Genomic DNA, 124,654 nt, shown 5'->3' on the forward strand with positions numbered 1-124,654 from the left:
TTTATACATTTTAACTTTTTTTTTTCTAGTGGCCCTAATCCTCTTCCGTATTTCCACACAATAAATGTATACATATATATAGACTAGAATACATGCATAATGCTTAATACTGTATCTTTTCCACTGTGGACACTATTGCTGAACCAAATGAGTGAGTTAGAGAAATGACTGCATATGTGCTCTTTATTTATTTACTTATTTATTTAGGTTTAGGTATCTCATGGTATCTTCACCAGTGAACTAAACACAGCTTAATGTACAAAGCAACGTTGATCAAGATGGTCAAATCATAAGTGATGTCTTTGATCCTCTGGTGGCCTCCAAGTCAAATGCTGCTTCTGGCCGCATAAAGCCCTCAGCAACCTCTGAGCATGCATACTCATGCGCACATATGCATATGCATTCCTGCGTGTGCTAATGCTGCTCTCTGGTTTTTTTTTTGTTGTTTTTTTCTGCAGTTCCCGGCCCACCAGCCGGCATCAAGGCAGTTCCTTCCTCTCCAAGCAGCGTGGTCGTGTCCTGGTTACCGCCGCTCAAACCAAATGGTGTGATCCGCAAGTACACCATTTACTGCTCCAGTCCAGGGTCTGGGCAGCCGGTGAGTCCTTCCTCTATGGGGGTCAATAAAAAAATGCTTCCGTTGCTTGTAAAAGCGAGTTGATAAAATCAGCCAAAGGAAATGATTCATTTGTCACCACTATAATTAATTGAACCTTTGGGTGTGTGTGTGTGTGTGTGTATCTTTGCGCATGTCTGTCTTTCACTGTGTTTGCACCATTGCTTTATTTCCTGCCCTCCCAGATGAACAGATGAGGTTGTCTTGGCAACGTGATGAGACGTAGATATGCAAATGAGGCTGAGAACAAGCTCACACATGCAGACTGCCGCATCAGAAACACACACACACACACACACACGCATACACACACATCACATTTTAGCATTTTCTATTTATACACGTATTGTGGAGCGTTTTCAATTTTGGCTAGATTATGTGCACATAAACAGCAAAGCACGCAGCGAAGTCTGATATAAGGAATGGATCTCACTTTCTTATTATTCGCAAATATTCCTCCCTCCTTGTGCATGAGTGCCATGTAAATGAGCATGGGCAGGAAAGGGAGGGAAGGAAAGGCAGGAGGAGGGGGAAGAGGAGGCTGAGAGGGAAAAAGAGGCACACTGATAGAGGTAGGGAGACACCACAGGGAAATAGGGGAAAAAAGAGAGGGATGGAGGGAGGACAGGCAGGGTGGAAGGGAGGAGTAGCGGAGGGTATCAGTCACATCGAGATGAGAGTGCTTTTGTCCGTCTTTTCATTATCTCCCTGTATCACTCCCTGGATCACCACAACACCACCTCAACGCTGGAGGAATGTTCGAACCCCCCTGCACGCACACACACATATATATCTCCCCCCTTTCTGTCCATCCATCCTCTCCTCTTCACCAAGTAACACAGTGAGGGACAGAGGAGAGAAAAGGAAAGGCAAGAGGTGAAGGAAATGAAGATTAACGCTGAGAGATAAACCAGTCAAAGAAATAAAAACGGAAAGAGCTACGAGTTGTTTTTTGGACAAGCTATTACAGGGGTTGTGTGTGTGTGTGTGTGTGTGTGTGTGTGTGTGTGTGTGTGTGCGTGTGTGTGTGTGTGTGAATATAAGTAAATGTTCACCTTTTAAAATGTTTCTTAGTGAGTCTAATGGTAGATTAAACAGTAATATTTTAGTGCTGAAGACTTGGACTGTTCTTACAGTTTCATCTTTCAGATACTCTTGTGTGTCTATTTATCATCTATTTCTACCTTTTTAATGAAAACATGAGTGAATTTTGTTCAAAAAAGAAAATTTATATTCCTAAATGTGTCAGAAAAATGATTTTGACCATATAACAAATAATGAAGAGGCGGTCTGATAATGTCTCTTATTGTTGTTAAAAAAAAAAAGTTAAAACAAAGCTCTTACATTAACATCATGGAGCAATTATATTCAAAAATACTATGTACTTGGAAAAAGTATTGAATTTGAGATTTTTTTTTCTATCAGGGTTATATTTCTGCCAACATATTCTGTTACTAACAGAACTGTGCTATGCCGAGTGTGTTTCCTGACCCAACAATTAACAAAGACAAGTGATTCACTCATTGCAGAATTATGACATAATGAAGCGATCAATCGAATTGCAATCCATCATCAAACAGCCCTGAACGGTTTTCTGTCTGCAGCATTCAGAGAATCCAACCATGCACAGAAATGGCTGCATCTCCTGTGGCATTCAGTCGGTAAACTCAGTACAGCGACAAGTGTTCTTCTGTTATGCCTTTTGTAGAACACAGTCTTCTAGATCGCGTATCCTATCTAATATCTGTGCTCTAGTTCTAAATAAAGTTGACTGACTTTTGAATTCTCACCTTGTGATAAAGCAAACACCGACATGCCGATACCGATTTGTGGTTTTCTCTGAGGCCTAAACGATCGACTCTGACTTCTGATTTTGACCAATTCTTTTTTCTTTTTTAGATAAAACATGCAAATTTGCTCTGTTTTAGTTTAATAGTTTAAGTAACAAACACTTACCATGAAGGAATACAAGCGCTGCATGACAAAGGATGTTTATTTATTAAAGCATAAACTTTTAATGTGGATTTAATTGAAATATAAACAAGTTGAATCAAACTGCATGCTGTTTGCTGAGCCAGTTGTAGACTGACATGGCAGAGATTTCTTAGTTTTTATACCTTTAAAAAACTAGAAGAAAATAATGTTTGAATTTTCCCATATGGTGTCGTGACACGTGTCAAACCAAACCTAAATTCTGACTTGCAGCTTGTCGGGTGTTTGTTTCACTGAGCCTGTCCTTTTGCGGCACTGCGAGGGCCTGCTAACATGACATGGCGTGCTCTCGTTCCCAGGCGCCCAGCGAGTACGAGGCCAACCCCGAGATGCTCTTTTACCGTATCACGCACCTCAGCCGCGGCAAACAGTACCACATCTGGGCCGCAGCCGTGACGACCGCCGGCCGCGGCAACATCAGCTCAAAGGTCACGGTGGAGCCTGCTGGGAAAGGTGGGTCCTTCAGGCGAGCCCCGTGGCGGAGGAGACGTGTAAAGAGAGGCTGTGTAAAGGTTACGAGGGAGATCTCCTGCACACCAGTCACTTTCATCCCTCCGCCGTCTCCTCTCCCGTCTTCTTTTCCTGGCTATTGATTGACAGCTGCGGTATCGATTGAGTCGTGGGCACGTTGCAAGGAATGCTGTTGTTAATTATGTGGTGATGAACAGGGGCTATCTAGTAAAATGACCCCCGGGGAGAGAGAAAGTAGGCAGGGATCAATCGAAGGGAGGATCTATGGAGAAAAAATAGACCGAACCAAGTGGCTTGAGGAGGGGGGGGCTGCACTGAAAAACTCCCTTTTTTTTATTCCTTCTGCTGCAAGTGAAGGCCTTTCCCTCCAGGCGGTTCAGACCAGGAAACGGCACACACAGACGGACTTTGCAGTCCGTGTCAAAGGCTGAAGTGTTTCTCGTCTGTCTCTACAGTCCCGGCAAAAATCCTCTCCTTCGGGGGCACGGTGACCACGCCCTGGATGAAGGAAGTCCGTCTGCCCTGCAGCTCGGTCGGCGAGCCCGCCCCCACCATTAAATGGACCAAAGACAGGTCAGAGCCCTCAAACACAACTCGCGTCTGAGTCATGACTCACTCGGATTGACGCTGCTGCCGCTTCAGGAGGGAAACTGGAAATAATAACTCCTCCTCTCCTCTCATCAGCGAGGATTCTGCCGTCCCAGTGACGGCCGACGGTCAGCGGCAGATCTTGTCCAATGGCACGCTGGTGCTGCGTTCGGTCAAAGCCGAGGATTCTGGGTACTACACCTGCACGGCGACTAACACCCTGGGCTTTGACACCATCATTGTGAATCTGGTGGTGCAAGGTGAGAAGAAGCGGTTTTCCTTGACTTGCTAGCTGAAGGTGGCTATATGGAGTCTGAACGCTGACCCGGTGTGTTTCTGTTTGCAGTTCCTCCTGACCAGCCTCGTCTGACCGTCTCCACCACCTCCACCTCCTCCATCACCCTGGCTTGGATTCCAGGGGACAATGGAGGAAGCTCCATCAGAGGTACCTTCCCTACTGGTCCACTTGTTCATTCTTTACAGTTACTCTTAAAACAAAGGTTGCTCCTGAGATGATTTTTTCTGCCAGTTTCACACTCTTGAAGTGAGTTACATTTGAAAACCAGTGCTTTTAGTGAATCCTGTACTGAATGCATCGATTCCAAGCTCGCTGTCGCCTCCTGGTGTCCAAACATTGCAACTTCAGCTGGATCATTAGCTTCATTGAGAAAATCTGTGCTGTGCGCCTGCAGGATTTGTGCTGCAGTATTCTGTGGACAACACAGAGGAGTGGAGGGATGTGTTCATCAGCTCCAGCGAGCGCTCCTTCAGGCTGGACAATCTGCGCTGCGGAACGTGGTACAAAGTCAAGCTGGCAGCCAAGAACAGCGTCGGCTCGGGCCGCATCAGTGAGATCATCGAGGCCAAGACGCACGGGAGAGGTGAGAGGAGCAGTTTGACTATAAAGTCTCAAGCAGCAAATTGATAATGAATAATTACAACTATAAAAAAATATATATTTTTAAGAAACACAAATGTGGGTTTACTGAAGAGTATCTTGTTTTCAAAGGTACTTTTAATCTGACAAACGACGAGACGGGTGTGTTGATTTGGTGAATATGACGGTAAAGTTCTAATTTGGGAAGCTAAAGAGCCAACAATAACACTGCTATTATTGACTAATACTAATATTTTTAAACAACTGCTGATTCCAAGATCACAATTTTTCCAAGATCTGAAAGTAGACACCTACCATCTCCCTGAAATGAAAGAAAAATCATCAGAAACGTTTTACAGTCTAATTAAGTAAAGAGAGCATCTTTAGAGGAGTCAGTTTGAGTCTACAAACACTTACACCCTCTCTCAAGCGTGGTGGCGGTGGAGTGTCATCCTTCTGGGTGTTTTGTTTTGCTGCCATTTCTGGTGTTTTGCTAAAAAGTGGACAAATCCTGAAGACGGAGGAATAACTCCAACTCTTTCAGCTTCTTCTTAAATCCACAGCAAAGCTGACAGAGCTGCGAAAGGTTAAGGTTCAGTAACGGCCTCAACCTTAATTTTGTTGAAAACATGATGATCGTTCGTAAAAGCCACACAAAAACCAGCCTCTGTAAATTAGCACTGCTTAGAGATGTCAGATATGCAGAATTAAGCCAGAAGTGTTGATGGCTACAAAACTTGCAACTTGCTGAAAGATATTTATCCAGATATTCCTGGGGCTGTATGCATATATATGAGCCTGTTTTTAGAGATTTGTGAAAATCTACACTAAATTCTGATATCAAATTCATGCTAATGCTGAGTGGATGTGACCTTGCCACCAGCCTTGTTCACAGCAGATGCTTACCAAACCTCAGCCCGTTTCTCATCTGCTGCTTTCTGGTGTCGCCTTCTCCCTCCAGAGCCGGTGTTCAACAAGGACCAGCCGCTGCTCACCCACATCAACTCCACCCACGCGGGACTCAACCTGCAGGGCTGGACCAGTGGCGGCTGCCCCATCACTGACCTGATGCTGGACTTCAGGCCCAAAGGCACCTGGGCCTGGCAGAGCCTGAAGGCCAACTCCACCAACCAGCTGTTCCTCAGCGAGCTTCGCGAGGCCACATGGTACGAGCTCAAAATGAAGGCCTGCAACAGCGCCGGCTGCGGAAACCAGACCTCCCAGTTTGCTACCACCGACTATGACGGCAGTGAGTGGTTTTTCTTTCTTTTTTTTTCCTCCTTTGTTTTCCTTTTCTCCTTCCTGTCTCTGAATTTCAACTACTCTGGTGCTATTTCTCCCAACTCTGCTCAGGTACGATCCCCCCCATTAAATCTGCCCGCGGAGAGGGGGACGACGTGAAAAAGCTGTTCTCCATCGGCTCTCCCGTCATCCTGGTTACTCTGGGCGTGGCTCTGCTCTTCATCATCCGTAAGAAACGCAAAGAGAAGAGGCTTAAACGGCTCAGGGGTAAGAGATGGAAGAGATAAATCTGTTGAATAGATTATTGTAGCACTGCGCTAAGATGCGCAGATTATAGTCGAGGCTAACAGCAAGCTAATTAAGTCACTCTCATTACAGATGCTAAGAGCCTGGCTGAGATGCTGATCAGGTGAGACTTATTTTTTATAACAACGGCACAATGTATTCTTAAAATATTCTATAGTTATGAACAAAATGTGACGACCACAAAATCAACGAAAGACGTGCATGACTGTGGAGAACTGTGATGCACCTGCATCACTTCCAGCGCAATCAATATGCTTCAGATTAGTGAATTAAATTGTTAGTATATGTCCTGTGGAGGCCTGAGAAAAGTTTTTGTTCTAAAACTTTGTGAACAAACGTAGTGAATATCAATATTAACTCTGCAGAAGAATGAAAGAAATATAATGAAGCAAAGCGTTGAAAGAAAGCCATATAAAATATATATAACTTTTAAAAAACAGTTTAAAAAGGAGCTTATTGGGAAATATGTTGCATAGGATGGGAGTCTCAAAGACCAAAAATGCGCTCGATGACATTAAAAACATATAAATAATTGTACATTTAGGGTGGAGAATGTGAGATTTAAGTGAGTAGGAGAGGGACAGGAAGTCACAAAATCTTGTATATCCTTCCTGCCACTTTTCCAACAAATAATGTAAAATTTTATGTCAATGTGCCTGATAATTTGTTTTAATTTCATTTTTTTCTTGTTTTTACTTTTTGTCTGTTTGAAATAAATAAATTAAAAATAAAACGACGTTCTTTTCAGACGAGCCTGAAACTGCCATTTTTTTGGCTACCAGTAAAATGCTAATTGTGGACTAAAACTTCATCTGTAATGGTGAAACATGGTTGATCAGATAGAAGGTAGAAGGAAGGAAACGCAGGTCAATCCAGAACACTGATTCCTGCAACACAGAACTAAAACGAAACGGTTAGGATCAAAGCATATTCAGACCTCAATCTAATTGAGAATATGTTGCAAGATTAAAAAATGTATGCTTTATATCGACTCTGCATGCAACACTTGACACCATCGCGTGTTTGTGCGTCCAGCAAGAACAATCGCAGCATAGACACGCCGGTGAAGGGCCCTCCGCAAGGGCCGAGGCTCCACATCGACATTCCCCGAGTCCAGCTGCTCATCGAGGACAAGGAGGGAATCAAGCAGATAGGCAAGTCACTGGATAACAGGACGTTAAAATCATCTGTCCTGATGGTCAGTTTTACAGCAGGAGTGTCTTAAAAACTGCATTTCCGTGGGTCTGCGGCAGGAGAGGACAAGGCAGCGGTGCCGGTGACGGACACCGAGTTCAGCCAGTCGGTGAATCCGCAGAACTTCTGCACGGGCGTGTCTCTGCACCACCAGGCCCTGATCCAGAATTCAGGACCTCTGATTGACATGTCAGACATCCGGCCTGGCACAAGTGAGCTCGCCTCGTGTTTTTATGCTCGGACGTCTGGAAGTAGGCGTCTTGACTGCTGAATCGTTGATGCAGATCTGAACTCTGATCTCTGTGTTGTCGCTCAGACCCCGTGTCCAGGAAGAGCATAAAGTCCGCTCACAGCTCCAGGAACAGATACTCCAGCCAGTGGACGCTGAGTCGACCGAGTCAGTCCACAGCTTCGGCGCGGACTCTGACGTCCGACTGGCGGACGATGGGCTCCCACGGCATCACCGCCACCGAGAGCGACAGCTACAGCGCGAGCCTCTCTCAAGACACGGGTTTGTCAATCCGACCGCTGCCATTTGTTGGAAAAGGGTAAACACTGACATTTGGTATTTAAGTTTCTGAGCATCCCTCCTTTGTTCTTCCAGACAAGGGTCGTAACAGCATGGTGTCGACGGAGAGCGCCTCCTCCACCTACGAGGAGCTGGCCCGAGCGTACGAGCACGCCAAGCTGGAGGAGCACCTGCAGCACGCCAAGTTCACCATCACAGAGTGCTTCATCTCCGACAGCTCGTCGGACCAGATGACCACCGGTACCAACGACCCCGCGGACAGCATGACCTCCCTCAGCACGCCGTCTGAGCCGGGCATCTGCCGCTTCACCGCCTCTCCGCCCAAACCGCAGGACTACGACCGCGGGAAGAACGTGGCGGTGCCCATTCCCCACCGGGCAAACAAAAGTGAGTGGGACAATTTGTGTAGATATTTTTACGGTACTTTGCAGAAGTTTTCATGCCCCTAGAACTTCTCCACATTTTGTGTCGCCACAGCTACATGAAATCTTTATTGGGATTTTATGAGCCAAGGACCAAGACAGTGTAGTGTCTAGCAGTTTAGTAGAAGAAAAAAACCAAATATTTTCCAAATGTTTTTAGAAACAAAGCTGAATAATTTGGTATGCGTTCGTATTGAGCCTATCTGGATTAACACTGTAGAAACACTTTAGCTGAAATTCCAGTTTCAGCTAAAGTTTGAAACTTTAACTCTACATTTGCAAATCTAGAGTTTGACATTTCTTCCCGTTCTTCTGTCACCTGATTCTAGGTCAGATTGGCTGAAGTGCTTTTGTGCAACTTTTCAGCTCTTGCCATTGCTTCTCTATTGGATCTAGGTCTGAAAAAAAAAGGTCACAGGTTGATCCCTGAGATCAACAAGCACTCAGATTCCTTTTCAGTTAAAAAGAAAACTGCATTCCTGTCCTGATTATTATTATTATTATTATTATTTTCCCCTCCAACAGGCGAGTTCTGCAATCTTCCCCTTTACATGAAGGCAGACCCATTCTTCCGCAAGCAAGGGGACTCTCTGCACGACCCATGTCCAGCCGTGCCGCCGCGGGAAGCCTCGATCCGCAGCCTGACGCAGCGGGCGTACCACACCCAGGGCCGTCACAAGACTCTAGACCCGGCCAAGCAGCAGGCCCTGACGCTGGGTCACTCCGGCCTGGGCAGCCTGGGCGCCAGCTCCAGCACCTCCACCTTGCCCCAGAGGACTCTCACCATGCCCAGCTCCAACAACGCAGCGACAGCCTCCACGTCCAGCACGAGCAGCAACCCCACCAACAGCAACAAGGTGGGCGGCTCCAGAGACTCGCTGCTCGAGAGCAGCTCCTCGGCCCTGGGGAGGCTGCAGAAGCAGAGCGTGGGGGCCTACTCCAAGTCCTACACGCTGGTGTAGTCCGGTCCGCTGCACAGACTCGCACCGCTGCCCCCCGCTCTGCAGCCAGCATCACTCTGGCACTCACAAGTCTGGGCCACAACAGGCTCGCGGGCATCTTTCTGAAAGCCGAGCTCGTGGCGAGCCGCCCGGCTTCCTGTCTACTTTTTCCTTCAAGGGGGGCGGAGGCGTTGGAGGCGTCCCGCCCCGTCCAGACAGAGACCCAGCTAACCCTACTGTTCATGTTCAAATGGAACTAAATATACGAGAACTACTAACTCCAACTAACAGTTCCAGCCGGCTGGTGCTCAGCTCCACTCAGTTCCTGCAGGAGACACACAGCCACATGCAGAATGTGATTTCTGTGGTCATTTTTGCAAATATTGACTGTAACCAAAGAGCTGAAGGCTCTGAGTTCATGAAAACTATAATAGCCAGTATGAAGCTGTGCGACCATCCTGTTTTTTCTCACACACACACACACACACGCACACACACTCAAACACAATGTCCTTCATAGTTTTTGATTTGACTTATTTTGTTTGTTTTTTTTGGTCAGTTTGCAGGACTTCAGCTAAATCCCCTGTTTTCCCACGCTCTCTCTCACTCTCTTGGTGTCTCTCCCTAACAAGAATTGGCAGATTTCCCTTTTGTAATCGCGACTCCAAAAGGCAACGATTCAGATTCACCTCCACAAATCAGTATTCTCCACTCATCTCTCTGCAGCTGAACGGTGTCTCAACTCTTCAGTCCAGTCACTACAAACCCCGGTGAAGCAGCTGTAATTTCTCACCTTACAAATAGAGAATATTTGGTATTATAAAGAATTTTACATATATATTTCTATGTAGGTATATTATTGACGTCTAAGGGAAATGATGACAAAGTATAAACTGTATGCGCTACACTGATGTGATAGTTATACACAGCGGTTTAACGCTACCGGCAAATTTTAAGAAAGGAGACAATCGCTCAATCACTGAATTTAGAAGTAGAGAACATTTAAGAAAAGTTGGACTTAAGAAAGAAAATGTTTAGTATATATGTGAGATATTCTGTATGTTAGTGCGTGCTGGCCAGCTAAGGAAGAGTGACCCTCTCTCTGTTGTGGAGACGGGCTAGCAGAAAGCAGGGTGGGAAGATTACACCGTCCCTGGGCTGTGACGCCTTGGTTGTTTGTGTGGCTTTTTCTGGGGGGAGGAGGGAACAATCACAATACCAGGCCTTCAATGATGGCTTCTTATATAGCTTGTTTCTAGCCCGAGTGCTTGGTTTAAGTTGATATGGTAAGATTCAAAAGTTACAGTGTCTTGTAAAAGCTGTTATGCCTCTTTTCCACATCACAGCTGCTAACTTCAGTGTATTTTATTGGGATATTAATGTGACAAAGGAACATAAAGTAGAGTAAAATCAGTGGTGGGTGTGAAATAACGTGCGATTATCAATAGGTTTACATGAAACAAAAAAAAAATAAAATAAATGTATTTCAAGAGGGGTGCATTCTTTAGCAAGGCACTGTATGGTTGTTATCTCAGTGGATCCCCACAACACCTTTATGCAGCAGTTTGCTGCAAAGTGGTTGGAGACGACTTGGGTTGCTCTCTGGTTTTAAGGCCTGCGTTTGTGGCTACAAATCCTCCCAAGATGTAGTTATTTGCTTCTCAGCCAAATAAATAAGCTGAACTGAATGCCAGTCATAATGTGAATGAAGTATTAATAATATTAATGTCAAGAGATGTTATATGTCAGGGAATTCAGTTATGAGAATTATATGATGTTCACGGAATTGATATCTTTGTCGTCTTGTCTGAAGAGCTGTAAATGTCCCACTCTTCTTCATCTCCACCTCGTCCCTCCCCATAATCCTTTTCGCACTGTTGTACATGAACACAAGAACCTATGGGAAGGCCTTTTTGTCCCACGATAGTGTTTTGTGTTGACTATTTATTTACCCATTTGCTCTGTTTGTCTGTCTGCTTGCTTGTTTAGAGGAAAGGAGGGGGTTTTCGTTGGTCTGTTGATTTTGATTTTTCTTCTTCAGTTTTGTCAGAGGTTTAGGTTCCAGGGGTCCAACAGTACACGGCCTGTGTTACACACCAGTTCAGCCAAGTAAAATCAGGGACTTGTGGCTCTTTTGGTCATACAGACTACCATTGTATTGTGTATATACTGGACCGGAGCCGCGTTGTGAAACGGCATCGTTTCGGCTCTCGCCTTCGTTCCCCGCTGAGAAAATTTGACGCCCCCCTCCCCCTCCCCGCGACCCACACCGGACCCGTCATCGCTACCTTCGTCAGTGTTGTTTTTAAATTGAGTCTTGTACATAAAACACAGTTTTGTATGAAGAGCTATTTTCTTCAAAATAAATCAGGGGACGCATCAAGGTGGAAAGTCCCGCTTTCAAAATTGAAATAACAACAAATTGTTTTTTTTTGTTTGTTTGTTTTTTCTTAAGATGGACAAATACATTTTTCACCTCTTATGTTTTTGATACTACTAATTTGAAGAATTTTTAGTCTTTTTTTTTTTTAAAACAACGTATTTTGATGTTGTCATTTGTCCCATTTACTTTTTTTAATATCATTATTTTATATTTTGTTCGACCCTCGGAAAAGTCATTGCATGCTTGCTAAAAGGGAAAAATTGATGGAAAAATGTATGAAAAATTAAAAAAAAAAAAAAAACGTTGAAGATATCCCAAACATTTCTTTAAGTTGCTTGTTACAGCAATTGCTTGTGTTCAAAGGTACATTTTCTATGAAAAAGCAAAAACTAAAAAGATCATTCTAACACCTTGTGCAATAAAGCTATCTTTCATATGCCATGGCTTCTGTCATTTCCGACCGTTTTCTTTTTTTTAAATTATTTTTTGACTAAAACTGACCTAACGTTAGAAAGAGCCTGATGTTTCATGTTAGCAAAGATGGACGCCAGCCTCCAGAAAGGAAAGGACAGGTATGTGTATATAATACATATAAAATACAAATAAATATTTGGACAATTGTACCTGAAACCACCGCCAGCACTCTTCTGGCAAATTTCAGACCATTCTGTTTTTGTTCAGTAAAGTCACTGTTACATTATTCATACCACAGGAAAAAAATATATGAAAACGCTTTGCAGACAACATAAAGCACCTAATTTCATGTGGCTGTCGGGAGGCATTGATCAGAATGCACAAAGTTCCTTCAGTTCTCTTTAAGTTGCCCTTTATTAAAGGTATCCAGAAATAAGTTTACATCTGCTTATGTGGTTCTGAAACGGAGCAATACAGTCAGGTTTAAACTTTAACAATATGACTATTAAGCAAGCAAATTAATTATTTAAGCACTCAAACTACAGTCAAATCCATTTGGAAAAACTGTTGTCATCGCTCCAATTATACAAAGGAACTGACGGATGTATAACAGCTGAATCCACACCACCTCATAAATCAGAAAGTTCTGACCTTGTAAGCCAACATATTTCTAACAGACTGAAAGAGCAAAAAGCCAACCATGCAATTCAACAGTACTTGGTGGTAACTTCCTAGACATACTCTATTTGTAGCTGAGATTAATAAAACTATCGACAAAGTCCATTTTCTGCACCTTATGGCCTTAAAGCTGCTCTGCGTCCTGCCAGCGTCTTCTGAAGGCAGCTCTCTGATTGGCTGGGCAATTAGCTGCCAATTCAGTAAGTCGGAAGAGCTCAGTCGCCTTTCAAAGCAATAATTATTACCACGAAGGAAGAAAGGTCAGGTTTAGATGTTGGGAATCCAGAAATGTGTTGCATGCAGTTGCAAGCGCATCAGACAGTCTATCAGCCTGATTCAATTTCATAGGCTGCATAAATGTTGTCACATCACGCAATTGCCGGTTTGCTTTCTAATAACAGGGCGTCATCTGCGTCTGGTAACTGGCTGGTTTGACTGATGTCTGGTAACTGCTCTGTGTTGCGCCGCCGCTGGTGCCCTCTAGTGGCTGTACTAAACAAGACAGCTCCTTGAAGAGCGGATCATTTGCATCCTCATCATTGGGCGGTCACCAAATTGTCTGACAGCATTTAAGTATAACAGGCTCCATTATGTGGGGGGGAAAGCCCGATTTTTGATAAGATGCTTCTGGTACAAGACGTTCTCGCCTACCTGAATATTTGCACTGTAATTAGTTTCGCTATTTCCCACAAAGCTAGACGATTCAAGAGCATAAATTCGTAACGGCATGGTAATCTGCTAGATGGGACACGCCCAAATCTTCTTTTTTTTTCCTGCTCTTCATCTGAACGGCCACAAGGTGGCGCAGTGATTCTTTCAAAGCTATGACCGTCCAGAGAGGTTTCGGGATACTGTGACGAAAGGTGCTCTCCTAAAAGAGTGCAGTGGTTCATGACGGATATGCTGTGAATAATAGATGTTTCTTAGAGTTTCATACACCGGGGCGTTTATACTAAAGCTTCTGCTTAATAAGCTTTAGTATAAGCGCCTGTTGAGCCATTGTTCCTGCGTAAAATATGTCATGTGTTCATGTTGCTGAAGGTGTCTGCTTATAACTTTGAAGATAAAATGCACAGTGCGGTGGAAAAGTATTCGTACTACTTGAAAGTAATTTTGCTACCGCAAGCTAATGTCAGGCACATTTTTCTAAAGATGAAGTGAAGCTTATCTTTCTCTTTATCTGTGATTCAAATTTAATAAAACGTGATTCATTCTCCGAGGTTTGGTTCTGCTGCTTGGTCAGAAAGCAAATCAAATATAAATACACACTGCTGTTCCAACAAGTAGGATGCTTGGTACTCAAAGTTTCTTAGTGCTTTGAATAGCAAAATCAAAAGTCAGACTCTTGACTGGAAAATTGGATCAACAAAAAACATACACACATCCATACACATGCTGGGAGTTTTACAAGATTTAATTTATTAACTATTATACAGTTCACATAAGGCCTTCATATTCAAACGTTCTCGGTCAGACAAATTCCACCGTTTGCTCCTGGTGCACACAATACATGAACTTTTTCAGCTAAATCAATTCTTGTTCGCACACTTACTTCATGTTTTAAAAACAGAAAGAGGGCATTCATCCTCCTCCCTTCATGTGTGGTCTTATGTTTTTTTTTTTTTTAATTTCTTTTGTTTTGTTTTGTTTTTTTTTAATCATGCACTAATTTTAAGTGGCCTTTTAAACCATTCACAAAAATCGTAAAAAGGAACCTCCGATAATTGAAATACACACTAGAAATGTTTTCTACCATCAACTAAAGGGCGGCGTCCCTCCCTCCCCTTCCCCACAACGTACAAATAAACAACCATAACGGAGACGTGGTGTGCACCCACTCGTTGATCCTTCCAACGGCACATTTGGTCGGGTATTTTTTCCTCTCTCTCTCTCTTTATTTTTTTTTCTTTCCTTTTTTGCAGAAAGCCAAATAATGCAGCAATATTATTTATACACTCCCAGGTATCATATTGGTCTGAATGGTCGAAGCTTCAAGCTCAGAGCAGTCTGAGAAAAACACTTTTTTTTTCTTCTTCTTCTTCCTTGTTCCAGTCTGTTGAACACAAAAAATTACAATCCCCCCAACAGTACCAGTAAAACAGATGAGCCCAATGCAAACGCAACCAAAAGACAGTGCTACAATCCTCGCATTTCAAAGACAGCAGGCTACTTTCTTGTTAAAAGTTCATAAGGTTAAAGTTAGAGGGCCTTCATTTTGCAGAGCTGCCTCTGAAAACGGTGAGCAGACGCTCCCCGAAACGGGTCCCAACCGCAGCAGGGGTTTCGCTTCTCTCTGACCAGGTTCCGTCTCAGCAGAACCAGCAGTAACAGTAAAGATCCCAGACCCGGTTAAAGGTTCTTAATATGACGTGAATACAAGGAGCTGAGGGTCGACGGACAGCACGACAACGCGCCGAGCTACCTATCGCGTTTCAAGCATTTTGGTTTCCATGGACACCGGCTGACGACGATGAGGATGATGATGATGCGACTAGGTTACACATTCAACTTGGCAACAGTTCTCCTTCGACTGATGTCTGATAAAAAAAAGAAACAAAAGAAGCCCCTAAACATCCGCTCGGATCAACAAACAGCTAGAAGATGAGAAGAATTTCTTTTTCCTTATTTTCCCCACATGTCTGGATGAATGAGGAACATTAAACAGATTCAGACTTTCCATCACAACCCAAAACAGGGGGGACAACTGGATCTAATTAGAAGACTAACTTTTTTTTTTTTTTTTTTTTTTTTTGCTTGCTTGCTTTTTTTCTCTACAAAAAGATCCTGCACTCGTGCCACATTCAGCCACTAAAAACAAACAATGTGGATAATTAACCTATGTGGCATTTCTTCATATTTAACACTACACTATCAAAAAGTGCTTCAGATAGGTCTGAGGGTTAAAAAAAAAAAAAAAAACATGATGTAAACAAAGTTTGATCTGCCAGAGCTCAGTTGAGGCAATGGTACATATGGCTGTTTGAGCTGAGAAATTAAAACAGAAACAAGCAAAGAAAAACAGTGATCATTAAAGTGCATCCCTGGATATGATACCCCACCCTCTTTCCTTTCCCACCATGCTGAGCCCCTCAAATAGAACAACATGAGAAATGCTTAAAAAAAATAATTAAAAAAAGGGCAGGCGATAATCTTCTGCTTCTATGGAGCAAACTGCTGCCCTGCGGACCTACAGGGGGGCTGGTCCATAAATCCAGTGGTGGTACTTTAAGAAAAATTAATATCACACATAAAAAAAAAGAAAATCATTCAGTCCAGCTTGGGTTGGAGGTTTCTCGGTAGTGTAGCCTTGCAGCGTCCTCCGCCTCACTGATAATGGAAGCATGCCACATTTCACACAACTATGACCACGATCACTTCCTGCCCCCCCCCACCCCTCACCTCCCCACCCACTCCTACATAACCTAGGATTGTCCACGTTTGAGATTTAGCTTTGTTCTCATGTCTGAATGCGTTTTGTGTGTATCGGTGACAAGGTCCAGCATCATCATGGGGCACACGCGGTGTCATCGTCTCTCACAGTGTCTCTTGTTCAGCAGGAGGGTGGTGGGCGTGGGGGTGCTGGTGGAGCGGCGGCAGCAGGGACTGAAGGGGCGACTGTGGCGTGGTGGGCGGAGACTGCTGCAGGGGGCTGAAGTGCGCGGCGGTGTGGGGAGGCGAGGAGCGGTAGCAGGAGTAGGCGGAGCTCCCGCCCAGGGTGGTGGTGGGCGAGGCGGGGAGGCCCCCGAGCCCCGTCGGGGAGTCGATCAGCGGCTGGTTGTAGTAGAAGAAAGCACACTGGTGGATGAAGGTCTCGATGATTGTCTGGTAGGTGCGCGTGGCAGTTAGGGCGTCCATCGTGGTGAAGTCGGGCCTCATGAGGGTGGGCCAGAAGCAGATGGACAGGTTCTCGCTGGTCATCAGGTTGACTCTGCTCAGCTGGCTCACCCTGGGAACAAACACACATCATCTACAGCAACACACAAAAAAGCAACCAATACTTATACTAATACTAATACCAATAGTTTTCACATTTTGTAGCGTTACGACTGCAAAGGTCTTTTAAGGCATTTTATGCGACAGACAAACATGAAGAAGGGCGTGAGCATAATGTGGAAACAAAAGGATGCAAACCCACCTTCTGCTGCAATGACAGCGGCATATCGTTTGAGATTCTGACTTACAATGAATGAAAGTTTTCCACGTGACAAAATGTGGAAAACGTTCAAGGACTTACACGGTCAAAACAAACGCAAACCAGTCCATCGGCTAAACCGGGACTGAAATCAGAAAGCTTACCTGTTCAAGTGGCTCACTACATATCTGAAGACGTCATAGTTCTCCTTGGGGAACTTCCTCAGGACGTCCTTCATGGCATACAGCCTCTGCTCTCGGTCCATGATTTCTGCACAAACACAGAGTTCTCTCAGCTGAACTCTGTCACTAGCTCGTCGGGACAACGTTCCTCCCCAAATACCGCAAACACACAAAACAATAGCAAGACCAGATGAGCTCCCATCCCTCCTAAGGAAATAATCGTTTTATGTTTTGTGCGAGGACCCTCCCAGCCCAGCAGTGTTTGCTTACTGAAAGCGTCCAATAGCTCCACCTGCAGAGCACAAGGCACCAGGGGCTCAGGCAGCTCTGAGAAGAAGCTTTTGAGAGCTCCAGCCACAGTGTTTATGGCGAAGTCTTTCTCCACCAGGTCTAATCCGTGGTCTGAAGGGGAAATGACAACAAAGGTAGAAGGGATCAGATGAGAAAGCCAGAGCGCCGGTTTCAGTCATCACCAGCAGCAGCCTGTCACTTTCCTTTTGACAGCCCTACGTTTATGTTTTCAGAGTCAGATAAATTACACATGAGCAACTCACCTTGTTCAAACTGCTTCTGCATGCTCTCCATCTCGGACTTGTTGCCACTCACACGGTACAACCCCTCTGTGTTCAGGCCTGGGAAGACGAAGCAAGCAGAGAAAGAAAGGTGTGTGTGTGTATGTTGAGGGAGGCATAGTAGCAAAAAAGGAAAAGCACAAAAGGTTCATCGGCATTTCTGCAAACCGGCATGACTATACAGACGCTTTCCAAAAGCACCAAACAAATCACGTGATCAGGTTACAAAGCCCTGAAAAAGAAAAAAGCATGTTTTGATTGTTTGGAGCTCTCCAGTTGTCTTCATGGACTAAACAAGGCTCCAAAGAAAGAGCAAAACTGAGCTTTCATATCACTTTGTTTCAGCTTTTGCCTCTGCGACTTTCTCCAGGTTCTCAGTAGCAAACCTTTGGAAGCGCTCGCCGGCATCGACGCGTAATGTAACCTGAGCAGCATAATCTCTGATTCTTTATCGCAAATTGCTACGTCTCAGGCCTTTAGTTTGACTTTGTGCGAGTTCCACATATAGAGAAAATCTGTCGTCAGCAGATGTCAACTCAGCTCGAAGGCTGAGGGGAAAAACAACAACAAAAAATACAAATCTTACGAGGAAAGCATTCAGAGACATGAGCCTTTCTGTTGACTGGGACCTCCGATGGATTTTACGAGGCCGGTCCATTTGTTTTGTTGTGAATTGGCGCAATATGAATAAACTGAATGTAACCTTTAACCTAATTATCAAAACTGCAAACTATGGTAAAAGGACCACTAGTGGTAATTTTACTGATTGTAATGATAAAAAAAAAACATCTTTGTATCAGAGAATTGGCTGTAAACTGGAGCAAATTAGCCCAAATAAAGAGAAATGAGTGGTTGAAGCGAATTGTTCCCCAGAGAAATTACTCAGAGAGGAAGTGAAGTAGAGAAAATGTATTGTTTAATATTGTATAAAAATCCAATAAGTCTAAACATTAAATTAAACCTAACCAAGTTTTAGATGCGTGTGAGAAGCTGTGCTGCTGGAAGTGCAAAGACACTGGATCTTGAGCTTATGTTGGTGATAAATCTATCTGACCAATTTTTATTTTATTTCTTCAAGTATGCAGTGCAGCTGGGTCAAAATGTGATTTTTGGATATTCAGTCTTTTATCTCAGTTTTAATAAACTGAGATATTTATTCTTTTATCTCCGTTTCAATGAACTGAGATAAAAGAACAGATTTTATGAATTCTACATTTTTTTTTTTACATATCTTCACCAGATGCAGCCCATATTATGTGCACTAAGGCAGTATGTTTTCAAAAGAAGAATACAAACACACTGACTCATACACAAATGACTGGGTGTTATTGTGTTTGTCTGGTCAGTGCCTTTAGTGGAAGCAACACTTCAAGCTTATCTGGCAGTCTTCAGCTAGCGGAGATATGGACAGCGCAATCTGGAGCATTTCTGCTGATTCCAGCCGATTTACGAATGAGTCAGCACTGACCTTAACTGAGCATAATATTTGCTTTAAAGCAATTGTTAGATGAGCATCGGCTGCCTCGGCATCCGGTTAGAAACAAAGGATCAATGTAAAGTAAACATATATTGTGTTCTACTGGCCAGTAAATGATAAGAAGAAATACATATTAAAGATAATGATCATGAAAAGATAACTGAAGCATTCTTGTTTACCAAATCACTCCTACAAATTAATACATTTTCAGTTTTCCCTTTTCAAATATTAAACTGTTCATTATGACTAATTATTTTCTCTAGTCTTTCAAAAAGCACTTAAGTCTTTATTAACGCACAGAAACACTTTCATTTTTATAAGTGGCGTAGGCTGAATGATAGGATTATTAAAGTAGAAATTCTCATTTTGCTCTTTAATTATTTAAAGCCCCAAACTCGGGAAGCTGAGCCCTGAGTGTCGATCGGTCCAAATCTGTAAGAAATAAACTTTATGTACTTTTGAAGTCCAGCTTGCTCGAACCTAAATGAACATTTAGGTCTGTAATCTTCTCAGTGCACCAAAGGAACTCACCTGTTTTCTCAATGAAGTGGACGCACTTCTCTATGAAAAGTGGAATTGGTCTGTCTGGGGAGACCACACTGGCTAGTGGCACTCCAAAGTAACAGCTCTCCATGGGCTTGGGAATCGATGGACGCGGCTTTGGTCTTGTTTTCTGCCAGAAATGAAAACAGGATTTTTGATTAGTTTAAAATATTCATCAAAGCCAGGTTTCCCCTCACAGTGGCTGCTAATTCTCAAGGCTTGTGGATCCATCTCACTGGGTTATACCTCTGTGCTGGAATTACTTCTGTACTCCATAGGCTGAAACAAAATAGTCCTTAATGATAATATTTAACATTTGGACAAAAACTACTGTAATTTCTCTAAGATTGAGAATAGAAAAGGTTGTAATAATACAAACCTTGGCTGTTCTCCTGAGGCTCTTCAGAATGTTCCTCTTCTTTGGGTCCTCAATCTCCTCATTAACAAGACTGTCGCCTTTCAAAGTCCCAAAGTCGTCATCTTTGGACTTTGACAGAGCTCCCATTTCATCGTCGCTGCCTATAAAGCTTGTACGGAAACTGCTAAACTTGCCCAGACGCTTCGAGCGGTCGCGGTACAGTCGGGGCTTCACTCCGATCGCTGAGAACTTCCTCCTTCGCTCCAAAGAGCTGCTGTCTGCCTCGCTGTCTGAGCCATTTCCATTTGAATGCATCCTGTTGGAGTTGCGGATGGTAATGATTTTGCCCTGGGTGCTGTCATGTGGGACTGAGTAGATGATTTCTTCGTTGCTAGGGCGGGGCTTTGAGACGGCATCAATGGGTTCGGCGTAGTCTGAGGGGTCGTAACCCACATCTCCACCAGGTACCCAGGTAACAGCAGAGGGCAAGGACCGACGATGACCTAGGGTGTCTATGTAGGGACTACGGCTAACCTTCCGGAAGTCAAAAGTGACACCTGGTTTTACCCTCACTTGGGGGGGTATTTTGTTGTTGAGCTTATTTTCAAAGTCTCTGATATCAGATATGACAGAGATGTCACTGGAGTCCAAGTCAGGCATGTTGAAGCCGCCGCCGTGAGAGGAGAGAGTGCCGTCGTAATACGGTGGAGAAGGCTCTACGTCATCCTCCGAATCCACAAACATGGTCACGGGACTGGGAGAGATGCAGCGTGGGGAGTATACATTTTCAACGGTGCACGCTTCTGCAACGTTGTCATACATATGCGTGGCCTCCACAATGTTGCGCTTCTCTACCACCTCCATCAGAAATGAATGGAACATTTCTATTCTGTGCAGGCCTCCCACCACTCCCCCAGATCCACAAACCACACTATTGAAACGACCCTCGATCTCATGGGCCAGCTCCTCCCCCTGAATCAGCTGTTCACAGGCAAAGTCGCTGTCGGTGAGCTCAGCCTGACTATCTCCTACTGCCAACAGCTGAACGGGGATAATGTCCTGAACCTCACATAAGAATGCACACAGGGTCTCCAGGGAAGCTTTCCGGGTGACTGAGTACACAGCAATATAGCCGTGCACTAACCTGCTCTTCCTTAAAGTGAACGAGGCATGATATGAGAGGAGAGAAAGCTCTATGGCCAGCTTGTGCCCCCCAATGGTCTGCTCTAACAACACAGAAGTGCCACTATTCGACATAGGTCTGCAATGCTGATGCATCAGGAAAGGAGACAGGAGCTGTTCAATGTCATAGGGGTCTCCACACATTAAGCACATGACAATGCGTAGGTCTGCCTCTTGGGCTGGCTGATGTGGAGAGTCTCGGAGGCCGGGAGGCTCAGGGAGGAGAGGCGGGGAGCTGCTACTAAAAGATGTGCTCCTTCGAACATCAAGAAGGCCTCTCAGCACCTGATTGATCTGAGTCTCACTTACATTGTGCCCATAGCCCACACCGGGGGAGGCTGGGTCTAAAAAGCTACACTGTAGTCTCCTTGCAACTTGTTGTCCCTGTGTTATTAGGTTTAAGGCAGTGTCTCCACCTATATCAACATATGAGCCCACTCCTCTTTTAGTGACTAAAAGAAGGGATGTTGGCAGTTGAGCCAGCTGGCTATCCCTTCGACCTAGAGTTGATTCCCTAAGTCGCTCAAGACTTTCTACCACATAAGACAGAGAATCTTTTGAGTTATACAGACAAAGACATCCATGAGGGGTAAATGTGGGGGTGTGGAAGGAGTTTACTGGAAGACGAACGTTCCCCTCAATGGGCCGCAGTGTCAACTCATACATCTTCCCATCTAAAACATACCAGTCATCATTTGTGCACAGAGCTCTAATCTCATTGGCAAATTCTCTGGCCAACCCATCCTTACCTAGGATGACCAAATTAATTCTATCAGCTTTGGTGTCCCCAAAATGAGCTTTCACATCAAAGAAGGGGTAACAGGTGGGAAAACGAGATGCTAGGAGTTGCTCAATCTTAGAGTCTCCACAGTGAGGGCTACTGGGGCATGTTTCCTTGGTGGGGTGATAGACAAAGTGAATATGCTTCAGCACAAGGGCATCTCTTTCAGCAGGAAGCTTTTGCAGCGCCTTAAACCTCTGCTCCTCTCCCAGAACCTCCTGAATTGCTCCCATCTTTTCTTTGCTAGGCTTGGCATCCACTTCAAGCTCATAAAAAAGCTCAGAGTATTCAAGCAGAAGCTCCTGGAAGTCTTCTTTAGCACGGTCAATAATCTCCTTTTGATGGCGGTTGTACAGGTCCAAGTACTCCGGCTCCTCGAGCCACTGATAAAACTCCTCATTCATGATGAAGCTGCGGGCCTCCTCCCATGGTTTACCAGGGGTAACAAAGGGAGAGGATGCTAACTTTTGCTTAAACTCCTGTCTTATTTCTGCACGTCTACATTCATTTCTTAGATGTTCCAGATGGGCATTGAATATATCTTCTGCTTCAGCAGTCTCCAGAAGATCAGAGGGGATTCGCTCATCCTCCATGTTGTCTATGTGAGATGTATCTTCCCATGGAGAATCCTCCAGAACCACAAACCAGTGAGTAAAGTGCTGCTTGGACTCAAGCACTTTCTGCACTCCAGACCAGCTCAGCTGATCTATTTCATCGAGATCCGGCACCAGTGAACTAAGTGCTAAAGGGAGAGTGCTAAGATATATCCTGCGACGCCTCTCGATGTGCTCCTGCTTCAGGCGGTAGACGTGCTGTTGAAAAAGCTTTTTGCATTTAGCTGTTCCTTCCAAGAAAACATATTCTTTGTACTCTGGTGAGTTGTTCATTCGTCGACTGGCATTTAACCAAGTTTCATTATGATTCTTGACGATACGGTTAATGAGCCACTCGTAGCGATCCTTGGCTGAGGCTATCTGCTGACTCTGGAGTTTCAGGGCTTCAAAATAAGGTATGATCTTGGGCTTGCCCCTGCCCTTATCAATAAGCTGAACCAACGTGAGGAAGGCTAGATCCACATTAATATTTGAGCGAGCAGAAGTCTCGACTACTGGGAGGCTTTTCTTTGTGATCGCAAAGGTATGCGCATCTTTGATGTAGCGCTCAACACCTTCGTCACATTTGGTCAGCACCAGCACGATGGGCTTCTTGGTCTTGCTGAGCTGGCCATAAAGGTTTGTGACGAATTTCAGCTGGTCATCAAAGTTACGGTTCATGCCGCGGCTCACATCAACACAAAGCAGGAAGCCATCAACCTGCAGTTTCCCTTCTGGCATTTGCTTTTGCTCAAAGTCTTGCTCCAAACCCAGCTGATCTGTGCAGAAGTACATGAGTTTCTCTGCCGAGGCCAACTTGGTCGCAGCCGCTCGTTTGATATAGGGCTGCATAGCAGTGCTACGGTGTGGCTGAAATGTCTGGTCATCTATGAATTCGGTTTGCTCCACAACATGCATCCTGCACTCAGGGCCCTCCTCCAGGACCCGAGACACCTCCCCCCAAAATAGAAAGTGGTCATTGTTAACCACACGACCCCCAAAGTCACTGGTGCTTAAAACTGATGTGTGGTCCAGGTAGAAATCGTCAGCACTGGGTCGCACAAACCGATTGCACAGGCAGGATTTGCCCACCCCACATTGCCCCTTCTCCTTCTCTGTTCCAGACAAACCCACCACAATGAGGTTGTAAATGGGCGATCGTGCATCTTGCTTTTTCGCCATCATAGCCTTTCGAAACTCATCCTGCCACAAACAGGCACTGAATAAAAGAGATCACTAATATGCTCGTCCGTCTACTGCTGATCCACCGAACAGATCAGATTGCTCCTTCTTCTGCTGGGCGTCAGTTATAATAAATAACAGTGCAGTGATAAGAGCAGCAGGTCCTTTCATTCATTCCTTATAAGAGTCACATCCTGTCAAAACAAACAAAAAGAAAGGAAGTCAGACAAAAAGAGCATTTGTTAATCAAGAAAATGTACAAAAAAAAAGAAACTGAACACATTTGGAAATAATGAAATTACCAGTAACTTTAAATTTTAAAAAACTTATATATCCAATAGCAACATGCTTCTAAATGCTGTGCTATGTGTACCTCTAAAACAAGAATTATAATTTAACACCAAGCTGACCTTTTTTTGCACACCATCCTTATTGTTTCAGCGACAAAATAGTCTCTTTTGCTCATCAATATTAAAATATCAATTATTTACCAAAGTGTGACATTGTGCAAGCAAAAATTACATCAATTAGTTGCGCACTGTGTGAAATTATTCTGTTGGCTTTCTTACTGTACAGCTCCAAGATTTTTTTTTTCTTTAGTAAAGCCCTATTGTATTTCTTTGGCATCATCATTCATTACAAGCCAAACCTACTGAGGGGAGTGTTACAGAAACATTAATGCCAGCCATTATAATATCTGCTGGCAGAAGCCATTGATTTTTCTCACACTGTGGTAGCAGCCAAACCTGAAAAACACAGGTTTACGCAAATTTCCATGAAAAAGGGAAGCTTATTTATTATCAATTGCAGCGATGCAGCGACAACAATGCAGGATGACGGACTAGTTTGACATGTTTTCTTTGTTGTGAGGACATATTCTATTTTGCAATGACTTTTTGCTGGAACTCTGCATATGACTGGCCCTAATGTCAGTTTTTGAATAAACCTGCTGAAAATTTGACTAAAAAACCGAGCTTTAGCCAGAGTAACACTTTCACTGGTGACAAATTAAAAGATATCGGACCAGGTCTTTGCATTTTACCAGGGATAATTTTATACTGTAACCAGCAAAATTACACAGATTACTCTCAGCATTGCTCAGCTGATCTAAAAAGAAAACAAAAAAAGACAGGGACTGAGATCCAAAATCTAAGAACAAGCATGTTGGGAGTGGCTCTTCAAGTGATGTATCAGCTGATCAGTGAGTTTAGTGACATGCATATAAATGACTGTGCTGTCGACACGCTGTTCTCTACTTGTTTTTAAGCCAGACAAATAGTGCCACTACAAAAGGGGGAAAATGACCAGATTTACATTCGTGATATTGTTTATCAATAGGAATTTTCAAACTTTGATTCATTGGAACATAAATGTTAACTTAAATGCCTTCAAGCCCAACCGTCTATCCTCCCATCCCCCAACTATCTTCTTATGTCAACAGCATAATCAAACCACATAAGGTAGCAAAATGTTTAATATATATATGTGTGAGTGTGTGTGTGTATTTATATAAATTTGAAATAAACTAAACTCTCAAATTATAGAAGTTTCCCATGTTTAGGTTAAAAGTCAGAAAGTTGAGGTATTTCAGAAATTATTCATGCTAAATATTCCTGAGGGGAAATGGGTGAAAATCTTCCAAAATAAATCTGCTGGGTTTTGATTTATATGCATCTAAAAAACATGTTTAAGCTTTTGTTTTTGGATATTAACTTCAATCCCCACCATAGTTTCACCTTCTAAACTCAAAAATATGTTATGGTTTTCAATGTTGGTTGTCCAACCATTGCAAAACATATATTTGCAACATATGCAACTATTTAGCTGCACAAATAAAGAAAGGTGCTCTTCAAGGATCAGTATTTGAGGCATTTCTTTTTAAAAAATAATTTATATAAACAATCGAGGGATAACTGTAAATATATATATATATATATATATATATATATATATATATATATCCAGTTATAGTTCACTTTTAAACAGATGAAACAATCATCAGTCATCATCAGCAGTAAACTCCATTTTACCTGTTCTACCAAGTCAAAGCTTTTTTTTGAATGAGTTAAATATTTAACACTAAAAAGACTATAAATATAATCTTCACATGCTCCTCCTCAAACCTACTAACTAATAAAAGCCACTAGAAAAATAATTTCCCCCAAAAACATTCAAACACAAGTACAACAAAGCAAAAGATGCCATAAACTTTCTCACCCCATCTATTTTTAAAGCACAGATAACTGCTTCTATATTAGTACTGATGCAATGCCATTATGATGGCCACTTCATAAGGTAAAACTAATAATACGAAGTGACCTTGGCTACTTCGACATTACCCAAGCAGTTATATTTAAAATACCAACAAAAAAAAAGAGGTGACACAATTTGCCCTTTCTTTAAAGGCAAAGTCCAGCAGGGTCAAAAACAAATGTGGGCAGCTGAGCTAGGCCTGATGCCCGAATAAACAGATATTTAAAAAAAAAAAAAAAAAAACTGACCCCTTCTGAGCAGTGATCTGGAGCGCAAATTCAGCTCGCAGGGTTGTATAACCCGCTTACAGAGACAAGTTCTGTGTTCCGCTAAGGATTACCAGTGAACATTGGCTTCAGGGTGCTCAGAGGGGCTGACCACGCCAGGCCTGCTGCCTAATGCAACTGCAGCGCCGGGGCTGTGGACTGACCTGCCCTGCTGCACGCCGACACACAGCGATTAAAGGGAACCCACTTCCACCCAGTTCGTCTTGGGTGTGAGCACTCGTCAGCTTCTCCGGGTCAGCCAATAAAGAAGCCGATCGGGCATACATACCATCGCGTTTCTCCCCTTTTCTCCTCTCGCATCTGTCAGGCCAGTGCTTGCCGCAGCCCTCGCCGCCGCCTGATGTGCATAAGCAAAAGCCGCAGAATAAACGCCAGGAACTGCTCCCAAATAACACTGATATCACAACGCTGCGTATGGCGTGGTCAGTGGAAATGAATCCCTATCACACATTGTCTGGATTCTCGCCCCCTTCTTTCTTTTTTTTTTTTTTTTTTTTTTTTGCAACAATGTTTTTTTTATATATACATTTTTTTTATTGTTGCATTTAAACGCCGGGAAGAAATAAATATGTCCAGGATTATTCTTGCAAAAGGGAGGTTTCCGCCTGCGAAATTCGGGCGTGTAAAACAAAAAAGGAAAGAAAAAAAAAAAAAGAAAGTCTGCTCCAGACGTCTTCCTCTCGGTTCACCACGTTGCTTTTTCAATCATTATTCTGTCCATTGTTGTGGCCACATAATAACGCTGGGCCGGTGTCGCACACCAGACAACAGTGAGTTTGTTGTAATCGCCCTGGTGTCTCCTTTGAAATGTGCTCCTGCTGCAACACGAATCCTTCATGTCCTGGGCGATTTTAGGAGCCGATCGCGAGTGTGAAAGTGGAATTTCTCTCAGCTTTCCGATAATGGCGGCGGCGGCGGCCCTCCTCCTCCCCGGACCTAGATCTCCTCTTCTTTTCTTTGGGAAAAGGGAGCAGTGGAGACCGAAGCAGCCGAGAGAGGGACTCAGTCTCACCCAGCGGCGCCCTCACACAACTGCAGCAGGTCGGCTTTCTGTTGCTCTAACTCTCCACCACGCCGATGCCTTTGCACCGTTTCTGACCCAAACGCAATCGATTAGTCAATATTGTTCAATGCAAAGCTTGTATTGGACGTTATTTTTGTCCAATTCGAGTGCATATTATTAAAACAATTTGAATATGTTCCTTTCTGTTGGAGTAAAGCTGAACATTTTTTTGCACCACTATGCCCCGTTGTTTTTTTGTTTTTTTGTTGTTGTTTTTTTGTAGAAAATTGACACAAAAGAAAGATAACTGTTTAAAATAAATGCGTGTACTTGCCCGATGCTGGCTTCCAACAGTTAAATGTACATTTAAAAAGTACTCATAATCCTTTAACTTCATTACATTTTGTCACATTACCACTGATCTTCATTTATTTTATTATTTGATGCAACAGTAGCACCTATTACTTATGTAAAAATCTGAAAAGTGCATTTTCATTTCTTTTAAGAAATACACAAGTTTTCCTTTGACACCAAAGGTAATTATCGAGTCATTCAAACCTTCCACAAAGCACAGGAGTTTGAATACTGATACATTTACAAGGCTCAATATTCACCTGGAACTTAGCAGCAACAGCAAATTTAGCAAATACATTATATAGTAATACAAGTAGTCTGTGCATAACACATTGATGTGTGGCATTAAACATAATTATGTACTCTAAAATGTATAAATAAAGTTAAAATAAATACTATCAGGTACTAAATTTTGAAAATGTAAACCAGAGGACTGAGCATTACAGAACCTTAATTCATCCTGAGCTTTTAAGAAGTGTCAAATTTGAATTAGCCAATCGTGATGTACTTCACACCATACACCTGGTACGTTTCTTGACATTTTTTAATGATCAATCGGTTTTAAGGCGGCACTTAAGGAGATTAGAATTAATAAAGTGCAAGAGCAGCATCAGACAGGCAATTATTATTGTTAGGGGGCTGGATGCTGTCATCAGTTTGGAGAAGCAAGGCCCTGATTAGTTTGACAGGTCATTAAAGGGCCAACACAGACAAATTCTGTCCAGTAGCATCAAATAATATGTAAAATGGAAAAGCCTGCACAGACCTTTCTTTACTTTTTGTTTGAGTTAGAGAAATGTATTAATTAAGCTGCTCTTATTTGTAAGAAATCTTGTTCATAGCCCCATAGCAACACTTTGAAATGGTCTCAGTCTTGCTTTGGGAGGCACCATAACTTATTTGAGTTAGAATTAAAACTATTAAACTAACAAACCATAGAGCAGTAACAACTTCAGGCATTAAATACTTTAAATGTAGGTCGATACTCTACACACTACTTTGCAATTTCTTTCATTTTTACAAAATTTACTTTTGCAATTAGAAATTTGAGCTTGCAAACATGCGTCAAACTCAAGGCTCGGGGGCCAAATCTGGCCTGCTGTAGCTTTATATGTGGCCCCCCCAGACATCAATAAGTCCCACTAGTTTTCCACAGATCTGTGAAATTCACACAAAATCAACAAATCTCCACATTTGTTCTGATTTTACTGTAATTTTTTTCTCAAAATTGGCCAAAAACATTGAGTCTAAGTGACTGCTGCCTCAGCTTGACTTGATGTCAAGTTATAGTGCGTGGTCGATTCGGCGAGTAATAAAAAGTCACAGTTAGCATCATATTATTAGCACAAATATTGTACAAATTCCTTACAAATATTTCTAAGTTGCTTTTGATATGACACTTAAAAGTTTTCATTTTAGTATATTTTCTGTTTAAAATGTTTATCTTTACTATTTTCCTGTAGAGCATTTTGAATTACCTCGCGTAAGAACGGTGCAATGGTTGTTGCCTATGTATCAACATTTCTAAATGATGGAAAAGTGGGTCTCTAATATTTTGTAAATAACTGTAAATTAATCTTTATTGTTTGCTGAGGGGGATACGTGTTGCACAACCAAAGCAGTTTGGGTTAACTTATTTCTAAGGTAACAGAAAGACAACGGAGTCTCGTCGATTTTCAAACAATCCGGGGTAATAAAGGAAAGAGAAACCAAAAGAGAAAGAAAAAAAGAAACTAATGAAAGCCACCTCTATAAAGAAGAGCACTGTTGAAAGGGCAATTCCCTGCAGTTCCCTTTAGTCTAATAAATATTCATCAGCTGTCGACCATACTCCACTGCTCTTCCACCTTTGATGGGGCTGCTGCCGAACTGGATCAGCCAGACGGACAAATGCTTGGATCTGATTGGAGGAGAGGCTCTGTGCAGACCGCTGAGCTGATCCAATCTAACATCAGCCATTAAATAGATCAGTCATCAACATCATATCTGATTACTGTTACCTTCACTGTTGCTGCCTCCTGGTGGATTTACAATCCAGCTCACATCGCCTTTTAACTAAGGATTTTATAAGATCAATTTTTTTTTTTTTTTAGATTTGATACACTGCATGTTTCTTTTCGTGCACCTTTTTTTATGCTGTGTTTTGTTATTCTGTTTGTGTTCAGAGATTTCTGACAGGTAGTGCAGGTGGGGTGAATTGTACATTCTCCAGGCTTCAGGCTTTGCGGTAGAAGTTACCAAAGCCGAGGCAAGCTCCGGACGGCTGCGGACAACCCGGAGCATTTAGGGGAAAAAACCAGGTAGGTACTGTTGCATGAGTTGCATAATTATGTGTCAGATATGTTTTAGCCTTAAAGTGTAATTTGATGCACTTGCTCAAAAAACAAACAAAAAAAAAACAGTTTTACTGCATATAAATGAAAACCTTGGTTTTCAATGTTTAGGATAGCTTTTTTTGTTTGTTTGTTTTTTTGGGGGAAGCCAAAAATAACGTGAAGTCTTTCCTTCAATAAAAATAAAAAAAACCCAGATAGGAATCATTCCATGTAGTTGATATTACATCCACTAGGCAGAGCCATGAGGCTGAATACAACACAGACAGCAACAGCAGCACATACTGTTTTTCCTGGCATGTTTATATCATTTGATTTATCTCAGTATTTTTCTTTTCTTGCTTATCATAAAGGAAAAATTGACTCATGTCGTCTATATTTTTATGATTGTCTTATATTTACCTCATAAAACAAGTTTCTGTGGCTTCATGGCTCTACGGGGGTTTGTTTTACACTTCAGTCGATGTATAAAGGAGCCTCTATGTAACAGGGATCTGGGGGATGAGAGGCAGTAAAGGTTAGAAAGGGGTGAAAGGGACAACAGATGGGCGCTGAAGGAGTTCTGCACAGGGAGACAATGGGTGGGAAAAGTCTTTTATACCATGCGAATAATAAACATTTACTGCTGGTAAGGTACAATGTCTGAGCATCTTTCATATATTCTTGTTTTTTTCCTCCACAGTACAGCTTCACGATTGGCTCATAAATGGCAAACAATGTTCAGGAGAAGGGGCGGGGGGGAACACAAACTGAAATATTTGGCTTGGTAAAGTGTATCTGGATTGCAGCTGGAAACTAATGAGGCAGAGTTTAAACTGAGACACAAGGATGGGGAAACACTTCACTACCAGAAGCCATCTTAGACAGATGATTAGTCTGAATATGAAAATATGAAAAAGTGAGATTAAAACAAATGAGATTATGCAAAAAATATATTGAAAAGAAGGAAGTTTATGCCAAGAAAGCTTTGCTGGGATCTTTGGATTACTTCCTGAGTCAGATGTTCAGAATTAGTTGTGAAGTTTATAATGAGATTATCTTAAATTGAAATCAGACAGAGAGGCATACCAAGGATCTGTTGACAGTTTTAATAACATGATGCGTGTATCTGAAACCGATCTGGATAAAAAGTAGGTAAATAAGACCTCCACGAACCTTTCTGCCTTTTAATGACTGTTTTTTTTTGTTTTGTTTTGTTTTTTTTTACAAAATGTTGAGAGGCACAAAGTGCAGATGTGTATATGAATGAGGTATTTCTCTTTAAGGAAGATCGTGAACATCAGGAAGCATGAAGGAAGGAAATTCTTCTCACAGGAACAGCTAAACAAAGATCGGAACAGTGATCGAAAACAACCCGGCAAGACAATAACACGTCTAAGGTGAGAAGGACTGACCTTCCAGTGAGACGTTTTATTTTAATGAGCAAAGATATTTTTACAGGTAAAATGTCTGGAAAACCAGTAAGAAATGCTGCTGTGTTGACAGGCTGGGACGAAGAGACACATGTTCGACTTCCACGTAGAGTGATGGTTCTGCCCAAAAAACTACTAAACAAACAAAACACTGGCCTGAGAAAGGAGGAAAACCTTATTATCATAAACATTAAGAATTAAAAGAGTTTTGATGGTTTGATGCTGTATTGATGCTTTGCATAGAAGGTTCTAGAGCAGTACAGGACGACAGAAAGAAAACCAGATATATGGTTACGTGAAAAATAAGACAACCCCACAAACGCCCGAGTGTTTTTCCAAAGTTTTTGGACAAAAAAATAATTATTATTCATTTCAACAATATGAAAAAATCAAGCAACATAACCTGACAGAGATTAAGAAAACGACTAATAAAACTTATGAGTACGATTTTTTTTTTTGGTGAGAGATAACTTATGACACCCCGTATTTATTCCTGCCTTAAAAGTGCTTTGATCACACACGAACATATAATGTTTGCTGCACGGCATTCTTACTCAACATTTTGAAAAGAGTTTATGTTCTTTAAACCTCAGACATTTAGTCTGGTGAGTGAAGATTACAGCAGGCTGTAAAATTTAAAGAGGCCTCAAAACAGTTCGAAACTATCCATTTCGCTGGCTTCCATATAAATAACACAAAAGTAGCTTGAGGAGCAGCCAACGTTTTTGTTCCAGTGTTTCCAGTGGTCATGCCGCCCCAAAACCCATCCCACCCTGCGCAGTGAGCCATGTCGCCCAAATCAAACTCTGCTTTTCTGTTGTGTTTGGAGCTCATCTGCTGGTTACTTTGGTTAAATACCACCTGCTTGTTCAGCCTGTGTCACTAAGGCTGCAAATGTAGGACATAAAGCACTAAGGCTCTTCTAGAAACTTTTTTAAGGCTGGTTTCTTGGGTTTCAATCCCAAAATATTCCCAGTGAATACCTCAGCATAGTAAAGAATTAGTCTGCATTCAACCACCTCTGCCCAGGTTCGTCATCTGTCCAGCTTTATGTGTTTGTGGCAGTGAGAAAGCCACGGTTGAAGGAAGCTCATATCAAAGCTCATAAAAGACAATGAGACATCACGGCCAGGCGGAACGAATGTGAAGACATTTTGGCAACAACATCACATCATGCTGTGGAAACATTTCTTGGCAGCAAGTCCTGGAAGGCTTCGAAAGGTAAAATTTAAAATAAATACAGCAAAATATCAGGAAATCCTGGAGGACAATTAGTTTCCATCTGCAGGCGTCAGAGAACACTTATTTTCCAACGAGGCAGTGACCCAAACCATCGAACTTAAGCTGCAAAGAGACGGTTCAAAGACAACAAGGTGGATGTTCTGAAGTGGCCCAGTCAAAGCCCACACCTTAGTCACATAGAGAATTTGCTGTAGGCTTCAAAAGGGCTGTTCACAGCCAATCCCTGACAATGCTTGGACAGTTTTGCAAGGAGGAATGGAGTGAATATTTACTCATTTATTTCTTGTTATTTTACTGATCATTATTTTGTGTAAATCAGTTTTCAAATCAGTTTTTGTTGCTGTTGTTTTGTAAAAAAAAAAAAAAAGCGAATTTCTGCTGCTTTTACGACATCCAGTTCCTTTTTAAAAGCAGCGTATATAATTGCGCACGTCTTTGCCTATTTCTTATTCAAATAACTACTTTCAGTTTGTTTTTTTCTGCTTGTTTAAAGATCCACACACATCCAAGCGTGGCAGAACTGATGGACAAAGTGTCTCTGTCTCTCCAGGTAGCATTACTCAGGTTCCTCAGCTCTGGATATTTCATGATGCCAACAGGGGAAAGTGAGAGATGTGAGGAGAGAGTAAAAGCGAGAAGAAAGCTGAGAAACCAGAAGAGGGAGCTGTTCTCCCACACGGGGCAACTGGCCTTGATTGCACTCCCTAAAAAAAAGTCCAAAGTGGAAAGGAGCATAATCACATAGGAATTTTATAACCCAAACACACGGCACAGACGCTAAATTCACATGTGCCAAAGATTTATGACCGTTGCCATGACTAATATCACATCTGCTGATTTTTTTTTTTTTTTTTTTTTTAACTGGTGCAAGCTGTTTTGTCAATAGGGGAAAGCCACAAGGAGATGGGCTGTCTTGCTCACGAAACATTTCCATAACTCCCAGTGGATGTGAATCTGTCTCAGCTTGCGGGAGAAAATAGGGAGGGGATCGAACCGAACAGGGAGGGAAGAAGAAGGAATGTAATGAGATCTCGTCATATGATTTCTGTTTGTGTTTTTTTTTTAAAAAAAAAAAAAAAAAAGCTAAACTCTGATTACATCGTCGCAATTTGGGGGACGTTAGTAACTTTTTCCAGAACCTCTCAGCTCTCTCTGTTTCTCAAGCTCTTTTTTGTTTTTTTCAGCAACCAACAGCATATTTTCCCTTGCCTCTTTTTTTTTCCTCCCTTCTTCTCCTTTCAGCGTGACGTGTGAGTGGAGTTCCTGCCCTTGTCTCTGGCAGTAAAGCTTTGAGTGCAGGAAAAGTGAAGGAACTCGTGCAGCGGTGGTCACCGACTCTGACCTGCCACGGGCGAGATGGATCGGAGGTGTCAACAAGAAGGAGCCCAGAGCATTCTGGCCTGAGTGTGTGTTCTCTGTCCTCTCAGGAGGGGAGGGGAGAGAAATCCGGACTACGAGGAGGGAGGAAGCCAAGAAGACCAGGAGAAAGTGGACAAGTTGTTGGGCTGTGTCGCTTGTGGGCAAAGGTGAATGAGAAGGAGCAGCTGAGGAGTCTGTTTGAGAGAGGAGGAGGAGGAGGAGCGCTCTGCTGAGGGGAAACCACCACTGTATTCCTCCCCCAGCGCTAACAGGACAGGATGAGGTACCAAAGCAGGGTAAGATCTACCTTCTGATGCTCTCTGTTGTGTTTGCAACACTCACTGCTGCATACAGGCTTGGATTCAGCTGTTTTTAGACTGCTTGGCACTCACACACTAAAGATCTGAACCACCACGGAGACGACACAAAGGGAAAAAGCAAAGTGGACCAGTGACTCACTCCGGGACTCCTCTTTCCACCCTTATGATTTGTGTACATGCTGAGGTTTTTGTTCGGGCTTTAACTCAAACCAGAGCTGGATAAACACGGGATTTCTCCACCAGTTTCAGCCTCCAGCACACTGGTGTTAGAGAGAACCAGCTGTGGTAGAAGACCAGCTCACTCCAGGACGCGGCGGAGGGGCGAGCCTTATAAGGAATGCAATCTGTATGTAGTCGGCCCCGCAGAGCTCAGTCGTGGAGCCTGGAGCCAAGTTCTCCTCCGAGCGCTCCTCGCTGGCTGTCACTCCGGCTGCACCTACAAACTTGCGAATTCCACCAAAACCATCTCTGCCAGTCGGCGTCAGACCCTGCACAGAGCATTACCTACCAAAGCACACCGTCTCTGCATGCCTCGGCGGGTTCTCTGACAATAAAATCAGTAGGGATTAAAGTGTTTTCTGTTTGCATCTCCGCCTCCGGTGTGCAGAACTCCAGGGTACCTTAGCCAGAGACATAAAGACAATCCTCACTTCTTTTCATAGGTCATTTCAGTGTCCTTTCTTTTGTCAGATTTTTCTGAGGAGCAATCCTGAAAGTTTCATGAGTAACAAAAGTTCATGCAGTGTCGGTATTAGTTTACTCTGGTAAAAAAAAATAAAATACAGTATATGTATCTATACTGTATATATATTTGGCTGCTGAGCCAAATCCTGACTGATGGTGACAGGATTTTAGTGTTTTAGTTTGTCTGTTCACTTTTTGAGGACTGATAGCACATTCTGGGCCTGGGCACATTACCTGGCCTCTGCAGGACTTGATGACATGCTTAGGAGGCAGTGCACCCATTTTATTCAATTATTTCAAATCAGGGATGCGTCTTGAAGTCGCACGATCGTGGCTCTTTATTGCAAAAACACACAATCTTGCTGAGTATTTTTGGTCTAGTTTCTAGTGCAAATATCTTAGGACACCTGAAATAAGACTAAACTACAACATGGGGGAAGATGTCTTTATATAAGTGAAATAACCTGCCAATGTAACAAGTACTTTTTCATCAATACTAAGGAATTATTGACTTAAAACAAGCTCCTATGTCTTGCCCATTTTCAACGGTACTAAGATATTTGACTAGAAACTAGACCAAAAATACTGGGTAAGATTTTGTGCTCTTGCAGTGCTGAAGACTAGAGCTGAAGGTCTCTGATCTAAGGGAATGTCAGTGTTTTGATCCCTGAGCCACTCAGTTGCATCTTTTTCTATGTTGCACAACGCTCCGTCATGCTGGGAAAGGCGTTACTCATCGTGAAACCTTTCCTGCACCATTTGGTGAAGTTGCTCTTAGAGGATGTTTCGTTACCATTCTATATTCAAGGCAAAGTGAGTCCACCGACTTCCTTAGACAAGAGGCGACTGTTGAATGGTCTCAGGATGCTTCTCTGTTGGGATGGAACGGGACTCGTGGGAAGACTCGACCCTTTTTCCAGATGTCCTAAATGTTTCCTCACCGGAGAAAGTGCCTCTGCTTCAGTCTTCTGCAGTCCAGTTTCATAATGTTGATGTTTTGCTTGGCCAGAACTGGGTCCTGTGCAGCACTTCTTAAAACCAGTCAACCGTCTAAAAGTGAATGCCTCACTTATACTTTGCCTGATGACATTTTTAACAAGTTCTGTACTGTAAGTAATGAGAATAACGGAGTGAAGTCAACTTCCTTCTTACGTCGACTTGAGAACGATTGTTGAAAAGATGCTAGCTGGTCATTTTTGCAGCAGGGCTAAAATTAGAATTTGTGATTAAGTTAATTCCCAATAAATGTAATTAACTTTCCAGGTAACTCCATTTCATCTGATCGCATTGCACAGCGACCTAAATTGCTACCATAAAAACACTTTTAGTCTTGTTAAAAGCAAGATTTGCGTCAGTCTCTCAATGTTTGGCCATGACTGTAGCTCTGGATAAAGGCCTCTTATTGCTGGAAGTTGTTTGGGTCCAGTGATGCAATTCCTGGAACTGAGACAAAAAGTAAACTCATGACTTGAAATTAATAGGGCCTTCGAGGGAGTGTCTTGCTGTGTTTTGGAGTTGAATTAAAGCAAAGGGGATTTCGCTCCTCCAGCCTGTAGCGTTACGCAGAACTGTCAGACGTTTTGTACACTGTATACATGCTGACTGCCAACTACGTACTTCAGAGGACTGCAAATGTCCTGAGTCATCCCTCATTTCTTTATGCTGCATTTTGTAAAGAGTATAAAGGATAAATATTTGGAGCAGCATGACTTTAGACTTTCTGAGGTTCTTTTGATTTTTCTTCTTTCAACTTTGGCTGTTTTTATTTTATTTTATTTTTTTCCATTTATTCTATGTTCACTTCAGTACGTATATTGTTTGCTTCTTAAGCCTCCTAACTCTGACCCACAGTGCTGGTGTGAACTTCACATACAGCCATAATTGATTTGAATTTATTTGTTGTAGACTTTAATTTTTTCTTATTTTTGAGCCAACAGCATTCATGTAAGTTCAGATTTATACACACACAAACATTTTGATATATTTGAAGAAACTAAATTGATTGACTTTCTTTGAGTTGCCATTTCTGAAGCTCAATGTAAGCCTGCGTTTTCTGTTTCTCAGTTTTTTCATGTGTTTGCAGTCATGGCTCTGATCTAACATCAAACTATGTCCAAGTTTTTGAGCCATGGAGTGAGATTGAAGAATTTAGATGTATTCTTCATTCAGTTTTTAATCCCCTCTTTGCAATGCACCAGTTCCAGCTGCAGTGAAATGGAGCCTCAGAATGATGCTGCCACCTCCATGCTTCAGTCTATAAAGTATTTTTTAGTTTTGAATTTAATTGGAGCTTTGTTAACTATGAATATGTTCACAGATGTTCCTGCATCTTTCCTTGAGTCTTTGTGTCCCCTGCTTGTTCCTCAACATTCTGACCTTTTGCTTGAAATCTAAGGGTGACCATTTGGATCAAAGGATTATGATTTTTGTCTCTAAAAGATCAAATATTCTAAACTCAAGGGGTAAACCTGTGTTTTTTTCTACAAATTGGATCCTGTTGCTTTTAATGTGTGGCACTCCCCTGCAGCCTATCAGCACAGGAATTTGGGATTATCTGCATCGCCACACGAATGTCACATTCTCACATGGGTATCACTGGAAACCCGACTGTGGTATTTGTGGAAAAGAAAATATGGTGTGTCTGTGATCTCAGAATTCCTTAAATTCATCCTTTGGAAAAAAAAATCTGACAGTGAACTGAATTTACTGTCTGTAGGAAGGCCACCTGCAAGTGGTGGAACAATACTCCTGAGGTGAAACCTAGAGGATAGGCTGGGGTGGAAGTGTTTGCTGACTTTCCTCTGCTCTTGGCTCTCTTCCACTGTTGTCCTCTTGTGTTTTTTTTTGTTTTGTTTTTGTATGGACTTTCCTGCACCAAGGGTCCAGAGATAATGACCTCTTAGCAGCATTAACAGGCCAAATGAGACCCCTGAGACTCTTGCACACATGAAAAACAGAAGTCCTGTGGATGTCTAGCCCCTTTGTTCCACTTTTTGCTTGTTTTTTTTTTTTTTTCCTTTGTGAATGTGAAACAGAAGAACTTCTCTCATGACCAAGCCTTTTGGTACTAAACACAGTGTGCTCTTAGCTTGCTTGGGGTGTGGTGGAACAATTTCACCCTAAATTACGTCTCTGGATTACTATCACCAGTAAGTATCGACTGATATGAATGCCTCTTTGTATTTGTGCTTGCATTTAAGGGCTTGTGTGGTCACGGTCTTACTAAAAGGCCAAACTGGGAATATCGAGAATATCTCTGTGACGTTCGCCACCGTGGTGCAGTTGATATATACACATATTGTCATAGATGTGCTGATTAAATCCTGTCTGGGGACGCAGCAGTGTGTCTGCTGTACATACATCGTAATCTCAACTTCACAACAGAAGATTTTATCCTCTGCGTTTGTCATTAGGATTTTTCAAACGGCCCCACTGTTTAACATTGGGAAGGACAGGTGGAACTTTTACTAATCTGTAAGCAAAAAGTTGTAAAAGTTTCACTAATCTAAGATTATATAGCTATCGTGCCCCTGTATGATTTGATTCCTAAGTTTAAAAAGGTAATTCAGCACATATTCTTACTCTGAGCACCAGATGTTGGTGTGGTCACGGTTGAGAAAATGTAGAATGACTCAGATAAAAACCGGTGCTTCTGTGCCCTCTGCTGGTAAAATACAAAACTGCACCCTTGCTTTATTCACACCATGAATAATTACCGTGTTTGTGCAGGAGGTGGATGAAGGGCGAGTGCGCCTGGTGATGGAGAGCGCCCTCACAGCCCGGGACAGGGTCGGCGTGCAGGACTTTGTCCTGCTGGAAAACTACAACAGCGAGGCCACCTTCATAGAGAACCTGCGGAGACGCTTCAGGGAAAACCTCATCTATGTACCTACAGCCACTTCTCTTCAAATACTTTGAAATAAAAAAGAAGCACAAAAATCACTCTCCCCTCGATATTTTCCCCTCAGACGTACATCGGCTCGGTGCTGGTGTCGGTGAACCCATACAAGGAGCTGGAGATTTACTCCAAGCAGCAGATGGAGCGCTACCGAGGTGTCAGCTTCTATGAAATATCTCCTCACATGTGAGTCGCTGCGTGTTCCTCGTTCGTTATTGAATGTTTTATCTTGAGAATATTAGAAACTGAAAACTGCTCTCATTATTTCTGTCCCTCCGACTCTTGAAAAATCAAATGTAAAGAACAATAAAACAATAATAACAATAATAAAAAATGTAATTGTAAAAGATTAGGGCTGGACGATATTCAGGAAAAACTTTTTCCACTTTTCTATCATCATGTTGTCCCCAAAATCAATACCTGTTGTTGGCATAAGAGATAGAGAAAGGCCATGTTACTGATCAAATATAATAAAAACATGCAGAGTTTGAACTTAGATTGTTTCCCCTTAATACTTATCCAAGTTTTTAACAACAGTCAACTGCGTGATGCCAAATCTCAGTGTAGCATCTCACTAAAATAGGCTAATTCTAGAAAAAAAAACATGTTGCGCTCCATTGATATTTCATGGTATCATTGTTTTCAAACGTCTTAACTTTTAGCAGACAGAGTTTCAGCTACTCTCTGCAAAATCTCCCCCAGCTTAGGTGGAGATTTTTTTAGCTCTGGTTTGATCAGAGCCCACATAACACATACAGAAGGAAAAGTGAAGCTGTCTCTCTTTAAAAAATGATTGTCATTGTTAGAAAAAAAAATCATGTTTGGTAGATCAAAAAAGTTACAGGAGAAAAATCAACACCCTTGAGGCCTTTACCATCAAATCCGCCAAAAGTCAAATCAGATAGCTTACCCTTAAAATATTTTTGACGAGTGTTAAATCTAATTTCCTATAATGTAAAAAATATATATTTTCAAGTCTTAAATTGACCATTAGAAAAAAAAAAACCCTGCTGTTTTGAGTTATTTTTTTATATGTCATTTTGTCACTAAAGCTTCTTTTGTGATATTTTGTATTTTCCTAAAGCTATGCCATATCAGACAACACATATCGGGCCATGCGAACAGAGAGGAGGGATCAGTGTATCCTCATCTCAGGTGAGAGTGGGGCAGGTAAGACGGAGGCCTCCAAGAAGATCCTCCTCTACTTCGCCGTCACCTGCCCCACTAACAACCACATGGTGACCCTCGGTGACCGTCTGCTGCAGTCCAACCCTGTCCTGGAGGTGCGCCGTGTTATTTGGTGTCATACACTTCTTTTAAATACTTTATGTCGATCAAGTTATTTGAAGTTGTGCTTAGTGCAGACACTTCAAATCCATTGTGTCGTATTTTTCTTTGTGCAGGCTTTCGGTAACGCCAAAACACTGAGAAATGACAACTCCAGCCGCTTTGGGAAATACATGGATATCCAGTTTGACTTCAAAGTAAATTATGTTTTTGTTTTTGTAGAACGGCAATTCATCCGGGATGGTTTTAAACCCTCAATTAAAATCAAATTATTTCTTTCTGGTCTCGGTGCTCTTTGTGTGTGTGTGTGTGTGTGTGTTTTTTTTCTAGGGTGCAACAATGGGTGGTCACATCCTCAATTACCTGTTGGAAAAATCCCGGGTGGTGCACCAGAACCACGGCGAAAGAAATTTCCACATCTTCTATCAGCTCCTCGACGGAGGAGACGACGACCTGCTCAACACACTGAACCTGGAGAGGAACCCTCACAGCTACCGCTACCTGGTTAAAGTACTGCAGCTCACCAAACCACCTGTTGTCCAACAGCGGATCGTGCAGCTTCGTTGTCATTTGGGTTTTCATATTGCTTTCTTTAGGGAAGCTGTGCAAGAGTGAGCTCCATAAGTGACAAGAACAACTGGAGAGTTGTGAGGAAGGCCCTGGACGTGATCGGCTTCACCGCAGAGGAAGTGCAGGTGACAAACACGGAGCCGAAACTTGCATTGCCTGGTCCAATATCAATGCAGTCATTTAAAAGTTTTAAACATCATCTCGGTCCGGTTTACGGAAAAAAAAAAACATTCAGTTCAGCTCAAATTCAAGTCACTGCAGAAGAGTCTGGTCATATAATGGGATGCAGCTTCAGGCACATGCGGTTCAGTTCAATTCAATTTATAATGCCGTACCAGTTGAGATGATTATTTATTGCCAGTTGATAAAAAGTTTTCCATCCAAGGATTCAACATATTCAATATTTATAATTCCATGAGCCTTTTAAACCAAACTGGTTGTTTCCAGCTGTTTGCTCAGCTGTTTGTCCCATCTGTTGGCCTCAGAAACTGCTGAACATCATCGCCAGCGTTCTCCATCTGGGCAACACTCTCTTCGGGGAAGGGGAGGAAGGAGAAACTTATATCATCACTGAGACCCAGCTTTCAAACGCTGCAAAGGTCAGAGCAGTCGCTGTGGTATTTCTACATGCTGAATTATGCCAGGAAAACAAAACAATAAAACAGCACAGCTGACAGCACATGTGCCGTTGTTGTCTTGCAGCTGCTGGGTGTCGATGGCTCCGCCCTGAAGGAGGCCCTCACTCACAAGAAGCTCACAGCCAAAGGAGAGGAGGTTATTGTCCTCTCAAGCACGATCCTCGTGCCGCGGCTTGTTTACTGTTTGCTGATTGTCGTGTCTTTGTGGATCACAGATGATCAGCCCACTAAATTTTGAGCAGGCCGTCTCGGCCCGCGACGCTCTGGCGAAGGCTGTGTACGGCCGGACCTTTAACTGGTTGGTGGAGAAGATCAACCAGTCGCTCGCGCTAAAGGTGCAGGAACAGTTGCAGAAACTCAGTCGCTGTGCTGCAGGGTTGCTCGTGTGTTTTAACACTGATGTGTGATTTGCAGGAGGAAATCTACCACAGCAGCAAAGACGCCTCGGTCATTGGGCTTCTTGATATCTACGGTTTTGAGGTCCTGCAGCACAACAGGTGCAACTCTAACCCTTTCATGCATGAATTATGATCCTTTATGTCAGGATTTGTTTTTTCCACAGTGTTTTTGATTTTCTTAAGGCATAAAAAAAATGTAGTAAAACAAAAAAAAAAAAGATTTCTAGGATTTTTTTTCTAGGTGATCAGTTGTAATTTTCTCCAAATACAAAGTTGTTATTTGGAAAATACGTCAGTAATATTGTTTGTTAGGTGCTACTTGATGTCACAATATATATATTTTTTTTACCTGCAAGAGTCGTCTACAATAGAAAGAGGGACCGGGACTTTTTCGTCTGTCCGCCATATTGGATTTAACAAAAAAGTTTCTTGCGCTTGCAGTGGATGGCCAGCAGTTGATAACGTATTTTATGATGCATTAGTCCCACTTCAGTGGTCTGTGTGCATTTGTAACATAAAAATCCACAAGAAGCACAAGAAAATGGCTTTTAGATAACTGTCCACTGCAGTGAAAGGGCTAATCCTCATTTCTCCACTTTGTGTTGGACGCTTTTTAAAAGTCTTTTGTGAACAAATGTCTGCTTCACATGTCTCTATAGTCATTCATATACTGTAATTCTAACTCCTCCATCAGTTTTGAGCAGTTCTGCATCAACTACTGCAATGAGAAGCTGCAGCAGCTCTTCATAGAGCTCACCCTCAGATCCGAGCAGGAGGAGTACGAGACGGAAGGAATTGCCGTGAGTCAATTTTCCTTCCCCCCACCCCACTCGATCGTCAGAACAAACAACTTTGACACATTTGTTCGTAGTTGAGTGCACATAGCAACATAACATCGGTCTCCTTAAAACACAGTGGGAGACGGTGCAGTACTTTGACAACAAGATCATTTGTGACCTGATAGAGGAGAAGCACAAAGGCATCATCTCCATTCTGGTTTGTATGAGCTGCGTGTGGTCTCTTCTTTCCATCTGCCGCTGGCTGGCTCTAAGGGAACTCTGTTTCAGGATGAGGAGTGCCTGAGACCGGGAGAGACTTGTGATATTTCCTTTTTGGAGAAGCTGGAGGACATAGTTGGCGGCCATCCCCATTTTATCACGTACGAACCATCGAAAACATAAGTACAGGTTCACATACACTCCCACAATATTTGGTTAAATGTCCCTTAGCAAATTACTGCTCGACCACACACAATGAACAAACTTATAGCATAATTTATGGCTGGACAGTAGACCATTTTTCTTGTGAGAAATTACAACGGCTGATTTCATGGCCTTTAAATGCAGGACATCTTGAAAAAGGCTGAGTAATAGACTTTGGAAGCCCGTCCTGAAGCTAATTTTGTTTTCCGTTTGAGGTCATTGTTCAAAATCCAAACTCTGTCGAGGTTTCACTCAGCGTGACCCACATTGATCCCCTCAGATAGAACATTTTTTTTACTTAATCAGACTAAGTGACTCCCGTTTCAGTTCAAGATTGCCAAAATTGTCTCCACTTCCCAAATGCCAGAGTAGTTGCAATGAGTTCAATCTGAAAGAGAGTTAAGTTATTCTGGATGTCTTTCAGGCACAAGTTGGCGAACGGAAAAACTCGCAGGGTAATGAGCAGGGAGGAGTTCAGGCTGCTGCACTACGCAGGAGAGGTCAACTATAATGTCAACGGTAAAATAGATCTAACATCTGATGTTTCATTCAAGTATTTCACGAAAAGTCTTTAAAGAAGAGTTAATTATTTAATAATAAACAGTGTTTCTTTTTTTCTTCAGGTTTCCTGGACAAGAACAACGACTTGCTGAACCGGAACCTAAAAGAGGTGATGGGAATGTAAAAACCAACACCAGAGGGCTTTGCAGCACCTTTCTGAAATGATGGGGTTTTATTCATTGTTTCTGTGAAGAGGAAGGGGAGGGCGTGTCTTCCTGCGTTGTTGACTTGTGGTTTTGTGGTTTGGGTTTTTGTCCAGGTCATGTGCCAGTCAGAAAACCAGATCCTAAGTCACTGCTTCCGCAGGGAGGAAGTGATCGACCAGAAACGTCCAGAGATGGTGCGAATGATTTCCTCGCAGCCTACCAGCTCTTATTTTACATCTCAGGCTGTTTTATATCAAACAGCACAGAAGTCTTCTGTTCTCAACAAACCTCCAACGTTTTGCCACGGTTTATTGGTTTTGTCTTTCTTCTTTTAGGCTGCTTCCCAGTTTAAAAACAGCTTGATGAAGCTAATGGAGATCCTCATGTCCAAAGAGCCGTCTTACGTTCGCTGTATCAAGCCTAATGACACCAAGCAGCCAGGTACATTCAGATTCCTCCTGAAAATCACTTGGAAATTACTAGTTTCAAATTAAATAACATCGTACCCTAAAAATAACAACAAAAGAAACGAGATATGGTGGAAACAGGTTATATATAGATAACGGTAGGGTGCCATATTTATTTGGACCCCTGGTCAAGAGGAGTAAAATGTAATCTCGAAAAAACAGAAAAATCCAACCTTTGATTTGTTAAGTAATTTTAACCATGCCACATCAGACAGCCTTTGTTTTAATTCACGCTTTACTTTTTAAAATTTAACAGAGAATTCAGGAACTTTTAATTAATAATCAATGACTTATGCAACGCAGACTGAGCAGAATAATTGTATGAAACATCAAGCGTCTCACGCTCCAGACCTAAATCTTATAGAAACCCAAACTGCATAAATCTACTTAGGCTAAATGTAGACTTTTCTGCATTTTCCAGTTTGAGATTTTACTGCAATAAACGATAAATGCATTTCGAAACTTTTCACACATCCTTTACCAGGCTTGTTGATAAATTTAGCAACACTATAAATGATCGTCTCACTTCTGTCATCAGAGCTGTAGAGACACCAAACCCTGAACCAAGTCCAGTTAAAATCTTAGTTGAGAGACATATCATGTTTGGGGGTTTTTTTTTACCAGTTGGTTGCTTCCTGATGCCTTAAAATAAATATCCGTGACATGTTTCGTGAAAAAAACCACAGAGATCCGACGCAAAAACTCCTCTTTCAGCCAATGCTTTTACTGGTATGAGGTGGAAGGAGCTGGCTGACTCCCACTGGCCCTGCCTCACTGAGCGTCAGTAATCCAGTTTAAAGTTACCATGGTAACTTGCCATGCAAAAGTTGGACACAAATCTGACACAGTGTAGTGTCAGTGGCGCAAAAAGTGGGTATGCAGGGCATGCAACGCATAGGGGCGCAGCACCAGAGGGGGCGCCAAAACCCCGTCTGGAGGGTGCCGATTATGTTTTCCCATACAGTTCAGCGCGCCTTACGCTCCTTCACCTCACGCACATAATGAGGTAAATCTAGCGCGAGTTTCACACTTAACATATCCTCGCCCCGGGTGGGGGGCAGCGAGCGTATGTTTTCTACGCTGAAAACATAAATCGGGCGCGCCATTTTATGTTTTCGCATCCACCTGAATAATGTGCAGTTGCGCCACTGTGTAGTGTAAGCGTATGTTTTCTTATATTTAAGTCATCTAAATAAGTTCTGATTGCTGAAAGGAAACTTCTCTTTTCTGAAAAGCACGAATGAAGCTGGACCCCGGATAGAGTCTGAATCTTACGAGACATGTCACATATAAGACATCCAAATGAATGTGCTTAGTCAGAAAAAGAGTGATCATTAGTTTTTACAGTACAGTGTATCTCTTCTTTAATAAAGAACAATTGCTTTCTTGAAAGTTTGTAGAAGCGGCGGGTCTGAAAACCAGGTCCATCACTGAAAAGAAAAAAGATTAGGTCGTGTTTAATTTGAAGATTTGGTGTAAATCATTATGCTCCTCGTTAACTGTAATGGTAATGTGTTTCAAATGACATAGTAGATGTAATATGAAAATGCTGTCCGCCTTGCAGGACGTTTTGATGAAGTTCTGGTGAGACACCAGGTGAAATACTTGGGTCTGATGGAGAACCTGAGAGTCCGGCGCGCTGGCTTCGCCTATCGCCGTCGCTTTGAGGCGTTCCTGCAGAGGTGGCCCACACGTCCTCTCATCTCTGAAAGTCTGTTCATCTGATAAATTTTAAATGACATTTAAATGCAACTTAGGTACAAGCCCCTGTGTCCCGAGACTTGGCCCAACTGGAACGGAAAACTGGCTGATGGGGTTTCTGCTTTGGTGAACCACCTGGGCTACAAACCAGAAGAGTACAAACTGGGCAGGTAAACAGAGGACAAAGAGCTTTTGAAAACAGATCTAAGAGGCAACGCTCATTACCACTCGTTTAATCTATAGCCAATCAGATCGTATTAAATTCTGCTGCAATGCCAGAGATCGAATGGAATGGTGTTAAACCACAATGTGGTCCAGAAACATTTATCAACTCCTAATTCATCATAAAGTCAATGAATCCTTTCGACAAGTGCAGGAAATGTAGATTTAGCAATTTCAGGTGTGACAGCTGTAAATGTGAGTCGAGGTTGTGAGTGTAGTTGATTTCCGTGGAGCAGAGTGTCACTCTTCTGTTTGGTGTCTTTTTGTCCTGTAGGTCAAAGATCTTCATCCGTTTCCCAAAAACTCTCTTCGCCACGGAGGATGCCCTAGAGGCGAAAAAGCCAGAGATCGGTAAGAGACTGCAAGCATCTTACGTTAACATGGCACACGTAGAACTTTGCAAGGTGCAGTTTGATTAGAGGACCAGAAAGGCCACAGTTGTAAAAACTTTGCCAGAGAGCTGCACCGATCTGCGTTTTGTGATTTACGTCTAGTCATATTTTTTTATATAGCTTTGACCTGCTGATGCTTATTTTAGGCAATCCTGATTTCTCTTTAAGATCTGCACTGTTTTTATTTGGTATGGGCTCAAATTCCAGCAATGTGTGCCCATAGGTCTAAGCGTAAAACATTTCACTGCTACTAAACATTGATCATTTTGAATCGTCCTACCTCAGTAAAAGCATCCACGCCAAACAGTGTCCTCTGATTACACTGGCAGGTTCACGGTTTGAAAAAAAGGGCAGATATGTGAGTTTCCAGCCAGCCAGTCACCAGTCAGGACATTGCAAACTGCTTCCTCTGTCCATATTTATTTTATTCACAACAAACCGGCCTCTTTAAGCAACGTGATGATCATTAAGGCGAACTCCATGGTGAATCAGGAACTCGGGACCACCTTCATACATTTCATATCCAAAATGTGTTGTTTTTTTTTTCTGTTCTGTTTTCCTCCAGCTCTGACGCTGCAGAAGTCTTGGAGAGGTTACAGGGAAAGAGCCAATTATCAGCGCATCAGACACGCAGGTCCCCACAAACGTCCTCCCTGGGCTTAACAACTTCTTAGTGTTGTGTCTCTCAGCTGGAAACTACATTTAACTTTACTCCTATGAGGACGTAAGCTGAGTTTTTGATTTAATGCGTTATCTTCAGCAAAGACTAATGTGTGCATGTGCGTGTTTGCATAGTTATCGTGATCCAGTCTGGGTGGCGAGGGATGAAAGCACGCAGGAGGGCTAAAAGGCGCCGCGAGGCAGCTCAGTTGATACGCAGGTGAAGGACCAATGCGTTGGATTAGTTTTGCAGCTTTCCTTTTTCTGTCCACAGCAATTTCTAAAATAATTTCCTTCATTTCAGGTTCATAAAGGGCTTCATCTGCCGTCACGAGGAGTACTGTGACGACAATGATTACTTCCTGGATCATGTGCGCTGCTCCTTCCTGAAACATCTGAGGAAAAATCTCCCCCGGAGCGTTTTGGACAAGAGCTGGCCGACACCTCCTGCTCTGCTCGTCGAGGTTAGAGCAATATGTCCGTCAGCTGGCTGAAGCCTCTACACCCACATAAAACACAACCATCTCCTCATATTGTTGTATTCCCGGCAGGCCTCTGAGCATCTCCAAATGCTTCACATGCGGAACATGGTCATCAAGTACTGCAGGAGAGTTCAGCCTGAATGGAAGAAGCAGGTGTGCATGTTGCAGCAAATCCAGTAATTATTGGTACCTCTGGTAAAGATGATTAAAGAGAATAAATAGATTCATTTTTTTATTTGGGGGTGGGAAAATATCCACCTTTTCATTTGAGTTCACTGGGAGGTAAAATCTGGTCATTCCATAGCATTTTTGTAAATGTTAACAGACTTCTTAAAATAATCAGTTTCTATGATTTTACTCTGTATGGGTAAATGTAAAATGAACATTGTTCTTTTATTCTATAAACTACTGACAGCATGCCTCTGAAATTCCAAGCAAAAATGTTGTATTTATTTGCAGACAATATCGAAAAAGACACAGTGCTTTCAGACCTCAAATAATGCAAAGAAAACAAATTCATATTCATTTAGAAACAACAGTACTAATGTTTTAACTCAGGAAAAGTTCAGAAATCAATAATTGGTGGAATAACCAGGAGGTTCTCGATGGGGTTCAGTGGAGTGGTGTCGTAACTTTTTTCAGAGCTGTGGTTAGCTGGCTCTAACAAATAGTCTGATATTTATAATGATATCATTCGTGATGTGGGTCTGCTGCTCTCCCAAAGGCCCAGAGAGCAGGAGATTTCAAATAAATCCCCATAAAACTGGAAACACTGGATATTTATTCAAAACATGGCAAATAAATAGAGGGATGGGTCAGCTGACATAATAACAACCTCCTTCTGTGACCATCCCTCTTTTACAAACCTCAGAGTATTTTACTTTGCTTGACTTCTGTGTTCCCTTCAGATGATGCAGAAGGTTGTAGCCAGTGAGATCTTCAAGGATCAGAAGGGCAGCTATCCTCACAGTGTTGGGAGGCTGTTTTTGGACACCAGGCTCGGTAAACCTTCACATATCCCACGTTTAACTCCGTATCACGAGCAGAGATGTCACCGACTCTTTCCGTTGCTTCGCAGAGCGAGAGCAAATCAGCCTAAAAGTCCTCCAGACTCTCGGGAGTGAAAAAGTGCAGGTGGGATTAAACAAGATGAAGAACGATAAACAAACGCTACCTGGCAGCAACGTGTATCCCTTGTTTTTCTCAGTATGGAGTCGCCGTCATAAAGTACGACAGGAGGGGCTTCAAGCCCCGCCCCCGTCAGTTGCTCCTCACCAACTCCTTCGCAGTGCTGGTGGACCGGACCAAGATCAAACAGAGGTTGGACTACGCCGCTCTGAGAGGTGAAAACCAGCTGCAGAGGTGGACCTCTCACATCTTGGTTTTTTCTTAACCTCCAACAAATGTTTCTGAATTTCTGGAACTATTCCTGCATGTTTGTTAAGATGGCATGGAAAGAGACCTATTATGGTACCTTGTACAGGTTAGCATAGGTCCACTGGCTGTGCAAAACATGTTCATTACATTTTCTGCACCAAATCATTCGCAGGTAGTGAGATCTTAGAAGAAGAATAAGCTTGCTTTAGGACCTCTTGTCACTCAGCATTTACTCTTGCATGTGAAAATGGCTGCAAACTAAGGAGTAATTATAAAACACCATTGGCATTTGACAAACTGTAATGTTTAGTGCTTGCTTCACAATTGGTGACTGTATGATGTAAAGCACTTTTAACTGCCTTGTTGCTGAAATGTGCTACACAATTAAACTGGAATTGATTTGAATTGAACCGTACATCTTTGAAAAGCATTAGTAAAGCGTCCTGCGCAACCGAAACCAACATTTGGGCTTTTTAAAAAAAAAAAAAAAAAAAAAAGTGCTTAGAGTGTTTTTGGAATCAGCTCAGACAAAAATGGAAGCATAAAAACGTGCAAAATGTGAGTTTTACAGGTAAAGGAATCGAAAATTTTGTTTTACGGTCGATTGAGTTTAATGCTGGTTTTCCTTCTAATCAGGGGTCTCTGTGAGCTCTCTCTGTGACGGGATGGTTGTTCTCCACATGCCGTGGGAGGATAACAAGCAGAAGGTACAGCAGGATGTGCTGCTTGTCTGTGTGAACCAAAAAGGCAGCTAGTTTAATCCCAGCTGTGCCTCCTTCAGGGCGACGCTGTGCTGCACTGCAGCCATGTGATCGAATTGGTGACCAAACTGGCCATGATGGCCAGCAAGACCAACTACGTCAACATCAACCCCGGCTGGTCAGAGACTTTTTTTTTTTTTTACTGCTCTGGGTCTTCTGGAGTGATGAATTTTGCAAACTGAACTCTCGATCTCGTTCTGTCCTGGTTGCGCTACGTGGAACGCAGCATTCGGTTTGGCGTGTCCAGAACCAAGGAGGGGATAATAGACTTCGTCAGGGGTTCAGAGTTGAAGGTGGCCAAAGGCAAACGAGGACATCTGCTAGTGGTGAGTCAGCGACTGTTCTCCGGTCATGCAGAGATACTGCGTGGGAGGGAGTCTCTGTTTTTGTATGAGAAAGAAAAAAAAAAAAAACCTTCCATCCAGCTGACTGTGTTGAAACTGTGTTTTCCTCTTCAGACCGCCCCTCAGATCAGCGCCACATGAAGATCCAGAAATCAGCAGGAAGATAGTCAGGATGGATGATGCTGAAGTCGGCAAAAGATTTGAAGCTTCGTATTTGGCACTTAAGGGCTCTTTCACTGCTTTCAGATAATCTGCACTGTTTTAAATCAGCTCTCGCTCAACATCAACGATACTTAAGCTGCTGCAGCATTGTTTACTTATCATTCCATGAACAGGCGGATCTCAGTAAATTAGAAGATTAAAAAAAAAAGTTGATTCAACCCTTCAGTTCAACAAGACTGACCACACACAACGATGCATTCTTATTCATTAGGTTAATTTGAATGATTTTTGCTTTTATGAAAACCTAAAGTTCGGTTTCTCAGAAAATTGTGTTATTAACTACAAAAAGGGATTTTTAATACAGAAATGTTACAGCCTACGCAGTCATGTGGATAACTGCTGACTTGGCAGAGGTCCAGCAAACCATATTTAAAAACCCCCAGGTTCAGCCACAAAATGTCATTCCTGAACAGTCTTGATATTTACAAAGGACCGTGTCCACTCAGTGGAAGATTAAGTGGAGGGAAACAAGTGACATGGAAAAAGGCTTAATTGAGAAGATTGTGGGACAAAACTCAGGGAAGAATTTTGGATTTTAAAAAGTGTAAACGGAGATTTGAGTTAGTGATTCAAGGACCACTAAACAGAAATATCCAGGAAATGAACAAAAATTTTCCTATTAGTGATGCTGAGTCACTCCTTTCCCAGAGACATTAGAAATGTGTTTCATGGGTGGAAAAGAATAAATATTGAACAGATTTCAACAGTTTATGATCTGTGAAATATTTTATATATATATATTTAGACAACCTTAGGTGAAAGGTGGACTAAATTTTAAAGTGTTCAGAAATACAATTTATAAAAAAAGATCTGAACACAAATTGTCTTAAAGAGTCTGAATCAGAGCAGAATAATTTAGTACAGATTAAACTTCTCTAAATGACAGTTTTCAAGAAGAACTCCATATAAGACTGTCTAAATGCCAACAGAACAAGGTTACACAAATAATTGTAGACAATTTGTAGAACAATTTGACAAGTGTTTCAGAATTGAAAGAATAAATGTTTCACAAATCACAAATTGTTTTTCTGATCGCCTGGAATTAATCTAAAATAATCAGGTCTGAACTGAGACCCTAAATCTGAGCTGCAGCTTCAAGGATCCAAATACGGGAAAAACACAGAGGCAAAAGTGAAGCAAAAAGAAAACCAGCAAAAAGCAATGAAAACCAGTGATTTCACATGCTGAGGGAGCCGTGGAGTGTATGCGTGGTAGTCAGAGAGTAAGGAACGGCTGTGGAAGAGATTGAACAGGCAGACTGAGGGAAGGAGAAGAAGAATGACACAAAATGAGATTAAACTGAGACCCAAAGAAAGTACAAACCCTGGACCAGACAGAAATCCAAGAGAAATAAATCCAAATGCACAAAGAACACAAGAATTTACAAAGAAATTAAACACAACATGTCAAATTGATAGTTACAATAACATATGGCAAGACCTTTTTCTAACAGTAACAGACCCAGAGGTAATTAGAGACGTACACAATGAAAACCAAAATTAGTCATGGGGTAGTACGAGATTTTCACGATGAGTAAAAAGTGTCACGTTGTCACGATATTAAAAGTAATATGTGTGATATCGTATAATTGTTTTTATACAGAAGCAACAATTATTTGTACTGTTGCTAAATTAACATCAAAGGTTGTTTTTTCTTATTTTAATAATGTTATGTGCACCATTTATTTAATGTCATTTTATTTTATTGCTAAAAAATATACGACAAACACTGTTGACTTGTAACAGAAATGCTTCTTATCGCACTCGCGCTAAAATATTTTCTCTCACCTTAATAAAAGTGACGCAATGCATCCTCACTGCTGTTTTTTTTTTATTAGTTTTCACAATATGTAGCATTTATCTGTGTTTTTAAAAACCAGAATTACGTTCAAGCAGCCAAATTTGCCTTTCCTTGTAATCAAGAAAGACGTGTGGGAGGGGAGGGCTAACACTTCAAAACGCTAAATAAAACTCTGATAAGTTTCTCTCATTAAACGTACCTCCAAACATATGTGCAGTTTGAAACGCTTTAAAAGTCTATCTTGGTACCGATAACTTGCCAATGCTTTGTTGCATCAATAAATAATTTAAATTATCTGGGGGGTTTTTTCTGTATACACAAATGCAAGTGTCTCAAATCGGAGCCTTATGTGTAACAATTTAACCGAGTTTTGACCATTTTAATTGTTTTTAGATCTTGAACTTGAGCTGAGCAACTTTCGTCTGGATTTTTTTAAAAGCAGTGAAATGACCCTTTACTCAAATGTCAGGTCAGAATCTATAACCAAGACTGAAGGACTTTGACTCCAAACTTTTCACAGCGGTTGGTTTGGAGCTGCCTGAAAGTATGAAACATGACTTATTTTATACCTTGACTTACAGCAACTATTAACTATTTAAGTGTTAGAAACATGAAGTCTTCACTGTTTTTCTCAGTTCATTTATTGAAACTCTTCAACACTGTTCAGTACAAAATACTCTCTGTAAAACACTATTTCTCTGCTCATGACATGTTCAAATAAACCACTTTAAAAATAAATAGCACATTAATAAATATAATAATAAATAGCAAATACTTCTTTGGAAAGTCCTGAAGATTGAGGAGGTGGTGGAAAAACAGGATGTTGGGACGTCTGCTAACATCCAATTAGAGGAAAGATAGAAACTTTGGGAAATACCCCAAAAAGCCCTGGGATATTCAGAAGTACATCATTGAAAAAAAATGTAATCCAATGTTGAGATTAATGTTATACAGCTGTTAATCCCATAGCTGGAGGGCTGATGGTTCAGCTTTTGCCCTAAGTCTTCTATCTAAGCAGTCGTTTTGTGTCACAAGTGTGTCTTGGAGGCCAGCAGAAGAAAGTCCCTTGCTAGTTTGGTGAGGTAAAGGTCTAGGTCCCTGAGAATGATGTAACCCTCCACTCTGCTTTCCCACATGGTTCTGGAGCTCCTCTGTCGGTTCTGGAGCGTTGCAGCAGGTGTCGGTCTGACCCAGGAACTCCTTACGGCTCTCATCTGGAGGAAGAAAGCAAAACAAAGTACATCAGACCAGCTGCAGTGTCACTTCCTTTAAAACTCACGTGGACTTTAACAGAGAGCGAGACCAAACAAGAAACAAAACGACACACACGGGCGTATGTGAGTAGGACATCTGGGTACCTGACTGCTGACTTGGTTCATCAGGTCCCGTAAGTCCAGCTGAATGTGTTTGACGCTCTGAAGCAAACCGGCTGCCGTCCTGTGCGTGTTCTGCTCCTTCTCCAGCTGCTTCCTCTTCCTCTCCAGCATGCTCCAGTAGGACTGGATGTCCCTGAACGCTCCGTCTAGACGGTCCCAGTCCTGATCGAGCAACAGGAGATGAACACAGGTCCGTTACATAACGAGAGTCTTGCACAAACCCGCCTGAACATGCTTGCAGCTCTGAAAGGGGAATTCCTCTCAAATTTTCTTAAATTTTATGGCCTGCAAGACGAGGCTTTCGGATGATGTCACCAGACTTTTTTTTCTTTTTAGAATTTTAGGGGAGAAAAAAAGACTCAACAGAATTAGAAATTCTCAGAAGTTTTCACAATTTACAGTGTGACAGCCGGTGGGTGATTTATTTTTGTTTTCCCTGAATTTGTTCTGTGACTCTTACCGACAGCTGAAGCCAGTTGTTGAAGTCTGTGGAAAGCAAAGGCAGATCTCTCAAGCGGTGGCTTCGGTCCTCAAAATGTACGTTTCCCATCTGCTGCTCCTTCTGTGAAAATAAAAGTTTTTTCGTCAGGTATAAAGGAAAAAAAATAAAAAACAGATGTGAACAGACATTTAAATGAGCTGAGATGGGCGGTTCTTGACTGTTGACTGGGTCAGAACTGGTTGCTACGGCTCCTGAACTGAATAAATAGTACTAAATTGATTTCTTATGATTATATGCACTGGCACAGAAATTGTAACTAATTGGTCCCTTGGATCAATTTTGACTTTCACAATATAAAAGATGAATGTAAAATTAAGTTGTTGTACTTTTAGCTGCAGCCATATTGCAATAGGATCACCGTTTTCATCTGCTAGATCTCTTAATATATTTAATAATAAAACATTGTCCTGCTTTTTTTTCTTAGTTTCATTGTTTTGTGCTGACCCCGCCCTGACCCCCTGGTCAATTAGCTCCAGCACCGCCACTGTGGGAGGAATTTAATTAACTTACATATTTCTTCAGAAGGTTCTGCACCCTGGTTCGCGTGGATCTTGTGAGACGAAATGAGTTCTTGTATTTATTTTTCTGGACAAATGGTGATGTAGGAGCAGATTCCACGCAGCTCATTATGCACCAAAGAAGGAAAACAGCACGCCAACTGGGCATCTGGAACAGACACAGGAGTTAATGTGCTGCAAGCTAAAATCACGTTTGAGAGATTATATTTTCTTAAAAATGATTATCAAAGTTGGACAACACTGAACCAAATCATGCAGCTGGATTTGAGCCACCGCTGCCAAATATAGGAAATAAAACAGATGTTACTTTGCACATGTACGGGAGTTTTCAAATATTTCTGAAAGAAATTCCACACCACAACTTTAACCTTTCCCCAGACATCTGCTTACCAAGTATAAACTTCATTTCTTTTGCAATTCAATACCACTGTTTCTGGCACACATAAAACAGAAGTGTCCCAATTCCTCTAAATACTTTCAATGTGGAAGGAAGCATTTCGGCCTTCTTTTAGCGCTGCTTCTAAGCATGCTTCTGCAAGGCACCCTGCAGGCAGCAGACCCCACTAAGGAAGGATGATGCATCAAAAAAAAAAAAAAGATTAAGTCAGATTGCAAAATGTAATGTTCCTATTTCTGTCCTGCAGTTCCGCTGAACTTTGCTGTTGAGAAGGAAAAGGAGCCAATTTTCCCATTTATGCTGGTCATTTTATGTAATTGCATCAAGTGTTGAGACGAAATGACTCAGTGTCTCTGTCACACAGTGCATGATGAAGCCTTCCGTTTCTCTGCTGCGTATCAGTAATTGATGATCAGTTTATAGTTGGTAAGAGTAGCTCATTGAAGATCAAGTAAACGAACAACAGCAATCAGCGGCTTACTAAGACAATAAATATACATGTATGATATCTGGGTCAGACACTCAGAGCCTCTAATATAAACAAGCAAAACATTTCCATTAAATTGTTAATACACAGACATTTTAAATATATATATATATATATATATATATATATATATATATATATATATATATATATATATATATATTGTTCAATTTGGCTTACCTTCAGGGTGATGTGAGAAACAATCTAATGATTTAGTAAACTCACCAAAGCTGCTGTTTATATTCTTTTACAATACTTTCAGTTTCTACCTATCTGCCCCCGCCCCCCCCCCCTCTCTCTCTCTCTCTCTCTCTCTCTCTCTCTCTCTCTCTCTCTCTCTCTCTCTCTCGTCATGCTCTGTTTCTCCCTCGCTCTGCCTTTCTCACTGTCTTTCTGTCTTCTAGAGTTTCACCTTCTTGTGGTGAGTTAAGTGTTTCTTAACGAAACACATGAACGAGAGCAAGAGCAGGAAACCACCTCATTGCCATGACACAAAATTGCCAGATTTTTTTTTTTTTTTTTTTTTAATTTGGCTTTACAGAAACATTGAGATTTACGTTATTGTGTACCCCAACAGTGAGATTAAACCAAGGAATTATTATTTTGTGTAAAACTTGAACTCTTAAATTCTGAAACGTCTGCCTTTTTAGTCTGCGTTTTTATTTGTTTGTTTGTTTTCTTTTTTTTTTCTTTCTTTCTTTTTGTCAGGAGGACGGCTACGTTCAGCCTTGACTGTGCATCTTGGGGAAATCTTTCAGGAAGGAGTCTGAGTAATCATGAATTACTTAGTTACAATGACTCTCACAAGTGTAGAAAAATACTCTAGAAAAGACCCTGTCATCATGATTATTTGGTCACTCTCATTCCTGGAAACACTAAATATTTTCCAACAGCTGGAAGAAAAAGAATTGATGAGAGAAAAAACATGGCTTTCTATTATTATTATTATTATTATTATTATTATTATTATTATTATTATTATTATTATTATTGTTGTTGTTGTTGTTGTTGTTGTTGTTGGTAGTAGAAGTAGTAGTAGTATCACCGTCTGAACCTAACTTCTCCTTTTTAGGTCAATTAGAATTACCAAACCTATTTCTATTTTCTAAATAACAATAATGAGAAAGAATATGTGATTTTTATTAATTAATGTCTTCAAAGTGAGAAGTTTACATTCAGAATGATTTCTATCTCTTTAAACAACGGGGGAAAGAGCCGATGATGATGTCATGACTTTGTAAACCTCTGTGAGATTAACATGGCGCATCCATCACCTGCGGATGTATTTCAGGAAAATACCTAGAGCACACTGCTTTCATTTTTAGAAAGTCCAAAGAAATCAGTTTGCCATTTGCCAAGGCACTGGGATAGAAATGTGGAGCTGCACAAGTCTGGTTCATCTTTGGGAACAAGGATAAACCAGTATGAAATTACTTCAGTGCAGTAAAAGAATAAAAAATAATAATAATATTTTAAAGATTTTTACCAGATTTTTAATTACATATTTCCTATAGTGGAAATGGTTTTTCATCTGGACTTGTGTATGACTAAAAACAATTGTGAATATTGTCAAAAATTAAAACACAGCCACAGCTCTCCCAAAAATAGCTACAATCATGCAATTGTGAATAAAATAATACAAAAGTTGTAAAATAATAGCAATTCTCTAAATACCCTGTTGTCATATTTGACTGACGTTTATATTTTTTTCATTTCTTCATTTTTATTGACTTATTTGTACCAGTTTTCCAGAGAAAACTGAAATGAGATCTCTCTTTCCTTTCAGTGTAAGATCAGAGGCCTAACAACCCTATTTTCTTTAAATTGACTTCGAAAAGTCTTCATAAAATCTCATCATAAAAATTTCCACTTAACGGATATTCTGATGTGTGTGGAAAAAATCTCAACTTTCCTCAAAAAATCTGTTTATTTCACCTCTTAAACATGAAAGAAAAGAAAATCTGACACACTTCTCCATCGCTATAAGTAGTATCACGAGAAGGTTTCAACATCATTTTCAGCATGACACATCAGGAATTCACCTAAGCTAAGCATGCTTGTCTGAAGACTTTCTTGATACTGTGTTTATTTTCAGGCTGTTCAAATTATGTGAAATCCCAAGTTTAGTTGTTGACAAAAGTTTGTGTTTTTTTTGTTCTTTCATAGGAATGAAAATTTCTTTGATTCTAAAATCAGTTTATTTTAAGTAGTTAAAAATATCCTGGGCTGGAATCATCAAAGATAAACCTGGAAGACCTGTTATCAGATGTTTTCTCAGCACTACATTCTAAAAACTGCTTTAGTTAAATTGGCTAATTGCAATCTTCCATAATCCAAGAGCACACATTTTCAGTCTGAAAGCAGGATTTTATGTCTTTTGTTCTCAAAACTTTGAATACTTTTGCTTAGATTTTTATTTTGAAAGCAGGACTTAATGTCTTTCTTCTCAAAACTTGCATTGCTTATACTCAAAACTTCTCCTCAAGCTCAGTCTTTGTTCGGACTCTCCTTTCTTATGGAACATTTTTCTGCTTGTTTCTAGAACAAAATGCACCGTTGCCTGGCAACCTCTCAGCCAATGGAATGAAAGTGTTGTACTGGGTGCGTTTGTTTCCTTCTAGCAGGTGTGCCTGTGTGACTACTATCGATTGTAGCAACCTGCGCTACCCACTGGTTATAGCCTCAGCTTTCTACTCCATGTTACATTAAACATCCGCTAGCAGTATGCTACTTGTCGCTAACACCTTTCTGATATTAGGCAGGAGTTTGTTCACCCGACCCACCCAACCAACCAAGAGCAGAAAAATTCCCCCAGAGTGTTTTGGATGTGACAGTTAAGGGGTTAAACACCATAATTTAATGATGTTATCGTTTCTTTTTAAAACTAGCTCACTTCTGTCCCGGCAGCTTAAACCCAGCATTTGGATGAATAATCCAGCTGTTCCTGGGATCGTTAAAACCAAGTCTTCACGAGGGGAAGTCCCTTTTTTTTCTTAAAAAAAGAAAAAAGAAAAAGATAGTATAACCTCTTATGTCTATTTAAAGTAAAGCATTGCTCAGCTTTACAGTGACAGTTTGAGAGTGTGAGTCAGTAGACTTCCAGTGACTTATTTACTGTCGAAACCACAGTAAAGCTCACTTCCGCCAGAACAGAAATGAGCAAAACATTAAGCAAGCTATTTTGAAAGGAGGATTTAATGTCTTCTCAAAACTTGTATCGCTTGTACAAGTTTTGAGAAGCCCACATGGCTAAACTCTCATTGTTGTTCTATATGAATATTAGAGACAAAGCTGCACTTAAAAGATGTTGGCTTCTTCAAGTATAAGTAGTTTTAATCAATTGTGACTCTGGTTGAGTTACATAAGGCCACCATTTTGAACAGCCTGAGCAGCCCCATAGTCTTAAATAGTTTTATTTGGATAATCTTTCTTCCCAACTGTCCAGTTTTACGCTCAAAGCCGTTTTATTCCTGCATTCCATTTAGCTTTAAGTTGGATGTTTGAGAGACATTATTTTCTTGATTCCTTACAGTCAGTAATGGCTTTTCATGCTAGGTGTTGTCACATAGAAAGCAGTAAAAGACTCTGTAAACCCATTCCAGAACCTACTCTTTAATAGCTTCCAGATCATGTAACCGAAAAAGTTCAAATTAATGCTCAATTGTGTTACTATGCTGGACTAATGAGAGTTACCACTTTCTATTAATTTTAATTAATTTCCTTCTTTATGTTGAAATTTTATGGAGTAATAACTGATCATATATTTACTATACCTTTCAATGTGACTAAAAATTTGTATGTCATGAAGGAAAGTATTAAAATAAAATCCATAATTCATGCCATCCACCACAACAAATGGCTGACAGTCCATCTTTCAGATCGCTGACATATGTGTTTCTTTGTATGAAGGTGTCAAAGATCCTGGAAGTCACATGGACACGAAAAGGCTGTGCAAAGAGAGTTCATATATATATATATATATATATATATATATATATATATACTTTTGACACTGTGTAAAAGTAACAACATGGCCTTCATTGTATCTCTGCTTTAGCTAAACAACACATAACCCTGTGCTGCATCACTATAAATGTCACATGACTGAACAAATACCACATGGCCTCCTCTCTCCTCCTGAAACACACACACACAACATGGCAACAACATTAAAATACACACAGGTTGTTCATATCCAACCAGTTTTACTTTATTGGACTGATACCAATGTTGATACTGATATATTGTGCTTTCCTTGGAATTATTAACATTTTTCCTAATCTCAAATTAGATTGCTTTTTTTTAATCCCACAGTTATTAAATTAATTTATATAAATGCTCTCAATAAAATCTCTAATAATTGACATAGTAAAACAAACAGTGCTAAATATCTCTTATCGAGAAATGACCATGTCTTATCTTGCTGGCAAATTTTATTTAAAATTCTTTGTCACACTGCTTTTCTTCAATGTACGGTTGTGTTAGCATACATTACTGTCTTATGAGCACGTAAATAAGGGGCATAATTTCCCTTTTGTGTCAACCATTACATACCACTGAAACCACAACCTGACCAACATGCAGTTTTTAATGCCAATTTCTACTTTTAAGTTATTTCAAGATTATCTGTTACTCAGCAACATGCATGTACCTTTACCTGTTATTTGCAGAAAGCATTTCCACTCAAAACACATTGGATTTTAAAGTTTTCTAAATGTAACAAAAATTTGTATCTGTTTCTATTTTGTAAGGCTGGTTGATTCATTTGCCTTGTAATTTCATGTGTTCTATTTTGTAAAAGAGATATTGGTTCTGATGAAACTTGCTGGATGTGCCAATTTTACAGTGGCAAAAATAAAGTAATGCAACTAAAAAGACATTAAGTTTCCTCCTTACGAACTATTTGTGATGATCAATACATAATTTCTAACTGAATGAAAACTGCAAGAGAATTTGCTTGCCATGGGTGATTCCTTTTGGGGGGGAAACTAATGTGGTTAGTAAAGGGGGAAGATCTGCATGAAGAAGGGCTTTCCTCATTTTCACTTCCTCTTTTGAAACTTACCGATATGCTAATACTAGTTTTCCCATGTGACACTTGCAATTTACTATCAGTCTATTACCAATCTAGTTCATTTGTGGTTTTAAAAACCACTTTAGCTTTAGTTTTGCTTTTCCTTCCAAAAAGTGCTTGCAAGTCTGAACAGACACCCACTCATCCAATTCATTTTATCGTAAATTGCATACCGGCACATGTGTTAATCATGTGCTTGGCGTTGCAAGGAGGGATAAGTCATGTGGCTTTTTTTTCTCCCTTTTAATCGGTGTTGTTAAAGGGCTATTGAAGCAAGCAAGAAAATAGCACTCTTTGTTTAATTTCACATACACATTGTGGTCGCTTCATTCAAAGTGTAACTCGCTGAACATTAATGAGTGAGGAGACGGAGAGAGAGAAAGTGGCAAAGGGGGCGAGGGAGAGTACACAGGGGAACAGGAAGGCCATCTAACCCTAAAGAACAACTAGACTAAAGAAACATAAAACTAGAGTATGAAGAATAACTATGAACAAGAAATAAACCTTAGAAACACTAAGAAGAACTGAACTAGAATGATGTAATCAAAGAAAAGACTAAGGAATGCAAAATAATCAAACTTGAATAAACTCCAAAACAATCTGGGGTTCTAATACTAACAAATATAAGAACACAAAATTAAACTAGAATAACTAAGAAAGAACTAAACAAAAACATGGCTAGCCTAAAATAAAAGAGGAACTAAGAAACATAGAAATAAACAAAACCCAAAACCAAGTCCAACAAGTTTTTTCCACCGTACAGACTTTCATACACCAGCCTGTTTTTCATTGTTGTCTGCTGTTCTGTGCAAATCAGCAATATTACCATGGGCATCATGGCTAATTCCCTGACTAATTACATTCTTTACAGATGCATTATTTACTCACCACATGGATTGGATGAATTGGATTCTATTTTCAGAATTAAATTTATAAGGAACTTTTAAACCACCTATAATATTTATTTATTCAAAAATTATGCTCCGCTTGGTGTCGGTGTATCATTCAAAATCCCCCAACCATATGTTGAAGTTTGTGACTGTATTGCAAACACATGACAAAAAAATGTTCAAACAGTATACATTTTTTGCCTGCTAAATAAAGGCACCACATACAGAATATGCAGGAAAAAAATAAACATTTTCTAGCATTAGCATTAGAAATAATCCATCCAGACTGTTAAAAACAACTTTAAATGGTGTCAGCTGATTAAATGTTAACTCTAGTATATACAGAAACATATATTTTTGGTTAGTCAGACTTCTTAAACAATCCAGAGAATGGATATTAGATTTTCTTACTATTACTAAAGGGAAAGAAACAAACACATGCAACACACTCAAAGATTTGAAGCAATGTCATTCTCTGTTTTCCTATTTCTTACATTTCAACTACATACGCATTACACTTTTGATTTAGTTCAATTAAGCTTATTTCCTTTGCCTGTCACTAAATTACAGCAAATGTCATCTGTAGGTACTGCAAAATAAAAACCGTCTAAATTTTTTAGACCAAGTAAACCAAAGTATCATTACTTTGGTTTGCTTGGTCAGCACTCGATATTAAATAAATGTCAAAATCTGCATGACTTTATGACCTTTATCTTTAAAGTAAATTCTACCAGTACAGTTTAACTTAAAATGCCAAGTTTAATGTTTTAGTTTCAAATCCTGATTGTAGTTCAGGGAAAAATTTACTTCCTATAAGATTGCCTTTTTGCAGAACTACTCTCCCCTTTAGAGGCAAGGCCCCTTCCCGCTCCCTCTCATATAATGACTCATAAAAATAATGACTCCTTGGAAACATATTTCAAAGTAGTTTCTTTTCTAAACTTTTTTTTTTGGATGACCTAGGAGTTTTATCAAGCATGCACATAAAAAATGTTATATCTATGTTGATCTCCAGTGCAAAATACTGTATATTCACAAACAGTTTCAAATATTGTACAACATAAATAGATTTTTAATTAATCTATCCTGCTTGATATGTACTGAATTTGTATGAAGTTGACATCTTTCAGAAAAAGTATGGCCTCTGTAAGGTACACTTTTCCAATTTGTAAAGTATCACTTTTATACGCAATCTTAATCACATATTAAAATTTCTGATTATTAATTGAAAGACCTACTAACATATTTTACTACAGCTTTCTGTATCTATGTGGAGATGTCATTATTGAAATAGATAATGATTTAAAAGCTCTTTGCATGTTAATAAACCAGAATATTTTAGCCTGCCATGCAAATAACCCATATTTAGCTGCAGGCTCTAATTTCCACCTGCAGTCTGTGGCAATTTGATGTACAGAAATAATTGAAGCATTAAATGACATGATTGTTGAATTACAAAGTATTAGAAACGTTATACAGGAGAAAATGAAAATATACTGCTAATACGCAACAATTACAAACCTACATGCATACAAGTTTGCCAAGAGTTTAGTCACTGTCCTACAGAAAATGACCTGCACGTATTGTTCCAAGTATATGAAAAACGTTGGAGGCAAAATAGATTTTGTGTAAAATGTTATTCATTCATGAGGGTCCTGGTCATGTAACAAACCTCTGGAAGACCTTGTTGCCCATTTCCCTAAAGCTCTATTATGTCTAAGGAACATCACTGCCTTCTGAAAAACGTCCAATAATATTTTGTGGTTGTGTGCTTTACCTCACATGAACCTTCTTTCCCCTTAGAGGTCGCGCTCACACTGAAGGGGTCTCGAAGAAGGCAGCGAGACGTTGAACAACAGGCCAGGACAGCTGGACAAACACAACAGAGAAGCTGGACTAAACATTTGATCATCTGGGTCACCACATGGGGAGTCACAAGTTGAGATGCTAAGACGATGTGATGTTTGAAGTCCAGGAGGGGGCTATGTCCTGGGTATTCTTTACACAAGCATCGCACTCTGTGCCAGGCTCTGGTTCTATAAAAGCTGCTGTTGGTTCACAGACAGACAGATGTGCTCTTGGTTCCTTCCCTTTTTGCCATCTCTAACATTACTTTGTCACCGTTGTTGGATCAGGAAAATGTTTGCAACCATCACGCTGCTGGTCTTCGTGTGTCTGACCACCACCACCCATGCAGACCATCATCACGTGCCTTGTCGTAAGACACTTCTAACACTTCTCTTGATACCCTTTTGTCTATTGAAGGCTAAGAATGTTTAATGCTTTCTGCAAAGGTTGTATAATTTTCTTTTTCAGTGTGGTTTGCCTGGTGGATAAATTTACGTTACTCTTTTGTTTCAGATACACACAACATGACTGGATTGATGAGTGTGGTGAGTCTTTATCTTTATTGTGATTAAGATCTAAACAGGAATGCAAAAAAAAAAAAAAAACATGTAAAATGTTCTTGTCTTTGGACAGATGAACCTAAAAGGTGAAACAAAAGCATTTGGGTCATTCACTTACGACTCAGTGGGCAGGAAACTGCGGTTCACGTCCAACGAGAGTCACCCGACAGACACATCACTTGATTTGGATCTGCTGATGCTTTTCGATGAGGTAGCTCATAAATATCACCCCTTCCCCCCCTCCAAAGAAATGTCACGTTGAGGTTGTGTCATGACTTGACAAGGGAAGATGTTTTTGCTTTCAACAGGGGATTTTCTATGAGATTGACATCAAAAATCATAGCTGTGAGAAGAAAAAGCTTCAAATGTCCTTGCATCCTTTTGACATTCCTGATGACGCCAAGTTTCTCAGTACAGTGACCACCGGGAGCTCCTCCATTAAAGGCGAGGGGCTGAAAGTCACTATCTGGACTGGGCCACTGACAAATATGAAAGGTGGAATAGTTTCTACGAGATGCGACTTCAGTACGGCTTCATAACCTCAGCAGTTTTCAAGTCTGACTTCTGATTTCTCTGTCAGGTTCTTACTCCATGTCTGTAACCATGGGATGTTTGCCAGTGTCCACTTTCTATTTCACTGAAACAACATCATTCGTCTTCAGGTTAGTTTTAGGTGGTTCTTTTGGCCATGTAGAAACAGGATGTAATGGGTAACATCGCCAAATTTCCCTGTAAATTTCATGCTTTTTTTTTTCTTCACAGCAACATGGATGTCGAACTGGAAGTCAAGGATCCTGACCTCCTTGTGGTGCCCTCTGTTTGTCACGGAAAGCCTGTGGAAGACACCCCCGAGGGAACAGTAAGCAGCTTCCTCAACGAATTCATGTAGATGAAACCTGCCAAGTGAAAAATGAAACTTGCATCAAATCATGACTTCCCAGAATTTTTTTTCTTTTTTTTTGCTTTTCTTTAGTTTTTATGCTTAGCTCCAATTTTTCTCTTGATTCTCCGCTTCATCCCATCTGCTTTTATCACGTCTCTCTGCCCTGAGAAAAAAAATAAACCTGTGCTTAATTGATATTGGATTTTGATGTAAGGCGAAAAGCTATGATAAGGATTGCAGAATTAGAAAAGAAAACTAACAAATGGTGGCTGTTCAAATTTGTACCACTGACAAAACATGTAAAATATGATTCATAAAAATGTCAAAGCTGCCAAAAGTGTGATGTGTTTCATTTTTGCCAGTATTTTTTTGTTTGAACAAAATGATTTCTAGCAAAGGTGTGGTTTGGATCGTGGAACATTGCAAACTTAGCCAAGTCCAGAAACCTTTGCACACATTTGTTTTACACAAATGAATATTAAATTAATGTTAAGCATGTTGCCATGAGTTTCCCAATCCAGTAAAGAAACAAATTGTTGTTTTAGGTGGTTCTTTTGGCCATGTAACATATTGGCCATAATTAAATAATGGCATTATTTAATTAAAATCACAAACAAGCACATTAAATAATAAATGGAAATATCAAAGCATTCTTTGTGCCACCAATATAATATAATGCATAATTTCATAATTAAACTGTCAATAGAGTTTTAATTTTTCGCTTGCATAATTGTTTGCAATTTATTTAAGATTTCATTGTACTTGTGCTGTGTGCGCGCTGCAGCAGAACAATGAATAAAAGTGTCACATGTGATTGGTTACCATATAAACAGCATGTTAACTTACAATAAGTCACTTTAGCTGTTGCACTTCTACAGCCACCCACTGACCAACTCTCAGGAGAAAAGATTAATAAATTCAATAAATGTAATAAATTATGAATTCTTAAATTATTGCGAAACATGCAAAGAAATTTTAACCCCCCTCTGCACCCAAAAATTATTCTATTATTGAGTTTGCAGGAACTTTTCTATTGTTTTATAGGCTTGACGCTACTTGTCCTCCGATTCAGGGACTTTCTGTACAATGCCTTATTACACTCTCATTTTTCTGCTTTTCAATTAAGCTTCATCATCCTGTTATTGTTAGTATGTGATTTCCCTTTTGTGTTTTTACTTATCTTAGCAGCTTTGAAAGTGAAAACATGCTGTGCTGAGTTTACTTAAAATTTAAGCAAAGCAAAGTGGAGAATGAAAAAAAAAAGTGTCAGGCTTAAAGAACTAAATAATAAGCACAAAAAAATCCCCCACGGGACCTGAAGGAAGCATTATATTTCCAAAGATCATCAATTTGTGTTTGAGTAATAATCTCAAAACACAAAGTTATTTGATTGATTTCTTATTTTCCTACTGCTAATAAAAATAATGACAAACTACAGAAATTGTTTACCATCTTGGTCCGAAATAGCTTAGCAAAAAGAGGTATAGAAAGTATTGTGTATAGAAAATACATAATAGCACCTCTTTAATGTTTCAGGATGTGGCCCTAGCTGCTTTGACATAACTTGTAGAAATAAAGCACATCATTGTTTTGACAGTTTTGATGTTTTTGGATTGGTGTGAAACCTACATCTTCATATTTTTCCAATGGAAAACCTCAACTTGATCTTTATTTTATGCCAGCATTGTTGAGCAAAGAGTGCTTGGGTCCCTCTTGTACAGGCTGCACAAGTCAACTAATCCTGTGAAGTTGAAATATTTGATTATTTTTAAATAATAATCTCTATTCAGAAAAACAGAGGGACAGACTCATTCAAAAACGTTTTACTTGGGACAAAAAAAAAACCCCAAGTACGTAAAAAGAAAGGGGGGTTTTGAATACATTCAGAAGTAAAGTCGTTAATTACATTGGAAAGGGTTAAATAATCATCTCGAAACAGTTGCAAAATGACTAGAAAATGAGGAAACAAAGACCACTATTACCTTCCTCTGTGGTGGTTAACCTTAAAGTATCATTCTAAGAGCGAAGTGTATGACAAGGTCACAGAAGAACCCTTGGTAATTTTTAAGCAACTGGGAACACTTCTCACGTGTTGGGAGAAAGCCAGAGGACTGATATTAACTGAAGAATTGTTTCTGAAACATCCTGTTTATTTGTGGAGTCCACTGGAGTTTTCCATGATAAGCTTCAAAGTGAGCTTTTTCATGGTAGTTTCTCCAAAAAGGCTTGCTGGACAAACATAGTTCACGTTTCTGAACTATTTGGCTCATCTTTTATTTGAGCTAAATATAATGTTGATGTGGACTGAGAATGATAAAAAAAAAGATGTCACAAATAAAAATCTGAGAAGGGTGATGCACACTGACAGTCTTCTCCCTTTACTCTACTACCCCAAAATAAAATCTACATCTTGTTCTAATATTGCTTAGCAGACTGGGACTATTTTAAGTCATTTGGTACTTATGAATAGGAGCAAAAGAAAGAGAGAAAAAATCTCTCATGAAGTTCCTCAAAATCTTTTCAACTTACCTGCTGTTTGGAGCAGAAAGGGGTTCAACAAGATGAGGGTGCTAAATGAAAATGTATGCCACAGTTTTGAAATGTTGACTTTTTTAAATTGAACACCAATTATCCTCTTTCTTTCAGAGGTCATTAAAGATATTTTATAATACATTAAAATGAAAACATATAAAACAAAAAAGAAGACAAAGAAGAGGACGAAAAAAGTACTAAGAAGTTTACTAATGCAGCAGGGCAGCCTCTATGTGCACTCAAGTCATTTCTAATTAGTTCTGCAATAAAGAAAAGCAAACAAACAAAACAACTACAAGGGACACAAGCAAACCATCAAACTTTGATGAAAGTTGATATTTTCCATCTAAGTGCCTAATTCACCATACAGTTGTGTGTTTCTGTGTCGTGTATGTGAATTCTTACCTGCAGTACACCGTGCCACCAAGAGGTGTCGTTGTGCGCTGCATGAACAACGACAAAATACACAGTGTACCTTGCTATGTTAGCCACCAAGGGGCTCCTTTACGCTAGCTTAAAAATTACCCAAAAATTTAGAGAGGTAGAAAGTGACAGCTTGTTCTGGAAATTAATGAAAACAATCAATGTACAAAGCCCGCAGCGTTTTACTTATTTGGTTTCTGTACGTCTTTGAATTAAAACGAGGTAAGTTGTAAAATGGCGGATAGCTAACGTTAACATCTTGGTAGTTTGTTATTGATGCCACTGTTCTTGGTCACTGAGGAGACACTTGAGAATAATGTCACCTGTAGGTGTTAATGCATAAATCCACTCCTGTAAGAATACTTTAAAAATAGCATGGAAAAATAACTGTATCTTATGGCTTCAGATAGTTTTTATATGCTAATAGTCTTGTTAGCCATTCGCTGCTAACGGTAAAGCTAGCCAAGCTTAAAAGTATTGGGATAATATTTATATGTGTATGTCCAAATATTAAAGTGAATATCTGTCTTTTCAGACGGGTAGCAATGCTTATGAAGAAGTGAAGACTGTTGTCTAATGGAAAACATTGTCAATGTTGAGAGTTAATGCCTCGTATTAATAACACTGGCTTGGATTAGGCAGATCCGTCATATCAAGTCGTACATCAGACAGAGCTGAGAGTGAGCAGGAATCACCCTCCAGCCTCCCAAACATCTGCGTCTGGGATCTTTTTAAGTCGACAACAGCGCTTGACAGAAATGTACTGAAATTGTCCGCTAGAGTGAAGACTCAAGGTGGCGTGAAACTAGACTTTTCCTGTAGTGCGATGTTTATTTTGCAACAGTAACTGTTGTAGAGGCGCTAAAATTCAGTTGACATGTCCATTTATGGAGGTTAAAGTCAACCACTCTCTGCCAGATAGACTAATCTGTGTACTCTCTCTGTGTGGAAGCCCAATAATGATTTTTCACCCTTTATTCAGAATACAGATTTTAGGGTTGCAGTATATCATAGATAATATAAATATCATAAATAAGATTTGGCTTTTTTTTTTTTTAGCCCCTCTGCAGCCGCAGTAATATTTGTGGTAAATATAACAGGCATTATTACAAGGAGTGGAATGGCTGTGCTAATGTGGATTTATTTACTACTGGCCCAAATAAATACTTTTTATGTTTATAGTCTTTTTTTGTTGATTAAGTGGTTATTAAAATTCAAGGCTGTTGAGGCCAGTGTGGCCCATCAGACAGCTTATTTTTTAACATTTTCGCGAAGGAAATAAAAAGTAGTTAAAATACTGAGAAATATAGCAGTAAGTAAACTGCTTTTAAAAGTGAAAGCAGTTTACTTGTAGTCTTTGGGACATAACACAAGCACAAACACCATACAAATATTTCTTGGTAATATACAGTAAGTACTTTAACATGGATATCCAAAAGACACTGATTTTACCCGAGAAATTACTGATGTGAAGGTCTAACGGTCATTATCAAATTCATAAATTTTATTGTGTTTTTTCAAAGAATTATACACACATTCTTCAGTAGGTAGGAAAGCCTAAATTAAGTAGACCAAGCAAAATAAAGAACACAAATCATGACGGGTTAGACATCCTGTCAAAACGGCTATGGTTTTTATTAATTAACATTTTTATCATGCCGTTTACTATTTCTTCTTATATTGTAACTTTCAGGACACATTGGTACGTTTTTGTTTGAGTCAGATAAAAAAAAATTATATAACAGCTAAACATATATATGTATATGTAGAGAGAAGAATTTTGTGAAAAAAAACTTCTGAGTTAGTTTAGACTGGACCCGAGTCTGGGAAGTGATCAAATTGTGAAATGGAAACGTGTAGAAATCCAAAATTTATTTTTTGTATGACAGCTAATCTTAACACCGAGTCCCACAGTCGTCACCATCACAAATAGCTTAGTTTCATTGTAATTATTGAAGCAGAACAACATGCGATTATTAACTAGTTTGTTTTTGACTATTTTTGTTGATATTTATGTACTATAAACAGCCATAGATGGTTGTCAGACGTTTGTTGAAAATCTGTTTTTTGCAACTCAAAAGCTTGGGAGGTGTACAGTACACAGTGCAATCTTTTTACATGAAAGCTTGTTTCAGCTGAATGAAATGGAGAACAGTAAAACTGATGCATCTGGACAGCAGCCTCTGTGCTTTACCACTAATTCAAATCAAATGTGTCCCATTCTCCTTTCCGAATTTGCTCAGTAAAAGGCACAAAAGGTGTAGTTTTACTTGTGTTTTCAGGGACCATCCAAAATTCTTCCATGTTGCTGCTAGTGGTCATAGAAAACGCATTGGATAGCACTTTTAAAGCTCTGGTAAATAATCTGCACAAGCAACTGGCTGTTTTACGCCAACAGAGATTATTAAATATCTCTTTTTACATGCTGCATTTTTAGAATATGTTTTCAGTACCAATATTAAAGTTAAACTAGCGACCGTTGTTAGCTGGAGATAGGCACCAGCAACCCTCCCGACCTCACTAGGGACAAAGGGTGTACAGAAAATAAATGGATGGATGGATGGATGGATGGATGGATGGCGACCGTTGTGAATAATTAACTGAGTTAAAGCAGAAAAATATAGTAAATTTGCAGGTTCTAAGTGTAGTGGGATTTGATCATTTCATGCTATGTTATTTGCTTATGTAAAAGTTTTCACACCTGTGCATGATCCAATGCTTGCTTTTTTCATGACAGGAAACAGACGGTGAAGTAACAGCGTGTGCACTCTTTGTCTAGGACATTTGTTCCTTCAGTGATCTGTGTTTTTGTATAAGATTTGGAGGTAGTGGAAATCTTTTCAGCGAAGGCTTGTCGGCACACAAGCAAACTACAGGAAGTGATGTTACATCCCTAAATGTGAGAGATAAGAATAATTTACGGCTGGAGGAGGGAAGCAGATGTGCATATGGTTAGGCTGACTGTGTGCTTTCAGAGCAGATCAGAACCGTGCAGAGTTCTTCTTACCCGTAAAAAAAAAACAACCTGACCAACTCTGAAGACCTTTTCTCATCTGTTTTTATTCAATTAGGCGCCGATGTTCACCTTTTCAAAACACAAGCAAGTAGTTTAACAAAGAGGTTAAAAAAAATCATGTTGGTTTATTTTTTTTTTTTAGGTTTCAGGCTGATGAATTCATAATAGTGAGAGACGAAATGAGTCAGTGCAGTACTTGAGGAAAGCACCCCGTTTGACCTGGTTGTGGGAGATTCATTGTTTCTGTTTTGCTTCCTGCTTGTTTTTCATAATGAGAAAAAAAAATTAGAGCTGCATCACATAACAGCCAAAGAAGAGAAAAAGAAGATCTCTCTTTCTCAGCTGGAAATGGGAAGGTGTGGAAACAATGGCTGCGTTCCACTTGGACGAAGAACTTGCTAATGTAAAACAGAAATTTCTGCTGAGAGTGGGAACGCATTCCTCTTGTGCGCTTTTGTATGGAGGTTATTTGCTGAACATTTTCAAAATACAGAACTTGATTCATAAGCTTTATAGATTTAATTGTACACTTACTGCGATATAGTTTAAAGCTTTTATGCATGCTATTTTGATTATCATAAATTAGAGCTCATGAAAACAAGAAATCAAGTTTCTCAGAAAATTAGAGAGGAAGACCAATAAAAATCTAATTTGAAGTCATGCTACAGCCCACACAAAAGTGCTGACTTGACGCCCTCTACGTGTAAGGTAAAAACCACTAAAGGTCATTGGTGAAGAAGCAGGGAGTTCCCAGAATGCTGCATCAGAAAGTATTAATGGAAAGTCGAGTGGAAGGAAAACGCCTAGTAGCAAAAGATCCACACGTTTTCAGGATCTCACTGCAGCCCTGATGATGGCTATGAGGCAAATTGCAAAAAAACTGCAGGAGCTAACGCAGAAGTCATCAAGCACCGCCACACAGAGATGTCTCCCGGCTAAGGGGCTAGAACTGTTGCACGCCTTGCTTTAGGCTCAAAACAAGGCATGCAAAATAGCTGCATAATTAATATTTTATTGCTTCTATGTGTTTTTAAATTTTCTGAGAAACTGACTTCAACGTTTTCTTCAGCTGGAAGTCTGAATTACCAAAATAACAGAAATATTTTTGAAATATGTTGCTGTGTGTCATTATTAAACTGAGAAACAAACTAAATGTTCAATTATATTCCAATTTATTAAGATGCACCGGTACTATTACAAGTCAGAATGTTTGCTGTAAAAAATTGTCAACTGGCTATTTATTTATTTATTTTGGCAAAACTAAGCTGAATTCATCTGTCATGATGACAATTAAAAGAAGCAGCACATTTCTCAGTTTAGGACATGAAACTAGCAAGCGTGGAGCATTTATGGATTTATGGGACTTCAAAAAAGTACCTGCTAATATTAAAACTGTTGATGATGGTTTTCATCCCCATTTCCCCTTTTCAAAGTCACTTTTTCTTTTCCATCGCAGGCTTTCTGACGTATCCGTAAGAAGACTGAAGCAGTGCTTATTTTGTCAGGTGTGTCCCATAAAGTCCTGGCAGTTTGACAGAACCACAATGCTTGGTACAGATAAAGTGAAACTAAAGTAGCCGCTGGAATTTAGCCGTCATTCTTCTTAATTTATGCATTCTTTCCTTTCAGGCTTTGGTGGTATTTTCTGCGCTTTACTGGAAATAATTGAGTTGTTTTTGTTCCTGCTCAGAGCAGAAATCATTCCTGTGTCACTTTCCTTTCTTACTGATCTTTTGATAGAAATCATAAGCTTGCAAAAAAAAAAAAAAAACAAACCACAATGTTTTACTTTTTATTTGTTCAGTTTTGATGTAGATAAGCTAACAAAGCAAAATGTCAGAAAACACTATGAAAGTGTGTAAATTCTCCATCATATTATTTTTTACAGTTTAAATAGAGAAATACCAGGAAAAGTGCTTGATGTGTGATTCCTGAAGTGGTGTTACCCCTCCCCCGCCTGTTGCTGTGCACTGCAGGTTTTCTGGCTGATAGAAGGCAACTTTTCCTTTTTTTTTCTTCATTTTTTTTTTCAAGAATTTGAGTCGTGGAAGCTAAAGCAGCTCCACATACTTAAATCAAATTAAATATTTCTGGTTAAAACTGTGGCGTAAAGACGTTGCATATCTCCTCCTGTGAGAACCTCATGCAGGTCAAGCTTGAAATTGAGACTAGAATAATGTAGATTTGTGTAATTTTAGTTGATTCTTTTAATAATACCACATATGGACCTATTTTGTAGAGATTTTTTAATTAAAACCTGCAAATAAACAAACATTTCTCATATTTACTTAAGACTGGCCTAAACAGGCTTCTCAGATCCACAATCAATGGAAATAGATGACATTATGAAAAACCTCCAGTTTTTTGAGACTGGAGCATTTTTTCTGATTGTTTATCTTCATAATTCATTAAAATGCTTGACTAAGAAGAGAAATAAGTAAAATGCACAGATGCAACAAATTTTTACGCAATTGAAAATATTTGAGACACAAACTGAACTTTCCCAAAATGCTATTTAAATTTAAGTTTTGTTTTTTTTCTTAACAGATTTTACTTAATTTTGTATTTTTGGCAGCAGTGTTTTTTTGTTTGTTTTGTTTACATTTCCATTAAAGTAAATGTTATACGTTTTTCCTCATTTCCGTTTAAAAGTTTGTATATTTACAAGAATTTTGGTTTAGTCCTTTTATTTCGGTGAATAACAAATATGCGTAAGTCACACTTAAAAATAATTACTATTGTTTCGAACAATTATGCTAATAATTATTCTCATAATAATAGAGTAGCCTCTCATTTGTCTCATTTATTCTTAGAATTTTTTTTATTTTTGAAGATAATCTTGCAAGCTAACAGTAGAGGTATAATTTTGATGTTTTTATTGGTAGTTTAGTGATCTTTTGCTGCACATTTAATTTGTGTTGTTCTATTATTTCATCCCACTTCGCTCCCTGTACAGCAGATCTTATGCTTCCACGTTGTGTTTTGCGTGTTCTGTGGTTACTCAGTGTGATTTGTTTCTGTTTGCAGTTGTGTTTGAACCGATCTCTTCTTGCCTGGGGGCCAGAGCAGACTGAGGTTCTACTTCCACAGCTCCAGAAAATGTTGCAGAAATGATAGCGGCACAGGATTTGCACGCAGAGTTCCAGTTTCCCCAGTAAGCAGTAAATCACAGACGTGTTGGCGGGTGTTTAGCTCATCTCTCTGATGGTAATGGATTATTTGAGCCGTGATTTAACATCTCATGTTTTTTTTTTGTTTTTTTAATACGCAGAGAGACAGAATCTCAGTTGTCTTCAGATGCAGACCTCGAGGATCCTGATGGAAGAAATGCCACAGCGGGGAGAGGCATGGTAGGTTCATCAAGCTTATTGTTAAACGTTTGGGAGAGCTCCTTATTTATTTTTTTCATTTGGTTTCCTGTAGCCAGATTGTCTTCTCAGTCTACTGTTTCACTGGTTGTACTCAGAGTTATCATAATCGCGCCTTCATCTATCTTTAAACGTTGTTCTCATTCACAGGGAGTCAAGAGGGGGAGGAAGGTTCTGGGAGACAAAGCCAAAGGTGGGGGAGCAGGGAGGGTCTCTAGTACCGGCTGGGTGAACGGCCATCATCAGGAGAACGGCACGGAGAATATGAGCCTCTTCGAATTGGTTAAAATGGGGAGGAGCGCAACACAGGTGAGTACGTTGCTCTCATTTTTGTACCTGTGTAGCAATAGCTGCATTCCCATTACAAGTACGTGCAAAACTGTTTTGACACTCTGCTAATGTCAGATTAGCAGAGATGTTTCCATTAAATACGAAGTAAGAACAATCACACACAATTAAGCAATTACTTGGGAAATATTTATATTTTAGCCATGATTCTAACGCTCATCATCATCATGAGCCATCAGAAAAGTCATTGGCGGCAAGTTCCTTATATTTGGAAGTGGCTACGTACGCAGCGTTTTGAGGAAACTGTAGCGATTTTACAGAAGAGCTTTGGATTCAGCATTTTTGAATGACAAACTCAACTTCTGAGAGCTCGAGTGGAGCCAAACTGTCCTGACGCAAAATAAATGTTTCCGTTGAAGTTTTGAGAAATATGCAACTTTCAGTCCAGCTGAAAAAACACTTTACTCTCGCGCAAAAACATTTTGTTGAAAAACGTGAGTTTTTTTTTTTTTCGAAATTTTCATTCGCCCAGTTTGTGGAGTTTCATGGCAAATGGAAACGCAGCTTCCGTCGGTGTAAAATATGGAAGGCTAATAGTCCCAACATTCAATGAATTATTCCATATTTATTAAAAGCTAAATCAGCTTTCATTCTTGCAGGTTATTTCTATTTCAGTTTGTTTGTGTGTATTATATAAACAACTTATGTTGTAAATTGCTGTTCTGATGTACATCTAGTCTGTTGTTGATGAATGGATTGAGGCCTACAAGCAGGACAGAGATGTGGCGCTTTTGGAGCTAATCAACTTCTTCATCCAGTGCTCGGGGTGTAAAGGTACCTGTCAGACACGATGTTGGCAGAAAGCATTGATTTTTGCAAAGTTTGGCTGAAATTGTTTGATTTCTTTGTGCAGGTGCTGTGAGTGAAGAAATGTTCAGACATATGCAGAATTCTGAAATCATCAGGAAAATGACGGAGGAGTTTGATGAGGTGAAGTACACCGTGTCTGTTTGTTTGGTTTGTCTGGAACGACCCTCATAGTCATCTCAAACATCAGCCAGGTGGATGTTTTTGCCCTCGGTCTTATTGACTCTCTGGTCACCAAACAGGACAGCGGCGACTATCCTTTAACACTCTCAGGGCCACAGTGGAAAAGATTCCGGATAAATTTCTGCGACTTTATTGCCGTCCTCGTGCGCCAGTGCCAGTACAGCATCATATATGACGAGTACATGATGGACACGGTCATCTCTCTGCTCACTGGCCTGTCTGACTCGCAGGTCAGGGCATTTAGACACACAAGCACACTAGCAGGTCAGTTTCTGTCTGCTTATTTATGTCGTCTACTTCTTGGTGGCGTTGTGACTTCGGACTTATGTTTGAGCTCTGCTGTGTTCCCCAGCCATGAAGCTGATGACCGCCTTGGTGAACGTCGCTCTGAACCTGAGCATCAACATGGACAACACTCAGAGACAGTACGAGGCAGAAAGGAACAAAGTCATTGCAAAAAGGGCCAATGACAGGTTGGAGCTGTTGTTACAAAAGCGAAAAGAGGTAAGAGAGAAATCTTGCATAAGTTTTTTTTTTTTTTTTTCCCCCATTTATCATTTTAAAATCACTTTCTCCTACACTCATGGCTAAAAAATGTCTGGTAGTTTTTTCTATCAGTGTTGCACTAATTCTGATTTTTATTTTGATCTGGACTTTGACTTGACCAATACAAATGTTCACTGAACTTTTCAGAATTTTACCAGTAAAACATTTTGAAAGCCATGACTCACTGCCCCTGTGCTTCTTTTGTTTGGTCTACCACAGAAAATCCCAGTAAATTAAACTGAAATTTGTAGTTGTAATGAGATAAAAACATTAAAAAAAAACTTTGATACTTTCTGCTGGGCACTTCAAACTTTTAGATTTTGAATAGCTTTTAGCTAGATAATCCATGTGTTTTAATTATAGTCAGATTAGACAGTTCATAATGAGCAATCCTCTTATAGCAAAAGTCATTTTACTAGAAAAGAGACCTAATTTTAGGGCTTGAAAATTAGATAAAGTTGGGGAGATCATGTTTTTTCCAAATATCTGTCAGTCTTACAATAATTACATTCAGTCCATAATGATAGAGTCTCACATTATTCACTTTTTTTCTGCAGCTATTAAAACCAAACAAGTACCAATCTATTTTTTTTGAGTACATCTTAGTGAAACTGTAAATGCTACTGAGTTTATTTTGCAATTAATTTATTCAATATATTTCTACTACATGCTTAAAAAGAAGCCATGGCATACAGTTTGACATTTCTACTGTTTTCAAGTTGCATTTGCTCAACAAGGATGGTATATTTATAGAAATTATTTTTGCAAGATTCCTTACTTAACAGACTGAATGAGGGCAAATAGACTATTTTATCACTTAAGACATTGCTTCATGTTTATTTTTCAGCTCCAGGAAAATCAAGATGATATTGAAAACATGATGAATGCGATTTTCAAAGGAGTCTTTGTTCACAGATATCGGTACGTAAAATGGTTTGATGATTTGATTTGCAAGGCTGTAAGACTTGATGATGGATCTCAGCTGAGTTTTAGGTTCAGACCTCGCATTTCATATTTGTGGCATTTTTGCTCCACCTAGTGGAAAACTGGTGTCACTACAAAATGTCTGAAATTTTTGTTGAGAACTTTCATTTATTGTAAGTGTCTTTTTCCTAAGGGAGTAATGATGACTCCCTTAGGAAATATCTCAGGGTAATATTAGGACTCACTCTTTATGCTTTCATCTTTTCAGTGATGCCATTGCTGAAATTCGAGCTATTTGTATCGAGGAGATTGGAGTGTGGATGAAGCTGTACAGTGATGCCTTCCTCAATGACAGCTACTTGAAGTATGTTGGCTGGACAATGCATGACAAGGTGAGTTATTTTTTTATTTATTTTTTTTTTTAAATATTATTTTTTGAGAGCTTCTATTAATTTAGTGGTAACACGGTCGGAGAGGTTTAAAAGTTACGTTTTTTTTTATGATTCAGTAGTAACTTCTGCAGAGCTTCAGTGATTTTTGGGTATCTTGACAACTTCTCCATCTTAATCTGTCCCAAAATGTTTTCTTTGGACGTGACTAGGAGAAGTTGTGAATGAAAGGTTTCACATTCAAAGAAAATTCAATTTCATAATTTAAATTAATTTAAATGTTTTAAAAATATATATATTGAATAAATCATACATGTATAATTTTTTTTTTAATTTCTCAACAATTAATTTAATGCACAATTTATTTCAAATAATTAACCAAAAATATTCCTATATTATTTTATTTTTTTTACTATCTGTATTATGAGATAATTTCTTTTTTCAAATCACAGAAATGTTCAGATGGTACATATTTTTTTTACTTATCAATGGATGACTCTTTGACCCTTCACAGCACAGGCTCTCAGTCCTTATGCAGTGCTGTTTATCACTCGTTATTCACAAAGAAAGTTGATGATATGCAAGTTGTGACTTGTCTTTCTGTCATGCAACACATATTTGAAGTGTCATGGGTGTAATTTCAGCAAGGTGAGGTGCGACTGAAGTGCCTGACCGCCCTGCAGGGCTTGTTCTACAGCAGAGAGCTCGGCTCCCGCCTCGAACTCTTCACTAGTCGCTTTAAGGTGGGCCAGCAGCAGGGCCAACCTGTTGCTTAGCATCACACATTTTTAACTCATACCATTTTTAATTAGTAATTAACCATATTTGGATGTCTAATCACGGCAAAGTACCTTGCTTTAACTTTTTGACACACAAATCTAATGTGAAACAGTAATCAGGTACTAAACACTGACGGTTTCTTTCCGACAGGACCGCATTGTGTCCATGACTCTGGACAAAGAATACGACGTTGCAGTGCAAGCTATTAAGCTTCTGACGCTTATTTTACAGTAAGTACTGCTCTATTTTATCTTTATGACTGGGTAATTCCTGAACATACCAGTGGAAGTCACTGTGCTAAATAAATGTTTCTACAGATTCAAACATTAATTTCTAGGCACAAACTAAGGAAAATAACATCTGTAGTGTATGACTTACAGATGTAGTAGCGTAAATCTATCACTTTTTTTTTTTTGCTCTATTAGCAGGAATAGGTCATAGATCATAAAATAAATCAGGCACAAATTGACAAAGCTGGTTTTATTCCCACTGCCAACAGGAGCAGCGATGAGGTTCTGACAGCAGAGGACTGTGAGAGCGTGTATCACCTGGTTTACTCAGCGCACCGACCCATCGCTGTTTCTGCAGGAGAATTTCTGTTTAAAAAGTAAGTAATGCGCTGCAGTGACAAGGCTGGAAGAAAAATTATATGATGGCTTGTATTCCATTATTGATCGACTAAAGTCTGATTGAGACTAATGAATCAAAGATTCAGCTATTCAGAAATAAAAAGGACTCAGGGATATTGCAACATGTCGTTTTATTGGCTTGATGGTCCCTTGATGTTTCTTCTTTTGTGGAAGATTTGGATAGATTTCTTTACAACATATAAGACAGTCATACTGCACTAATGGCACTATTCTGAAAATAATTCTCAATCAATATGCAGACAGCTAAAATAGTTATAAATCAATTAAGTTAGCTATTAAATAGTGCATTTAATAAATAATTGACAACAATTTTAACTTTTTCATTAATCAATAAAGAAATCTGTTTTATGAATTAAAGCCTAAATCCCAACCAGTTTTATTTGCACATTTTTATTGACGTTTTGATGATTTATCTCTAATTATGAGCTCCAAGGATTTAAGGTGGGAAGTCCTCTTTACCATCACCTCAAAGCATATTCAAGTCTCTCACTGGTCACTCCAAAACATTAATGTTATGAATAAATAATATGTTGGTCAAATAAGAACAATACTTTACCTGAGTAATTTGAGGCTAAACTCAAATGATATGTTTTTAAGTTCAACATTTAATGGTTCTCCCACCTCAGAATATAACATTACCAATCCGTCTAGATTTTTATTGCTTATTTATAGCAGCTTTTTTCTAACGCTGATTAAAGGCTCTTCAGCCATCGAGGTCCAGAGGACGAAGGTCTACCGAGGAGGGGCAGGCAGAGCCTCAACGGCAGCCTCATCAAGACGACCGTCTTCTTCTTCTTGGAGAGTGAGGTAACCAAGCCTTTGAGGCTTTGCTTCTTTGTATTTTTTTGTATTTTTTTTTTTTTGTTGATGCGTTTTTAACTCTAATCTTAAGATTTCATCGTAAATGTGTTGTCAGTTTTATTCACTTTGCTGTGTTCGGTTTTTTGCTGGGAAGACTGTGTTGTCCTTGTAGTGTTGCGTTGTGTTCAGTTTAACAGGAAATCTGATTTTTCATTAGCTCCATGAACACGGGGCTTATTTGGTGGACAGCCTGTGGGAGTGTGCGTCAGAGCTGCTGAAGGACTGGGAAACCATGATTAGCTTGTTGCTGGATGAACCCATGCCGGGAGAGGAGGGTAAGGAGATAAACACTAAAGCAGATGTAAAAGTAAATGGAAAGAATTAATCATTTCATATCAGGTGTTTTCTTTTTCTCGTTTATTTTTTTCTTGTTAGCCCTCACTGATCGACAAGAGACGGCTCTGGTTGAGATCATGCTCTCTGCCATTCGACAGGCTTGTGAATGTCATCCTCCAGTAGGCAGAGGCTCAGGAAAGAGGGTGAGAGGCGTGTTGTTTGATAAATCAATGATTAAAAAACCCAAAAGATTTCTGAATTATTTCGTGTTGGTAATTGGGTGCACCGTTTGTGCATTAGGTCTTGACTGCAAAAGAAAAGAAAACTCAGCTGGACGATCGGACACGAACCACAGAGATGTTTGCAGTTGCACTGCCTCTGTTATTAGCAAAGGTGACGGCGTGTTACAGGCTTTTCAGAGTTTATTTATTTTTAAAAGTTTAATATAAGCCAACCTCTGGTTTTCATGTCTCAGTACTGTGTGGACATCGACAAGGTGACCAGTTTACTCCAAATACCAAAATACTTCGATCTGGACATCTACACCACTGGCCGGTTAGAAAAGGTTCGTGACGTTTCACTCGCTTAGAGATTTTTTGTTTTAATACGACTCTTGCTCGAGGTGTAGATTTTGTTCAGTGCCAATTAAATAATCTTTCTCAATTCAGCATATGGATGCTTTGCTGCGCCAAATCTGGGAGGTTGTGGATAAACACACAGACACTGAGGTGCTGGAGGCCTGCTCTACAACCTACCACTATCTGTGCAACGAGGAGTTCACCATCTTCAACCGCGTGGACATCGCCCGCTCACAGCTTCTAGATGAGCTGGTAGACAAATTCAACAGACTTCTGGAGGACTTCCTGCAAGAGGTAAGTTTGAATTAGGTGTATTTTTTTTTTTTGCTTTTATTATTTTAGAAATGCTCTTGAGCAAAAATTTGAAGGGATTTATCTTTGGTTCATTCAGGGGGAAGAACCAGATGAGGATGATGCCTACCAAGTTCTATCAACACTTAAGAAGATCACTGCTTTTCACAAGTAAAAAAAAAAAAAAAAATCTCTCGTTGACATTTAAGTTATAAGTTGGGGTTCTTGGATTTACAGAATTTTATTTTTTATGACAACCTACTGTGTAAATGTTTCTATTCGCATTTTTTCTCTTTTTGCTTAACCAGTGCACACGATCTTTCCAAGTGGGATCTGTTCAACAGCAACTACAGCCTCCTCAGCACAGGTCTGCAGAACGGAGACATGCCTGAACAGGTATTGCAGCACTAACGGGTCGTCCTTAATGCCACAAATGTTCCTAAACAAACATGGATTTTTATCAGTGCTTTGGATCACTTTTGTAGGATGAAAATCTGACACAGAGAATCCGACTTGTGAACATTTGATTTTTCTGTTTACGCACCGCTTCTTGTCAACTTTCGCCTCAACAGATTGTGATTCATGCAATGCAGTGCACACATTACATAGTCTTGTGGCACCTGGCTAAGGTTTCAGAAGGCAGTTCAATAAAGGTATTTATCATCAAACTTGGTGGGTTACTTAGCGAAATGATTGATTTTAAGAATTACATGATATAACTGGTATGGTCTGACATGTATCTGCTTCTTTTAGGGTGATCTGGTGACTCTGAGAAAACAGATGAGAGCTTTCTGCTTAATATGCCAGCGTTACCTGAGCAGCATCAACACGGCCGTTAAAGAGCAGGTGGGATGACGACGGACCCATCCCCCCTTTCTTTTCCTGCAACTCGAAATGCAGTCGGTTCGCAGTTATAAATGAGTGCTGCGTCTATTCTAGGCTTTCACAATACTGTGTGACGTGTTGCTGATCTTCAGTCACCAAATCATGTCGTCAGGCCGGGAACATCTGGAGAACCTGGTCTACGTGCCAGACTCCTCCCTGCAAGCGGAGCTGCTCAACTTCATCTTGGATCAAGTTTTTATCGACCAGGACGACGACAGCAACAGCACAGGTTGGAACCCGTGCCAGGTTTTTCTTGTTTTACACCCTTTGCTTCAAACATCTTAAAAGTTTTTTTTATGTGTTTTGTTTGTTTTTATTTTATTTTTTTACCCCCCCAGATGGACAACAAGATGATGAGGCCAGTAAAATCGAGGCTCTGCACAAACGGAGAAACCTTCTTGCAGCCTATTGCAAATTAATCATATACAACGTTGTTGAAATGAATACTGGAGCCGATATATTTAAGCAGTACATGAGAGTAGGTGCAGATATGGTAAAAGATTTATTAAATGTGCAGTTTTCTACAATTATTTTAATTATCTTTATTTTTTTATTCCTCAGTATTACAACGACTACGGTGATATCATCAAAGAAACGATGAGTAAAACAAGACAAATCGACAAAATCCAGTGTGCAAAGACGCTCATATTGAGTCTGCAAAAGGTAAAGTTTCTTAAAGAGACTTAGTTCAAGATAGATTGCAGCTCAAGATGATATAGACTCTTAAACAAAGTCACCGCTAAACCTGCTTCTCCCAGATTTTATGTGCTGCTGTCATCTAACTGTCTAGTTGTTAAAAGCTCAGTAAACACAATAACATTGATTTATGTAATACTTTTCTCAAGTAAAAAGGAAGTTTCAGCAATTTAACGAATTACAGAAGTAAGAGTTTGCTGTGTGAGACAGCTCACCACGTTTCAGGAACTGGAGTTTCTATCAGAAGCTCAACTTTCCTGGAAAATAAACCAAAAAAATAAAACTCCTACATATCTTCTAAGATTGGAAAACACCTAAAACACCCGTGTTTTACTGTTTCTCAAACCAAACAGTAAAAAATTATATACATTTTTTTGTATTTGCTGCTTTAGCCTGTTGAATCTAATAACGTATTGTCTGTTGTTGTCATTCTGTTTTTTTCTTCCAGTTATTCAATGAGATGATGTCTGAGCTCGGCTTCAGCTTCGACCGCTCGTCGTCGGCTTTCTGTGGAATCAAAGAACTGGCTCGACGTTTCTCGCTGACCTTTGGTTTGGATCAGTTGAAGACAAGAGAGGCCATTGCAATGTTACATAAGTGAGCACCTGCGCTGAGAAACGGCTGCGATTCCAACGGTGTGTGTTTTTAACAAGCGGGAAAATGGTATTTGTTTTAGGGACGGCATTGAGTTTGCATTTAAAGAACCCAGTCCTCAAGGAGAAGGGGGTCCGCCACTTAATCTGCCTTTTCTGGACATCCTGAGTGAGTTCTCAAGCAAACTCCTTCGACAAGACAAGAGGACAGTGTAAGTTTCTGGCCTGGTGTATCATTTCTGATGAGCTCTGAAAAGACTCTTAACGTTGCTTTGTCATTCTGGACTCTGCAGTCACATGTACCTGGAGCGATTCATGACGTTTCAAATGGCCCTTCAGAGAGACGACTGCTGGCTGCCCCTCATCTCGTACAGGAACTCGCTGCAGGCCGGGATGGACGACGACACCTTGTCTGTCATCAGTGGGATCAGCAGTCGGGGGTCCGTTCGAAGCAAGAAGTCCAAACAGTCCGCTGTAAGCAAACGAAAACTGCCCGAAGGTGAGTTTTATTAAAATGACTTATTACTGCACTTGCATTTTGGGCCAAAGCCAGATCATCAATGCTCTTAAAGGGCCTGTTGTGCCAGAATGTATTGATAAAACCTGTTAAACTGCTAAAATATAAATGAATCCTTAAAATTAATTTCTATTATTGAACAACTTTTCAGTCCCTCCAGGATTTCGTTTTTCTTTTTGTGATTCATTTTCAATACAAATCAAAGTATTTGTGGTTCTAATTTGCTCTTATTTATGACGGTAAATGTGACTTATTATTACTCGTTGTATAGATCATGGACTATAATCTGACATCAATCAAAGCTGAAGCAGCTGTTTAGTACAAGGAAGAAAGGTGTTGACAATTTTTGAGAAAAATCTGCAACAAACTCCCAATTATGTATTAGCTCAAAAATATGCAGGGATTTGTTGATTTTACATGAATTTCCACAAAAATTCTCAAGAAACTGGAGGGACTGGTTGATATAATTTGGCAGTAAACAGATAAAATCTGCATTGATTTGATTGATAACATGATATTTAAGCATATTTAGTGTTTAGTCTAGAATCTAGTGGGCCACATAAAAGACTATGGCGGACCGGATTTGGCCCACGGGTCTTGAATTCGACACGTGTCATAGACCAGCGCTGAGTAGTGCAGTATTGTCAAGTGAAAAGTTCTGAAATGTTTGATTCACATTTGTATTTACCCCTGAACTCCAGAGTTTGCAGAACAGCCTTTCACTGTCACTTCAGCTGCTGCTTTTTGGAAGTACGTCTTCAGAAACTGAGATTTTTGTTCATCCTCCTTTGCAAAATAACTCGGGCCGATTTAAATGTGCTGAGACAGATTCTACTTTGGATTTAGGTCTGGACTTTAGCTAGGCTATTCTAACCAGCTTTGATCTAAAGTACCCAGCTTTAGCTCTGGCTGTACGTTTAGGCTTGTTGGGCTGATAGAAAAGGAACCTTTGCACCAATATCAAGTTGTTCCTCTTTCTTTGTTTGCATCCTGCAATGTGTTTTCAGTACATTATAGGGACGAACTGTATTTAGCTCCATCTTTCTTCAGATCAACACTAATCAGCTTCCTTTTCCCTACAGCATAATGCTGCCACCACCGTGTTTTGCACCAGGGATGTTAATATATCGTCTTCTTGCAGAAGAGAACAGCAGCAGCAGCTTTGACGGAGTCTGGATGAATCGTGAGCAGAGTGTGCCCACGCCAGTCATGATGCATTCGCCCCACCTCACTTCCACTGTGCTGAGGGATCCAAAGAGGATGAGGCCGGAGGACGGCTACGCCGCCACGTTCTCCATGCCAGCAGAGCAGCACCTTCAACAAGCGCTTCCTCCTCAACCGCTGCCTCCTCACCAACACCAGGCTGCCATGGATTACAAGTACAAAACTTCCCTTAAGTAACTTTTGATTAAAGCCTGCAGTTGTTTTTGACTGGAGTATCCTGTGCTTCTTGAATTGTTTGAAGCAACTTGTGAATGAAATGATATCGCCTCCCAGCACCCAGGTTACCTGGATGTTGACGCAGAGGCAACAGGCTGAAGCCCGTCAGCACCAGGAGCGGATCAGCATGCACTACGCTAAGATGAGGAACCACATGCAGCAAGCAATGTGAGCCAGCTCGAGCTTTTGGAGAGCTTTTTTCTTTCTCTGCGACAAAAATAAAACAGGCTGAATATCACTGCTGATTTCTTTTGTGTTTTCCACAGTCGCCGAGGATCCGGATTAATGGAGGAGGACGAGGAACCAATCGTGGAGGACGTGATGATGTCATCAGAGGATCGCTTGGAAGATATCAATGAGGGCATGGATTTTAATACGATGGAGATCGATTTGGTAACTTATAACATTTTGATGTAACTCATCTGATTTTTTTGGACAGCATACTGTTTAGCTAAAAAAAAGCATTTTTGTCCGCAGTTTCTTGTATGTTGTGATTTGTTTTCTAACTGAGCTGTTGCTTCTCAGCCTGCATCTAAGAATCGAAGAGAAAGAAATGAACTAAAGCCAGATTACTTTGATCCGTCTTCCATTATGGATGATTCGGTAAGAATAATTTCTGCATTACGCTTGTACAGTAATACATTTGTTATGAATGCTTCATTAAATATGCTTTTATTGACTCAATGAATCTGATTGCTTTCCTGTTGCAGCGTGAGATTAATTAATATTATCTGAGCTGCAGTTGCACGAAACGTCAAGCAAAACAGTTTTGTCAACGTCTCATATAAGTGGTTTGTCTAATTTACGATGCATGTGCTGCAGAATGGTTTATAGCTGGGAAATAAACAACAGTAACCTAACCAATTAAATTTTTGTTCAGGATGTTCATGCACCCACCCACATAGACTGAAATAGCAAAATGAAACTGTTATGTTTCTATGACTATTATTAAGTCTAACTCTACCTCTGTCTGTTTTTAGGTTCTTAATGTTTCAATGTTCTAACATGAATTGGATCAAAGACAATGCACCATGAAAATCCTCTTCTTGGAAGAAGAAATGACCGTTCTCTGTGAAATCTTTGAAAGGAAAAGGTTGAAATGAACTATTACGATGGTCTTGTGAGACTCCAGCATTTGCCTCTTTAACACTTAAAGACTTGGAGGGAGAGCCTTGTGTTAAATCATCCTGCTGTTTTCAAACTCTATCAAGATTCTGTTTCAGTACCTGAAGTCTAGAGGAAACTTTTAGAGGGGGTTACATGTGGCCAGGGTGTGCAGGGGTTTAATGTTTTTCGTTTTCCCTTTTCTTGCATTTGGTATATAAAGAGTTGTCTAATGTAAATACATAGTGGCCAACAATCAGGAGACGTGAACACAGTTTCATTAACATTAGACAGATTTCTCATGATTTTGGTGTTCAGTAGTTGAGAGATTTTTTTTTAAGACAGGGCGGCTCATCTTTGTTATGGCTGTTACTTACAGGGTTGATTCCAGGTTAATCTAAAGACAAACTTGCCAAACACATCAACATGGAGTAGTTTCAGGATGACAGGACTTCTACACGGCCACTAAATGAAATAACGCAGTTAGTGCTATTGTGTTCACTTCTTGTACTGGTGAACTGTAGATTTTGGCATGGCATGTAGCCATATATTCAGATCTGTACGCAGTAAATTATAACGTGAACTAGCTTGTCATACTGTTCAAAGGCCTTGCCACAAGTGGAATACAGCATTTCCAGATTTCTTTGTGACGGTATTTTTAAGGAACATGTGTTCTGCTTTTATACCCTATAGATAACTTTGATTTATAGATATTTTGTATTGACAATCAAGTGTAAATTAATGGTTTATAATCATGCTATTTCACCTAGAAACCTAAGTAATCATTTTTAATAGAATGGTGTTACCGCAGATGTGGCCAGTTGGTTCTGTTTTCGTTTCTTCACTCTATAATGAATGCGTGCAAAAGGTATGTATTACTTAAATGTAGTTCTAAATCAAATGGATGGTTGATTCTAGAAATGTTTTTTTAGAATTGGAAACCTTTACAGTTCCATCAATGAAATCTTGACCCACCGTAAACATTTAATCTTTCCTATAGCCTGTTTTTACATTGTATAGTAACTAATATCTAATACTACTCATGCCATATATTTCCATTTTTGTTAAAAAAAAACAAAAAACAAGAAGACAAAAAACGCATAAGAAAGTTGGGTGGTGTTTGTTATTTTTTTAATTCCAGTATACAGTTGTGCAGAGGATTTTTATACATTTTGGTTTTCCACTGTTGATATTAAGAAATTATGCTCAATTACTAAGGCTCAGAGTACTTTAGTAAGCTATGATAGTGTCTGGATTGTAAATTGTACAATTACAAAGGTGTAATATATTGTGTGTGCGTTTATATGTGCACTTTCCTCATGTGTGAAATTTTATGTAGCGTTTAAAGTTAAAACAATGTTACTCCGACATTAACCCACTAATTTTTAAGTATGCATCCACAGTTGTTTTGTTTGTTGCTCAGTGGGTTGTTGTGCTAATTCTTTTTTTTTTTTTTTTCCCTGTACTGGCCTGACTGGCAGATTCTACCTTTATAGATGACGATATATACGCATATTGTAGCTAGACGCAAATCCCTAATTTCTCTAAACTGAAGACGGATATCTTAGTCATATACAATAAGTATTCACTTTGGGGAAATAGGAATGGTACAGCCTCTATTTAAAGCATTTCATTTTACATCGTTTAGGTTTTGCATTAAACTGCTAAACATCTGAATAGATCTGTATGTTTTTACATATTTAAATATTTGCATATAATAAATTTGTGTTATTTTTTTTTTCTATTTACAAAGTGCCCATTGCATCTTTTAATATTTGTATTTATGTCTGGAGATATAACACAACCAAATAAATCCTTTAAAACTGTGTGATGATGATTATGATGCAAGTCTGGAAACTGTCATTTTTATTTAGTTGTCGAATGGTAGAAAATTATTTCCCATCAAAATTACATTCCATGCTATTTGTCTTGGATGTTGGAGCTGGGATGTGGGAGTTAATTCAAATCTAAGAGGAGCATGTTCTAGTTGTAAGTTGGATAATCAGTGGAATTTGCAATGCAAGGTGATGGCTTTCTCTAAAGGAGCATGTTTACAAATTAAGGTTGTACAGCGCTATATGTGGCACTGGTTGAGAACCAAACTGGTAGAAGTGCTAATATACGGCTTATTCCTGCAAATCTTGCAATGGCACAGTTCAGCACCACCAAGATTTCCCCCAGAAAACTTAAGTCTGGTGGTTGGGCGCTAGAGCGGTCATTCATCCAGCGGCCCATCATGTTTTTGAGTTAAAAATGTTTAAAGTTGACAGGAAATGTGAAAATATCACTTGATAATTGTGTGTTACTGAAAGATTGAAAGATTAATATCTGAACACCAACTATAAAATCTTTAAAAAAAAAATGCAAACATTTTAAAAAAACAAACTTGAATATTTAAGCAATGTTTTGCCTGATGGGGGCACAAGTAATGTCAGGTGGCCCGCCAGGCTTATTATACACTGGGGGAAACCCTGACCACTTTAATACTCACAGTCAAAGTCAGAATTCTGAATCCAGAAAGCTTTTATTTTGCATTTCTAACTGGGATCTAGGAAAATCCAAATCCATAGTACAAAGAAAAAGCACTATTATTGCAGGATATCGAGGTGGGGAGGAAGTTTCCTGCTTTGCTTACAAGGTGAAACTTTATTATGTACTTACAAACAGTTACAGTGCATGAAATGTGACACCAGAGCAAATGTAAACAGCAGAAATAGATGACTAGGCATTTGTCTAATTTGTCTATTTACATACTTTAAATCAATGCTTTTTGTTGGGTTTAAAGGACTGGTTGATCTGTAAATCTGAATTTGATGCCACTTTGGGCCCCTCACTCCAGAAGAGGCAGATGCAAAGTTTGCATGTCACAGTTTACAATATGCAATATTCTGTCGTATAATTTAGACACATTGTACGTTTTCTGACTAACAAGACTTGTTCTTATTTTAATTAACTATTGTAAAGGTCATCTATATTAACACTTCTTTACCATATGTCTATATTAATCTTTATCTACGCCAAGACAGCAGCCAAATTAACAGTAATTTTGCATTGGTAAACTTAAAAATGAAAGCTTCTCTCACCTACTACTTAAAATAAAAGACGCCACTGTTTGACCATTGCATTTTGTGCTGACACTTCTCTCACGGTCCCACCATGCAACAGTAAGCTAGCATTGGCGGCTAACCGCTACATTTGACCCTGCAGTGTGTTCTATGATGCTCAACTAGACATCCGGACAGTGTGTATGGAAGATGGCGACACTTATCCTCCCCGGTGAATGGATCAAAAACTGGGAAAAATCAGGAAAACACGAATTGTGAGTACATTTGAGCGTCAATAAATTTCCGTACAATAGAGGGTTTTAATCGTTTCCGTAAAACAAAACAAAAAAAATTGAGAGCTAGCACTAAAACGCCCTGCGGGCCAGTGTTTGGAATATGCTAGCTGTAGCAATCGAGGATAACGTTAGCAAACAGTTTAAGTGGCCTAACTTGCATCGCCGTAAGGAAATGTTGAATGTACATATTATAAGTAACTTTAATATAAAATATAATCGTTTGACTCAATTTTATAACATTTTAAATTTGACGTATTCTAGCAAGCTAACCACATCTGCTCGCTAAGAGACTAGCTAAAATTGTAAACACGCACCAAGCTAGTTAAAATCCACCTAGCTAAGCCTAGCGCTAAATTGATCTGATCCCTAGTTTGTAAATAAAGTGAAAAATAGTGCCAACTTTGGGGGATTGTGGCCCACTGACGTCCTACAGACGAGTGATAAACAGTTGGTAGAGAAAAAAACTTTGAAGGCAATCTTTTATAATGTAAAAACTAATAAATCATGTGGAGGGAAACAACGGAGCTTGACGCTACAGCTAGTTAGCAGTAACGTTAGCTTCGTTATTGGCGGTTTCAAGCGCTTTATTTAATTTTCTGTACTTTTATCAATTTTCTGAAATCGAAATGACGATTTATTGTTAATATTGTTCCCCTTATCTTTTTGATGTAATGACTCGTCGAGGAGATACAGAGACGGTGTTGAGAAGGCGATAGCAGTTTGTTTTGACATGACACTCAATCGTTTTTTTTTTTAATTATCTGAAATTAGATGCATTTTTAACAAATAACAAATTAGCAATGGAAGCTAGTGTAAAATTCTAATTCTTGGTTTCCACCGACGGAATATCAACAACAAGCATCAACTTTACAGTATCCAAACAGTTACCTCTGGATCGTCCATACCCCGTGAACGATTAGGCCTTTAAATTTGGGATAGAGGGATGATTTCACACAACTAGAGACGGTTTGACATGAGTGAAGATTTACCAGATTTTTAATATACCCATCTATCATATATGTGCTGTTACACACAGCTACAGCAGCAGTTAGTAACCGTAGGCCTGGCATATCTGAGAAAGGCCTACAGTTGTGCTAAAGCTAAAACTCGTATGCTACAAGCTTACGTATGTGCTTGTATGTGGCTGATGATGTATTCACACAAAATTGTTTTTTTTTTTTTTTGCATCATTCAAACATATAAATCACATTTATACAATTCTCCTCAGTTACATTAATGCATGTGTGATTAGTGAGACATTTGGTGAAAACATTCAGAATGTTACTTTAGCAGCAGGTGGCAAATGAAGTAATGGGAGTTTCCATTTTCTGTGTTTAGTTTTGAATGTTTTTCTAAACCATAATATTAAATCTGGAATGCTCTGCAGTAAACAAATGGAAGTTAGAAGTGATTTTGAATAATATATTCTTACTGAGAGATGAACTGTAGCCACAATTAGGGTATAATATTCGATTTAAGTGCTATTTACGTAGTCATTGTGCCCTTGTTTAAATGTAATAGTTTAAGAGACAAGTCCACATTACTAGCAATTCACCCCTTTGCCAAATCTTACCCTCATATACTTATAAGCAGATTATGGAGGGGGAAAAAAAAGTTGCTTTAAATCAGCGTCTGTCAAAGCATGTATGACATTCCTTATTTTTTTTTCAACAAAATATGCAAAATATCATGATTGAAGTTAAGATCGCCCATGTCCAGTTTGTAGTTATTTTGCTTTTTATTGTCATAATTTTGAACAATTGTGAAGTTGTGTATGAAGTGCTGTCACTTGATTTGATGGTAACAGGGGGGAACACATGTAAATTTTTTCTTCTCTCTTAAAGATCCGTAGGTGGCATGAAAATAATAATAAATTATTTTTTTGTTTCAAAGCCAATAATGATTTGCATTTCTTTTTAGCTACCTTCTGTCACTAAAAACACCTCAGGAGGCCTTTTCTTCATTGGAAACCGGGTCACGTCTGCACATTTGCAGTTAACAGTCGTCACCGCAGTGTTGCCAACTTCGCGACTCTGTTGCTAGATTTAGCGTCTTTACGGACAAATAATCGGTATTAACCAAAATCAGAAGAGCTGGCTTTCTAAAAAAATAAAATTAGTGATCAGCAAGAAAACTGCAATCGGTGCAGAGTTAGAGTCCATCCAACTGGCCAAATATATTATTAACATGCAGAGGGGATGAATGAGTGATTTTAAAAATATTTCACCCAAGCGGTCCTTTGCGATTTCCCACACTGATTTTGCAATAACTGTACAGATTAGATACATTTTGCAGCTCCGTGTGAAAATCAGCAGAAGCTTTCCTTCTTGTTTGTGGGTCGTTGTCTGGCTGTAGAGTTCGTTTCCACTGTGCAGCTTGTTTTCAACAACCATGAGGGACGTAAGGGCGTTATCCGTCACAGAGACGTTATCAAGTGCTTTCTGGTTTGGTTAGTATTTGGCTTAAGAAGCAGAATAAGGTGAAACTTGTATGGAAATATGTTCTGTTACATTGATTTTTGTTGGCCATTTATTTCTTGATTAAGCTGTAAAAAAAAGAAAAAAGAAAGCTATTCTTTATCATGGTAAATTGGATGAATTAATCTCAGTTTGTCTATTTTACTTCCCAGTGTGCAACTCTGCAAAGAGCTAACAGAGAAAACTGATCATGGGAATGAAACTAAAGGTAAGTCTGATAATAATTTTCTTGTCAATGTGAGTTTGGCTGCGTAAAGAAACTTTTATAATATACATCAATCATTTGAACATTTTCTATCTATTCCTCAGTCCCTGTTAAAATCTTGAGCCGACATTAGAAAACCTGATAGCAATGACGCTCAGATACAATCTGTCACTCCAACCTGGAAACATTTCCAGTCTTCCGTTTCCGATCATTTGAACTGTGCACTTTTCTCATGCGTTCTCTGAAGTTGGTTTTAGCTCCGACGTGTTGTGTTTTGTCTCTTCAGACATACAGGCCGCTCTTTATGAGGTCTGCTCGCAGGTTGTCCAGGGTAACCTGAAAATTGATCTCGTTTCCGCTGTCCTCGGGGAAATGATGGTAGGAATATGTCCTCTTTTTTTTTTTCCACGCAAACCCTCCGCCTCCATGAAGCAGAGCAGCAATAACAAAACAGTCTTTTGCTGCTGTTCATTTTCAACATTTTTTGTGAATTATAGCTTTTTTTTTTTTTTTTTTTCAAATCAGGAACGTAATGACTTTCCTTTTGTTCCTTTTGCCCTTCAATAAAATGTAATTGATCAACACAAGCAATACTAAAGTTTTTAATGCGTTTTGCAATAAAAATAAATCTACAGTACAGTTTGCTTCAATGAGTCGTATTTCTTCATGGTACTCACCTTAAACGTGTCTTCGTTTTGTTTTTCAGGAACTCAGAGATGATTTGCCATCGATTTTAGCAGATGTGTTCTGTATATTAGGTAAACTATGCAGTTTGAAATAATAGTTATTCAATTTAATAAAACAGAGATTGATATCTTTATCGTGCTCTCTTCCCTTTTACATCAGATTTAGAAACTGGCGCACTAGAAGAAAAGAACAAGCGGGACCATTACACTCATTTAGTGGGAGCCTGTTTGGTAAGAGCAACATTTGATTTTGGTTTTGCTTTTTTTTAGTGACCTGCTTTGAGATGAACTGAGTTGTTAATACAAGTCAGTTTCCTCAGCACAGCAGCCGAAACATTCCTGCTCTTCTGGTTATTTTATTTTCCATGAAAAGACGGCTTGTATGAAAAAATAGGTCATTTATATGAAGCATTATTTACTGTTATCGTTGGCACTTTAGTATTTGTCGTCTCGTATTTACCTTTCCGACTTCCATCTTTTGTTTTATTATGTCAGTCTTTTGTACCGGAGGCCATCCTGAAAGAACGACTCGACCCGGAGACCTTGGAATCTCTCGGATTGATAAAACAAGCTCATCAGTTTAATCAAAAGATTGTAAAAATCAAGACTAAGCTATTGTAAGTAAGAGCCGTCCGCCTCTTGTTCCGTGTGACGCATGTCTAGTACTTTACCGTATTTGTTTCCCCCTCCCCCCGACTTTTCTTTCTCCTCAGTTACAAACAGCAGAAGTTTAACTTGCTAAGGGAGGAGAACGAGGGCTACGCCAAACTGATCACAGAGCTCGGCCAAGACCTATCCGGCAACATCACCAGCAACCTGGTCCTGGAGAGCATCAAGTCCCTCATAGGTACTGATGTTGAACTACCTCGAGCTGATGTTGTAGCTCACATTGTTTCAATGTGAGCTACTAATTGCCAGATTATCAATGATGACTCACCGTCGATTACAGCTGTGTTAATCGACAAGTTTTCAAATGGTGATAGTTTCCGTGTCGTTTAAAGCAATCTCTGATCGTCTTCTTCTTCCATCTCTTATGTTTTCTCCTTAGGCTGCTTCAATTTGGACCCCAACCGGGTTTTGGACATCATCTTGGAGGTGTATGAGAGCCGGTCTGAACAAGATGAGTTCTTTCTGTCCCTCATCAAGTCCTACATGTGTGAGCCAATCACCCTCTGCCATATTCTGGGCTTTAAGTTCAAGTTCTACCAGGTGAGTGAGCGGGAAGTCCGGGGTTTTGTAACCCTGCGATTTATTGTTTTTAGTTAATTGAAAGCTGAGCATCTTTGAAAAACGCATTTATTTCAGTAATTCCATTCAAAATTGTTCACCTTTTGTATCGCTTCATCACACGAAAGTGATGCAGTTCAAATGTTTCTATTAATTTTGGTGACGGCTTACAACTGATCCTTTTGCAAAAGCTGGTTACGGTACAGTCACTCAACTTTCCATCATCATGTCTGGATATGTCAGTCTGTAAAAGCCTCTTGAGCTTTCACAGACTGACATTTTGTGGCATTTTGTGACGTTTTGTGGCATTTTGTGACGTTTTGTGACTTATTCTACATGTGGAGGGTGTGCATTGCTTTTTGGCAAGACAACTCTACAGTCCTCTCCGTGACTATGTGAAAAGAATTAAAAATTTTGGGTCTTTTGTAATAACTTTCTCAAAAACTGTAGCATAGATTCTGATTATCATCAGTATTAACAGAGGTAAACAAAATCTACTACACATATTGTGATTTTCATTGTGTTTTAAAGCAGGAACCCTGACAGGTCCTACTCAGCTTGGATAAAATTTAAAAACGACCAGATTTAAAAACGGATCGTTTTGCATGTTCCCCATAAATAATTTGTTGACACATCGTGTAATTTTTTTTTTTTTTTTCCAGGAACCTAATGAGGAAACTCCAAAGTCACTTTACCACATTGCTGCTGCTCTCCTGAACCACAAGCTGATAGAGCTGGAGGATCTCTATGTTCATGTAAGGAGAAGAGCTGCAACTCGGATTCTAAAATATTGACATTTCTTCACTGGTTTCTTGGTCCCTTTACTGGACATTTCTAATGTGTTAAATAACTGCAACCCTTCAGTAGTTAAAGAGGCGAGCCTTTGCTTTAAGCTTTTTAAATACGCCTCTTTAAAATGATTTCTGCCTGCTCTCCACTTCCAGCTTATGCCAGTAGACGCCACCATTGTAGAAGAACACAAACGGGAGATTTCAGAGGCCAAGCAGATCGCTCGCAAGCTGGTGACAGTCGTGCTGCCCTCGGAGAAAAGCGAAGACAAGGAGAAGGAGAAAGAAAAGGAAGAAGAAAAGAACGAGAAGGTGAGTAACTCTGGTGTCCGCTGCCTGTTTTAGGGAGACACTCTCAGTCAGGTTGTACTCCATCCTGCTTCGCTCTCAGCATCTTCATTAGAAATGATTGTCACTGCAGTGTGGCTCCTTCTGTGCTGAGCTTCATAACTAATGTGCTCATTATTTAGCTTTAATTTATCTTAATTGCTTTAATAACCATTTCTTTCTAATTCCTAAAGCCACCTGACAACCAGAAGCTCGGTCTTCTGGAGGCTCTGCTCAGGATTGGAGACTGGCACCACGCCCAGAGCATCATGGACCAGATGCCGTCTTTTTATGCTACTTCTCACAAGGCCATCGCGCTGGCGCTTTGTCAACTTGTACACCTGACCATGGAGCCTCTTTACAGAAGGTGCTTATTATCCCGGCGTACAGATTGTCCAGTGTTTTTTGTTTTTTTGACATCTGACACAATGCTGCGCTCGTTCCAGAGCCGGCGTTCCGAAAGGAGCGAAGGGCTGCGCGCTGCAGCCGCTGCAGAACAAGCGGGCTCCTCAGCCCACCGAGAGCTTTGAGGATCTACGGAAAAATACGTTCAGCATGCTCTGCTACCTGGGCCCCCACCTCTCCCACGACCCCATCCTCTTTGCCAAGATAGTCCGACTGGGCAAGTCCTTCATGAAAGAGGTAGAGCCGCTTCCTGGTGTGTTGCTGCGCCTGTGTGTTGGTGACCTTTTTGACCCATTTTCTTTGTTTTTGTTTCACAGTATCAAACCGACAGTAGACCTGAAGTGAAAGATAAGATGGTTAGTGGCCGACTAAAACTCCTCTGAACGATGACTCCTCGTGAAACTGTCCAGCTAAGCTTGGTATACATAAACCCTGTTAACCCTGAATGTGTGTTTATTTCAGGAGATACTGCTGAGCTGCTTCCTGAGCATCGCAGACCAGGTGCTGCTGCCCTCTCTCTCTCTAATGGAGTGCAACGCCTGCATGTCTGAGGAACTGTGGGGCCTGTTTAAGCTCTTTCCCTACCAGCACAGGTAAAGATCGTGCAACGTTGAACGGAGCTCTGTGCTCAGCGTCTTGTTTTATATCCGAATCCCTTCTGATGATCTGTTTGCTGAAATGTAAAGGCAACTTTTGTTGAATTTTAAGATGTGATTTTCTTTGCAGGGGTTCCAGAGAAAAGGAATTAATTCAAGAGTATATTGCTTTTTTTTTTTTTTTATTAAAGTATGAAAACAGAATTTTCTTACTGTTCATAATTGTTTGCTGTGGGTCTGTCAGATAAAGTGCAGCCAAAATGCACAAACTTTTGATCAAATATTAGAAGGTTTCACAAGGGAATGCTAACAAAGTAGGAATTCAACCTGTTTACCAGACATTAATAGTATTAATCACTTGATTCTTGTTGTAATAATTTAAAAAAAATGTACCCTTACAGATCTTGAAGCTGTGGATTGTTCAGTGCTCTATTATCGTTGTTATATACCAGCTTCCTGTAAGTGTCTGTTCTCTGTGTGTTTGTGCTCTAAGGTACCGGCTTTATGGGCAGTGGAAGAACGAGACCTACTCCGGCCATCCACTGCTGGTTAAAGTAAAAGCCCAGACTGTGGAAAGGGCCAGATACATTATGAAGTAAGGAGATTCTTTTCTGTCACTTTTCTAACATAAAGTTAGTAACTCCCTAATAGCGACGCGCGAGTTGTTGTCTAAAACGTATACGTTTCCGGAACTTAATATTTTAAATCTCTAACTCTAGTGTTATTTCTTTCTCTTGTCTTCATTTTGGGTGGAGACGCATTTCAATGTTCATGTTAAGTATTTATGTCGAAACTGAAGAACAGCAATATTAAGCTAATTGAAGCATTTTAGTTTTAGTTTCTATGTATCACCGTCTAGATAACTTAAACTGTGTGAAGTTGCTAAGTATGTATCTTGTTAAATGCTGCATAATTACTTGCGAAGCTCAATTAATTAGGATATTATATTCAAGTTCGTTTATTTCAGTGACTCGGTTGACTGAATGAAGCATATAAATACGCAAACTGATGTTTTTAAGTCATTACTTTTCTTATTGTTTTCTGTCTGCAACAAAACACAATTAACCCTGAAATATAGGCTTTATGAAAAGCATGTTAGACGTCTGCTTAAAGGTCGTTTGGTTCAAAAGGTACTTTGAATGTGACAATCATCATCTGAACGCACGTCCTGATTGGCTGAGATTTATCTGTTTTCTCAGAGTGTTTTGCCTGTAATAAGTGTCGCACATTTTACTGTATGTTACTGCTGAAATCGCCTTATTTATTTTGTTTTGTCTTTTTTCCTCTCCCCCAGGCGCTTGACCAAAGAGAACATAAAACAGTCTGGACGGCAGATCGGCAAACTGAGCCATAGCAACCCCACCATCCTCTTCGATTACGTTAGTACAGCTGGCTGCAATTATTTCACTCTGAATCGTTCGGATAAACTCTGAAAAGACGCACAAACGCCATATTTTTGTTCCAATAAAGTTGCTTTAAAGCAGCTTTTATCACACGTAACGCAGCATGCTTGCTTCATGTGGCAGTTGTCTGCAAAAATAAAACCTGGCTTGGAAAACTCCACGAACGGAGTATTTAAAATCAATTCAACTGCTTTTTGTAGTGCAATGTCCTATTTACTATACATTTTTTGTTTTTGACACGTCTGGAATTGAAATTGTATGTTTCAATTTGCATGTTATAAACTGTATGCCATTAGGAGTAGCTTGATTGTTTAGATCCTCGAAGCGTGTCTGCACATTTGCTTTTAAAAACAGCGTTTTTGTTTAGCTCTGCTTTTAGAAACAGCAGCTGTTGTCAGTTCTTGCACACTAAATCTCCTCCGCCGTCGTCTTGTCTGTCAGATGTTGTCTCAGATCCAGTGGTACGACAACCTCATTGTTCCGGTGGTGGACTCATTGAAATACCTCACATCTCTCAACTACGACGTCCTGGCCTGTATCCTGCACTTTCTGCTCGTAAATGTTTCTGTTGACGTCTTAAAAAAAAAAAACAAAAAGAAAAAAACAAAAAGAGCCATATTTCCGTGTCGTTCCTCTGAACTCTGACCTCAGATTGCATCATCGAAGCTCTGGCCAATCCTGAGAAGGAGAAGATGAAACATGATGACACTACCCTCTCCTTGTGGCTTCAGAGTTGGTGTTTTCTCTCTTAAGAATTTGCATGAAAATGCAGAGATGCCTTTTTGACATTGAGCGTATGATTCACATCTCTGTGCTTTTTCTTTTTTTTTTTTGTTATTCAAGGTTTGGCGAGTCTGTGTGGAGCCGTGTTCAGAAAGTACCCGATTGAATTGGCCGGCCTGCTGCAGTACGTTACCAACCAGCTGAAGGCGGGAAAAAGGTCAGAAAAGCCTGATGTGTCCGTATAGCAACGTGTTGCCTTTTTCTGCATTTTACCATGATGCATTCACTGATGCATTGAAGAGAAGCTTCATTTGTGATGCATGCTAATGCTAGGCATTGCTAAGGGTCACTTTTTTTTTATTCATTTGACTTGCAATGCATTATTTATTTAGTTGAAAACCAGAAGATATGCACATTCTTTAATTCTTTAGTAACATGAAATTGTTAATTTAGAAGACTTCCTAGCTGCTGTCCGTGTTTTTCTTATGTGGCTTTTCGTTGTCGTTGCAGTTTTGACTTGCTGATTCTGAAGGAGGTGGTGCAGAAAATGGCTGGCATTGAGATCACAGACGAAATGACTTCAGAACAGTTGGAGGCCATGACAGGAGGAGAGCAGCTGAAAGCCGAGGTACAAAAGTCTATAATGTGTGTGTGTGTCCTGCAGTGATGTCGGTATTCATCAATGCGACCACGTTCACAGGGCGGCTACTTCGGCCAGATCAGGAACACAAAGAAATCTTCTCAGCGCCTGAAGGACGCTCTGCTCGACCACGAGCTGGCGCTGCCGCTGTGTTTACTCATGGCCCAGCAACGAAATGGAGTCGTTTTCCTGGAGGGAGGAGAGAAGCATCTGAAACTCGTGGGGCACCTTTACGACCAGGTTTGCACCTTCTCAGTAGTCTATTTTTAAATGCCTTTGAGTTTCTAACCTTTAAAAATATTCACCCTCAAGAAACTTTTCTGGTTTTTTTTGTTGTTTTTTTCCAGTGTCACGACACTCTGGTGCAGTTTGGTGGCTTTTTAGCCTCCAACCTCAGCACAGAGGATTATATAAAGCGAGTTCCCTCCATCGACGTCCTCTGCAACCAGTTTCACACCCCGCATGACGCCGCTTTCTTCTTGTCGCGCCCCATGTACGCGCATCAGATCTTGGTTAGTGGATTCCCGTTTGCTCCTCGGACCGTTGAACCTGCTCCGTCACCTGCAGCGAGACCGAATCTCGGATAATCGATTCAAATTCTTTCATTTTCTAAAACCCGCAGTCAAAATACGAGGAGCTAAAGAAGGCCGAAAAAGGCAACCGGCAGCAGCAGAAGGTCACCAAGTACGTGGCAGCGTGCGAACAGGTGATGACGCCGGTGCACGAGGCCGTGATGTCGCTCCACCCGGCCAGAGTCTGGGACGACCTGCGGCCTCAGTTCTACGCCACCTTCTGGTCGCTCACCATGTACGACTTGGCCGTGCCGCACGCCGCGTATGAGCGGGAGGTCAACAAGCTGAAGGCCCAGATCAAGGCCATCGAGGAGAACTCTGAGATAGTAAGTGTTCGTGTGACTGGACTGTGTGCCGGCTCCGTCGACAAACAGAAATCAAGAGCAGTAGACGACGAAGAGCTGCTCTGACGGTTTTTCTTTTAATTTTAAGCCTTTAAATAAGAAGAAGAAGGAGAAGGAACGTTGCACAGCCCTGCAGGAAAAGCTACAGGAGGAAGAAAAGAAACAAATGGAGCACGTCCAAAGAGTTCTGCACCGCCTCAAGCTGGAAAAAGACAGCTGGTTGTTAACCAGTAAGTGTCATCAAGCACACGTCGTTCAGTCTTCGGTCTCTGCAGACAAATGATGGTTTAACCATGAATCTTGAAGTTTTCACGGAGTCTCGTGTTCATCTTGCTCTGCGATCTCACGCAACTCTAAACATTTCACGGCAGAATCCACGAAGAACGAGACCATAACGAAGTTCCTGCAGCTGTGTCTGTTCCCTCGCTGCATCTTCTCCTCCATCGACGCCGTGTACTGCGCCCGCTTCGTCGAGCTCGTCCACCAGCAGAAAACCCCCAACTTCTGCACGCTCCTCTGCTACGACAGGGTAAGAGATTCAGGAGACCTGTGAGAATATTTCAATACTAACATTGCAGGGTTTCATCAAGCAGAGGTTCATCGACTTTGAGGCTTATCTTTTATTGGTTATAATTAGCGTTATGGTTACTAAGGACACTTGGACTCTAGGAATGGGTGATGTGGCTTAAAGATACAATTTTATTTCAGATTTTTATTTTTCATACAAGATGCAGTTTTCTGATTTTAAGTTATTTAAAAAAAATTATATATATATATTTGTTTTTACTTGATTTAGTTTCTGAAATTTCTGTAAATTCAGACGACGCCACACGGCGTCGCTGTTGATTGTGAGAAAAAACAACTAGTGAGATGAGTCTGCATCGCTTCCCACGTGAAAAACAAAAAGAGGGAAAGAGCTAGAGCAATCGGATCTGGCATATCTCATTTACCCAGAATGTATTGCGGTGTAAACATGACGACATCCGTGTGACGGTATTTTATTTAAATTTATAAAAACAGCCTACGTTATACCTACTGGCTTGTTTCTGCACCTAAAATAAACTTTTCTCACACGGAGCACGTTGCTGCAGCTGATCCCTTTAAAAGCTGCGCTGGTTCGTTTTGCAGGTCTTCTCTGCCATCATTTACACGGTGGCCAGCTGCACAGAGAACGAGTCCCACCGCTACGGCCGCTTCCTCTGCTGCATGTTGGAAACGGTGACCCGGTGGCATAGCAACCGCGCCGTCTACGAGAAGGTTCGCAGCTCTGCCCGATTCCTGCATTCATCTGCGATAACCGACGTTTTGTCGGTTATTATCTGCTGGTATTTGATGAGTTTCTTCTTATTGCGCAATTTTTTTTTAGGAGTGCGCGAATTACCCAGGCTTCCTGACAATCTTCCGAGCCACAGGGTTTGACGGAGGAAACAAAGCGGATCAGCTGGATTATGAGAACTTTCGGCATGTGGTCCACAAATGGCACTATATGCTGACTAAAGTGAGTTGGCCTTTTTAAGATTCTCTTTGTTGTTGTTTTTTTTGAGTGATTTCTGATGATGACAATCAAGAGAAGATGCCACATTTTCATGAATATTTCTAATCGATTCTCTTCTGTCTAGGCTTCAGTCCACTGCCTGGAAACGGGAGATTACACCCACATCCGGAACATTCTGATCGTGCTTACCAAGATCCTACCCTGCTACCCAAAGGTCCTGAACCTGGGCCAGGCGCTGGAGGCCCGGGTCCACAAGATCTGCCTTGAAGAGAAGGATAAGAGGCCAGACCTCTATGCCTTAGCAATGGGGTAACACAGCATTGTGTGCTCCATGCGGAGCCTTTAGCTAGCATCTTTTTCTTCAAGCTTTGAGATAACACAGATGCATACACGAAGTCTCTTGAGAAGCTTTTGCGACTAACTGGCAGGATTATTTATAGCTTATTGATCCACTTCAGAATTATTTCTCAAAATAAGATAATTGTGTCTGTTTGGGAATATTTAATTTAGTTCAGATTTTGGTCTCTTCCAGCCTGCATGCAATATATTTGTTACATTTTAGCAGCCTGAAGGAAGCTTTTAATATTAGACAGCAAGGAATTCAACTGAAACTGAATCCAGTCTGATGTGGAGAGGAGGGCAGTTTCTGACCAGTCTGAGCTCGACCAAAGCACCTCAGGGTTAATTCCAGGGGACTTCTCTGTTTATCTACATTCCCACTGCTTAGTTACTGATAGACGTTATAGCTTGGAATCCGTCAGAAAATGAAGACATGACTCATTTCATCCATTTTTAGGGATCAGTCACAAATTTCTAACCTCTAATTCAGAACAAACAATAACTGATGAATTTACAGAAGGAAAAAGTGGGATTTTTCAGCTTTGTGCCCACTTCCCACCCAAAAATGGATTTTTTGATATTTAACCTTCTAGTGGGATGTTTGGCTGATTCAGAACTTTTTTGTTTTTGGACTGAATTTGAATCCAACTGGTGTCCTCGTTATGAAATAGTAACATTTTATTCAATAGCAAAGCAATCAGAGGATCTCATTTTGGTTCTGCAGAGAGTAGTCCTCTGACAGTCCATCTGTGATGGTAAATAGGAATGTTTCTGCCCAGAAGAAGAAGAAGTGAGCTGCTCTGTGTGAGATTCAGAAGCTGTTTTTTTTGGGGGGTTTCTCGTTCCTTTGTGCAAACTGCGTGTGCGTCTTGCAGTTATTCAGGTCGGTTGAAAAGCCAGAAGGTGCACATGGTCCCTGAGAACGAGTTCCACCACAAGGACCAGCCAGCTCGCAGCGCCACGCCGTCGAGTCAGCAGAACGGCCCTGGGAGCGCCGGCAAGCCCGCCGCCAACACCAGCAAGACCGAGGAGGGGGGATTTGAAGACGGGGGTGAGTGATTAGTAACTGTTTGTTACTCTTATCTATTGTAAATCCGCCTGCCTGTTGAATTTCTAATCAATGCGACCCTGTGTTGCTCAGACCGGGTCAAGGATAAATCTCAGGGGACCACAAAGCCAGTCAACAAAGCCAACAGCACAGCAGCCAAAGTGACCACCAGCAATGGGAACGGTGCTCTCAACAGGTAACCAGAAAACACATTCATGACAAAAATGTAATTCACAGGGTTCATTTGCAGTCTTCAAAAGTATGGAGAGAATATTCCAGGTTTGCATAAGTGTGGAAAGATGACAAAATACTTTTTATTTTTGGCAGATTTTTACTCCCTGTTCAGCAATAAGATCTGTCCATTTCTCACGCCGTCAGTTTATCTGTGATCCGTCTGTTAGCCATCGTCCATTCTCCCACCTGTTTATCTCCATGCATCAATTTTTCCATCCAGACAAAAAAGACAAAGGTCAAATTTAGCCCCACATAGTTTCAGCTCTTCAGTTCCATCCATGCATCCATCCATCCATCCATGCATCCATCCATCCATGCATCCATCCATCCATGCATCCATCCATGCATGCCTGTACTTCTGATAGATTTCATCTTTTACTTCTGACCCACGGCTGTGTGATAAATCAATTAATCCAATTATTTTTAATGAAGATTTAATGAAAAATCTGGAATGTTTTTTTTAATTTTTTTTTTTATTATTCCATCAATGCTCTTCTTGGGATTTTATTTGTCAGCCCACCTAAGGCCTGAAATCTTGTTTTATAGTTTGTAATTATTCAGACTTTGACTTCAGGTGAACTGCCAGATGGAAAGATCGAAACTAAAGAAAGTTTTTGAAAATATTTTCCATCATTTTTAATTTCTTTTTAAGGGAAAAAAAATTGTTTGGTATGAAAAAAATCTGAGATTTTATTTTTAAGCTCCCAATAAAACCGTCTGTGGTTAAATTGATTGTTTTATTTGTACTATTAAAACTCATAAAGAATCCCTAGAAATCCCAGTCTGAAAAATTAATTTTAACATAAAAAAAAAATTATGCAGGAACTCTGATTCAACTTTATCAAGTTTTGTATTTAACAACTTTTGTTTTAGTGTTAGAAAGAAAACTGCTTATGAGTGATTTTGTTAAGTAAAAAAAAGACAAAAAAAACAACTTTGATCTGCTTGCAGCACCAAAGCTGTGAAAGACGACAAAGAGAAGAGCGGGAAAGAAAAAAAAGAAAAGAAAGAGAAGACACCAGGTAGCACTCCAGAGACAAAGGCGGAGAACCGCAGGGAGAAGCAGAGAGACGAAAGAGCGGGAAAGGAGGAGCGGTTGCTGCGCGAGGGTAAGGAGAAGACCCCGAAAGCAGACCGGGAGAAAGTCAAGCTGGACGAAAAGAGCGGCAAAGACGACAAGGCCAAAGCCGGAAACGGGGAGCCAGTGGAACCAGCCAGAGACGCCGTCAAGGAATCCAAGAACAAGGAGAAAGGAGACAGGAATGCTGCGATCGCAACCCTCAAGTCACCAAATCCGAGATCCGATTCGGCCGAATCTGAGAGGGGTGAGAAGCTGTTTACACGTTTGTCCTCCAGAGGAGTCAAAACTTCATTCGTAATGCTCTTAACGTTTTAAATTTGATTAAATTTGAGTCGGTGAAGCCTGCAGAAACCCGGTTAAAGGAGGAGATGAAGCGGCGGGGTGTTTTCATCATGGACGCCGCCCGTGCAGATAAACAACTTCTGCTTTTCTCGCCTCCGCAGATCACAAAAGACGAAAGCTCGACAGTCACTCGTCCCCATCCCACTCCTCATCTGTTAAGGTTAGTATGGCCTGAGGAAGGCCGTGCCCGTTTCTTCTCTGTCTGCCGGAGCATTCCCTGCCTTGCACATTCCAGCAGCTCCGAAGATCATCCCGGGAGCGTCGTCTCGCACCGCAGGCACGGCATCTGGAAGCCTCCACCCTGACCCATGGGAGTTGGAAACCATTCCATGGACTTGAGCTGAAAATTTTCCACAATTGGGAGAAATCCTGAAGGACATAGTCAAGAGAATATTATGTATATTATATATTTTCATATTGGAGGAAAAAAAAAATGCCTATTTTCATAGAAGTGAAAGCAGTCGGTGTGCCTTCAGAAGAATTTTTTCACCACGTTTCTATATTCCTGTGGAGTTTTTTTTTTCTTGTGCTTTTAAAAAAAAAAAAAAAAAATAGTATTCCCGCCCCGTCAAGAAGTCTCCAAAAGCGAAGTGTTTTTTCCTCCGACCAGGAGCCGTATTCAACCAATCAAAATAGTCCCCAAGAGTTTTTCCCCTCCATTTTTCTGAGCTCTTCCCTCTTTAACGCGATGTAAAGTACCTCGGTGTCCCCCTCAAAGACGGATGGTGTCCAGCAGACCTCTCTGGCGCCGCCTCCAGAGAGCCTCCACGTCCGAGACGCCGGCCCCTCTTCCTTCTTCGCTTCTCGAGACCGGCCACCATCGGCTTCGCATCGCACCGAGCACGCCCAGTCGGTCCCCTGCTGCCAGCGCCGCCACGCTCAGCTCTACAGCTTCCGGCCGTCTTCTTCGCATCCGTCGCTCCCGGCAAGCCGTGCGCGGAAGAGAGAGCGCCGCCAGCGCCCCGGGGGAAGAAGGGAGAATGAATGTTGCGAATCCACCAGAAATGCTGTGGAAAATAGAGCCTGCCTCCCCCCCGCCCCTCTACAGAGAGTGTGAGGGAGAGAGTGGGTGAGACCCGAGTCGTCTGGAGCCTCGGCCCAGCCGCTGGCAGCTTGTGATAGGCATTTATTTAACCCTTCCACGAGAGAAATAGGCTCCATGTGTCTTATCCATTCCTGAACTGTAAGTGACAGCAGCAGTTATCTCTATAGGGATGCACTCCAAACACACACACACACACACACACACACACACAGTCTCAGATATGACCACTACTAAACAGCACTCGCACTTTAGAAGTATCGTTATACCAGCTGCGCTGATATAGCAGACATTGTTTTAGTGTTAAGACTTACTCCACATTTTACACATGCTCAGGGTTTTTCTATTAGATCTCATCTATTTTCTAAGTGTTGACATTCCAGATGTTGAGTCTATGAACTCTCCTCTATGTAATAACTTTGTCAAAGCCTCAGTTCCTGAAGGTCAGAGATCAAGGGAGGAGTTTGCTGTTGGATCGGCCTCCTCTCCCCTCCTCTTCCTCTTCTACCGACTTTCTACTGCTGTCTGACAACCTCCTCCCACCTCCCACCCCCTCCCAGCTCATCTGTCATCTCCATTCATCCCTACAGGACAGTAGCAACGAACTCAAGGATCCTGCAACCAAGGTTTGAGCCGACTCTGCTACTCTTACGTACAGCCTTCCTGTTCCAGAGATCTGATTCTGTGCGTGTTGGCGAACTCGCCTTTTTTGCAACATAAAGTAGTTTCAATGTGATTCTCCGAAAACTTGTCGCCGCCTCAAGATCCACAGTATTCGTGTCTCAGGAAATTCCGCACACGTTTTACAAAAGTGGTGGGTAATCCTGAAGTGGAAAGGAAAATGATGCGTGGTTCTTCAAAAACACAGTTTTTACAAATTAGAAATGATGGTAACACTTTATTTGAAGGGCTGCGCGTAACACTGACCTGACTCATAAACTTAAAAAGCAACAGGGTTCTTCTTCTTTTTTTTTTTTTTCATGAATGTTTGGCTGTTGTCATGAAGTGTCATTCGGTACATAATCACACTTTTAATGCAAATATGCATTAAAAGTGCATACAAAGTGTCATCTTAGCATTATTTGGTAAATAACTGAATTTTTAACCAGGGTTGCATTAAAACATACATTAAAAGTCAACTTTGCTTTAAAAATGTCATTAATTACCGAATGACACTTCAGGACAACATTCATAAAGACTCCTTTATGTGTTTAGTCATGTTTATGACGGCGTCATCTCAGTCTTCTGCACGCCCCTTCCAATAAAGTGTTACCACATTTTTATTTTTTACTTTTTTTGCCCCTTTTACTCTGATTCTCCAAAATAAAATTCAAAGCAGCCAATTGCCTCCAGAAGCCGTTCAATTAAAATTTTTTTTAAGTGACTGGAGATCAGCAAGAGCCTGTCGATCAGACACCAGCTGAAGTCCAGCGCGCCCGAATCAGACGAGCGGCTCGTTAGAAGCTGCATGAATTGTTTTGGACTTGGGCATCATTGATCTGAAATATGTGGAGCAGTGTGCCAGAGTTGGAAAGCACTGGAAGTTGAGGATTTTCTTTCCACTTCAGAGCTTGCTAGGAGAAAAAAAAAAAATCAAAACAAAACATTTTTTTGGGATGAACAAGGCAATTGTAGCAAGCTGGACATTTAAACATACAAGAGACGATAATTTTACTGATAGTTTAGTAATACCATGTCACTACGGATGGTATCTGTATTTCTGATTTTTGATCTTTAAGAACGAGCAGAAAACTAATTATTAGTTAAATCTGGTACTCGTCCGTTTAAGCCGTCTGCCTCCTGCTGACAGCTCTGCTCTTTGGATTTACTTGCTTCTATTGATGGTTTTTTTTTTTTTTTTATTCGTTTGTTTTTTGATGAACCAATGAGTTTAAATCACATATTTAAATCAATATTCCCTGTCTTCAGTTCCTTCACCCAAGCGACATTGTTAAAAAAGAAAAAGATTTTGTTCTGGATAGTTTTTTTTTTTTGGTGCAGCAAAAAGCTTTTCCTTATCTCAGGTCCCATTCAATTAAATCATTTTTCCGTCTTTAATTGTAGATTTCCAGACTCCAATAGATGTGGCGATTGCTGTTCTAATTAGACTTTTGGTTTCTTGGTGATATTTTTGTAGTAGTAATAGTAAATTGTTTCCCTTAGGGCTAAATCTGCTCGGGCTGCTGTAGGGATGAAAGGGGAAAAAAAACAAAACACTGTTGCCACAGAGGAGTAGAGCATGAATTTCATTTAAAAAAAAAAAAAAAAACCCTGATATTATCTCTGATAAATTTGCAAGAATGAAGGGTAATAATTTCCCACGATGAAGTGCATACATTTGCAGTATTAAAACTAACATTCTCTGAAATCGTAAAGTCAGAAATGTGCAATAAAAACCCTCCTCAAGTTTACAGAGGTTATAAAGTCCGACGGTTGCAATAAATAAATTCAAGTCCTCTCTAAGTTGAAGTGGGTGGATTTAGGAGAGGTGGATGTTTTCCAGAGTGGAGCATTAGAACGGTTTCTCCGTGAATGCCTTGGAAAAGGATCTGGAAAAAAACGGCTGGGAACACGGCCGCTTTGGATCCGAACCCGGAAGATGTTCTGATGCAGGAAAACAAAAATGTTTATTGTTTTTTCCCCTTCAAATTTCTGACTTTACACTGTCACAGAATGTCTTAGTAAAATGTATTCATTTATCATGGAAAAGTTTCTCTTTTTATTTCTTGCAAATGTGCTTTTTTTTTCGGCGTCAGTATCCATTTATTTTATTTTGTAGTTATGTGAAAACAAATTTCTAAGGAGTTTTTTTTTGTTGTTTTGGGTGGAGATTAACTCCTCCTTGACTGCATGGATGCAGACGGAGTGTTCTTTTGTGGCTTAAGGAGTCCTCTCACACACACACACACACACACACACACACACACACACACACACACCGGTGTGAGGAGGACGGTGGGAATGCTCGCCCGCTCTCATCAGGATGGTAGCTGCAGAGTTTGGGGCGTGCCGGAGCCTCTGGAGGCTCGTGAGAAGTGAAGTGTGTTGCAGTTCTCTGGTCTGCAGGAGACAAAGACTTGGACAGACTTTTCACCATCTGAGAGGGAGAGAGTGAGGCGAAGTTTGGAAATGTGCTGAAGTAGTTGATATGGCATTCAAAAATGAGTCGGGGGTCCATATGTGTGGGTTCTTACTTATAAAGTTTGATAATTTAGAGGATTAAAAAAAAAATGTTGCTGGTATTTTTGACATTTTTCTTATTGTTTTTTTCTTTGCAATACAAACACAGATCTTCTGGTGTTTGCTTTACATTCTTCTAAATTCAGAAGTGCATCATTTTGGATGGTCCAGTTCTGTAGAGGACAGGTGTAATAGCTGCTTTCTTTTTTATTTAGTTTTTACTTTTTGATATGTTTCTAATTTAAATTTTGGTGCAAAATGGATCAAATGCAAGGTCAGTCAGAGCAGGAAGTCCAGGTGGCCGATATGGACTTTAAGTTTTCTCAAGCTAAAAGTGATGAGAATTAATTATTACCTCTTTTATGGCGATCACTGCACAGCAACGCAGTCATAAAAACTGCTCTTGGAAAAACAATCCCATTTGCAATGTTCTTCTTTAGGACACCAGTAACGTAAAGAAGGCAGATTTGCATCACCAGACTGAATTTAATCATATTTTAAAATTTAATATTCGATATTCCCATTGAGCAAACGGTGGAGAAAACGGTAAAACTCTCATGTCTACCTGTTCCTTATCCCGTCTTTGATTGCGACATAAAAAAAACATCCAGTCTTAGTGGCGTCATGATTGCGACTGGATGATCAGTCCATCAGGCTTTGGATACGTTTCGTTTGCTTAGATTTTCTTCCTCGTTTACATCTGCAGAACTCGATGTGCTCGGATGGAAGATGGCATTTTATTTCTTTCATGACTCCCTTCCTGGCGCGGTTGTGATATTTTTCGACGTTGAATGTTTGGGAAACGGAAGAACCGCAGCAGCCGAGTCGATCCGTTTTGCTAATCCCTGATCGTGTTCCTGAAAATCCCTTCCTTTACTTTGCACGCCGTCTGACCTCACAACTGTATGCCTTCTTTTCTAATTGGCCGTTTTGTGTCGTTCCCTTGACGGCAGAGTAACTGTCGCATCGGGTTGAGTACTGATGACTTTAAGAGCGAGGCGTCTTGGAATTAGAAGACAAGATGTTTAGGGAGAAAATGAGAGAATGGCGCCTTTGCTTCATCTTAAAGTATCAAATCTACATCAACTTGGATTTTGTTAGGCCAAAAAAAAAATTTTTTTTAATCGGTCTGAATTAAGGTTGATGAGCGAATCGATGTTTGCTGCTCGTGTGGCTTTAGTGGCACAAAGCTCTTTTGTTATCGTTACGTTTTTGGTGTTTTTTGGGGGATTAGGGGGGTGAATCCACCGTCTGACATCAGAGTGTTATTTTCCCTGTTTCCCTCTGGAGTAGGACAGAAGACGCATCGCATTAAACTGCAGACTCTCTAAGACCACAGCGACGGGTCATTAAAGCTGCAGGCTTTGGTCAGAGTGTGTGTTAGAGGAGGGTGAAAATCAAAGACAAGTTTTATTGAAGATCCCTAATGTGATTGGGTTCATCCTCCAGAACCGTCCTAAAAGCCCAGAGCATCTAACGAGAGATGAGGGATTTAGGCAAGAGGCCATTTGGGCTTTTGAAGGTGAGCAGCAATGTTTAAACATCAATACAAACACGGGGAGGAAGACGAGCGCAGCGATGAGTCACACTGGCAAAACTGAGTTTATATTAATAATTTGTAAGGATTTCTTACAGCCTGACTATGTTTAATAGCTTAGCTGTATTAAAATCTTATTTATTTAAAAAAAAAAAAAAGAAGGTGTCTGAATACGCTGCCTGGACACGAAACGGAAACCGACGCCGTCGATGTCGTCTTAGAGTGATGCAAGTCATTATTGAGGCTTCGGGCAGCAGAGTCGGGCTTCAACTTGTTTCTGTTCTGTTCATGTGGGATTGTTTCCAGCAGCACATCAACTTTAATTCAGTTGCCCGGTCCAAGAGCAGAGAGAGGGAAGTGGAGAAGAAAGACACAGAGAGCGTACAAGGCCGATCCAAAGAGAAGAAGGAGGAAAAGGAACGGAAAGAGAGAAAACGAGTGAGCGCTTTACGCTTAAAACTACTGACCAGTTAGAGACCGGACGGGGAAGGCGGTTGTTCAGCTCAGAGACGCATTGAACTGCCACCAGCGGCAGAACATTTGAGCATTTTTAAGCGCAGCGATCCGTTCAGCGAACGCCTAACGTCGCCGCTTCTCTTTTAGGATCACGCCGTCAACGACCGCGAGGCCAGCCAAGAGTCCAAGCGGAGGAAGGACGAGAACGGCACCAGTAAGCGCTTTCTGTCCGTCTCGAGTCGGCCGCGGTGGGACGCGAAACGTGACGGCGGGATCGTTCTCTCCCCAGATTCCTCCAAAAACAGCCAGAGCACGAGTCCTTCCTGCGACTCTCCTCTGACGCCGGAGAAGGAGAAGACCAAGAGATCCAAGTCCTCGAGCAAGGAGAAGGCCGAGTCCGCGAAAGCCGAACGAACGTCTTCCGGAGGCAAGAAGGTCAGCCCGGCGTTCGTTACTACGGTGACGCTCATTACTTACCTGCGTTTGGCTAGCCTGTTAAGATGAAAACCCATGTTTTATTTTTGTTTGCATAAAAAAAAAAAAAAAAAGGTCGTATGTGCAGATTTTCACGTTTGTGAAGTGAAAGAAAAATACTTTGGTTTCTTATTTGTTATTCGTAAAGCGAACCTTTAATTTGTCCTGCAGGAGTCCAGACATGACAAGTCTGAGAAGAAGGAGAAGAGGGACAGCGCTGGAGGGAAGGAGGAGAAAAAGCAATATCCTTGAGTGAACAGTGACTTGAAAATCTTACCGGTAATCTTTTTTTTTTTTTTTTTTTGCAAGTTGTACATTTTTGACACACACCGTCTCTTTACTTCGGCCCCCTGATCTAAGCAGCTATAGTTTCCTCCGTTGCTCTGCGTGCCGTGCGTTTATGGATCCGTCTCGCGTTAACTTGGTTTCTCTTTTTGCTTCCATCCTGATATCATTTATCGTGTTTTTACTTTGGCCGTGTTGCTCAGGCCCAACGAGTGTTGCAGAACTTTTAACAGCTTCAAGCGTCTAGCTGAGGTCATTTTTCCAACCTGTGTGGTTATGCTGGGGTTTAAACCGACCGTGTTCTCTGCGACTCGAACCCGATCCCTGATGGGTGAAACGTTTTGCTCTGTGTATTGATAATTTGCCCACACTCTTTACACAAATCGGTGTTTTTGACTGTTTTTAAATGAACTTTTAGGAGATACTAATTTAAAAAAAAAAAAGTTCAACGATGCCAAAGGAAGCAGTTCTGGTTCCCGCCTGAGCTTTTTTCCTCTGGATATTGACGGAGCACATTTTAGACAATCAATCGACAGTCCCTCGTTTTTTAAATTTTGCATTAAGTGATTCAGTTTCCCTTAACGATCACACTCATAAGTCGTCTGACAAGCACAGATAATGTGCACTAATCAGTGAAGGTAAGAGCCGTTCAGCTTCTTTCTCAATCAGCCGTCTTGCAGTCGCCTGATGCTCTTTGTTTCCTCCCCTCTCTGTGCTGCAGCAGAAATGGATAAGCTGTACTTTTATCTGCAAGACATCCACAACTCCACCTGTACCACTTATTGACTTTCATTCTTATTTACGATTGTATTTTTCTTTACTTTTTTTTCTTCCCCCCCCATGCCTGTTGTTAGCTGTGGTTAATTCACGCATTATCCAATTATTCTTCCTGTTTCAGACGATAAACCAGCTGAATAAATTTTGTCTTATTTTTATAATAATATATCTATATCTATATATATATAGATATATCTATATATATATAAATATACATAAAATAGTTTGGGCACAAGGTGCGTAATCACAGTGTTATCCTACCAGAAATGTGGTTACTGTATGAAATGATCTTTTGGTAGCAAATGGTCATGGATTCAATAATCTCATGTTTGAAAACAGTTTTTTATTTTTGTTTTTGTACGATGTCGGGCCTTGCGTTTTTTGTTGGTTTTTTTTTGCTTGTTTTATTGGATATAACCTGCGTTTCCATACTCACTTACCTCATATCCTTTTTTGAGCTACTTAGATCCTTTTATTTATTTATCTTCACCTTTTAATCTAAGTAGGACAGCAAAGCATAAGTGAGGAAATAATACCTAGGACCAGTTTGTATATTGTGTACAATAATAAAAAAAAAAAAAAAACATAACATGAAATTCGCATCATGTTATTTCATTCTTTTTGTTTTTATTTTATTTTTTTCCATGTCCCATGCAAGTTCTTCTGTGAATTTGTGTTAATCAGGTTTTTACATAATTTATAAAAAAAACAAACAAAACAGAAAAAAGAAAAAAAAAACAACAGAAAAATGTCGGTTCAACTTTGATTCAGATGTAGAATTGTAAAGAAAAATTCTGACGCTCTGTACTCCAAATGCAACCGTTTCAAAAATGACATTTGGAGATTTTATCTGCTGTACTCAATGAGTGTATGTTTTGTTTTTTAAGAAAAAAAAAATAAACTCAATAAATAATAGTTTTCTTAGTGTCACTTTAACACTGTGTCTGTCCTTTTTTCTCTCTCTTTAAGAATGTAAGCTGTGGATTAGAGAAGTTTGATAATCGGTATGAACGTTCAGCATTGTTTACGTTTGACTAATTGTGGAAGCCCAACAGTAATCGGGTCCGAGTGTGACTTTTAGAGCAGTGAAATTAAACCTTGCTTTGCTTAAAAACAATATATGATTGAACTTTACAAATGAGACTAAATGGTTCTTGACGTTTCAGTTTAGTTTACGTGTTTTCCTTTTACCATAGTTTAACTTTTTATGGGGTTTCTATTGGTTACTTGTCTTGCCTTAAGTTATTTCTAATCTGAAATAAATCCAAAACATTTTCTATACACTGTACATTCGCTACCACTAATATCGGTTTAATAGCGACTCGGATCAGTGCCCCACACATTTTGCAGTTTTCAACAAGCTTCAGTAAGTTCTTTATAACTGGTTTGTTTCCTGCTGTTGAACTGGCTTTTAAACATAAATAGTTCAGTTTGTTTTTTTTTTTTGTTTTTTTCTCCTTTTAACAAGCTGTGAGTTGGAGACGCTCTGAAAGCTTCATAAAACCCAGTTTGCTGCAGATCTGTTTGGATCTTTATCAATATGAAACTATAAGTGTATTCAAGATTTAACCATCTGGAAATGGTCCATTGTTGCGTCGTGATGCTGCCACCACCATGTTTGACAGTGATCCCATTTCAAAAGCTTCACTTTTATTTGTCCAACATAATTTCTTATTGTGGCTCAACCAGGGCGATTCTGCCTCGGTCCGCATTGATCCACGGCTGGATTCGCTCTGTAGTCACACTGGTGTTGCTGCAGTTTCCACTTCATGAGAAACACGAGCCCAGGCTGCTTCACCTGAGGGCAACAATTTGGGACGGATGAAGTTTGAACATAAGTGGATGTTTGATGTCAAACGTGCATCTTAAACTCGTTGAGTCGTTTAAAACGGTTAGAGTGTGAACTAAACACACCGTCGGGTCGATGCCAGATAATTAAAACACTTTAAATGAGCCAAAAATAAAGCAGGAACCTTGGTGATGTCTGTAAGAAACGTATGTTTGGGGTGCAGTTTGATTAGAAACATTCAACCAGTCATTCGTTTGGCTGTATTTTTATGCTTGATGAAAGCTTTTAAACTTTGTGCAAACAGGGAAAGAAAATCCACAAGTACAGCACCAAAATCTAATAAACCATCAAAAGCCCAAATTTAAGAAGCAGTCCCAGCAGACGAGTTCACGTTGCAGGATGATGTGCTCTCACTCTGCTTCCTTAAAGTTCCTCTTGTGTCTAGAGCAATTCCTCGACCTCAATAATATTCACCTTTTAAAACACGTCAAGATTTGTAGTTTTAGAAAAGCAGTAGAAGAAAAATCCCAAAGCTGAATATAAATCTTCTTTTATTAAGGAAATGTAATAAAATCCTTTGTACAGGACCTCTACACAGAGGCTTGTGTCCATACATGCAACTCTCACGGTTGAGGTATCAATAAATTAACCCAAAAATACCCCCCCTCCCTAAACTCAAACTGGAATAAGTCATTTTAGAGCCGACTAAACCGGGTCCGTTTGGAGTTGCTATTTGATTAAACTACCACCAAATTCACATGCACTTTATGAAAAGGATGAGAAAGAGTTATCAAACAAGTGTAGGCGCAAATGGTTTGTAATGTCAGCCTCTCCCTGCGGACTGCAGAGTTTTAGTCGTACAAATGTTGGATTCGTCGCGCGGCCTCTGCGAAATGCACAGGAAGCTCATCGCGACCAAAAGAAGCTACGGCACAGCGCCGTTTACCAAAACTGATGAAACCGCACCTATACGAGAGCAGTGCTGGCGTGTGTACAAAGTGTAAACCATGAGCTCTTTTAAAATCGACTTCAATGCTTTGTTACGTAAAACGGGGTCTTTTTTTTTCCCCCCCTTTTCGTCTAAAGAGTTGGGAATTGTCTCGATCTCAGTAACGCGGCGCCAAGTTGAAAACAAGCCAACCTCTTTGGTAGAAATGTCTTCACCCCCTACCCCCCCCCAAAAAAAGTGGCAGTTTTAAACAAATGACATACTTGATTTAAAACAAGCATCCAAGTAAATACAGAGTAGGTTGGATGTCCAGCAGGCTATGAAACAAACATCATCCCAGCTGTTTCAGATGTACACAAGCATGACGTGTTGAAGTTGGAGTAAAAACAAAAACTGGTAGAAAATGCTGCCAGTTCAACTGATCCTTAGCCTTATTATTGTTACTGATGCTTGTCCTAAATGTTCCGACACTGGAAATATCCTTATAACACAAGAGAAGGACTTTACCTCACTAAACATAACATTTATCCAACTTAAGGTTTCACCACAAAAATATCTCTTTAAAGGATTTAAATTACTTAAGTACCTCAGGGATTTCATTGCAAACCATGGCTTTTTTTTTTTTTTTTTTTGTCGTCTTCAAAATATAAAACAGTAATTACATCAGTCCATCTACATGAAGCCGTTTCTTATCCAATCGCCGCCATTTTTTTTACATTTTTTTTTGTTCTGTGTTTATCAAGTTAATTTAATTTTATCTGCATTGCCATGACGCCAAAATGCTCCTTAAGGCACAAAAAGAGGCAATTCCCATGTTCCCACAAACAGAAGTCCAGATGCGTGTGATTGCCCTCTGTCAGTGTGACGGTTCATAACCCCAAATGAGCACTTGTTGACTTGTTGGCTTGAGTCCAAGCTGATGACGAGGAAGGCGTCGCTTCCAGGATTGCCCACCTTCGAGGGGTGGAGGGTTGTCGGGGTCATGGGTCACGTGTCGGAGTGGCTCTTTCTATCCTTTATGCACCAGTGGGGCTTAAGAATCACCTGCGAAACAGAAAAACCACGCAGGTCATTTGAGCACCTCAGATTCCCAGCTGCTACAATTTGGAGGGATGATCGTTTCGATTCAGTTGAGAGGAAAATAACCTAAAAGCGGTGAGTGTCGGCTGTTGTACATTAGTATTACAATGGAAAAGGTTGAAATCTTCTAATTAAAAGTTACCAATCTGTATTACTAGCAGACAAAACAGGTCAGTTCTGACCTATATATTGTTTTATACCAGGATTTTAAACCGGAGCTGTTTAGAAGCCAGAGAAGAAGAACAAATGCCCACATTTCATTAAATGACATTAGACCTTCTCACAATGTAGATGACGGAGAAACATCATTGCAGAGCTGATGTAGAGATTCTCTGTTCGACTGCACAACCACCACTACTCCTAACAAACACAATGAGCTGTTTACACTCCTGCACCGGTTCCCATATTTCCATGAATAGTCTATTTTTGGACAAATATTCAAAATGAACAATGTGTACAGTTGTGGTACTTTGTTCTATTTCTGTCATCATCTGCACAACTGTGCAGTTTTTCTTTCGTTGTGTCTTTCAGTTAATTGTACAATCTATTTAGTTTTTACTGTTATCAATGTGTTTCCATTTAAATAATTATGATTCGTTTTATTTCTGGGCACCTTTAGACACTTGAGGACAAGAAGTACAGAACAAACAAAGATAATTCTGTTATATTCTATTTTACAAATAAGCGTAAGGACCCACAGACACTGAGAACAAAGGAATCTGTTTAATGTTCAGATTTTTCTAGCAAAAAGGAGCTAATATAAGTTTGTGGCAATGCCTGCTAGATAAATGTTTTCTTCTTAAATATTAGGAAAACTGTGTAAAGCCTGGAAAAGTGTGTAAATATAAAAATGATAAATTTAATGCAAACTCTGAAGCTCTTAACATCACCATTCCCCGTAGTGAAATACAGCAGAGGAACACACCATCATGCTGTGAGCGCGTTTTTCATCCGCTTCTAAATGAAACCTTGATGCGGGACTCTCCTTGGAAGAAAACCCAAATCTGTTAGATCCTGTTAAAAGTTTGAAACTCTCCAGAGTTGCAGGTTCCACAACTGATCAATCGCACAGAGACCCACCTGCTGGTTACTCTGCTGGTGAATGTGAGAAACGACGGGTGACCTACCCTTTAGATTTTCACGCTCTCCGTCCCGTAGACGTTGTAGCCTTCACGGTATGTGGCAAAATTCTGGGCGTTTGCTGGGGGGGCTGGCTTAAAGTTTTGGGCGTTCTTCGCCAGCTTGAGTTTTTTTGTTTCCTGCCGTGACTTATAGCAGAACTCTATCAAAGCAACGGTCATAGCCAAGCCGAGCCCCCCGACCAGAATATAGAAGACGCCTGCCACGTTGCTCAGGCTCAATGCACTTGTCTTGTCCTGGGGGAGGTACAGACCACCATTAAGGGGTTTTAAACGGACACTGAGAGGCACAAAACCAACATGAACACTGCTACTCTGTCACTAGCAGCTACTCTGAGGAGGTCGCTAAATGTGTGTATAGACATCCTGAAGCCTAATCTGACTAAAAACAGTACATCTACAGACCTCCTCCTCTTAATCAAAATAAAAAAGGAAAAAAAAAATCCCTGACAAGGTGAATGTAGAGAGACTTGTCGACTATCCTGCTTTGCGGTCTCTTTACGAGGCCACGCATAGAGGAAGGCGGTCGTGGTCGTACAGGTCTACAGATTAGCTTCAGTTCACTACCATAGCTGCTGAACTCAACCTTGACAACACTGCATCTGTACAGTCAGAGTAGCAAGCTGTAAGAAAGGGGAACTGAACCATTTTGCTGCTTTTAAAAGCCAAACGGTAAGATTGAAATTCATTTCTGCAAGTGTCACCATTTGCATTGAAACCCAATGGAACGGTTCCAAAACCAGTTAAATCTGCTTTTATGTGGTAAAAGTCAGATTACTTTTGTATACAAACTAGTTATTTTATAATTGAAAATGCATTAAAAAAAAAGTTTGTTACTCTGACAATCCATCATGACCATTAAATACCCCCCTGGCCACTTACTTGCTATTTAAGGGGTCACTTTGGTTTTGTCAGGGCAACAATGGCTTTTTCTGTGTTCAAACAAGGGCAGCTGCACAAAATGCAGAAAAAGAATGAATTTAACTTATTTTTGCTTTTTCAATAACATAATGATTGTTGAAAATAGCTTGAAGAAATTTTCAGCAACATATCAAAAAGAAGAGACAGGCTAAAAAAATGGTCCTTCATTTCACAAACTGCGTTTTATCAGAGTAACAAAGTTGCTGCCTTTCTTCCTGATTTATTCATAAATACCAGAGGCAGCTCAGTGAAGCATTAGTGTGCAAATACACATGAGGTTGCATTGCAGAACTATTTTTGGTGACAGTTGTGTCATTGGGAAAGGACCGATCCAAATCACTGAAATCAGGTCTTTCAGTCCCTCCCAGGTTGATAAAATCAAACATCTAGATATGCAGACTAATTCTACAAGCATTTGGGAACAGATGGATTGTTCTCTGAAGTTCAGTAAATCCCATCATGGTAGTCTAATTGGATGTGCAGTTAGGGCTTTGGTGAATTTCCTCACTTCTTGACAGTCAGAAGTCGACTGCTAGTGTAAAGAACTTCATGGACCAACAGCTGCATCCAAACTTGGTCTACATCCAAGTGCAAAGCAAAGAGTCGTGCCATTGGGTGGAAGACAACTTAGGTTTTTTTGGATGCTGTGTAAATGTCCATTTACTAGAGCAGTGGAGAAAGTTTCCAACGAAAAGGGGCTCCTAATGCTTTACCACACCAAGACATTCTGGAGAGTTTTAGGCTAGCTTAGGGGGGAACAGTTTGGAGATGGTCTCTGCCTCTTCCAAAGCAACTACACCCGGGGTTTCAACGACAAGAAAACACTCAACTGGAAAGTTTAAGCAGAAGGTCTTTCTGTTAATTTTATGTAATTTGTGCCATGTTAAGTCTTTCTAACTGAGGACAAATACAACTTTAAAGAGAAAATTGGCAGAAATTCTAAGAAAATCTCTCAAATATGTTGAAGTTTCAGTCAACTAGGCAAGGTCCATAAAGACATAAATGAGTGAGGATTTTATGAAAGAACTTGATTTGAGTCCTGACACTAACCCAACAGTGTCAGGATCTTGGGCCAGGCCTTTTTGTCCAACATCAGTGTTTGACCTCGCAACTGTACCTTTGAAAAAACGGTTAAAGCTAGATTCTCTCACCTAACGTTTTACCTGCCTGAGCTGGAGTGATATGAACCCACGTTCTTGTTTCGTGGAGTGTTTCAGTTGTGATCTTTTCACACATAAAATACCCCAGTTATAAAAAAAAAATCTCACTGCTTAGAGGAAGGATTTTTTTTTTTGATAGATCCACATCTGTAGGAATAAGCATATCCAAAAATCTGTGCCCCATCTTTGATGCCACCCTGGGCAACCACCGCCATCCTCCATATTGAAAATACCACTAAACATTACTTGTCCTTCTTTTCATAAAACATGTTGCTATGTTAATTACTTGTAATTATAATGAATTTCTGGTTTTAGTTCAGTTTTGGAACATTCTGCACAGCAGCCCAAGTTTTTTTTTTCTTCCTTTTTTTGTCAAAGGGTTTAACAACAACTCCACATACAAATGAATAAGACCAACAGCAAACTAAATTTCAATAGCAGTTTGGATGAGAAACAGCAGTATAATGGTTTCAGTTCTTGTCGTTAAACTTTTTAAGAGTTTAATGGGGTGAATACAAACTGTGTGTAATCATGCTGCAGTTTTATGTGTCTGCACAGAGAGGTAATGGCGTGGAGTTAAAAGTAAAGCATCAATGCCCTGTTGTGTAAATACCCTAAGCTGCGGTGTGTGAAGGTAATCTAGTCTCCATGACTGTGTTTCATGCCAACATGTCTGAGGATGTATGCGCTACATGTCTGCATATGAACAGTGAAGGTAAAATGCATTTTTGCCATCAGTATAAGAAGACCTGCAGCGACTGACCTTACTTCCAGAGTCCTTGGTTCCACATTCACCCTTATCGTACCACCATTTGTTTTTCAGCTTGTCTAAGATGCCTTGTTCACTGAGTTTCAATACTGCAAGGTTTACAGGAGTTCTTCACGTGGGAAATAACATAAATAACATTGTAATATGTTATTTTATGTTATTCAACTTCTTTAAACTACTTTATACTGTACAAAGCGATAGAGTAGGGTCCTGGCCAACATGTCACAGATAGCAAGCAGCACTACATCGTATAGCAATAAAAGACTTTCACCATCCATGGCTAAACCTAGCATGCCAGACCCCACCTGTATCGCTTTGAGTAATCGGCACACACTGATCACAAGAACAGAAGAGATTAAAACTGTGCAGAATAAAGCAGCTGCTGCGTAGCTTTCAAAGAATGAAGGAGAAACAGAGGCAATGATTGCTGAGAGCACTTCTTTTTTTGGCTGTTTGGTCGCCTTTTGTTGGCGTTTGGCAAAGTGGATCTAACAGGAACCCTTTCCTGACTAACAGACGATAACAGCAGTCCGATAATTACATAAACACCGACTGAGATTAATGTCTCGCAGATTGACCCGTGTAAAAGGGCGAGCGGCCCCCAAAGGAGTTCTACAAATTTGGGGTTTGGTTTGCTCTTCAGACCGAATCGTCTGCCGCTCCACAATGGACAGAGACGCCGACGACGCGAAGCTCTACGCTTGAAGCCAGATGTCAGACGTCAACTTGTTCTGCGAGACATTACGCTTGAGTTTCAACTGCTCCATTTCCAAGCTTATTTCCTCTCAGAAAAGGTTCCGGTGTCTATAATCTCAAATCAAATATATTGTATTCACCACTGTGTTCCTGCAGTCGAACAGATAGAGCCTGTTTTGTAATGGAAATTGAAAGGGGAAGGGAGGGTTGGCGTTTCGTCCTGGTTTCCAGTCAGAAGAAAGAAAAGTTAATCTATGACAGTTTTGTTGGGGCATATTTTCACAGCAGCAGACAGAATTTAAAGAACAAAGTGAAATATTAGTCTCAGCTCTTCACATGTTATTCAAAGTAAGAGGAGTTCTTGGGTAGTCTTTAATGAGTTATCTGAATCAAGAAATGTGTATGTAAGACTGTAAGTAGGGCATTTTGTAGTTGGAGACATTTTTGGATTATGATTCATGAAAATGTACTTAAACAAGGATTCCTGTGAAGCTTTGAAAAATCTGCAAAATATGTAGTTTGAATATACATTTTCATATTTATTACAGCTCTATTCTTTTCAGTTTTCCCATCCACCTCTCTCCATACAAAACCATTTTCTACCCACATACATCATCACTGGATATCAGTTTATGTCTTTAAATAGTTTGAATTTAGATTAAATGTGGACATAAATAATGCCATGAGTATAATTTAATTGAACATTATGTTCTAAAAAATTCATATGACACCACCCAGGCTTCCAATGATTATTAGCCAGTTGAGGTTTATTAAAAATGGCAGACTGGAAACTCTGATCAAACCAGAACACGTCTGAGCGACTTCTTGCTGGGAGGCATCATCTGACGGACTCACATAACTACATTTCCTGTGAGTAGACCACCAGCAGATTATAAAACACTGCCATAAATCATCAGGTGTCAAAGTTGGTATTAAGAATTCCCTCTGCCCCCCAAAAAAAAAAATTATCGTAAGAACTGATTCAAGATCGGCACAGCGGACAGATTCTTTTTGGACCTGAAAAAAGTTTGGTACAAAATGACCCAATTTACAGTATGATAATATGAAATGGCAAAGGGAAGAAATGAGAAGAATCGTCAGATTTTCCATGACTTAAAATGTCTTTTTAAAATCCACATCAGTTGGATCAATTCATTTTAGACTGAACCAGATCAGCAAAACGACCCAAAATAGCCATTTTTAACAGGGAAATTTGTATAAGTGTATTAAAGGGGAGCATTAAAAAAAAAAACATCTCAGCAGCTGTCAGTTATTGGTATACTCTACAACATTTTTATATTTACTTTTTTACAACATTCCTCTTTCTGATTTTCATACTACGGTTAATGGATTCAGTGACTGATGAAACTTTTTAAGACATCAGTGTGCCGTCTGTTATGTCACTGTTATGTCACTTACACAAAATATACATTATTATTCTAATTATTGATATAATTAGAATTAATTAACCTAATCATGGCTATAAAAGTCTGCAAAAAGTATCATTTTGCAACCCCCTGACCAGTTTGAATGCATTCAAAACCCTGAATCATATTGTTTATTTTGGGAAAATTTTATAAGTAAAAAAAAAAAATATATTTTTTATTTATTTAAAGTTTTACTTTTTACTGATGTGTCTGCAAACAGATTCCAGGTTCAACTAATAACGAAAACCATTAGAAGAGAAAATATGACAAACACCTGTGCAAAATATCGTGATGGGAAAAAAACCTGACATTTTTATGTGAAGGCTGCATTTCCTTTGTCTTCTTTTATTTTATTTTGAGGATGGCTGGATTACATCATATAAAATCTAAGAGCCAAAAAGAGCACATTTGTTGCTGCGTGTTTCGACGCAAGAATGTCAAATCATGACTTTACCTTCCAGTCTGTCTGCAAAACAGGAACGCGGGAAGGGGGACAATGGAGTCCGGAAACACTGAAGATCATTCGCACAAACACAAAACTGCTCATGCAGACAAAACGACGACTCAAAATCACAAACCATGAGGACGAATGAGCACACAGGAGAGTACGGGACATGTTTCAAAATTATTAGCTTTAAAGACGGACAGAAACAGGATTTTAAGCGTTCTGTCTGGATTCCGCTTTTTCCTTGCGTAGCTTTTGGGTTTGCTTTGGCGCCAGTGGTCGTTACATACAATATATTTTGCTTTCCTTCCTACACAACACGCACGGTTTTCTGAAAGCGAAATAAGGAAACGGAAACGTGGCAGTCGCATGTGGTACTGTTTGACTGATCGTCTCGTCTCCTTCCAACCATGCCTGAAAAGCGCTGAGCCGAGCAAGAGGAGGAAGGCGTCTTTGTGTTATTCTCTGGTAGCTTCCACGCCCTGCTCACTCAGAAGTGGATATCGACAGAAAATGACAGCAAAGTCGCCCTGCTCTCCTCTTTGATGGTACTGCTGCCGTGATGCAAGCTGGAGAGCAGACATGAACGCAGAGGTACCACAGTACGGCGTCTAAAACAGGAGGGCGGGGGGTTTCGTATCGTCAAAATGACTCTGATGTAGGAAAAGATCTGAGGTGCTCTGCAGGGCCGAGCTCATGTACGGCATCAAGCTACTAAATCTAAGAAATGCTCGCAGCATGACAAATGAAAAAACAAAAAAGAAAGAAAAAAAAATCACAAAAATAGAAGCTCATCTTTAACATTAAATGTCAGAAAATATGAAATTTAAATTACAGGAGTTATTTGCTCATTTTGACATTTATTGGCACATCTCAATGAATTAGAGGATCATGAAAAAGTTATTTAATTAATAATGTAAAAAATGCTATTATGTAAGACATAATGGCTCTACAAAATATTTTACAACGGAAACGTCAGCCTACTAAAAAGTGTGTCCTACAGAAGAGGTGTCCGAAGTGTGGCTCGGGAGCTGTTTGTGGCCCTTGAAATTATTTTGTTTGGCCCCGATCACATGGAAAGAATGGTACAAAATTGGCGGAAAAAAATTGAAAACAATTAACGACCAAAAATAGTCTGGTTTTCTTTTCTTTTTTTTTTCAATAAGGCAACATTTTGAAGTCCTATTTATTTTTTGGATATTTAATGATATACAGATTTCATTTAAAAAAAATTACATTTTAGCAAGTAAATTAAAGAAAAAGCACAGACTATTTTTTTTTTTATTTAATCTATTTTTTGGCCCACCAGTAGATTAAATTTGTCAGTTTTGTAAAACGTCTGGGCACCCCCGTCCTACAGCATAAGCACCAGATTCTTGATCTGGGCTCCTTTAGCCTGAATTGCTGCATCAGAGTGATGCTGCCAGTCAGTCTGTGGCTCTGCTGAAGAGTTAATATTGGTCATCAGCTCATCTGCATTGTTGGGTTTGGTGTCTCTCATCTTCCTCTTAGTTTCTCTGTGGGGTTCAGGTCAGGAGACATGGTAGGTCAGTCATGCTCAGTGATATCATGGCCATCAAACAAGGTTTCAGTTGTGAGAAGCTGCTCTAAAATGTCCTGTGCTGAATTTGGACTTGATAAAAACCCGGTGGACGACCGCCAGCAGATGGCGTGGTTTCTCCACATCATAACCGACTGTGGAAACTTCACACTGGACGTCAAGCAACGTGGATTCTGTTCCTCTCTGCTGGACCTTGATTTTCAAATCAAATACATTTATTTTCATCTGAAAAGAGAACCTCTGAAAGAGAATCAAGTCCTTATGTCTCCTCAGTTGGTTTAAGAGGCTGCTAACATGGTCGCTGGTTCAAAAGTGGCATTTTGTTAATATTTTTGTGGCACTATTGGCATTAATTCAAAGTAATCCAGACAATAAACAGGCTCAGAGAGAAAGTGGCAAGATGGAGCAATTACATCAAGAATAAAAACCTCAATAGAGTGAAGATCTGACACATCTTGAAAACATCTCCCAAACTCATGAATGGACTTTGTTTCACAACCTGCTAAAGGCTTGTTTGCTGCCACATTTTGTTCTTCCACACAACTTTCAATAGCCATGCTTGGACACTGATTGTTTTCTAGTTCTTAAATGTCCATTTTTCATCAGTTCTATGTAATATTCAGATCAAAATTAACAGGAATAAATATTTGAAATATATTCGGTAATTCTGTGCATAGCAAATTTAACAAGCATTGTGGTGTCCCTTTTTATTTAAGTTAGTGAATTAATAATGTTATCAATGATTCTCCGATTCATTAAGATGTACCAGTGTCACAAAAAAACTCAACTTAAAACGAGTCATGTGTCATTTTGGGCTTTTTGCCGGATAGGATAAGTTAGCAAAGGTTGCATAGACTCACAGTTTTCAGTTGCTAACCATATTTGGAGACAACATCTTACTGACAAGAGGATAATCAAATCAT

At 40.2% G+C, this 124,654-nt stretch overlaps 7 protein-coding genes and 3 long non-coding RNA genes across 18 annotated transcripts in view; 5 read left to right on the forward strand and 5 right to left on the reverse strand.

The window, feature by feature from the left end:
• Positions 1-9,722, reverse strand: part of LOC106957929 (uncharacterized) — a 23,181-nt gene extending 13,459 nt beyond the window's left edge. Inside the window, exon 1 of the long non-coding RNA XR_001427059.1 lies at positions 9,657-9,722. This is a non-coding gene — a long non-coding RNA (uncharacterized LOC106957929). The remainder of the gene's footprint in view (positions 1-9,656) is intronic.
• Positions 1-11,703, forward strand: part of LOC106957928 (Down syndrome cell adhesion molecule-like protein 1 homolog) — a 75,500-nt gene extending 63,797 nt beyond the window's left edge. For both annotated transcript variants that reach the window (XM_015049504.1, XM_015049505.1), the window contains exons 20-33: positions 459-598; positions 2,908-3,061; positions 3,535-3,652; positions 3,764-3,927; positions 4,014-4,112; positions 4,360-4,548; positions 5,506-5,793; positions 5,898-6,053; positions 6,165-6,195; positions 7,128-7,246; positions 7,346-7,498; positions 7,603-7,797; positions 7,891-8,202; positions 8,763-11,703. In XM_015049504.1, coding sequence (XP_014904990.1) covers positions 459-598; positions 2,908-3,061; positions 3,535-3,652; positions 3,764-3,927; positions 4,014-4,112; positions 4,360-4,548; positions 5,506-5,793; positions 5,898-6,053; positions 6,165-6,195; positions 7,128-7,246; positions 7,346-7,498; positions 7,603-7,797; positions 7,891-8,202; positions 8,763-9,199 — 2,555 coding nt within the window. In that variant the 3' untranslated portion in view covers positions 9,200-11,703. The remainder of the gene's footprint in view (positions 1-458; positions 599-2,907; positions 3,062-3,534; positions 3,653-3,763; positions 3,928-4,013; positions 4,113-4,359; positions 4,549-5,505; positions 5,794-5,897; positions 6,054-6,164; positions 6,196-7,127; positions 7,247-7,345; positions 7,499-7,602; positions 7,798-7,890; positions 8,203-8,762) is intronic.
• Positions 11,704-16,104: 4,401 nt separating this feature from the next.
• arhgap35b (Rho GTPase activating protein 35b) lies at positions 16,105-26,679 on the reverse strand. The gene is made up of 7 exons (XM_015049490.1): positions 26,464-26,679; positions 19,939-23,849; positions 19,548-19,689; positions 17,522-17,599; positions 17,238-17,369; positions 16,950-17,055; positions 16,105-16,599 (listed from the first exon to the last, which is right to left on the reverse strand). Exons 2-7 carry the CDS (start codon positions 23,656-23,658, stop codon positions 16,188-16,190), a joined length of 4,590 nt encoding a protein of 1,529 aa, XP_014904976.1. The 5' UTR covers positions 23,659-23,849; positions 26,464-26,679; the 3' UTR covers positions 16,105-16,187.
• Positions 26,680-26,724: 45 nt separating this feature from the next.
• LOC106957922 (unconventional myosin-Ic-like) lies at positions 26,725-50,694 on the forward strand. Of its 3 annotated transcripts, XM_015049495.1 has the most exons (35): positions 26,725-27,236; positions 29,718-29,852; positions 31,151-31,264; positions 33,782-34,194; positions 38,632-38,787; positions 38,871-38,986; positions 39,885-40,083; positions 40,204-40,284; positions 40,418-40,597; positions 40,684-40,782; positions 41,143-41,256; positions 41,360-41,431; positions 41,511-41,630; positions 41,710-41,792; positions 42,388-42,493; positions 42,609-42,689; positions 42,761-42,852; positions 43,320-43,414; positions 43,519-43,565; positions 43,716-43,796; positions 43,938-44,043; positions 45,634-45,751; positions 45,827-45,940; positions 46,267-46,343; positions 46,950-47,018; positions 47,180-47,264; positions 47,349-47,508; positions 47,596-47,679; positions 48,435-48,528; positions 48,605-48,660; positions 48,734-48,869; positions 49,540-49,610; positions 49,685-49,782; positions 49,891-49,990; positions 50,123-50,694. In XM_015049495.1, the coding sequence occupies exons 4-35, from the start codon at positions 34,177-34,179 to the stop codon at positions 50,147-50,149; spliced, it is 3,135 nt and encodes a 1,044-aa protein (XP_014904981.1). In that variant the 5' UTR covers positions 26,725-27,236; positions 29,718-29,852; positions 31,151-31,264; positions 33,782-34,176; the 3' UTR covers positions 50,150-50,694. The 3 variants fall into 3 exon arrangements, with proteins under 3 accessions (XP_014904981.1, XP_014904979.1, XP_014904982.1); XM_015049493.1 differs by lacking the exons at positions 26,725-27,236; positions 29,718-29,852; positions 31,151-31,264 and having other exon boundaries at positions 33,512-34,194; XM_015049496.1 differs by lacking the exons at positions 26,725-27,236; positions 29,718-29,852; positions 31,151-31,264; positions 33,782-34,194 and adding an exon at positions 37,157-38,051.
• A 2,008-nt stretch (positions 50,695-52,702) lies between these two features.
• On the reverse strand, positions 52,703-55,359 carry LOC106957924 (uncharacterized). Its single transcript, XM_015049498.1, has 4 exons — positions 54,419-55,359; positions 53,867-53,968; positions 53,389-53,568; positions 52,703-53,244 (listed from the first exon to the last, which is right to left on the reverse strand). The coding sequence occupies exons 1-4, from the start codon at positions 54,572-54,574 to the stop codon at positions 53,059-53,061; spliced, it is 624 nt and encodes a 207-aa protein (XP_014904984.1). The 5' UTR covers positions 54,575-55,359; the 3' UTR covers positions 52,703-53,058.
• Positions 55,360-63,219: 7,860 nt separating this feature from the next.
• epd (ependymin) lies at positions 63,220-64,600 on the forward strand. The gene is given in 7 exon segments (XM_015049497.1): positions 63,220-63,256; positions 63,259-63,492; positions 63,636-63,667; positions 63,756-63,893; positions 63,991-64,177; positions 64,263-64,344; positions 64,445-64,600. Coding segments are annotated over 7 exon segments (822 nt in total). The 5' UTR covers positions 63,220-63,234; the 3' UTR covers positions 64,572-64,600.
• Positions 64,601-67,282: 2,682 nt separating this feature from the next.
• Positions 67,283-86,189, forward strand: LOC106957921 (cohesin subunit SA-2-like). 2 transcript variants are annotated; one of them, XM_015049492.1, is made up of 35 exons: positions 67,283-67,742; positions 71,993-72,041; positions 73,564-73,690; positions 73,808-73,886; positions 74,055-74,213; positions 74,930-75,026; positions 75,106-75,182; positions 75,302-75,506; positions 75,595-75,746; positions 76,636-76,709; positions 76,981-77,104; positions 77,746-77,844; positions 78,032-78,111; positions 78,381-78,488; positions 79,230-79,338; positions 79,550-79,667; positions 79,768-79,871; positions 79,969-80,061; positions 80,144-80,233; positions 80,337-80,540; positions 80,638-80,708; positions 80,846-80,933; positions 81,110-81,190; positions 81,291-81,383; positions 81,477-81,651; positions 81,761-81,900; positions 81,984-82,085; positions 82,567-82,715; positions 82,795-82,923; positions 83,005-83,210; positions 84,370-84,607; positions 84,726-84,836; positions 84,935-85,061; positions 85,194-85,271; positions 85,649-86,189. In XM_015049492.1, exons 3-35 carry the CDS (start codon positions 73,647-73,649, stop codon positions 85,670-85,672), a joined length of 3,828 nt encoding a protein of 1,275 aa, XP_014904978.1. In that variant the 5' UTR covers positions 67,283-67,742; positions 71,993-72,041; positions 73,564-73,646; the 3' UTR covers positions 85,673-86,189. The 2 variants fall into 2 exon arrangements, with proteins under 2 accessions (XP_014904978.1, XP_014904977.1); XM_015049491.1 differs by lacking the exon at positions 71,993-72,041.
• Positions 86,190-88,935: 2,746 nt separating this feature from the next.
• thoc2 (THO complex 2) lies at positions 88,936-112,224 on the forward strand. 4 transcript variants are annotated; one of them, XM_015049500.1, is made up of 39 exons: positions 88,936-89,091; positions 91,742-91,797; positions 92,081-92,172; positions 92,501-92,552; positions 92,641-92,711; positions 92,976-93,097; positions 93,194-93,327; positions 93,529-93,689; positions 94,370-94,462; positions 94,652-94,807; positions 95,017-95,189; positions 95,269-95,464; positions 95,545-95,583; positions 95,690-95,820; positions 96,317-96,418; positions 97,118-97,202; positions 97,668-97,761; positions 97,878-97,958; positions 98,070-98,166; positions 98,460-98,577; positions 98,650-98,829; positions 98,937-99,101; positions 99,212-99,487; positions 99,594-99,735; positions 99,877-100,034; positions 100,634-100,762; positions 100,872-101,003; positions 101,125-101,309; positions 102,215-102,390; positions 102,481-102,583; positions 103,573-103,946; positions 104,146-104,204; positions 105,677-105,712; positions 110,110-110,241; positions 110,407-110,473; positions 110,549-110,694; positions 110,905-110,975; positions 111,610-111,656; positions 111,740-112,224. In XM_015049500.1, exons 1-38 carry the CDS (start codon positions 89,027-89,029, stop codon positions 111,635-111,637), a joined length of 4,677 nt encoding a protein of 1,558 aa, XP_014904986.1. In that variant the 5' UTR covers positions 88,936-89,026; the 3' UTR covers positions 111,638-111,656; positions 111,740-112,224. The 4 variants fall into 4 exon arrangements, with proteins under 4 accessions (XP_014904986.1, XP_014904985.1, XP_014904987.1 ...); XM_015049499.1 differs by having other exon boundaries at positions 111,743-112,224; XM_015049501.1 differs by having other exon boundaries at positions 110,113-110,241; positions 111,743-112,223.
• On the reverse strand, positions 111,845-113,944 carry LOC106957927 (uncharacterized). The gene is made up of 2 exons (XR_001427058.1): positions 113,769-113,944; positions 111,845-113,738 (listed from the first exon to the last, which is right to left on the reverse strand). It is a non-coding gene; the product is annotated as an uncharacterized LOC106957927 (long non-coding RNA).
• Positions 113,945-114,118: 174 nt separating this feature from the next.
• LOC106957926 (uncharacterized) lies at positions 114,119-121,221 on the reverse strand. 2 transcript variants are annotated; one of them, XR_001427057.1, is made up of 3 exons: positions 119,597-121,221; positions 116,741-116,989; positions 114,119-115,577 (listed from the first exon to the last, which is right to left on the reverse strand). It is a non-coding gene; the product is annotated as an uncharacterized LOC106957926 (long non-coding RNA). The 2 variants fall into 2 exon arrangements; XR_001427056.1 differs by having other exon boundaries at positions 116,741-121,221.
• Positions 121,222-124,654: the final 3,433 nt, after the last annotated feature.

Source organism: Poecilia latipinna, unplaced genomic scaffold, assembly GCF_001443285.1.
Source record: "Poecilia latipinna isolate Pla-1442-1.1 unplaced genomic scaffold, P_latipinna-1.0 Scaffold949, whole genome shotgun sequence".
Lineage (NCBI taxonomy): Eukaryota > Metazoa > Chordata > Actinopteri > Cyprinodontiformes > Poeciliidae > Poecilia > Poecilia latipinna.

Bases quoted from the DNA above. Each gene is read 5' to 3' on its own strand.
- arhgap35b (XM_015049490.1), bottom strand. From the start codon at position 23,658: ATGATGGCGAAAAAGCAAGATGCACGATCGCCCATTTACAACCTCATT. The intron at 17,370-17,521 runs GTGAGTTGCTCA...TTTCCCCTTCAG, and splicing joins GCAGAAGCAGTTTGAACAAG to ACCACGGATTAGACCTGGTG. The intron at 17,056-17,237 runs GTAAGCAAACAC...GTGTTTGTGCAG, and splicing joins GGAGCTATTGGACGCTTTCA to AAATCATGGACCGAGAGCAG.
- LOC106957922 (XM_015049495.1), top strand. The intron at 41,432-41,510 runs GTTATTGTCCTC...TGTGGATCACAG, and splicing joins TCACAGCCAAAGGAGAGGAG to ATGATCAGCCCACTAAATTT. The intron at 49,611-49,684 runs GTACAGCAGGAT...TGCCTCCTTCAG, and splicing joins GGGAGGATAACAAGCAGAAG to GGCGACGCTGTGCTGCACTG.
- LOC106957924 (XM_015049498.1), bottom strand. From the start codon at position 54,574: ATGCCCAGTTGGCGTGCTGTTTTCCTTCTTTGGTGCATAATGAGCTGC. The intron at 53,969-54,418 runs GTAAGTTAATTA...TTATTTTCACAG, and splicing joins AGAACCTTCTGAAGAAATAT to AAGGAGCAGCAGATGGGAAA. The intron at 53,245-53,388 runs GTACCCAGATGT...TTCTTCCTCCAG, and splicing joins TGAACCAAGTCAGCAGTCAG to ATGAGAGCCGTAAGGAGTTC.
- LOC106957921 (XM_015049492.1), top strand. From the start codon at position 73,647: ATGATAGCGGCACAGGATTTGCACGCAGAGTTCCAGTTTCCCCA. The intron at 78,112-78,380 runs GTAAGTACTGCT...CACTGCCAACAG, and splicing joins CTTCTGACGCTTATTTTACA to GAGCAGCGATGAGGTTCTGA. The intron at 80,934-81,109 runs GTATTGCAGCAC...TCGCCTCAACAG, and splicing joins ACGGAGACATGCCTGAACAG to ATTGTGATTCATGCAATGCA.
- thoc2 (XM_015049500.1), top strand. From the start codon at position 89,027: ATGGCGACACTTATCCTCCCCGGTGAATGGATCAAAAACTGGGAAAAA. The intron at 93,328-93,528 runs GTACTGATGTTG...TTTTCTCCTTAG, and splicing joins GAGCATCAAGTCCCTCATAG to GCTGCTTCAATTTGGACCCC. The intron at 98,578-98,649 runs GTACAAAAGTCT...CCACGTTCACAG, and splicing joins GAGAGCAGCTGAAAGCCGAG to GGCGGCTACTTCGGCCAGAT.